We start from the raw sequence: 121,896 nt of genomic DNA on the forward strand, positions 1-121,896 counted from the left end.
TGTAAGGTATGTCGATGTAGCTTACATTGACTAGTTGCAGTGTCTTCACTATGCTATGCCGACGGAAGAGCATCTCCTGTCGACATACCTTATGCTTCTCATTCCGATGGAGTACTGGAGTCAACTGGAGTGTGTCTTCACCAGATCTGTTCAATCAATGCTGCTGCATCAATGGTTGCGGTGCCAATTGAGCGCCGTAATGCGGACAACCCCTAGGATTCCTGCCTAACACTGAAGAGTATTAGTGAGGGGGATTGGCTACCAAGCCAAGGCCAAAGGGATGTGGTCTGCTGTCTAAGGGGGGATGGGAGGGCATGGCTAAGGAATGAATCTGGCTGATTTTCTTATGTTGTAGGATTCTATAATCCATCTAACACCAAGGGTTAGATCCCAATTATTTAAGCCGTGTCTGTGAGGACACATGTGGCTCTTTGCACAGCAGAGCTTTTTTTGAGATCTGTCCAAAGCTGTGGAACAATCTCCCAAAGGAACTAAGGGCCTTCATCAACTTCACCATCTTCTGCTCTAAGTGCAAGGTGCACTTCTTCAACCTGCTTTCTCTCACAAACATATAGCGACATGTACATAAGAACATAAGAACAGCCATACCGGGTCAGACCAATGGTCCATATAACCCAGTATCTTGTCTTCCAACAGTGGCCAATGCCAGGTGGTTCAGAGGGAATGAGAAGAAAAGGTAATCATCAAGTGATCCATCCTGTCACCCATGCCCAGCTTCTGGCAAACAGCAATCCCTGCCCATCTAGTTAATAGCCACTGATGGACCTATCCTCCATGAACTTATCTAGTTCTTTTTTGAACTAGAAAAACAAAACACCCCACTGCACACACAATCATTCTCCTGGGGAGAGGATGTGCAAATGAGTGAATGAACCACGCATGACAGATTTTAGCTGTGTTTAATGAATGACTGAAAGGTGCTCAGATGCTATGGTGAAGAAGGTGATATAAAAACCTATTTAATAGAATTTGGAGGTTTGATTATTTCTCTTTTTGCACTGTATTGTCTCAGACTAATCTCAGAAGCACTCTGTGCTGTCTGGCATAAGTAAATTGGTGGTGTTAGCACTAAGCCTGTGGATCACAGCTACCAGAATCCTTCCCAGCATACAGAAAGGCACTGGGAAAAAGTAGATAAAAGTGAATAGAATCACAAAGAGCCACCAAAGATTTACAGCTGGATCTCCTGAGATTGAGTTGTGATATTGGCTTCATAGTGTAGCATCAATACATGGTGACACAGAACTGTGCTATACGTCAGGACATGGCCACAAAATAATTGCAGCACAATCTCTGCCTCCAGCTGATGAAGAGAATCACCAGGACTTCAAGGACGAGAGTCACTAGTTTATATAGTTTACACCAAAGGAGTCAACCTTCAAAACCTGTCACAGGGGTTCTAGTCTTGCAATTCTCAGTGAATGAACAGGAGTCACAATGACTAAACTCCCAACACCACTTTAGTGTCTATTCACCCCAAGCCAAGCATGCATCCCCACAGATCCAAACTCCCTGGGCCTCTGTTTTGCTACTTCAAAGAGCCGTGCAAGTTTAGGGAGTGTATAAGCTTAAGTCTGGAGTACTCCCCTGACCTTGGACAAAATTGATTTCAGTAGGAACTTCCAGGGGCTCCACCCCTCTGAAAAGTCAGGCCATTTATATAGTTATCTAACTTTGGATTTTCAAGTCTAACATTTGTCCTAAATACATAAGGCTACACACAAGACCTGTCAGTACAATATAGGGGAAAGTTCAGCAATATGTACTACTCATCGATATAACAAACACCATGTTTACCCTAGGGTGTCACTCCAAGCTTGGACTGTATGTAACAATAATACTTTGTAATTCTATAATGCCACCATCTAAATCCTTTACATACCTCTCTATACTGAACCCTGTAGCACATCCCTTATGGTAAGTTATATTATTCCCTTTAAAACAAACTATCAAAAAAACAGTTAAGGAAACTGAGGTCAACAGCTCTCTCAAAGGATACCAAAAGTGTGTGCAAGGGCCATGAAGAGAACTCAGGCTTTTTGACTCCAAGACCTGTACTTTACCATAAAACCATCCTTTCTTTATGAACAGGACAAAATATGCTAAGCTTGGTGGCCACTTTCAAACTTTGAAAACCATTTTGCCTTGTTAGAAGTCTCTTGGTCTCCTTTGGCAGCACTGGATGACAGAGTGAGATTTTTCTACTCATTGGAATAGTGCCTGTCTTTCAATCTTTGATTTCATTAAGTTTTACTGTGCCCTGTTCACATTCTTTCAAGACTCTCCAGCTGACAGACAGGGAATTTCTATCTGTTTAGCTAGGAAGACCCATATTTACCATTGGGAGGCTCCACATATGCTGAGATGTAGTTCAGTGGGCTTTTATTTTTGGCAGGAAATGCTGGGGGAGAATGCCTTTGGGAATTGCAACATTATTTCTTCTCCCATTAAAGGCCCTATGTTGGGATAATTTGATCGTCTGGCCAAGAAAAGATGGACATGGCCCTCTCTTGAACCAATCAATGCTACTGACAGGTTGGCCAGAGGGAGGGGGTAATTTGAGAATGACATGACGTGTTCCCTCCCAAATTCTAGAAACTCAATGTGCTGTCTGTGTAGTGCTCACTAATTAGGTATAACTGGGAAGCCTAATATCTGAACTCTAATCTCCCAATGACAAGGCAAGTTTCAGTGGACTCCTGCAATATTTCAGGCCTCATCCTGAATTACTCACTTGGGCAAATCCCTCATTTTAGTCAAAGAGGGGTTTGCCTGAGGAAAGCATCTCAGATCAGGCCCTTAATGGCTGACTCAAAAGGGCTGGGAAAAGAAATTGGAAAAACTAATTAAGGCAAGAGCCATTGTTTACTTTAAAAATCAGATCTCCATGCTAAAGTGTACCCCTGCTCTGTGCTGTCTTGAATATTTATTTTGGAACACTGCCAGTCTTCTGATCACTTCCCAATGCCTCACTAAATGCCAATTCAGCATGTCAGCAGGCATCGGGAACTGATCGTAGGACTGGCAGCATCCCAAAACTTATCTTTAGAAAGAGCAGGCTGAGGGATATCTTTACTTCTAACACGGAGATGTCAAAAAGTTACATCCTTTCAATAGTGAACAGTAAACCCCTCCCATCCTCCCTGAATAGACACCTAACCTAAAGCTGCCCTTAGACAGCTTCAACTTATAAGTTTGTCATAAGTCATGGCGGATATTGCTAACGGAATTCCTCAGCATTTCCTTTAGGCTTCCTGATATAATTAAACATCAACACATACACATTCATAGCCCTTTCAACACAATCACTGACACATTCCTAAGTGTAATACATTTTAAACGTACAAAGCACAGACAAAAATAAATCAACGATTGCAACTATTTAGATTTTTGTGAGTGATTTCCTCCTTCTCCTGTCTCCACTTCTCTGAGCCAGAGGGTCAGATCTTCAGCCGTGTAAAATGTCACAGCTCTACTGGGTTCAACTGAGTTATGATGATTTGCATAAGTTGAGGATTTGGCCCAGAGTCAATATATAACAACTATAGCCCTGGTCCTGCGATCACTTACTCATGTGAGTAACCTCATGGAGGTGAGTAGTCCAGTTGAACTCAGTGGGACCACTTGTGTGTGCAAGTTACTCACATACGTAAGGGTTTGCTGGACCCAGGTCCTAAACTGTAAGAGTGGCACATTCTGAAGTCTTTATTTGGTTTTTAAAAACACAGTTCACAAACATTATAATAGTGAAATATAGCATCAGTGAACTAGATGGAGTCAATATGGCCCAGTGGATAGAGCACCAGCCTAGGACTCAGGAAACCAGGTTTTATTCGTGTGTCTGTCCTTGACTTGCTGTATGACCTTGGGCAAGTCACTTCACCTTCCTAGGCCTGCTACCTTTTGTTTCGCTTGGCTGTTTAGACTGGGAAGGGATTTTCTCTCTCAGTGCCTAATACAATCTCACTTGGGGTCTCTAGGCACACTACTGTAATACAAATAAATAATAAAACCCTATCTTCTACAACTTGTGGGAGGTGCATTCTACCACAGGGAAACAAACGCATTAGAATCTCCATTTCCATTGTATTTCTCCCCTTATATTGCTGAATTAAATAAGGCAGAAATTCTGCAAGTAAGACTTTGTTATTCATGATTTACGAGATCCTAATTAATGGAATGATGCCTGCTGAAGTGGTAGCTAGAGCAATCACTATTCCATATTAATCCTGGCAATCAAACCAGGGTCAAGGCCACCTAAATCATTAACCTAAGGGTGAAAAAAATAATTCACCTATTAAAGCCATAGCATATAATCCCACTAGATTTTACAAAAGAATTTAAATATTTTAATTAAAAAAGATAAAACTTTGAATACTCTATATCTCTATTATATGACTAATGATATTTTAATCTGCGTGCTTATATTTCATGTATTTATTACAAGCATTTATATAGGCCACTGCAGTCATATCTGGGCATAGTGAGTATTATATTGTTACCCCGTTGGCCTGAGCAGTTCGCCAATATTTGGGGCCTTGCTGGGCTGTTTTCATTAGGGGGAAAAGTTGGTTATATGAGTCAAGTATTTCTTTGGTGCAGTACGAAAGATGTAGACAACATTTTCCTTGCTCACAATTTTGAAGCCTGACTTTCTAGCCAGTTCTGTGCCCTGAAGAACTGTCTCCACTCTGCGCCATGCTTGCGTGTGCTCCTCTTGCTTTCTGCCTCCGACTCTTACATAGACAAATGCAGCTGCAACCAATTAACGCCCCAGCCTCTGCCTTTGCTATCAGTTCGTAAGACACCCCTCTTTTCTCCGAGTTGATTCCTGCACGTGGCCTAGTAGCTTGGGTTGTGGCTTCTATTGTTTTAACTAGCTTACTCCATAAAGGATCTTAATTGTTTTCTCTGTTTAGCCTGAATGAAGGGTGGCTAGCATGCCCATCAGCTTTAGAGAGATCTGTGATTGCCTATACATTAAAAACGTGCTTGCTGACAGTCAGTAACACCTTGCTGCATAGCATATTTTGAAGCTCTTTGGGACCAAGTCCTTGTCTTGTTTGTACATTTTCAATGGCACATAAATAATAAAAGACAACAAACATTGAACCACGTCACTGTACATGCATCATTTAAATAACGTGGAGTATTCCCAGGGATGTCTATTAGTCAATAGTTTTCCTGTAACATGGCACAGTTATAAAAAGCGAATATTTTTGCTCATTGTTTACAAAATGAAAGTAAGTTCTGCTATTTAAATTACTTGGAAAAATTAGGCAGGGCTCTTTACTAACTGTCTTCTCAAGCAAACTGTTCAGAGGATCTTGATTTGGGAGAGAGTCCTCCTCTCTCCCTGTACAATACTGCCATGGCTTTGGTCAGAAAATGCGCTTGAGCTGGAATCTTCTTGATATGAAAGTGGGTTCTGCTGGGGTGCCCACAGTCTGAGGGCCCTTGCACTTCCAAACTCAACTCAACCCTCATCTGAAATAACCAGAGTCTGTTGATCTTCAGGGCATGCTGGTGGACTCCTTTCTTTTCTTGGGCATATAGGGAGGGTGAGGGCATAGCGAGCTAGGGTTCAAAGTTGGACAGGCAGCTAACTCACTGTTATGATTTGACTGTATAGACATGTAGGAGTGCGAGGCCCTGCTTCACTGACAACCCACCAGCAGGAGAGAGCAGTAATAAGTCTGCAAGCCCAAGCCCCCAGGCAGGGGTGAGCACCCACACAGTCTAGGCCTCCTGGCCTACTGGGGGGAGTCTGCCACCCCATGGTTGGAGTGGTAGGAGATAGAGGGACCCATCCCTACCCTACTCTACCAGGTGGAATGCTCTGCCACTGGATCAGTGGGGCTCCGGCCAAAACACACAGAACAGTGCTTGGGCAGGAGCAGAGCCGGATTATAATCGGCTATCTCAGGCTACTTCCTACACCCCCTTTGTAGAGTACCTGCAGCTAGGGGCTGTCCTCTATCTTCCTGGGGCACACTGCAAGTCGCAGTTCCAGTAGCTCCTCTGGCTCCCGGTCAGTCAGTGGCTCAGGCCACTCCTTTCACTCTGGAAGACAGCAAGCTCCACCTGCCCTCCTCAACAGAACCCCCCACTGAGATGATGCAGGGCCTGCCTTTTGAACTTCCTGTCTCTGTCCCGCCCCCCTGCTTCCGGTATGGCAGGCGTGGATTTCCTGCTTCCACACACCAGGGGGAGTCTGGCCCTCCCTCCCTGTCAATCTCAGAGGGAGGCCAGGCTGAATTGCTACAGACAGTTTGATCAGAGTTGGATTTTATTAGCGAGTGAGGCTGCACAATTTGTATTTGCTGGTGTTCTTAAATAATGGCAGCGCTCCCAAAGCTTTTACATGTCCACCTCCTTATTACTTAAAATTGCAAATAAACGGACACATAGTATAGGTGTTCAAATTCCTGGATCTTTATACATCCTTCAAATCCCACAAGTTTTGGCAGGGCTGGCCCTTTAAGAAGCCAGGCACCAGACAAGTATGTGTGTGAATCTGGTCTAGCAGAAAGTCTCATATCTGCCTAGTTCCACTGCTGGAGAAGGAAATCTGGCTGGCCAGGCTCAGTGCAGGGCCACTGACCCCCCAAATTAAACGAGTCCCTGCCCCAACAATCTCTTGTATTGCTTATGCATATGGCCAGCCTTGCAGTCCACTGTGTACATCCAAGAGGCATATTGCCTTGCAGCATAGGTACACATAGAGTCACAGAGAACATCTGCCCAGAAGAAGAAAAAAATCTAAAACTACACCCAGGCTCAGAAAAGGAGAATACACAGAAAAGCAAGCTCTTCATAGTCTGAAATTTGCGTAGTTTTACAGCTAGCTACCAGACTTCTCAGCAGTACTTGCTAAATGGCAAGAAACTGGCCTTCCACATTTCTGCATTAGTATGTTACAACTGATACATTGTTATGAAATGTGGAATAGGATTGATATTTACATACTAGAAGCATTTTATGGTGTGCACATTTTTACATTAATGGGTCCTAGCAAAAAGACAGCAATAATAGAGGGTGAAAAAATACATAGTCCCATTTTTAAAAAGGACAATTTAAATTGCTTTGAAAAATATAGTGGGTTTGTTTCCCTGGATTTAAATTGGTAAATTATTTGAATTTCTCCACCCCTAGGTGAATGATTTAGATGGCCTTGACCCTAGTCTGACTGCAGGGATTAATGTGGTATAATGATTGCTGAGGCTATCATTGCAGCAGGCATCATTAATTATCCTTATTGATTGTAGCTTTCAAAGATAAAGCATTATGCTGACTGGAAAATACCCTCTTCCTGCAAGGTCAAGGCTAAAATAGGGAAGCTAAATAATTGCATTAACAAACAAAGAAATAAAAATAACCTCTCAGAGAACTGTGTAATTAAGATCCAATTACTAACATTTAGTCTTGTTTACAAAATGACAGAGTTCTTCTTGTCAAGTCATTTTCCTGAAAATTGCTTCAGTCCATGATAATTGCATTACAGCAGGTAACTGGAAAAGAGCATTAAAAGGGGGATCAGTTTCCTTGACTATGTGCTACTTGCTCCTGCTGTCTGACTTACTCACCTACAAAAGTGCAAGGGCCTAGAGGGACTTGTCTAAAAATACTAATGATATGTTAAATGAAATGGGTTAGATGGAGGAAGTCATAATTGGCCTCAAATCCTATTATATTTCTTTTGGATAGTATAATGGAGCTTAAAGATATCCCAAGGATGTTATCATAGATGTCTTTCACTCCCCCTTTCTCCTGCTACATCATTTTTGGCTGCAATAATAATCTTGGTTTTAAAGGGATATTTGGCTGTAATTTTCTCTGGTGTAGGAGATAGGTATTAGACCTACATTGCTATCTTTCACAGCTTGAATATTTTAAAGAACAAGATACTTTTAAAAATGCACAACAAAAGCTATACTGCATCCATACTGAACAAATTAATGTACTCTGCTTATATTTTACTTGATAGATACTACATGTACAAAATGGTTAGCAAAATCATTTTGTCACACATTTCATTTATGTTTGGTACTAAGTGTAAACTGAATCTGTGCAGTCTGGAAAAGATACATTTTCAAAAGACACCTTCCACCTCATTTTCCAGCTAACATTTCAATATATAGTGAACTATGAAAAATAAATGTACAGCACAAGATAGAAATATTAATGCATGCAAAAGAGACAGTGTGGACCAGTTGATTGGGTATAGATGTGCATCAGAATTGCTTGAGAATTTCATCTCAACTCTGTTACTGACTTGCTTATGGTTTACTTTTTGAAAGCACCTAAGTGATTTAGGAGCCTATATCCCACTTTCAAAACTGACATTCTCTTAGGAATCTAAATCTCATTGAAAACAATCCCTCACCTTTAGTCTCTCTGTCTCAATTTTCCTGTCTGTTGAATGGGAGTAATAATTTTTACCTACTGGAGTGGGTAACGGGGGTTTGATTTATTCATTAGTTAGTACTTGGATGGTGCTATCAACAAACATGTAAACGCTCTAAGTATTACTAAAATGCTAGTAGTCTCTTTCACTTAGGTGGGAAGTGTAAAATGACAACTGCTGTACTGAAACTCCACTAAACCACCAACTTCAAATCACGTCAGATGATGTTCATAAATTACATTATATTTCTTTTGCAAAATTTGCCTAGGGTGTCAGTTTATTTTATGTTTTGTGATGTGGTCTGTCATTTGATAGGATGTGATGTGAGTTTGTGAAGTACATTTTAGGCTGAAACATTTTTTTGACATCCATTTAATTATAATTATTATAATTTAAAAATTTGTTTTAAGTAAGAACCAGACTGTCACGCCAGTTCAATATAGTCAGTTTACACTTGGTCCTTTAAAAAATAATAAAATCTATATAATATTTCTTTTAAACATAGTATATCTTTTCAGTTAAAATAATTACACAAATATATTTCTAGCTAATAGAGTAGAATCATTAATCTCTATCATCTGGGCATATTACCTCTATTCTGTCCATCGGATCCAGGCATTGTATGCGAATGCAGGACCTTTTTAGGGTATACTTTAGCCTGAGGTTGCTGACTCCAAGCCAAATGGTGCAAACCATTACTCACCCATGTAGTTCTTATTAACACAAGCAAGCCTATTCACTTCATTAGTGGCTTCCACGGCAAGTGATTTCAACAGTGGCATTTACAGGCTTTTCATAAGCAGACCTTTGTGTCTGCAGTGTAGAAATATAGTGCTACTGTAAACATCTTAGCGTAGCTGGAGGAGCATCAGCACCTAGATCAGAGGTCTCCAAACTCTGGGGCACACCCGCCCTAGCGAGCGCAAAGGAATGTTTAGGGGAGCGCAGCAGGACCCAGGCCAGCCCCCACGGGGGTCAAGGAGGGACCCAGCCCCACTCTGTCCCAAACTCTGCTCTGTCTCTGCCCCACAGCTGCGGCCCCTGGCCTGGCCACGGCCTCGGCACCTAGCCCCCAGCCTCAGCGTCTGGCTCCTGGCCTCAGTGCCCTGCCTTGGCCACTGCCTCAGTTGCAGCGCCTGGCCACAGTCTCAACGCCCAGTCCCTGCCTTGGCCCATGGCCCCGGCACCTGGCCTCGGCTTCTGGTCCCCGGCTACAATCCCCTCACCGTGGCCCCGCTCCCAGCTGCAGCCCCCCCCAGCTCCAACCGTGGTCCTGCTTCCAGCCCCAGCTGGGAGGTACAGGGGGCATGGACAGTGGTAAAGGGGGACATGCAGTAAAAATTTTGGGGACCAGTGGCCTAGATTCTATGGTAGTTGGCACCTGGTAAATCCCTGTGGACATATTTCTGCACACACCGAATACTGGGAGTAATCCTTACTACTTTGGGAAATGACATTGCACTCACTGAGGCCACGTCTACTCTACAAACTTTGGTTAATGCAAGTTACATCAGCGGAAAACTGCTGCTGTCAGTATACCGCTTGTGCGCACTCACTCTTGGCTGCTTGTGTCAGTGCTGCATGTACATGCCAGGAGTGAGTGTGCTGATGCGAAATGCAGTGCCCACCCTCTGGCATGATGTCTTTTGGAGAATTTTCACCATGTGTTGTGGGGCTCCCACGAGTTGTGCAGGGAGGTGCGGGGGGGCGGGGCGGAGGGCCTGGGAGCAAGTTCCCAGTGTGCAACTTTTTCGATCCCAAAATGCCATCCTATCCCATAATTCGTGCCTTTTAAAAAAAAATCCCACAAATCTGCACAACACTTTTCACTGTCCACCATCACTGACAGAAGCATGGAGGCTGTACAGCAGTGGCATACCTTGGGTGTCCAGTGCCCGGGGACCACTATTTGTATTTGCGTTTGTGGAGCACTGGAGTTGTAGTCAGGGAAGATGCATGACACTTGCACTGTAAGAACACAGGACTGTTCAGTACGCTACAAGCAGGGACATTTTTTTCCCTGACCAGCAGATTACCATTGGCAATGTTGAAATGCCAATAGTGATCCTGGGGGCCCCAACCTACCTCTCGCATACACCAGCCACCTTGACAGCTCCAAGGAAAGTGTCACCTGCCCGCTCTGCAGAATGACAGTTGAATCTGCAATAGAACTTTGAAACCCTCATCTTAATGAAACTATTTATGGTCTAGCTCCCATTTTTTCCCCAAGATGGAAAACCTATCTGTTCAGCTGTCCAATGGTTGAAAAACAAAATTCTTAAATTTTATTATTGCTTGGAGATTAAAGTCACAGCAGTAATGGGAGAAGCCAAACTACAATTACACTCAAGTGCAAGACCAAATCCATGTTCTTATATGGGTGATTTTCCTAAATATTTTTCAGCATAGTGAAAGAAGTCCAACATAAGTTTAATATTATGATAATTAGTTGCAAGCCTCCTTCATAGAGTATCGCCTTTGTCCAAAAGGCAAGTTCCTCCAAAAGATAATTATAGCAGTCTGCCCCATAGACACAAGGGGGGAAGTGAACATCACAATCAAAAATAGTCTTATACCTGTGTTTCCTATCAGTGGAATAAAGCATGTGCCATTAAAATACTTCTGTTTATTTATTGTATTGGTTTTTAATTGCACATTAACATTTTGCATTGTTTGGTACATAATACATTTTTATTTTTTGGAAGATTCTGGGAGGGTGAGTGTTATAGATATGCCCTCACTCAAATCATATCTTCCTGAAATACATATGACTTGCTCTCTACTTCTCTTAATTCTCTAAAGTCTTTGAAGAATACCTCTAGTCATTTTGGTAGAAGCGAGTTAACTAGGTGTGCGATAGAAGTTGAATTCTATTCCTATTGTCCATTGGGACTACTCATTTGCTTATACTTAGGCACTTAAGTCCTTTGTTGGATTGGGGCCAGAATATTCAGCACTTTGCAGAACTGAGCCCACAATCAGGCTTCCCATAGTCCTCAAAATGTACAGTGGCTGTCCTTGACAACTTAATTAGTGAAAGATGAATCTTAAAGTACAAGACATCAAATGAGGCAATTAATAATATCAGAGACAGGTAAATATGCAGATTTTCATGAGGATTTTAGCACAGAACAGAATTTATCTGGAAAGCTAAACAGTGTGATCTGGTTGTGAAAATATTTTGAAAGCCTGAGCAATTCTTTAATTTATAACTTATAACAGATTGTTTTTTAAAAGTGTGGAAAAGAAGGCACATGGAAAATACAGGAGCACAGAGAGTTTGCATTATTGTGTGGAGAAGAAAGGAACAAAATTTTAAGAGATAGGGGATAGAGGCAAGAACAATGGCACCCATAGCAACAACAACTTCTAAAGGTGAGGTATAGTATTCTCCAATACTAGTATCCAATCGCCGATCCTACTATCACAGAATGTTAACTCAATATACAAGTGAGAGGAAAGCCCTCCTGCTGGGACAAAGTGACCCCCACCACTGAGAGTAACATACAATAGCAACTCATTGTTTACTGTACAATGCAGAACGGAATATAAGATACAGCAGCAAGGAAAGGTCAACAGAAGCAGCATAACCCCTAAACCTGCTCATTCATTTATATGGAACACAGACCATTAAAATATGGAGTTGGAAAGGGAAAGGAATGGGGAGGATTTAGGGCCAGCAGAGAAACCATGAATAAAATAAAATGCCCAAACATGTAAAATTGCTGAGACAATTTTTCATACGCCTTCCATACAATTCAGCTGAAATAGCACTTGATAAAAATATCAAATTTGTCCTTACATTTCTAACATGGACAACATATTGTCCAGGCACTGTGAATCAAACAGGAGAATTTTCCATGGAGTTTTATGCAGCAAGGAGAGGAAAAGATTGGTGGTTTGGCACTACATTGGGACTCACAAAATCTGGATTCAAATTCTCAATTCTGTCTTGTGTGACATTGGAGAAGTGACTTCCTTTCTGTATTAGTGAGCTGCCTCATTTGTATGACTTCCTGGTCACCACCCACCCTTTCTGTGTCTTGTCCATTTGGGCCTCAATCCTGCAAGTATTTGTGAAATTTATGGTGCTCTACACAGATGCAGGTGCACAGTAATTTACAGAATCAGGGCATTAGGATTGCAAACTATTCAAAGCAGACTGTCTCTTATGTGTTTGTATGACACCAAACACAATGGAATCCTGATGTTGGTAGGGGCTTCTAGCTGCAGTCATAATACAAACAAATAATAACATTCCCTTACAGTTGCCAAGGATTGGATCCCTGGTAGCTGTGTGATTTATAACAGAACTTAAGAAGGTTCTGAGTGAAATGAGTTGTTATTATTTATAACTGCATGAATCAAAAAGAAGGGGGTTACCTGGGAGATAATTGCATTTTTTAGATTTCTTCCTTTAAACTCAGTGTTACATAATAGACAGATAAATAAAATAAAATTTTAAAAATCACAATTTTGATTTTTCCTGTCCCTGAGGGAGAGATTGATAAGGCCATCCAGTCCTCATGAATGGCTCATTCCTCTGGGAAAGTTGGCTTCTCCACAGAAATACTTAAATACTTTAAGGAAAAGAGGACTCAAGACTATTGAAAATGTTTTAGGAGACTGAGCATGCTGGGGCCAACTCCAAGTGCACAAGTCAATCATACATAAGGAAGACAATGATTCACAATAACAGGAACAAAACCCATAGACGGATTTCATTAATTAGGGCCCACTCCTGCGGGCCTGAGGCCCCTCTGAATTCAGCAATACTTCCCTCGTCAAGGGCTCACAGAATTAAGCTATTAATTGTGAATACCGAAATGTAAGCTAAGATTAAGGCAAAATAATTAGAAATATTATCCTTTAAATAAAGAAAGCTTCACCTGTTTGTCTGAAACCCTAAGAGAATGCTAGGCACCATAAGAATGATGGGGACTATAGAGACTATAAGCTTTTTGGGACAGAGACAGTTTCTTTCTGTATTGGTACAGTGGGCACCTGGTCCATGACTAGGGCTAGTAGGCACCACTGCAATACCACTAGAATACAGTGGCAGCGTACTGTGGTGTCAGGACTGTTCAACTTCATAGACAGAGATGCTCCTGTTGTTCTGCTCTACCATGGACATTCCTAGCCAATGAATTCATGGATAGTAAATGCTAGGCGACAATGTCAAAGCAGACAGGTTGGGAAGCTGATATTGTTATAACTGCACTACAAAATACTATGCCATTTTGGTTAAAAAATTAGCTGCATGTGAAATTTGCTAGCCCTGAGTATACATTACAGATGTAGCCTTTTCATAAAACCCTGCCAACGTGGGGCTAGGTATTAAGGAATTACTGAGATAACTGGCTCTAGGCTAACGAAGCAGGTTCTACACAACTGGGTATATGCAAACAATCTCTACTGCTTTACTGTGGAAAGAGTGGCACTCAGAGGATCTATCTTCTGTGCTATAGAATGAATGGCCTAACAGTACTCTACTGGGTAATATGCACACTTTACTGAGATTCTGGAAGGTTTCCATCATTTCAAATATAAAAGAATGATCCACAGCCACGGCATAAATTGCTGGCTTTAAAAGGCTTATTTTTAGATGATGAAGATAAAATGGAGGATTTTGATGAGATATAGTCTTCTCTTCCTTCCCCAGAAATTAATTGTTCAATTTAATAAACTAACAGGTGGTTCCACTTCAGGCAGAGCAGATGTTACACTGAATGAATGAAGTCCCCTCTTGTGATCAATTCATCCCCAAGCTATTTCTTTCTTTGTATCTTTCCCTTTCTTTTTCCTCATCCCTTCTCCCCCTTCTTTTCTCTGATTTATGAGCAGCTACAGTATGAAATGTTTTGTCTTAACTATATGAATATTGATGACTGGGTAGAGCTGATTTTGGCTGTATTAATAACTTTTATGCACTTCCTGAAAATACCTCCTTTACACAGTGCAGCATGGACCAGTATAGCAGTACCTAAAACTCTCCCTGTTATATATTCGTTTCCTGGGCCAATTTTTCAAAAGGTGGCTTCCATTTGTAAGTGTGCAACTTTGGTGCAGGAACACTTGCATGCCTTTCTTTAGTAGAGTATCACCTACAAAAAAACTACTTATCCACACAGGTCATAGAATTAAATATGCAAAACTCACTTAGCAAAATGAGTTTGCATATATACATTATTTCACCTCTTTACTTGAAAGCTAATACCCAGAAAATGCCTAGGCAAGTGGTTGCATGTGCACAAATGGAGGATCGGTTGAGATCCCTTTGAGAATGTGGCCAATGCCTATATAAAAAAATTTTATTACATATTTTTCATGTAGAATTCAAAAATGATAATTTATTTTATGGATAGGGCATCTTAGTGTATGGGAAGGAAAGAAGTGTTAGCTGGAAGCCTTGGAAAAGCTGGAAAAATAATAATAGGAGATAACTTGATAAGGAGCTTTATGGGATTATCCAAACATTCAGAGCCTTCTGCAGTCCATTTATCATTAGACTGAATCCTGGTGATATAAAAAATATTCAAGGAGTTAGAATGTGCCTCCAAGATGTTCTGCATGCAATCAACTCTCCAATTTGAAACACTTTAAAAGAAAGCATTCAGCCAGGGTGACAGAGTACAGTGTAATTGAATATTGTGAAGATATTTTTAGTAATTTAAAATATCCATGTGAGAAAGATATACAGCTTATAGTTATATAGCCATGGATAATTATACTGCATGTAAACCACATACATCCGCAAGTCAAACAGGAATGGTTTTAAATATACATATGTTGGGAACAATCCTGAAATCAAAGAGAATTATGTATGAAAGTCTTGTAAAACAGAGCCCTTTAGGGGAGATTTGCCAAGGCACAAAGGACAGGTAAGTGCCCAACTTCCATTGAAACCCAAAGGGAATCTGCACCTTTGGAAATCACCTCCTTAAAATTTAAAAACCTTGCAATAAAAAGCCATTGTGCTTCTGCTACCTATTTGGTCATACTTGTATCTCCTTTTGTTTTAACAACAGAGCCAAATTTTTAATTTCCTTTCTGATGATGTCTAAGTTTTGCTGATGTGTATTTTGCTGTACAGTAACAAGAGGCAATAAACAGTCTTAGAACATAATTACTAATTTCCTACTGGAAATTTGGAAATAAGACCCAAGTATTTATTATATTTTCACAATGGATTTAAGGATTTGGAAGCATTCAGCTTTAAGGACTTGGAAGCATTCAAGCACTAAATTCAGGAAGGATTACAGTATAGTACATAACTCATTTGAAAAAAGTCACTTGGCAGTCAGAGTTTTGTTCACACAATTTTGATTACTGGTAATTTTATTACAGAAGAAAAAATATAATCTGAGGTCATATAGAGCAACAGTTTGTTCTTTATAAGGCAGCTACACTTATTAATGACAATCATCTTTCAGAAACAACTAATTTTTAAACAAATTTGGAGAGCTGTTTATGTGGCTTTCTGAAAAGAAACCACACCTACCAGGGGCATGTTACAGGGTGACTTGCCTGTTTAAGGGCTAGAGGCCTGGGGCCCGCCAAACCTAGTTACAAAGCAGGCACACCTGAGCACGGAATCAGCTGATTTCCCCTATAAGAGCATCAGGAAGCTGCAGCATAGGGTAGGACTGTTCAGGAGGCTGTAGAGGAACTGCAGAGAGTGAGAAAGGCTCATGAAGGGAAGATCCTGAGACCAGGGGAGTTGCTCCAGCTAGGAAGGACTGGGAGAAGCCTGCTAAAGCAGGGAAGACCCTGAGATGCTAGGGTTATTTTGAGACAGTATCTCAGGGAGGAGATTCTGTGCCCAACTTAAGGCTAGTGAGAAGATTTTTGAGTTTAATTTTGAACTTTAAGTTAATAAACCAGGCCCTAATGAGGGCTTTATTGGGCTTGTAAAAGCCTTTTTTTAATTTGAGGAATCAAGAGGAGAAACTGAAGCAAGGGGCCACTTGCAGGTCTATCCTGAAGCCACAAGAATGTGCCTGGGAGCAGGCCACTCCTTGATGGGGCCAGATCATTTTCCTGAGTTCTGTGGATAGTGCGGGCCTGTCATGCATAGGTCTTCCATTGTCTGTGCAAGAGGGAGTAGTACCTTATTCCCAGTAGTATTTCTACTGTAGCCTTAATGCAAAGCCCCTCATTGGTCCCTCACTCCAGATGGAAGGGATTCAAGGATGGGACAGCAGAGGTACAAAGGGATGGAGTAGGGAAGCCACTGCTTTCTGCAGTAACATCACCCTGCTCTGTGCCTGGATTGCTATGTGGAAATCCAGGCAGGGCTACGTTACATCTAGAAGCTGTGTTCCTTCTGCTAGATCCCTTTTGGTGCTGCTACTGACAGCCACAGGGGACTCTCACAATGCCAGGGAGCAAGGCTAGCAGAGCAGCAATTGTCCCTGTAGTGTGGTTCCTGACTACATGTGGAAATTCACTATGGAATTCTGTGATACACAGGATAGGGTGGAGATACAGTTTCCAAACCTGCAGTCCCCTCCCCATACAAGTCCTCATGGAATTTTTCTCCCACTTGGTCTCTCCTGTGGCTTTTTTCCTTGGATCCAAGTGCTAGCCCAAAATGACTTACTTTTTTTTAATCTTTTATCATCATGTAATGTATTACAATTGTTTGTATAGAGTAAAAAGCATGCTAGCTAATTCAGACCAGTCTATGGAAATGTTTTCTAAATTCTAATCATGACGGCAATACATAGTGCTCTTTAAAATTGTAAGTTAGCATAGTACATATAATTCCTGCCAAGGAGGAAAAGTCTTCAAAGTAACATTTGGATGCTTTTTTGGCCAAGATACAGCTTTCTCTATTGTAAATATGATGCAAAAGAATTTACTGAAGTTGGAACATTATTGTTTGTAAATTAATTTAAGACTAACAAAGTTAAAGCTATATTATACATACATACACACACACACACACACTTTATACTTTGATTTCCTATGTGAAAACTCTCTAATGGGCAATATTTAGAAATCAAACAGTCTTGTGTAGCAGTTAATCTTCTGCATGGACAATGCCAAGTTTAAATCCAGTCCAAATGCCACTTCTCAGTCACAGCTTTAAAGGATTAAAAATGATTAAAGTGGTATTTGTCTACTTGCCTGATACATAAGTTCATGTCAATGTTATCTTGAAAATTGACATTCAGTTTCATCTTTGAGGTGAGAGAATAAGCTGTTGATTACTAGCTTCAGAGAAGAAAATGGATTAGCTATAATGTAATTAGAGTTCTATTCACAAAAGATTATTTTAGTACATTGCATAAAACACATGGGTAAGTAGCACATAAAATAGAAGAGTAAAATTAGAAAGTATTTCATTGTGAAGTTTGCATTCGATCTTTTTTTTTGCATAGGGCTCCATGCTCAATATATGAAGTTTTACTTTAGTAAGGCCGTAATACTGGCACAGACAATGTAAAATGCATTTAATCCAGGCTGCTCAAGTATTTCAATTGAAATTTGAGATTTACTTATTAACTATGACAAAAGATTTGCTCCTGCAAACCTTACTCATTTGAGTTACCCTTATTCAGTCTGGATTATTCCTGTGAGTAAGAAACACTTGGATATTTGTTGCAGGATCAGGCCCATATATATATTTATTTCCCCTGGGGATGGGGTCATGAGGGAGAGAGGATATCTCCAGGCATTTTTGAATGGGTCCCTTATTGCCTCATGTCACTCAATGTACCCCGAACCAGGAGAAATGCTAATGTTTCTCATTTTTCTGAGGGAAAGACTAGAGACGATCAGGTTAGTTGTCTGACTATACCAAAAGAAGGACAGGAGACACTACATATGGATTTAATCAGGCCGCAACTTTATTATTAGATATCTGTGTCAGAATCAAATGGGACCCACTGAAGTCCATGGAGATTCCCATTGAATCAGGTGTATGTTGCATAGGATTCTTGGTGAGGGACAACCTCAAATATGGAGCACAGTCCTTGAGCTCTTAACTCATGCACAGAATCCCACTGATTTTAGGCTTGAATTTGCCAGTCTGGTTTATTCTTGAGCAAGTTAATGTGATGGAACTCAGAGAAGTACCTGTAAACTTACTAACCTTTAAATGCTAGTAATCAGTAGTGGTATTCCGCTTTCTTTTTTGATACAAAGAAATATTATAGCTGTGAATGAAGAGCACAAACGATAAAGAAATGGCTTCCTTGAGTTTTTGCTAATTCTAGGATTTCATAAATTAATAAACCTAAAATTGCTGTGATTTTTAATATATTATTTGTCTGTGTGCTTCTTTAGCTTTTAAAAAATACATGAAAGAGCATGAATTGTCCCTGAGGATGAATAAACAATGGAAAGCAGTGAAAATTTAACAAATATATTAATTATATGTATACATTGGTGATAATATAAATGCTTGACGAATGCCGTGAAAGATTTTGCATTATTTTCAAAATAGCACAAAAATCTTTTCTTTTCCATTATAAATTCAATTTAGTATTAAATAACATGATAAAAATGGCAAATTGAACTTTATTACGTATTCATGAATGCAATTTAATACAATTGTTATTTCTGGCATTTGTGATTTAAAGATATTCCCTTGTGAGTAGATGTTATTTTTTAATGTGCAAATTTAGAAATAATGACCTGCGGTTTCAACAGTGACTTAGTGCCAATACTGCAAGTTAGGCTATAAGGAGAACATTCCTTTTCTTCCAAGCCCTGACACGTGTATAAAATTTTATGAAAGGCAATGCTTTAATGCCATAACAGCCCGTATTAGGTAAATGAAAATTATTTTTGACACTGGGCACTCAATTTTCACTGAAAAGAAAAGAAAAGTTAGAAAACCTTTTTCTAAAAGTATGGGAGTACTCCACCCCTTTAATAAAGAGAAACATCTGAAAAATTACAACTGTACTGAGTGGAGATTATTTTACAAAGACAATGTAAACTCAGAGGTGAATGTCACTCCAATAAATTCCACACACAAAACCTTCTCCTTGGCAGATTTATAATAGAACTTGGAAAACTTGCATAGTGAGCACGCTATCTAGCTAAAAAACCCAACTTCTCATTGCTCATGAATCTCAAGAGAATCAAAAAAATTCTTGGATATTTCTCCATTAAGTACTTAATTGTTCTGTTTTTGTTCTAGGTTTACTAAGTCTTTCTCATCCCCTAATTGCTCCTACTATCAGACAAAACCACCAAAACTCCCATAACAAATATATACATTTTGGCAGCTTTCAAGGCTTGCTTTTCAAGGTGAGCCTAAAGGGTGAACAGCATTGAATTCACAAGCTTTTCTAAGGGTGTTTAAGAAGAGCTTGTTCATCTCATTCTTCCCTCTGGGTGAAACTCTCACCGCAGCTTTTGGACTTGGCTCTGCAAACATTTATGAGCATGAGTAACTTTACTCACATTAGTACTCCTATTGAGTAGTACCTGAGTAAAGTTACTCACCATGCTTAATTTGTGCCAGAGCTGAGCCCCAGGTCATGAATAAATGGTTTGCAGCATGGGGTCTTTAGCTGGTGGGAGATTTCTAATTATACAACAGCGATTATGCCAATGGAAGCTATTCATTTTCCCCAAAAGCAGTGTTGCTATTTTCACAGTTTTAACGTGAATCTTGTGATGTTTGGTGTTTTTCTTAAAGCCACAACTCCTGGTGTCATGTGATTTCATGAAAGTCTCAGCTTTCATTTAACACTCCTGGTTGCATAGAAAAGCCTGATGATGTGAACTCTAAAGGCTCAAAACCAAGAAGGCAAATACAAAGAAACCCAAGTGCAGGCTCTCTACACTCTTGTGTATTTCACCTGGACAGAATCAGAGTGTGATTGTGCAAAACTTCATATGTAAATTTTCTTAATTAAAAGCATGGCCTGGACCATCCTCTCTGCATTAAAATCTATGGGAAGCGTCTGGGTGAAGGAAGTTTCTGCCATGCTCCCCCTTGATGAGTTCTTCCACTGTTGTTTTTGTTTCCTCTCATATGCATCAGATCCATTTGTGCAGAGGCCCCATGTCTCTGTGTAAACTTTGGTCCCTAGCAGTCTCCCAGCAGAGGTGGTCTCTGGGACTCTGCTGGGTTGCTCCATGGAAAAGATTATATAGCTCCCTTATACCTTATCTGTTTGGAAGAATAACTATAGGATCAATGGGAGGCCTGCCAACTCCTTCTTCCAGACAACCCAGTCTCCAACCTCTCTCATATGGACGAGGGCTCACAGAGCATGCACGGCAGGACCTGGAATGGGTTGGTGCAGCATCAGCTGACCCCCTTTCTGTGGGGGACTGGGCAGATATGCATGTATAGGGTTCCCTGCTTGCTTGGATCTGGGGTAGGGTCTGGTATAATCTGGTCTAGTTAAAGTGGTACGACGCCCTCTTATAGCTATACTGGGACATTGTACCGGCAAAGTGCTCCTAGTGTGGATGCAGCTTATGCTGGGAAAACTGTGCTTTTGCTGTTGTAGCTTATTCCAGCTCCCCTGAGTGTCTACACTTGGGGCTTTCACTGGTATAGCTATGCTGGCCATCAATACAAAGTTGCTGTCCACAGGTATAGCTCTTTCCATATGGGATGGGAAATAAGATATACTGATATTGACACCTTTATAGCGGTAGAACTGTGTCCACGCTAGGGGTTGATTCAGTATAATGATTCAGGTAGAGGTATGAAAGACAATTACTACAGATTAACTTTGAAAAGCCTTTTGAGGGAATTACCCTGATAAAACCCAAAGTGAACTTTACTTATCGTTTGAATACTGGCTGGTACATTCTTTTCTCATCCTACTTACATTTACTGAACTGGGCTCTCTCTGTTTCAGCTTTGAAGTGGAGGTAGTAGACATTTTTATATAAAGCAAGCTCTCAGTTTGACAGAACAGCAGGAGGCAAAGGCTGCAGATTTCTATTGTAAAAGGCTTTTAAAAGAGGTGATGCCCGCACACAGGCAGCTTTATCAAATGCAGCGGAGGTGGAGCAAGGTTTCAACTACTGTATGACAAAAACAAGGGAGACTGGACTGATTGCAGGAATACCTGCCCACCCACAGAGATGCCATCAAACCAGAAATAGCTCTACTGGGATTTTCTCTCTAAAATGCTAATTATACACATACACAGAATAAAATAAGGTAACAATCTTAATAAATGAAACTATAAATATGAAACATCATTAAATGACTAATTCATTAAACATGGGGCTCTCATGCTCTAGGCTCACACACATGGCTGGAGACTTCTAGGACCTGATTTTCACCCAAGGTGTGGACATTCGGACCACAGACATTCTGTTTTCCTGGTCTGAGTACCACCTCATACAGGCAAATGCCCTGGACTTCCCTCCCTCTCATCGGGGTTATGAAATAGCAAAACTAGTTCATGCATGAAAACTTTAGAATCCTTTTAGTTCTCATCATGGCCTGTATAGGTAAACTACCTACTACACAACCAACACGGCATAAAACAGGTAGGACAATATATTCACCTGATACCTCTACCATCAGTGCCTTGGCCCTAACCCATTCCCTACAAACCATTGTTCACTGTCAAACTATGTCAGATGATACACATAGGCAGAAGAATGGTGCAAAATCTGCTCTGAAATTTCTACAAAGTCTGCCCTGTTGGCAGATGCCTGCCACCACAGTAAAGGAAGCAAAGAAAACCTTCTCTGCCATCATAATGGCAGTGCTTAATTTGTAAAGAAAGAGGTGCTGGGGCTCAAGCAATCAGGTGCCAAGGCTCAAGTAATTTTTTTACTTTCATGATAGATGTGGCAAACCCAGAGGTTCTGGGGCTATGAACTGCCAAGCCTAGAGGTGCTGGGCAAGCCCTGGCACAAATTAAGCACTGCATAATGGCAAACTCAAGATTAACAAAGCTATTCTGGGAACCAACTAGCCTATAAGGACTGCACAACCCATATATTGGACTCAAGCATCAACCAATGTGGAAAGGTCTTTGCAGTTCAACCACATTTATATTTATTGAAAACTCAGTCTGAAGAGGCTGCACACACTAGGTGACTTAACTATTTGATATTCTATAATAGGACAGGGCTATCCCCACCTCTACTTGCAATACATTTTGCCATAGCAATTTTATTAGAGAAATTGCTCTGAAAGGCTCCAGTCCATGCTGCTTTTACATTTCTTAGGTCCCTTTCTGTAGATGTTGTGCACACAAAATTCTCATGGACAACAATGGAAGATAACATGGGACAAAACTGCAGATTCAGGTCCTAAGTGATAATAGCAGAACACATTATGGAAGACAGCTCCTTAATCTATATCCTCCTCACAGAATTACTCTAGTGGTGGTCCTGTTTTTCTCCTGAAAGGCACAAAAAATTTCCACATTGAACCCATCTTCCCTTGATGCTTTCCCCTTCAAGATGCTTCGCATGATTGCCTCAATGTCCTCTTTCATTACGGTGGTGGTACACTTGTAATTGGCCCATTTCAACAGAGACAGAAGGTTTATGGTTTGTAGATAATAGTCTGTTCCCCTCCTTGAAATGCATTAAGAAATTGGAACTTGATCATGCAAATGCTCAGCAAATCCTGTTAAACTCAATGAGGGTTCTGTGCCTAGAGAGCTTGTAGGATTGGCTCCTCCTGGGCAAAAGTGTAAGAATTACTTTTCTTAGACCTTGAAGTCACATTCCCTTGTCAGATAATTGATACCTTTCATATTCTGAACCTTACTGGCTGATATAATTCTGATCTTATCGCCCAATTTATTTTATATAGGAAGGTATTATTTACTTCTTATATATATTCCATTACTTTGTGTTCTATATTGTAGTTTATTTTATTAGATCTTTTCTTCCTTATCTTCCAGTTCCAAGGCTTGAACTTTTTCTAACTTGCATTCTTCCAAGATTCTCTATTTATTTTAGGGGAAAAAAAATCCCTGTGCATGCAGAAACTGGATACTTAAAATTGCACCTGTACTTTCATAGGCTGAGTTGGGGCTTCTTTAAAAAAATGGTAGAGGATAAATAACCAAATTTACCTACTTTTAAAAATGGTTTAAGCCTTCTGTTGCTGGATGTACTTTAACTCAAAAATAATCTCAGATGCATAAATTAAAACAACATTTGAGTTTATTATATACATAATAGTAAATTTAAATTCTGGATCCAAATCCAAAACCACTTACAATTTGACATTACAATGATTTATTACTTGTATGATTATATTGTGTAGGCAGTAGCTCTTCAGGTAAGAAATCATTCTGTTAGAGATTTAGAATAAGGAAGAACTTTACATACCTATGCAACAGTTTTAAAAAGGAACTGCACCAAAACTAACACCACATAATTTTTCAAGGTATAATTGCTTATACATTCAGTTAACAGACCTTGTAAGACTCCTCATATGTATATACAACAGTGTCACCCGACAGGTTTAAATTCCATCTTCTAGTTTTATTCAATGACTCATCACACCACAATGTAAGTGCTAATTTTCTATTTGGAAGGAGCTTTATGTTTAAACCTGATCTTTATGTGACCCGCTATACCCCATGTACACCGTTATGGTGTGATTTGTGTATTATTCATGTTCACCCTTACAGCGTACCTGTGTATCATCTGATGCAAAGTATGCCATATATAGGAATGCTCAGGACATACTGAACATTATTGTTATGGTACTGAACTCTTCAAGATGGCAGTTCCCGGGGTTGCAAGTGGGACTGGTGGTGTTTGCTGGGGGTCTATCCCATGAGTGGCTGGCCAGAAGTGCTCCTTCACTAGGTCAGGGACTGATTACTTCCAAGAAGCTGGGAGTGGGCTGACCTAGGAGTGGGTGGTTCACACAGCAAAGCGGGGTAAGTTGGGGTCCAAGAGTGAGGAATGGGGTGACACAGCTACACACCAGTCCAGATCACAAGGGGAGGGGAACATCACACTTTAATTCTTGTCTCATCTGATAACACACCAACAAGCAGTTCCTTCATTCTGCTGTTGTATTTACATTTATTTTAAAGTCATTATAAAAACTTCATGTTTAGCCAATGAACTAATTGGCTTTTCTCTCTAATTTCTCTCCAGAATATCCTCAGCTTCACTGAATTCTAATGTGGTTTTCATTACCATTTAGACTAATTCAGGCCCTGATTCTGCAATTCACAATGTGTGGATGGACCTATGAGCCCCTGCAGAGCCCCTCTGACTTCATTTGTGTTCCTGTATGTTGTAATGTCACATGACTGGGCCTTAGATTGTAAACTCTTGGGGTACTGACTATGTATTTCTGTTTGTACAACAGTGTCTAGTACGCTTTTGGGTGTTGTAAAATTAATCATAAATAGTTATGTACAGTTACAATGAAAGTTTCTGATCTTGTATGGTAAATTAAGCTTTTTCATACTACACTTCACAAAAAAATCTCAGATTTTAAAATTATGTAATGTAACACCTTGTCCCTGATGCATGATATGATGTTCTTCTAAGGAAAGTGATAGACCAGTGACAACTGCCACATCACTACTTTTTCAAGTTTTTTTAAGAATTGGAATAGTAGCAGATTTTCTTGTCAAAATGAGAATGTTTGAACACGCTGAAAGACAGAAGTGACTAGACAAGAACAGAGTTGGAATGAAAAGTTTTATGTTATCAAGAGTCTTTGATGTTAGGAGTCATTACACCCTCGCTTTTTAAATTTACTTTTAATGAGTGTGTTTCAAAAAGGGTGTCCAGTATTGTGCAGTTCATAAAGACAGACAGAGCACTTTTGAACATGAATGAATTCTTCATTACGCTCCTCAACAAATCTGCCTCCACTTAGGAAACAGACTGTCAGTCTTTATAGAATGAAATAAGGCACCATGCAAGTAGCATGTGCTAAAGTACATTTTAAAGATCTAATGTGTCTTTTTTTTTCTCCTCACTGCAGAGACAGAGATAGCATGCATTTTTGGTCCAAGTAACATGATAATGATTATAACCCCACTTTGGAGAGCACTATATAGTTGGTTAGTTTTGTGTGCCATCATACAACTCTAGAGAACAAGATGTAAGTTCGTTCCTTTCCTTTCAAACTTATTTAAAAGGAAACAAAAATACACACTACTACTTTGTCTTACAGGAATTGGAATAAAAAAGAAAGACATTATGTACAAGAGGGTCAACCTACTGCTGCCATTCAAGTCATTCACCTCAAATGGTGAAAGATTGAGTCTAAAGCTCATTAATATATTAATTATATTATGTATAAATAAAGTGAGTTTTGAAATATTGAATTGTATGTTAAAGCATTGTTAGAGAATTTAGATAAACAAACAGAAGTGTCACTTACTGTAAAGTCTACCTTGCTGCCTAAGCTTTCCTGTTAGTCCCTTGTCTCTACTGTGTGCACAAAGAAACAAACTGTATTTACCCACATACCAAAGAAAAAATGCATCAAGTGAAAACATTAAACATACTGATCATTCATGCTTCTCTCTCACATTCATTATAACCTGTTATCGGGCAGAGAACGAGTCCTTTCAGGTGCAGCGATTCTGTCCTGAGATTAGCGTTTGGACAGTACAGAGCAATGTTTTCACAGAGGCTGGGAAAAGGATCCCCCCCGCCACACACACTTTTTAGAAATTGGAGGCAACTGTCTGACCACTTCCAGACATCTGGTAGAATCGGCTTTTCTCCGAATAAGAAAATACTTAGGAAGGCAGGCCTGAGGATACCGATCTGTTAGCATTCTGTCGCTGACACTTCCTCAACTAGTTAGATTATTTTTGCAAAATTATTTCTGAAAAAGAGTTTAAACAGTAAATCAAAAGGACTGTTGCTGAGCCTTGGAAAGCATGTTCTTTCTAGCTTCCCTTGCCAGCATTTTGCTGGTGGGCAGTACATCAATGGAGGAACGACTCTCTAATGATGTATTACTCACTAACAATGTTGGCCAGCTGGAATGGCACAGTGAGCTTTAATTTACTATTTATAAAACTTTACAGCTGTATTTTCATAGAAAGAACAGCTGGCTAGTTGAGCAAGTGTGAAGGAGAGATGTTAACAGGTAGGCTTGAAGGCTCAGGAGGCCTCCTGAATCTATTTTAAAAGGAGCTAGTAAAGGAGGGGAGTTCATTTACAGGACAGCAAGAACCTAAATACTGAAGCAACCCAATACAGGAAGAAAACCCTGAAAATTAGGATTAGCCTGCAAAATATTGCATGAAGGATTTTAAGTGAAAAATAGCACTTCAAGCAGTTAATATCTGAGGTATTTAACGTGTTGCTATTTTTGCATAATACACAGCTCGTGTCTAAAGGAGAAGGCATGCAATTAAATTCAGTGAGCTAAAGTATTATGGCTTTGTATCCAAGACCTGTTGTGGCTAAAAATTATACCAGCACTCGTTTGGTTTACAGACTTGTACAGCTTGCCTCTCTCCTTGCTTTGTCCATCTGCTCTTTTTTATCGGCAGGCTGAATATTGAAATGTTAAGTGAAAATCTCTGGAAGATTATCCCAGTGTCCAAAAGCCTGCCCTGGGATCGTGTCTCAGTTTTCCTTCCACCCAATATAAACTGGTCCAAAACAAGCTTTTGTCCTTTAAGGAACCTCTTTTCCAGAGGGCCTCATTTATTGGTAATGGAAATTGACACAAGTAAACCTTACTTTTGGAAACAGCCTGAGTCTCTAGTTCCTTCTCGACAAACTCTTGCTCTTCTCTTCAGGAAAACAGTCAGAAGATCCTTGCTTTCTGGGCTCACCTGTTCCTTCCCCTCCAAGCTGGGGTTACCAATCTATCCCTCAGAGTTTCTTCTCAGTTGGCCAGCCGCACCATGTACTCTCCCAGACAGTGCCTTTCAATGCCCATTTCCCTCCCTGGGAGACAGACTCGTAGTTACCAGTTCCCTTCCTGGAAACTCTCTCCCCCTCTCCCTCAGCTAGCTACTTCCTCTCCAAGTGATTCTTAATCACCAACTCCCTTCTTAGGGACCTTTTAGTTACAGACCTGTCCTCTCTAGAGGCACTTTTCTCTTCCTGTCTGGGGAGACCCCTCAGACAGTCTTCTTATAGGGAGCAGGTGCCCCACTACTAACTGGCCCATCAGCCACCATCTGGAGTACCCAACTGCTCCTGGTGGAGTTCAGAGGGCCAGTGCAGGCAAGCAGGGCCATGATTCCTTTTGAAGGGCCACTTGCCCAATGGCACCTACCTATTTCTCAAGGAAAGGATATATTTTTGCTTAAGGCAGGACTGGGAGTCAGGAGACCGACATTCAACTCTCACTTGTGCTACAGACACCTTGTATAAACTGGGTAAAACATAGTGGGATTGTGTAGATAACGGATCTGCACATGCAGACTCCTTTGCAGGATTAAGGCCTAAAATGGCCATACTACTCCTTACCGAGCTCACAGCAGGCTGTGAAGCTAAACCCACTGCTTTTTGTAGAGCGTTTGGCCTCCTCAGATGGAGGGTACTGTAGAAGTGCATAAATGAATGAGATAGAAATGAATAAGATAGAAACATCAAAGGGCTGCTGGGAACATGCTCAAGTGACCATGATCACTCAGGTGTACAGGATCATGCGCTTGCTAAAAATACATAGGTTAATTTAAAAGTAGCTTGCATTTTGGGCCTGTTGTCCATGACAGTGTCCCTTTTGAATTGTCCATTGCAACCAGTCCTCAAGTACATGTACTATCATTGCACTTGTAGGAATCACTGGATACTAGTGCTTGTGTCAACTCTTTGGGCCTACTACTTTCATGATCCTTTGGAAATCCTGTGTACAGTATCGCAGAAAAGTTATAGGGGAAAAACCTCTCTTCTTCTCTTTCCTAGACACAGTGCAAATAGTGTGGTTTCAGGGAGAGAGCGAGAGTGTGCATTTGTCTGTCTGGATCCCGGGCAGGAAAAGATTTGGTGCATAATATCTAGTAATAATATATCAGTTAACAAGTTTTCAGTATGCAAGCCAGTGTAAATGTAGTTCTTGATCCAGCAAAATGATTAATTTGGGTTGACCGTGGGCCCATGTGAAATCAATGGAGCTCCATTTAAGGGTTCTGTCTGCAGAGATCGCCTTGGATAGGAAGTGTATGTGACTATGCAGATGACATGTGCCAAAGCAGAACACATGCTGGAAGAAAGCAGCATATGCTACTGCTGGCATATGGTACAACAAATCTTTTGTTTATAATTTTGCTAACAAAAGACACCACTTAGGTATTTCTATACTTTCTACTCTTTTTTAATGACACACCCACGCTGCTATGTTTAAGGTTCTCTCAGCATGGCTAATCCAAGCATTTAAATTTCAATTATTTATAACATGGCCATTAAAAAATTCATACTGGATTACATTTTGGATGGAAGATCTTGACTCAAGAGCACATTTTTATAAAGTCAGCATCTCTGCTTTTAAAAGTTATACTTCAATATTAAATATGACTTTTGTCAGCAGAGTCAATAAAACCCTTTTGAATAGATTTAAATAGCCAAAATAATAAGCTTATTTCTTTCATACTGGACACTGTGCTTATGCTGGATCCAATTCTGCAGTCCTTATTGAAATCAATGGAGTTCTGACTGACCAAGGACTGTCCAGTGGTGATTTTTACCTTAAACTTATATATGGTTAGATTTTGATACCCTTATATAGCCCAGTGTCCAGTTGTGGAACATACACCTCCTGTGTCTGTGTGCCATTCAGAGCAGCTAAAGGTCTGCCACAGCCCCTAATTACAGAGACTTGTTCTTTAGCTATTAATGTAGAGATGCATGCTCTGGAGGTCCCTGGTTCAGTCCCTAGTGTGTCAGGCAGTATGGCAGCTGTCACACTTCTGTTGAATTGTACTTTACCCCATGAGTAATCCTGTTAAAATCAATGGAGTCACTCATGGAGTAAGGTGCTATAAAACTGGGGTAAAAGTATCAGAATCTGGCCCTTAAAGATTTGTAAATGGTGCTCATCCTCTTAGTAAAGATCAGTTTGGCAAAGCCTCTTAACTAGTTTTGAAAGTTGAACATTTCCTGAACTGTTTATGCATGGGGTCATTGCATTTCTTAAGGATTTGATCATGCACTACAGAGATGTGACTGTTGACTGTGAAAGTGAAAGATAAAAAGTGGTGAGCAGGAGAGGGAAAACAAGGAAACAGATCTTGCATTACTAAGAGCACTGCTGCATGGCTGGCAGGCTATTCATGCCTAGTACGTTGTATCTTAAAGCACAACCACAGGGAGGGGCCTAACTGTACCCTTAGGAGCCACATGTGGCAGCGCTCCCCTGATGCGTGCACATCATTCTCTAACTGGCCATGCAGCGATCCCCCTCGAAGACAATACAACCTTAGTTGCATTACCCTGTTGTGCCCCATCTCTGTGGTCCTCCCCACCACGATGGGGGTGCCCAGGGCCAGTCACTAGCTGAGGAACCCTAATCAGTGTGGCTGTATTGGAGGCGAGTTGCCACACAACAGGATCTCCCACTGACTACATGGCATATAGATGGAGTCATGGCTCCGGACCCTGGGAGCTGGCCCTACCTCCAACGCCACCCCATGGTACACTTTGAAGTAAACTCCATGGGAGAACCTCAGAGATTTCCTCCCCCTTAACCTTTCCTGTTGGTTTTTCAGTGAATGGGAGGGGATACCTGAGCCCTTAAAAATGATCCTTCAAATAACTTTGAAGATACTACTTAAACACTAGCTTTGAACAGTGATGGGAGTTAGGAGTGAAAGATCAAGCTAAACTTTGTATTGCCTGGCTTAGTTCTCCTCCTTCCCCTGCTCCATATTCTTTGTTTTTTGGTGTTGGGGTGGAAGGCTCAAGCAGAAGAATGATTGTTTTTATGTTACTCCCTCTTACTCTAATCAGCATCCCCCGTGAATCCAAATTAATTTTGTTGTACAACAACATTAATGTTTAAACACTGTATGCGGTGGCAAAGCCATCCTTGACTCCCATTTGTATATATTACTAATTGCTGCAAAATTATGGCTTTGAGTTAATTTATATTTGTCTATAGTGCTCTTTCATGCATTCTGTATTTGCTGGGTACTTTCCCAGAAGACAGCTTCAGCGATTGAGGGCTTTTATCTGAAGACATATTTGTAATAATAATTACAGTTGAAAGGATTGAAATAAGATCACTTAAACACTTATGTCCTCAATTTACCCCACTGTGTATGAGAAACAGGGATCTGCATACTTACAATGAGACATTTAACACATTGCTATGGTTTTTATATAGCCCTGTAGGCAGTATAAAATTCAATTGTGTAGTTCAGAGGACTTAAAGGTGAATTGCAGAACAAAGGATGGAAAGGGGAGCTGAAGGTGCTCAATTCATCTGAAGATCAGGCCATTAAAGCTTTATGTGTCAGTTTACCAATCTATAGACTAGTTCTGATAATATTTACCTATCTTAATGGGATGTTGTAACAAGCTTTGAAATCCTTGGAGGCAAAGGTGCTATAAGCATAAAGTATTATTACAGTAAGTTAATGCTATTGACATATACCTCCTTTCGAAATAGAACAAAAAGCACACATCCCCCCCACTGGAATTCATAGAGTGTAAAAGGTTACACCATATGAACAAATATAAAAATGTTCATATGCGTAGCTTTCTAACTGAAATGAAATAAATCACTCTAAGATTATATAATCTGAGTGATTAAAATATGGTTAAGGATGCTTTTCCTCATGCTGTGTCTTCCCCTCCCCATTTCTTCCTGAATCCCAACGGCACTATTTTAGTTGGAGCTGTCGTTAAGGTTGCCTGATGCTTCCTACTATAAGCTCCTGTTTTCAGTTGCTGGTCTTTAACCACTTGGGTTGAAATTTTCCATGCTGGGTTTCTACCTGAGGCTGAAATTTTTGGAAAGGTTTCATCCAAAACAGCTCAACTGTTTCTGGGAATGAGGCTGGAAGTAATGTGTTTTGCTAAGTTAAAAACATTTGTACAACCATTTTATTTAGAGGCACTAGTATCCCTATGCTTTGGAGCAGGGACTTAAAATTTGGCAGGGGATAGCTTTGGGCCAAAAATACTTTTGCTATTCCTGTGAAAATTCTCCAAATTATAAGCCTTGAAAAATCTCAATTTGCATATGATCAGTAAAGTCTTGTCACAAGTAGGCAGTTAAAAATCTCCAAAGGTTCCATCCACACTGAGCATGCTCAAGTCCCTCATAGCTCCTCTGAAGTACTAGACTGTGCATGTGTTGTACTCACAGAACAACTGAGCATGCTCCTGTCCATAGATTCAGGGGCTCAGCAGGACTTTGGCTGGGCAAGGAGATTGGAAAGGGAGGCATGAAGTCCCTGGATGCCAAATTAAGGTTGCAGCTTTAATTCTGGCTTTTCCTAACTTTTGCATGCTTGACATTGCAACTTGAATGTTCTTTTAAAATAGGCTGTGCATATGCACTATAAATATATACAATGTATATAAAATGGAGAGAGGAAGTGGGATTAGACCTGTCCCTATCTGTCCACAGTTCTCCACTAGCCTCTTTTGACTTCTCTCCTCTTGTTGCAAGCAATCAGTAGATCCACTTCCTCTCACCAAACCATTCCTGCTTTGTGATCTGTTTTTGCAGAGTCTAGCAACAGTGTCTATGGACTCATCACTCTTGAATTAAAATTGCGTCCTTAGGGCATGGATTGCACTTCAGAGCACAGAGCGCAAAAACACACATCATTTTAATTCAGTGACAGCCTTTGCCCAGCAGACTGGCTAAAACTATTGGACCACACAATGGCACCTAGGAGCACCAATATGCTTGCATGGTTAGCAAAGACTGCCCTGTCTGCACTTGTTTGGGATTTATAAATTAAGTTGTGGCACTGTTTATTCAAAACAAAAGAGCATCCATCTTTCATTAGTGTCGTACCTTAGACTATCTGCAATAGAAATTTACCTTGTAACATTTGGTCCTTGGAAGAAACCAAATTAGGGGATGTGATTTTGTATTTGGAGAGATTGCGAATTCCTGCATTCAGTCCCATAGAGCACTGGTTCTCAACCTTTCCAGATTACTGTACTCCTTTCAGGAGTCTGATTTGTCTTGTGTACCCCAAGTTTCATCTCACTTAAAAACTACTTGCTTACAAAATCAGACATAAAAATACAAAAATGTCACAGCACACTATTACTGGAAGATTGCTTACTTTCTCATTTTTACCATATAATTGTAAAATAAATCTATTGGAATATAAATATTGTACTTACATTTCAGTGTATAGTATATGGAGCAATATAAACAAGTCATTGTCTGTATGAAATTTTAGTTTGTACTGACTTCGCTAGTGCTTTTTCTGTAGCCTGTTGTAAAACTAAGCAATATCTAGATGAGTTGACATACTCCCTGGAAGACTTCTGCAGACCCCCAGTGGTATGTGTACCCCTGGTTGAGAACCACTGCCATAGAACCACCACACTTTGTAAATAAAGCGACAACAACATGTAATTTGCACTGTTAGGGCCAGATCCAAAGCCCTTTGAAGTCAATGAAAAGACTTCCATTGACAAATGAGTGTTGGATCAGGACTTTGTAGTGCTTCACAAATATTAATGAATTAAACCTTACATGCCCTCAGTTGTGATACTGTACAGAACACACTGGCGTGATTTTTGGAAATGGCCAAACAATGGCATGCACGTTTTGAAATATTGTGTTTTATGTAGTTAATGTAAATGCCGGTTGTATGAGTACAATGTATCCGTACAATAGCTATCTGATGTATTTCTTTGGTGTTAGGCCTGATCCTACACCTTTAAAATAAATGGGAGTTTTGTCACTGACTTCCCTTATGCCCAGACCTGTCAGAACTGCGCCTGCAAAAACTGCCATTTGACATGGCTGGGGGTTTAAGGAAACAGTGGGGCAAAACCGAGTAATCTACTATGCTAAAACTTCGCAACCATAACCAGGGACATTTAAATTAAGTAGAGTGATAAAAAATACAGATAACATTGCAGGACTAGCCACTTTCAGAACTGACTCAGTTCTTTGCTTCTCTGCTCAGTGTTTTCCTCTTTCATAGGAACAATGGTCCACATTCACAGCAAGGCTCAGCTCACGCGTGGCCACCAGACAGCCAGTTTGTGGCTCCCTGATTCTGAGCTGGTTCTACTCTGACTGAGGCCTTAGGGACTGTTTAAATCTACGCTGGTTGGCTACGCTCCCAAGGGGCTGTCACCAAGATGGGGATTGGCAGAGCACAGCATGTCCCTTCCCTGCTCAGTACAATGTGGGTTGCAGTGTTGGGTGGGGAAGGGCAGGTTAGGAACGGATTCAATTTTCTCTATACCTACAGGGGAGTTCTGGCTGGGTTGCAACAAAGGAAGCAGTGCAAAGCTCATGACTGAGCAGAAGATGTCAGCAGAAGTTCTGTGAAATGAGGATTTTCAGGATCAGGCCCTGTATTTTGACACTGCCCATTAACAAACTAAAATGAAAAATATTTTGTAGCGATGAAGGTGATGATGATAGGCAACTTCAGAGAACAATTCAGTTTTATGATGGAGATGGATATGCTATTGAAATGCTGGTATAATAGAATATTCCTTCTGTAGTTAAAGGAAGACAATGTTTTATATTGTCATAGCTGATAGAATTATAGCATAATCCTATTTATTGTCTAATAGGGCTTTCTGTAGAAAAGTATATCATAAGAGAAAATTAAAATTAAATGGTTATAAGGATCCTCATTCTTTAAGTACATTTTTATCAGACCATGTGTTCATTCTCTGTGCTAATAGCTTGACATAACAGTGTCAAATTAAACATTTAGCCAGATTATGATAATACTCTGCACTTTTGCAGCTCTCCTATCTGATTTCAAAAGCCTTTTTCTCCATAAATGCACTTGAAGCTGGTGCTTTATGGGGTTTGATAGAATTCATTTCAGGGTTAATAAGCCTTCTCTGAACCATTTAAAAGAATCTCTGTAGCACTCTATTCTTCAATATGAAACATATTCAGAATACAGAAGACTAATTTAATTAATTTGCCTAATTAATAGAGGAAAATTAAAGTTCTTTCCTGCGAATTGTTTAATGTTAACAGAAGCAAATGTCAGCTGAATTACATATGTGATATAACTGCTACTTCTACAGAACATAAGGTTATCTCAATGTTGTTTTAGCAGTACATGAAATTTGATGTCTCTGACAATTCAGGGCCAATGGTCCATGTGATTCTATAATTACTTTTGCCACTTTGCTTCTGTGGAGTCATTCATTATGAGACTGTTCTTATCTTGTCATACCTCCATGTCATTAGCAATGTTTTAGTGCATTAGTGACCAAATGCAGGTTTAGCAGACAAGTGATTAGAGCGATGGAACTGCCACTTGAGTGAGTGATGTTTGAAGAATTGGAATTGTTCTGCTAATTTTTATAAAAATATAACAATAAAATGTCAGCGTGAAAAACTGACTCTGTGCCAAACAGCGCTATGGATGAAGACAGTGATGCATTTATGGATACTAAGATGTGAAGTTGATACTATTGCTGATTGAACAGATTGCTATTTTATAACAGTGCAGTTGCTTTCCCAGTTAACCTCATTAACTCTAAAGGTAAACTTTGCATTGGAACCTGATATGTAGCAGTGAAGATTTGATTTGTTCAAGTAACTAGTTCTTAAAACAAACGAATCTCCCACTCACTTTTGATTTTAAGCTATGAGGACCCAAATCTGTGATCTCTGTCCTAAATTTATACACAGCCTCATCCGGTACAAGATACATTCCAATCTCCAATAACTCTATAGCTGAAAAATTGCTATTTTATATGTACAGTACAACTTCAGTTATCCAAATCCACAGTGTTTCCCCCATGTAGCCCTGTTAGTTAATACCACTTCTGTTTATCTGAATGTCCAGTTATCCAAAACTTTATATATATGTATATATATAAATGTATATATACCCAGTACAAAGCCCATGCCCAGTGCAAAGCTCTCATGTTAGAAGAGCACAGGACTCTCATTTTTGTAATACTTAAAATACTCAACTCCCAGTGATGGTCATGTTAACAGTGATATTTTTCTTCCACTTATGAGCTATGGTATCAGATCTCTATTAAAAAAATCCCTACCTTACCCTCAAAATTAAAAGATTATGGGACAGATTTTAAAAAGGACTTCAATCTAGCTTTCAGTTTTGTAAGGGCGATTCATTGCTGGCTGAAGTCCTGGCATATAGACCCTTGTGGATGCAATCAGAGAGATAGAGGTCCATGTGCTAGTATTTTGAGCTCTTCTAAAAATAAATCAGGCCTATATATTTCTAAAAAAGGCAGTATTTATCAACACTATAGGCCAGATTTTTAAAGGTATTTAGGTGCCTAGTAATATTTGCAAAAGCACCTAAGCACTTAACATCCATTGATGAGTATAGATCTCCACTTAGTCACCTAAAGACATTTAAAATCAAAGCCTATGTTCATGAGGCCAAAACAACACTTCAGGAGTGCCACCATAGATAAGGTTGCATCATGACCTCTGTTTAAAGGTTGACCTTTCTATGTCCTCTAAAATCAACATGCTTAGTCAGCTTTCTTTGAAATTTGGCATGCCTCAGGAGGGTGCAGAGTAGGGTCAGTGATGCAAATTTGGAGTCGTTTAAACGTGGGGTTCAAGAACTAGAGATCAAACTTTTGATGTGAAATGGATCAAAATGGATAAAACTCAACAGATTGAGACCAATGTAGCGTATGGCATTTCTGAAATCTTTGGGGGATCCAAACTGAGAATGGAATTTAAGAAAGCATACATTTTTACACTGTGCATGCACCAATACAGAAAAACAGCTAGTGGGTTTCCATTCCCACCATTTTGCATGCTTAAAAATTCATCTCTTGTAAGTGCTCTAAAATCCATCATCAGCTATCCCTTGATACCAGGATGATGTCTGCCAGAGGGAAAGTCATCAATGAGATTTAAGATGGCTGAAGAGTCCAATTCGTGCTCTATGATTTTTCCACATGACAGGTGATTGCTTGGAGAGAGCACAACTGCTGGCTGGGATGCTGTACACTTTCCTTCCTCCTCTGCCGTTTCTCAGGCTCTTGAACAAGCAATTCTCTTTAAAAGAAGCCAAGGCTTGATGTATGATGTGACTCCATTGCAGTCTATTGTCAGCCAGCTCTTCCCAGTTTGTGGGATCAATGCCTCCCTTCTGAAGATATACTTTCAGGGTGTCCTTGTAGCGTTTTCTCTGTCCCCCGCAGGTCCTCTTACCACAACTAAGTTGAGAAAAGAGGACTTGCTTCGGAAGACGAGAATCAGCCATCCACACACAATGACCAGCCCAGTGAAGTTGATGTTTCATAATCGTCTCCTCAACACTGGTGATGTTAGCTGTAGAGAGAACACTGGCATTGGTGCAACCGTCTTCCCATCTGATATGGGGAATCTTCCTAAGGCAGTGCTATTGGTACCACTCCAGAGTTTTAAGATGGCTTTGATATGTCACCCACGTCTTGCTCCCATAAAAAAGAGTGGGAATGACTACTGCAGTTTAGACCAGGATCTAAGTTTCCATCTGCAGATCTCTGTCAATAAAGACATGACAGAGCAACTTTCCGAAGGGTGCACTGGCACAACATTCCCACCATTTTGTATGCTTAAAATCTAAGTGCTCTAAAATCCATACAGTTAATTGGATTCCTTTGAAATTTGGTGCATCTCTTGCAGGATAGCAAATAATGATCCAAATCTGGAGTCATTTGACCAAAGGCTTCCCAAGTTACAAGCCCCATAAAAACTCATTTCCTTCTGTTGCCTTGTAGTGTTAAACTGACAGGTAATATGACAGGAAGAATCACAGACCTTGTTCAGATTGATGGCTCTGGACTCACCCTTCCACTAACATAACTAAGGATAAATTAATCACAAGCCCCTACCTAAGACAAAAAGATTTTTGGACTGAATGACTGGAGGTTGCTACAATTCGACAGTTGTGAGTGACAATTTTATCTTATGAGGAATGTAATCAAAGTATTTTGAGGAAAAAATTAGACATGTGAATGATTTCTGGAAGGGAAGGGTATTAGGGAGCAGAGGAGTGGGAGAAGGTGGGAGGCTGCAACCAGGGGAAGGGGGTTATGGGAAATGGGATAAATGGGGATGGACAGTAAGGGAAGTGAGAAGAGTTAAGGGCTGAGGGAGGGAGGCATGGCATCTGTGACTCTGCCAGTGCACCCCAAAAACCCTGCAGCCCTACCATTACACTCCAACCTTCCTGCAATCCACAGTACTGCCAATGCACCCCAATCCTTCTGCACCCCAGCTCTGAAAATACACCTTAACCCTCTGAACCCCAATCTTCCTGCACTACAGAACTTTGCCAGGGCACCCCAACCGCCAAGCACCTCCAAAGACTTTGGGGGAAAAATCAGTTATGTGAAATTTTCCTGGGTGGGAATGGGTAATTAGGGCTTGCGGAATAGGAGAAGAGCAGTTTGGGGCTGCAGCAAGGGGAGAGGGCCTATGGGGAGGAGGATGAGTGGAAGGGGAGGGGTGGAGGTTCAGGTGAGGGAAGCTTGGGGGTTGTAGGAGTGGAGTGGAGGGATGGGACAGTGGGAAGGGGGATATGGGAGTGAATGGAAATGGATCTTGGGGGAAAATAAGGGCAGGGGCACCTGCCAGCTCCCTATTCTCCCCTCCCAAGGGTGCCCAGATCTTGGGGGGGGAGGGGGAGGAGGGGAGTCTGAGCACCTGTCATTGCCCCCATGTGCATGCCAGAATATGGGAGGCCATGCTTTCTATAGGGGCTGGATTCCCTATGCCCATCATGTGAGCTGGATTCTAGGTGGGCTTGCCCTTTGGGGTATGGAGCTGAAAGGCCCTCTCTCTGGCCTCCATGTGAGCCAGAATTTGGGGAAATCTTGACCCTTTGGGTATGGAGCTGGTATATGAATTAGAATTGGAAAATGTGCAGCGAAGGGCAATTAAAATTATCAGAGGTTTGGAACAGCTTCCATACGAGGAGAGATTAAAAAGACTGGGACTGTTCATCTTAGAAAAGAGACAACTAAGAAGGAACATGATAGAGGTCTATAAAATCATGAATTGTGTGGAGAAAATGAATTGGGAAGTGTCACATAACACAAGAACCAGGGGTCACCGCATTAAATTAATAAACAGCATGTTTAAAACAAAAAAAGGAAGTATTTCTTCCACAGGTTGACTGTGCATCGTGTGAACTCATTGACAGGGGATGATGTGAAGGCCAAAAGTATAACTGGGTTAAAAAAGCAAGATAAGTTCATGGAGGGTAGCATGGGCAGCACATATGCCTGCCTTTGGGAAGGCTGGGGAGGGGCACCAGCCCTTCCTTCATGGCTCCGCCCCATCACCTGAAGCCTCGCCCATGCTCCACTCCCATCCTCCACATGCCACCACGGGAGGAGTTGGCCCGAGACAGACCTGGTGCCACAACTACCGCTCTCCAGCGCCACAGGGTATGCAGCGTGGGGCCCAGGTTGTGCCCTCAGAAAGCAAAGGGCACCCACCCTTCCTGCATGGTGGCGCAGAGTCCAGCTGGCATGGGGGATCCAGGAGGGCGCTGCTCTCACTCAGCCCTCTCCCCAAGGCTTCACTGCTCACGCCTCTTTGCCTTCTCCTCTTGATTGCTACATGTTGTTTCTGTTATGATATAAAATGGTTTTTTTTTAATTTTATTGAGATGTTTACAGTGAACACAGTAAAGAGTCACTAGCTGGCCTAACCAAAATTTATATCAGGCGGGGAGTAGCTGGAGGACTCTGTGTGTGGAAGGGGTTGGAGGGAGGGGATGAGAGACGGAGAGGGAGAGAGGCTGCACAATGAGGATAAGTGGCAGGCAAGCCTTGGACTGGTCGATTGAGAAAATCTGTATTTTATTAGCCAAGTAACTAATTCCTGATCTTGGGGCAGATTAATGTGATGTTTCCAAAGACATGGTGTGGAGATTTGAAACTGACAGCACAGTACCTGACCACTGAGGGAAAAGAAATTTATGCATTTCCAGGTTGCCAACATATGAATTCTGGGGGATTCCTGGATCACAAGGTTGCAGAAGTTTGTGGGAGACCAAGGAGTACACCATTACATGGTGATTGCTGATTACAGGCTGAGTAATCTTGGTATGCAAATTGCGGGACAATACACACAACTGCCTAAATGACTAACTCCTATCAACAACATATTTTTCCTATTAAAAAACTAGGAAAAATCAATGGCAAAAATGTTATTGCAGAGTTAAGGTTGCTTGATGGTATGGCCTCCACTTGCAGAACTCTGAACTGAGCAAAACTCAACTTTCTGAAAACCAGGAAATCCTAGTTGAGGTTGCCTATGCAAACTTATCTCTGCCCTCTTTCAGCAATGCACCAATATACCCCATTAACACAAAAACCTTTACTTTGCCAACCCCACATTTGCTGAAATGTACAAGTTCCTCACTTCATTTTACAACCCATTCTTTCTCACAAACACTATTAAAGACAAAAGAGGAGAGAGGGAAAAAAGGTTGCCCACAGCATCTTCCTTCTACCCTCTTCAAGGTTCAGCATGCGCATACTCACGTTGGCCTTTGGCACTCTAAGATTCAGAAGGTTCCAGATCTTGGCATACATTCCCACTTTGCCAATTCCCCAGACAGAATACCACAAATACAATTAAGAACCACTTCACAGCCTTTTAAATCACAGTCAGTGGGACTTACACTTCTAAGTAACTTCAGCACGTCTGAATATTTTACCTGTCTTTCACAGCAGAGTCGGAGCTAAAGTCTCTTCCAGCCAAACAGTCACACAAGATTTCTATATTTCTGTCAAAATTGTTTTTTGTTACCTCACCCTTCCCTCACCCCATCTCATTTATTTATTCTGTGCACCTGTTGCATCGTAACATCTAGATTATAGCCTCCTGGGAGGCAGGGACTGTCTTTGTTATAGGTTTCTAAAGTGACTAGCACAAGGAGGCACAAATGCTACTTTAATACAAATAATAACTATTACAAATATTATTAGTCATAAAACCTTCCACCCAACTACAGCTTTTGCCCCTCTGACCTGTGGGAGTGAACTGCACTGGATAGCTACATGCAGTAATATTTCTTCTCTCTTCTTCAACGCTTAGCCAAATCGTCAGCTCATAGTGATCGTTTGTCATCAGGTCCATTCTTGTGCAGCCGCAAGGGCTTGACAGGCTGAGAGTCCAACACTGGAACAGATTTGATGCACCCTTGTAATAGGGGGGTCTGCCTCTGGGCTGCTTCCATTGCTTGGTTGATGGAATTTTATCCCGGATGTTACAAGCCACCCGGAAAACAGCTTTTGTTGGAATATCTTGTGGCATTCTTGCGACATGTCCGAAAAGCATAAGATGCTGTCTGTGGGCAATGGTCCCAGTAGTCTATCGATCAAAGCAACCATAAGCATCTTCACTGCAAATGAAGTCATTCCACTTTATGCCCAATATACGATGCTGGCATTTTGTGTGGAAAGCCTATAGGTTTGCCCAGTCTGAGTGACATACTGTCCACATTTCACAACCATGCAACAGTACGGCAAGAATATAGCTTGAACAGATCCTGAACTTGGTTGTTGTGCCAAGATTACGCTGAGTCCATATTTGTCGTAAACGACCCATATCAGCAATGCCTATTTCTTTTGATTCATTTTAAATTTACCTGCCCTTAAGTTCATCACAGGGTCCCTATAATGAGGTCTACAACTTCCATACTGAGCTTAGGAGGAGAGGGAGGGAGCCTTTCCTGTCTGCAGGTAAATAGCCCAACCACACCCACAATCATGGAGGCAGGCACTTATAGCTGTGCCCAAGGAAACAAGGCCTACTTTAAAGGAGAGAATGCAGTGAAGGAGGGGGAGGCAGGAAGACCTAGTGGCACAGCAAAGGGGCAACATTCCTGCTTCAGGCTGCCTCCTCGACCATAGCTAAGACACTGAGGCACGCTTTTAGACTCAGCCAAAGTTCAGAGTCAAAGAACTGCCCTGACTGGGGGCAAACTAACAGGGTCCCGGCCCTCCCCCAAAGACCACGACAGGAGTCGTTGATGGTCCCTTGTTCTCATGGAATAACTTTTACTGAACAGCATAAAGATGGAGGCTTGATTAGACTTTACCCTTTACTTTGTTTAAATCTTCGCCAGTTCTTCTCCGCCTCAGACTAAAGATCCTAGATTTTGCACATGCAACATGTTTAAATTTTGCCATATCCCCATACTATCTTCACTGTCCTTCTTTAGCTTTTCATTCCTGAATTTTCAGAAATCCAAACAACCACCAACATCATCAAAATTTAAACAAGTAGTTTCAAGGTCTTACCATTCAAATAAATAATTAGCATAATTTGAAGAGGAGTGTGGTAAAATTTTACACTGGGAATTTATCTAAATTGGAATGAGCCTTTCTGCTTATTTTGACCATTGGTACAATCTCAACATCAAGGGAACAGACTCAAGATATAGCCAAATAAACATAGGATAGATCACGTGAATACTTGATACATTTTAAAATCTTTTTAGTGAAAATATTTTACACTCTACTGCACAGATTTCCTCTCAATTTTTCAGAGATATCAGTATATGTAATTCTGGTTCATAGTAAAATACAATAACTACTACAAATGGTACATCTATTTTCATTGGAGACATTTTAGAGTAACTTAGTTCATAGTCTAATAATAAATACATCAAAATGAAAACAAAACCCAACCCATAAATCTTGCCTATAATCTATATCCTTACTGAGTTGTAAGATATATGGAGACAATGCAACTAAACTATGTAAAGCATTTTTTGTGCAGCAAGCCCACATCTGGTGACCTGGATTATGGCCATACTTGCTTATCTGAGAATTTTTTTTACTCCTTTCATTAAATGTTGCAAGAGTATTACAACATTTCATCTGTCAGTCCCAATATTGAAAGACCATATTAGCCTACAAATTACCAGGTTCCTGTCTCACAAAGACTTTGATAGGACTGGACAGAAATCGTTCCAAAAAACTGCACTATAATCTTGTGAAATAAATTTAGGTTTATCAAAATGTGCAAATGAAATTGTGAATACAGGAATAGCAGAAATTGAAATAAAAAAAAATCACTAAGACTAAGCTTCTGTAATGTAATAGGTAAGAAAATAATAGGTCCATATGCAAATTCACTCACTGAACCGGAAGAATAAAATAGTTTTTAAGAGCTATTAATTTTATTTAGACCAGGATAACTTTTTAATTAGGGCTCAGTGACCAACCTTAGAGTTTTATAGCTAAAGCTGGGTGAATAACTAATTTTTCAGTTTGTTGACAGTTCTGGGGGAAAAAATGGTTCTGTTCAAACCGAATCCATACAATCCAAAAAATGTTGGTGAATGGAAAAGTCTATTTTGGGTTGAATGGCACACATTGTTCCACCTGAAGAATTTGGAACCCCAAATGGGTGGAATTGGGGGAGGAAAGAGCTCAGGTGAGCTGGAAAATTGGCCCAGGTGCCCCTTAGTCATGATGAAGGGCTGTCTGGGCCAAATTTTAGTGGCACTATGATCCCATGCACCTGCTTGGCCCCCCAAATCTGCAGTCCTTCCAGTTTCCATGGGCCCTGGATACCGCAAACTGCCAAGGAGAAGCACAGCAGGGGGCACTGGGAACTTCCACTCCCCAGGAGTGTGGGATAATTAGATCCAGGCTTTTGGTGCTTTCTGGGGAAGCAGAGGTGCCGGAGGAGGAAGAGATCTGGGGCTCCCAGAATTGCCTGGCCCCTGGTGGGGATGGTGCTCTTAACCTGACCACCTCTCTTGGTAAGAGATCAGGCTTGGGTGTGGGGCAGGCAGACTACCGGGCTGGGTGCAGAGGGGAGAGCTTGGAGCTGGGTGCAGGACAGTCGGAGGGGAGTGTATGTGGAGCTGGGTGCAAGAGGACAGCACAAGACTGGGTGCAGAGGTAGCATGTGAGAGCTCAGGACTGGGTATAGCACAGCAGAAGGGGGAGAGCTCAGGGTCCCCTTCTTAGGAAAATTCTGGTGGTGCTCCTGACCCCAAAAAACCTAAAGACATTAGGCCATAACAATAGGACACCACAATGTGTCCCATGTCTATCAAGCAGTCTGGAAAGATGCATAAAGTCTTGAGGACAAGGGCTTCATTCCAGGTAATAACATAAAACTATATGTATAGTTGCTTAAATCTGGTCAGGTCATTTGCACATATATCCTTAAATTTACAGCAGAAATATTCCTTCCAAGAATACTCTAATCCAGTTTATTATCGGTATTGAAATTCTACAACATTCCCGCCAAGTTCCAAAACAAATTTCTGAAGTAATAATGGAAATGTTTCCATATTTTAAAATGAAGTGCTCTCTTTGGAGGGCAGTGGAAATTTAGGACAAGAATATATTTGTCTGCAAAATGACTAGGGTATTTCCATCAGGAAACCTTTCTGACATTAATCTATCTTCAATGACAACTCACGTGTATATCTGAAGGCAGAACAGGGCCCTAAAGCACTGATTTCAATGTTGGTCAGGTTTACACACCAGAAAAATATTATTTCCTTTTTTTTTTTTTTTAGAAAGTTAATAGATATCTGCTATTCTTTCACATTTGCAAACATGCCTTGGCAAGCTTCTGCATACATACCAATAGGACAAGAAGCACTGATTTTCATTAGCAGTTCTGACTCTGATCAATACATTGCATTTTTCAAAGCTTTGTGGAAATTTTGTGTTGCACAATACAATTAGCACTTTGGTTTATTTCCCATTTGAAGTGGTTACATCTCATTCACAACTAAGCTGCTCTTTACTCTCCGCTTATTTACCATATAACTCACTGCCTTTATGTTTATGCTCATAAATAGTTCCATTTGTTTTATAAGATAACAGCAGAACCTTATGAGAAAGGAGAGTTTCCATTTGTCAATGTTCTGCTTTAAAATGGTACTTTCATTTGCAGAATTGTACTAAACTAAGCAATTGCTGCCATAACAATGGGTTGTAGCTCAGCCGGGTTCAAGCCATCATATTCAGTGTTTCACTAAATCTTTTATAATGTTTAGGACATCTTGGATATTTCTTTATAATAGATAGTGAAGTTACTATGATTTTCTGTAGATGAGCGTGAAAATCCCTTTTCAACTGATTTTTTAGTTAATTTTAAATAGCAAGATAAACAGCCCCTGTACTAAATTCAATGTAAATGTGCATACTTTTAAGCAGTGTTAACGTAGTTTTAAGTGTGGATATTTTCTTAGCCTGGCAGTAGGAAAAAAAAATCAATGCTAATTTAATAGCAGACCACAAACCAAATACTTTTGCTTTCATTGCTCCCTATAAAGAGTATAAAAGGCTGAATTTACAAACTGAATGTGTAATAGGCAGCCTGATATATCTGTTGAATATCAAACAATTTTAATTTGAGGTACTTTAAAACATATTACTTTAAATTCAGATTTAGTAGCCCATTCACAAATACAGTAGGCTCAGTGGGACTGAGTAGCACAGAAGCCAAATGGAGTTTTTATTAAACCCAGTCTTATGAAAAAGCATCTTCTTTCCTATTGCAGACCAGACCAGCACTATCAAGAGAAGGAAAAGATAGCTGCTTTCCTATTGCACAACATAACATTTCAATACCTTTACACAGAAGGATTTATTCAGGATTAATTTAATTGAATAAACACATAGCTCCATGATTTATACAACAAAATAGGTTTGCCTTGTTTAGTTGCTGAATAGACTTTCCTTTCTCCTTAATGCATACCCCATATTGTTCTAATCAGAAATTTACCTTAGAGTTGATACACTACAATATTGGCATGATATAAGTTTGTATTAAACCCAAATGCATAAATTACCCACCATCAAGTGAATTTAAAAAAAATTATTTATAAGCATAATAATGACAATGTTTGTTTTTTATTGGTTTAAAACAGAAACAGTACAGGGGCACAGTAAGTAGTATATGCTAGATGTATTTTTGTAATTAATCCATTATTAAACACTTCTTGAGAGTTATTCCACTAAACATAATAGTTAAAGATAATAAGTGACACACTAAGCCTTTTACTATTATTTTTACTATGTACCTCTAGAGAAGTGCTCTCTTCTCTTGCAAATCAGAATGAATTCATATGTACTTACTCACAACTGAAAGGGACTTTTTAATTTACATCAAAGTAAAATCAAGGCAATATTGTACTTTTATCATTTTTTGTTCTACTTCATAGTTTCTTAGAAACCCAAAGACAGTAAGTACCTGGAAAGGAGACCCAGAGAATATTAAATAGACTATTTAAAAATCTTCAAAAGTCACTACATTTCTTATATTTTTCCAATAGCTAAAACTTGACTCATAAAGGCTTTAAAACCACATACAATATTAGTGTTGACAAACTGTGCCTTCAAACCTTATCATTTTTACAGAAGGCCAGATTCTCAGCCCCATTAACACTGCATTATGCTATTCAGGTACCTCAAAGCAGCCTTAAAGCTGGTGTAACTGACCATTCAGGTGTATATTCGGGGAATATTCAGGTGATGTAGGCATCCCCCCACCCATGTGACCAGGGAAATGGAGTGTGGCTGGAGCACCCTGGAGATCCACTGATTTTCTGGATGACAGAGGACCACTCGGGGACCACTGACAGGTGGCTTAGAGCAGCCTCAAGGTATTCCAAGTTGCTCCTTGGTTCTGGACTAGTATCTGGTGGCTTGAGCATCAAAGGATTTGTAAATAAGGTTTCCAGCCATTTTTGTATCCCTGGCCTGCCCAGCTCTGAGCTGACCCCAAGGCCAAACAGCTAGCTCTGGGATCTGGTTCAGTAATGTCGAAGGCGCCGTCAATGTAACATTGGAAGTAGGTGGCAGAGCAGTTAGCATGTCTGAAAACAACAGCCTTTTAGGCCAACGTTTTCAATAGTGACCAAAGCTTACGAAAGCCACCTCAGTTCTGGTTACCACTTGTGGTTGTTTCAGACTGGGAACCTGAAAACAGACACCCAAAATCAGTGGCCATTTTTTAAAATGTGGCTGTTAATGACTCTCTTGCAAATTCAGCTCCCTCCATCACACCCTCTCTCTGTTACAGTGTTGGTGGAGTTTGTTTATACTGCGACTGTTTAATTTGCAAGTCAGAATAAGGAAATTAAACTTATTAATTTAGAAGAGCTTTATGCAAGAATTCCAGCAGGGCCATGGGAATTACCCTGAAACTGAATATATAAAGCATATTTATAATCATTACACAGAAATATATGAGCCAAAGATGTGTGATGAAGATATTATGAATGCTTCAAAAGTAAGAGTACCACTCAAATAGCAGTTAGCAGACACACCCACAAAAGGAAAAAAGCATTAAATACTCAGAGCTGTGGGTATCCATTAAGTTCTCACATTCATTCTTGAAAGTGTTGTCAATGTGACAATTCTGGGAAAGGAGCATGTATTTTGGGATGGTTTGGCAGCATCTCAAGGATAACTGCTGGAAACACGTATACATGTCAAGATGTAAAGAGGAAAGATGGTGGAACTTTTCAACATACAGTACATATCTGAAGAACAATATAGATAAGTGACATACAGAATTATGCCTCTGATATCAGACGTACTATATGTATTGAGTTGAAAGATAGGATTTTGATGGAAATGGTTGATCACTGGAATAAGGCAAAAAGGCAATGCAGACATACTGTATGTGGCACAGATATATCAAAAGAGGAAAGGAAAAAAAAGAGATTAGTCTGTATAACATATTTTTAATGCTTGTCATTCAAAAGAAAGACTGAGTGCAATGCAATTCCCATGTTTTTATTTTTCCCTTAGCTATTATAAATTAAAATGTTAAATGGTTAAGAGGCTGTAGAATGGCAAATATAGCAGTGTGCGCTGTAAATGGCAAACTCTTCATGTAGGATTTTCCTGTACTAAGTAGCATCATTGATTTGCATTCATTTTTGTCAGCATTTGAAATCTGAAATTGTAAATTGGATTAGCAGATCAGCTCTTTTAAGACAGTTATATAGTACCTGTAAGTGGATAGATTTCCATCACTATATTCAAGTGTGAAGAATATATTCTAAAACAATGCCAAATTTCATTGAGGACAAAAAAAGCAAAAGGGCAAGAAGGTCTGGCTGTTATTTCATTTGCATTTGATAAAACAGGAGTAACTCTGGCATGACACTAATGTACATGAGACAAGAATCTGTCTCTTTTGTAACTAATTACTCAGACCACAATTTTAAAAAATGAACATAAGAACACAACATTAGAACGGCCATACTGTGTCAGACTAATGGTCCATCTAGCCCAGTATCCTGTCTTCCGACGGTGGTCAATGCCAGGTGCTTCAGAGGGAACAAACAGAACAGGTAATCATCAAGTGATCCATCCTCTGTCACCAATTCCCAGTGGATGCCTAATAGTAGGATTCTTATCTGAGTTCAATAGGAAGCTACTGGGTGCTCAGCAATTCTGAAACTCGGACCACTTATTTATATGCCTACATATGGACACAGAAGCATAACACTAATGGTATGTCTACACTGCAATAGAAGACTTTGTGGCCTGGCCTAGCTGGCTGGAGTCAGCTGACTCAGGCTTGTGAGGCTATAGAACTGCAGTGTAGATGTTCCAGCTCAGGCTGGAGGCCAAGCTCTGAGACCTTGTGAGGGGGATGGTCTCAGACCCCAGGCTCCAGCCCGAGCTGGGACATCTACACTTCTATTTTTAGCCCTGGAGCCTGAGCCCGAGTCAGCTGACCTGGGCTCTGAGAGTTGGTGTCCCACAGGTTATCATCAGTGTTCACATATCCTAAGCTCCTGTTTTTAAAAAAAATCTTGGCCATTATCTTTTTCTCTGTATACTTAATCAGGGTTTGCACTATGCCAGATCACTACATTTGGTTGGAGTTTATTTGGTTTATTATAAATGGGGCTTATGGAGGATCAAATAATGTACCAACTGAAGTCAGTGGGAATTTGCCATGGACTTCAATGTGACCAGGATTTCACCCAAACTTGCCCAGAGATCAGGGGTGGTCACACTTGAGTTTGTGCTTCAGCCTATTCTGAATAGGCAACACGCTTGTATTTGGATCTGAACTTCCCCAAAAACTAGGGTTGTTGTTTCTGGTCCACCCTTATCCTTGTGCTTAGTTGAAGGGAAGCTTTGGTCAAAAGAAACAGAATGAGTAAGTTACACTTGCTGTGGGGTTGAAAATACAAAATCTTATTAAGATGAAAGGTGTTTGCTATCAGAGCAGATCTTTCCCAGGACACTTCTGAAACACTGCCTGTAGGAAGATGAGTTTTCTAAATGACTTTTCTAACTTCTTTTTTGGCTCCCATTGGTAACTGGTTCATTTCCAGATACTAGCAAGAATGTAAATATGGAATGAATCAACTTTTTCCACATTTTCTTGAGCAGTCCTTTTATGAAGAACAGATTTTCCACAGAGGAAATTAAAAAGTACATAAGACTGAGAAACCATGGTGTTGTGGAGAACAGCATCAGCTTTCAATGTCACTTTATAACTGGCAGTGCGTACTGTATTCAAATGGCATTAATATAAAGAACAAAATTTGTTTCAATTAGCTTAGCTTTTCTTTGAGAAAAGAAATTATCGTAAATCCCTGAAATAACATTTGTCCAAAAGAGATGTGTATCATTACTTTGGAAATTTTTATGTCTGTTTCTAAATTAAACTTCCTTGTAAAACTGACTAAACATTGATTTAATAAATACATTTGGTTTGTGTATATTGCTAAAATTAAAAAAAGATGCAGCATAACTTTGATTTCCTATACAAGACAGACAAATAGGGTTTTTTGCAGTAAATTCAGTTACAAGGATCTTTCTATTTTTCTGTGTATTTTTTTTAAATGAAAAGAAAGTTTTCATTAGCATTTGGATCATATGTCTTTTTGGATGGCATTCTTTTGAATAATTTCTAAAATAATCTTCCCTCTTAGTGCATCTATAAAAATCTAAAAATGTGATATTTGATTAAAGACAATTGATATGGACAGTTCAAAAAGCCAGAACTTTATGCAAAGTGATATCTGGATTGCCATCTAAATATAAACCACATGTAAAGTAGATGCTGTAAATATGCATTCAGACAAACATCCACTGATATTTTTTGTGGAGACATCTCTCTGAGTTACAGCACTTCTGCACATTACATGCCCTGTGAAGTGTATTCTGTTAAGTACACTGAAGATAAGTATGATACATGTTAAAGTTCCTTTCCTTTCCATTGTGACACCAGAAGTATAACCTTTATTGTCAATGTCTCAGCTGAATTTTCGAACAGCAGATGAGTGGAAATTCATGGAAATAGCATGTGTTTCACCATTTTCCTTTATTTCTCCCTGAGGACAAGCAGCTGTCAGGTCAGCCCCCATTTCAGAGACTGAAGCCATCAAGAGCAGGGATATATTTTCCTTGTTCCGAAGGGCAGCTTTTCTGCCGACTGCAGTGATCACATAAATACCTTCAGGCCAGTGTATTTGAGTAATCAGTGAGTGACCTCAATGACAATTTGAAACCACAAAATGCAACTTATGAGGCTCAGCTAGGCAAGCCAGCTAGATCTAGGTATTGCAGTGGCAATAAACAAAAAGGAATGAATTCATTCATGTTCACACTTACATTTTTCAGGGCAGCACGAAACTAATTCTGAAGACTAATAGTGGTATAAAACACTTCTATAATACTTTTCATAACCCGGTTACCTCAAGTGCTTTACAATAAAATCCAGGGTACCTAACAGAATTTGCTTTTCAATGTTCCTTATCTCTAATCTGTAAAAACAACTGCTAGGTACCAGGCAGATTTTAAAAAGCTTAGTGCTTTTTCATTTGCAGGCCTTGTATGGGGGGAAGAAGAGGATGGCTGGGTATGTAGTTCTCCAGGCTTTCCCACACTGTCCACTACACTGTGTCAGAAACTGTACTACAGGCTGAAATTCATCCCAGGGCAGAAGGGGTACACAAGGATCTAAAAACCACAAACCCTGCGTTAAACGTGAAATTCATCCCAGATAAAAGGTCAGCACTGGGCCTATATGCCACCTATGTCCAACTTAAATTAAAATAGGGCTTTATTAGGACCATGTAGATCTTGTGAGGACATTTCACGCCATAGGTTTAAATAAGCCTTCTTCTGACCTGGGATGAATTGTACCCTTAGTTAAATGAGTCTTACAATTGTCAAAATCAGGCTTGCAATACACTAACAACTTATATCAGTATTTTTCACACTCCTGAGTGATGCAGTTATACCAACCTTACTCCCAGCGTAGACAGCGCTATGTCAGCTGGAGGGTTTCTCCCATTGACATAGCAACCACCTCTCAGGGAGGTGGATTAACTTAGCTGATGAGAGAAGCCCTCCTGTCAGTGTAGGTAGTGTCTTCACTGAAGCGCTACAGTGGCTGTGCTGCTGCAGTCTTTTAAATGTAGACAAAGCTCTTAGTCAGCCCTGTGCTTAAATTAGGGAGAATGTAAAGAAAAAGTGAGGCTGTGTTTTCTTTATACTCTTCCTGATTATGCTAATTTTTCCAAGTTTGCCAACTATGGGCCTAAACCAGTGGTTCTCAACCTATTTACTATTGTGGGCCACATATGCAGCTCTCTAGTTTGTGTGCCGCATCCACACCATATATATATGACATGTATGACCCTGATGATGTCACATGCGCTACAGCTGTGTACTGATTGGGACACAAGCGACCAATGGGCTCAGAATCTCTGGCCTAAACCAACATCCATTGAAGTCAATGGCAAGGCTCCAGTTGACTTTAATGAGTGCTGGATTGGATGTTGCATTTTCTCAATATACACATATGACAAAGTATCAGTCTCCTTGGTTGCCAGGTTTATGTCTTAAAATCATTAGCATCAGGAGGATGAGCACAGGGTGTAACTGCTAAGCAGCACTCATGACTCCCCCAAACCTGCAGAATTCACCCTCCACTATCTCCCCATGGCATAGACACAGAAGGGATATTTCAGCAAGGAGCCTGCTGTTGAGTCATAGTGCATTTGTGAATGTATGATCCAGCTCTCCCATATCTCGACAGGTCACTTTTGCCCCAGTAAGAATAATTTGCCCTTGGAGTTAAGCGTTCGTCCATGGGCAGCCAGAATACAGGCTCTCCATGATGCTGTTTTTGCAGCACTTATTATGCACATTTGTTTTTTAAGTTGATGCTTGGACTGAATGCTGCCTACCAAGTTCTACTTGTCTATGAAGCACCTGGAACACCTTAGCATGGTGCAGGAAAGGAAAAATGCTTTATTTAAAAAAATGCATCATCATCATTGTGGACAATAATCCATATCCAACTGGGGTAGGAGATATTTTACCTTCCAGAGGAAGAAATGACAATCAGCACAATGAACTTCCCCAGAGGACAGATATCCTAAAATGATGATAGTTATATTCAGGAGGTTGCTAATATGATGAATACATATACATATTTTAAAGAAAGCTCTTGACCCAAGTCTACCACAATTTATTTTCCAAATGTTATCAGTAGAGGTAGGCCTAAATGAATTCCCCAGATCCAAATCAGCCTGAACTTTAGAGGAGCTTAAATCTAGATCCAAAGTTTGGTGTTTAGGTCCATTTCTGGACTGCAGATACCACATAATGCAATATTTACCTTCACCATGGTTCCCACTATTCTGTAGTCACTGCAGAACTCTGTACTTACATCTGGGGGAGTGATCAAGTGCAAGCAGCACTCTCAAGAATCTTTCAGGAATCCTAACATAGTTCTCAGCCTGCAAAGAAAAAGGAAAATAAAGTCAAATGTAGAATGTATATCATGGAACAGGAAGAGCGTGAAACAATTAGCAAAGAATGTGAAATGTTGAGTTGGGGGGTTTATAAATAGAGCAAAATGTCTGTTGGGAGAAGGGGTGCTCAGCACCTCTTAAGATCAGGCCCCTATCATTTTACTTTCACAATATAATTCTTATGACTCTAATAGATCCTTCAACCCACCACTGAAGCCAAATAGACTTATTCAAAACTGTTGAAAAGCCCCAGAAAAGTGGAAAGTTTGAGTGCTTTGGATGCCAACATCCCTTTATTGGAGCTGACAAGCAAGGACTGAAGCAAGGGTAATGTGGTATTTACAAATGGGGCTGAAAGGGCTTTCCCCACTGGGATTACTTTTGGTTTTAAAAGCTTATTTCTTCTCTTCTGGTGTCTTGGACTGTATGCAGACACCCACAAACAGGAAATTAGAAAATGCAAGTATTCCTGTGTACTCATAAGAGCAGCATATTCATGGAAACTGTTCTGTACATTTAGCTTAACATGAGATCCAGAAGCCTTGTATGACATCAGATGAGCCTTTGGAAAAAGGTCTTCTTTCATGCCTGTTTTTATTGCAATCCAAGCTAATGTAAGTAGTTTATTTACATTAGTATTTAGAAATATTTGTTCTTTCTTTGCCAGCATGACGCATCCTTAGGATCTCTATGTCTCAACAACAAAGGTTTTCTGAACCAGAGAAGCTGCATCATCGTTAGCATGTAAGGCTCATCATTGCATCATACAATGCAAATTGCAGGACATGTTTCTTTATCAGCTGAGTTGTATTTTAATGTTGCTGTCACATTAAATATTTGTTGCTTAGGCTCAGAAAATGACAGTCAGAAAGTGCAGTCATAGTCAGCATCTTAAGTGTTTTTGATGTCTAATGTACATCCTGATACTGAAAATAAACCACATAGATTTAGACCTAATTATATGCAAGCTATGATAACAGATTTATTTTACAAGCACTGCACTATGATCCACAGCTGTAATAACAAGCTTAAAAAAAAAAAAACCAAGATGGATAACTATGGATTGTGAAAACAAATTGAACTGGTTTTAGTTGTTTAATTATTTATAAATAAAAGGAACACTGAACCAAAAAAGAAAAGGATCATAATGATGTCAGTTGACAGACACTTCTCTCTCTTGCTAGCTAGTCTTGCTGAGTTAAATCCATGTCTGACTAATATTTTATGTAACTTTCAAGGGAAATTAGTTTGTGTTTTTAAACAGAGTTTAATATACTTTTTATGCATTCTTACTCTGGTCAATTTCTTTACTTAGCTATGGGTTTAGTTTAATTTGTTTAATTATAAGGGCTAGCTTGAGCCTTTTAGGTTCACCCTTTGTAAAGTGCATTATGCAGCTGTACTGCCACAGAAGCAGCAACTGAAAGAAATGGTGATTCACTCACATCTTGATTATGTGTGGAAATAACTTTAGTGCAACCCTAAAAAGGATGCAGCTTACTACTCTCACTGTGCACCAGCCCACTTCTATTGGCGGTTATGGATGTGGACCCAAAGGTCTGCTAACCTTGCCATTTTGCTGCATGCCACAGAGTTTCCAGAGCCGTGATGCAAGGAAACTTAAAGGGCCACCGTGCAGTGAATGGAGGGAAAAAGGGTGAGACGGGCTCCTAATTACTCTGCACAGCTATATTAGGGCTAGTCAAAATGTAGCCCTAACGAAACACTGAAAATCTAGAACACTGCAAATGTATCTTTGGTTAGAGTCTCATCCAAAAGAAAGGCAGTCTTGGTGGCTGCTAGACTTCAGAAGTGCCACAAGCCTCCTGGGCTATGCAGTGCAGGAATTATGCTATGAACACGAGGTCTCATGGGCTCCTGACTGTGGTGTGTCAAAGGAGCTCAAAGAAATTATGCCTCAGATATGCCAATACACATACATTGGGGACAGGGGTTTGAGGAGTTGTCTACATTCAGAAAACCAAGGAAAATTACTTTTCCAGACATGGCTGTATGTATGGAGGACACCTCTACTTCCTAGCTAACAGCTCCATGACTGACAGCCAAGGAGAAAATGAGAAGAGGCTCTTAGTCCAAAGAGTACTTTTCTTCCAATACAACCACAGGCAGTAGGTGCCCAGGCACGCTCATGATTAGGGAAAGGAGCTCTCATGCAGTGGTGAGCAGATCCTCCCCTCCCAACAGGTCCTTTCATGACCTCAGAAAACAGGTTCATCTTTCCTACCCTGTAGGGCTGTGTCCAGGAGGTCTGCGTACTCCAGCACTAATTGCCTCAGGGGGTGCAGTTGTGTGCAGCACAATTGCCAATAGGGAGTTGCGAAGTGCACTAGTATGTGTTCTTGTTAGCTGATCTGCAACTCCCCCCAACAGACAAGGCTTTTGGTAACTCTTTTGGGCTGGAACACTGGATACATTGTGCTAGATCATGACTTCCACAGCTTAAATATCTGATACACCCTTTTGGTACTCTAGAATTAATTTCTGAAGCATTATAAACACATAGGGGCTGATTCTGGTCACACACTGAGGTAAATCAGGAACAAGTCCACTGAAGTCAGTGAGATGCCATGGGCACAGAACTGATGAGAGATCAGAATCAACCCTTAATCTTAAATCTCCAACTCTGCAAGGGAGTGCTACCACCACATGGCCTGCAGAGCCAGAGAGGAAAGACAAGAGCAGCTCTACTCTATCAGCCACCTTGTCTCCATTGGTTTCACAGTCCTGAAGGCAAGAGGCAGAGAACCAAAAAGTGGACAAAGGATATTGTGTTACATTGTGGTGTAGAGTATCCCCTTAAACCAACCCCCTGCTAGAGCATCAAAGGCCAGCCTTCTCCTCATCACTGCTCTTTACTGAGAGGCTGAAGATGAACAAGCTTGCTTTCAGTCCTCCCTACCTTTCTTTTGCTCCAGCAGGAGCTGCACTTCCTCCTCCACTTATGCTCCTTCTGCCGCTCCCTTTCCTGACCGAAATGAGCCCCTCTAACACACCGCCCACATATATGAGCCATTTCCTATCTACGTTGTTCTTGGCCTGAGAGAGCAGTTTGCAGGTGGAACCAGACTGCGTGGCCTCCTCTATATCCGACCTACCATAAAGACAAAATTGTGTAACATCGTACTAGTTTAATCATGTCAGTTAAGATGTTTTCTAACATGATGCATCTTCCCAGTATAGACAATGTATCTGGCCATGACTTGTGAGAATGAGCAAGCATATTTTGTTTTATACAGCCCTGTCTTCTTTTCACACACCCAAATTCCCAAATATGTCTGTGTGATATTTCAAGTCGGAAGTGTATTTCTCAAGCTGATCTGGGTAAAAAAACTGGGTCTTTGAATTATCATTATATAGATTGGGATTTAGAGCTTGGGAAAAGTGAGAGAAATGTATTGGTGAAAAAGTTTATGCACAACTACACAAAACAAAAACCTCACTTTGGCATATCCCACTTAGCACCAGTTACTGGTACTACACATGGCCTTAGGCAGGACTATGTTATTCTCCCATATGGGGAATCCCTTTCGTTGTCAGATCATAATGGGGTATTTTTTCCCCCTGTGTTAAAAACACATTAAAATAAAACCTTACATTTCCTTTGTTTACATTTCCCTTTGTAGGTATAGTGCAACAACAGAGTGAAGCATGTTACTACCTGTGTGTGTCATGCAAAGGGAAAGGTGCAGGACAAATGTCATTCATTTCAAACGTCTACATGCAAAGAAAAGGTAAGAGAATTAAAAAATGATGATTTGTTTGTTTAACTTGTAAAGTATGCACTTTTTATGTTAGGCAAATCGGAGTCAACTCACTTTGAGACCTGCAGTAACAATAAATGGAAACAGAAACATTTTCCTCTCTCATCTGTGTTTGGGTTACATTGGCAAAAAAAGCAAAAGCTACATTATTTGTGTAGTTTTCTAGGGTCGACAAATGAGAGGTGGGATTTGGGTACTTAATGGAAGAGGGTTTTGGAAGGGAGTAGACCTCGACCCAGACTGCTCTGGCAAGGGGCTTGATCTATGTGACTGGAGGGTTCTGTAGTAGGGAGTTTGAAAGCAGGTTAGACAGAAGGAGCATGGTTGGGTTATAGGAGGGAGTGAGAGACAATGTGGTCCCCTGGCTAAGGACTGTAAGCACTACAGTAATACAAAACAACAGCAGCCACCAGAGCTGTTTCCCTCCCCCATAGTGATTTCCCTTCCCCCATAAATGCCCAACAACTGAATTCTGATCCATGGCTGAGGTAGGGTTTACATATCTAATTTATATAGTCAGTCAAAAAGCAGAATCCTAAGCTCCATGGAATTCAGCACAATAGATTTATCAGTTTGAAGTGCTCTTTTCATCTGAAAGGTTTGTCTTGTTAGGGCCCATTGGGCATGGATTTCATTTGCGTGCATTGACAGCAATGTCACCATTCTCACAGTATGAAAAAAAAAAGATAGACTTCTGTTGTGGTGGCTGATATAGCTTGAAATTTCTGTGATTTCCAAACATATCAGCCATCAAGATCATTTCAGTACCAGCCCGGTGCTGTGCTGCTGGCAAAATCATAGAGCCTATTAACACAAATCAAGGAAGCGGTTTGGCTGAGCATGGGGATTGAGGAGGGAAGGGGCAGAGACCATGGATAGCAGCAATTTGAGAACAGGGCTTAGTGGATGCTGTGGTGTTACTATGCGGCGTGCTTACTAGATTAGCATCAGAAAGTAAATATGAGGGGTTACTTTCATTCCACAGCGCCATGGCTGTTTTCACGACAGCACTGCAACATAAAACCAAACGGACGTTAACTTAACCAAGTGGACCTCATCAAGTTTATCATTTTAGTCATGCTCATTTGTTCATATATATATATATTTTAGGCCAGATTCTATGACAAGGCCAAAATACTCAGAATTTAAGTAAGGGATGGTATGCAAAGGTAGCATAAAGCTCTGATCTCAATTGCTTTGGGCATGGTGCTACTGTAAACTGCATCATCCCTGAGTTGTACGCTAACTTGTGGCAGCCTGTAATATCCCATAAGGAAATGAAAAACATAGCCAGAGTAAGAGACTGAAGGGACATCCCATCAAACCCACTTCTCTCTAACCATTCTCCCTTTCCCACCAACACTGGTAGCATGGAAGGATAGGATTGCCTACACTGGCTATATGCCTCTGCAGAATCACAGGGCTGTTCAGACAGGTTTTGCAGTCACAGTACATTGTCAGTGAGGCACAAAGTGGCTACATCACACCAAAGGATCTGTTCCTTTGCTTCTGTGAAGTTTTATCTCCTCAGCCCATATATAGACTTTAGGGTAGCAGTGAATCATGGCTTTATGCTGAGCTTGGTCTTCAGTGTATAAAATGTAATGAAAATGGGAAAAAACAAAGCAAAGTCTGGTTATGATTGGTTTTATGGGTCCATCTGTCTCATGCTAAGTAGATTCTTCTGGTTCATCAACTCAGGTTAAGTTTACAGGATCATTTCTACATCTCTTCTCAATGTTCTGCCTAGTACTGCATTGAAAACATACTTCTTGCAAGTCATCATAGGTGCCAGATATCAATATGGAGAAATTATCATAGTCAGAGAGTTTGGAGCCATGGGTTCAATTTCTTGCCCACAGACTGCCGGTAGGGCTTCAGGCAAGTCACTTAATCTACACTGTGACTCAGATCTGCATCTGGATAATAATGCTTCCGTACCTTACAGGTGTCATGTGAGGCACTCAGAACTACAATGATGAAGACCATGTGAGTAGATAGATACTATGGGGCAATTTATTGGGTGGTCTTCCTTTAGTGCAGATAAATGTGTTAGTTATTCAATAAACAACACTCTTTTTTTAGTAATTTCTGGAGGTGCTAGCTATTGAACAATGCTAAAAACTAAGATTCTGGAGATACAAAGCCTCATTATACATTAAATCACAGTTCTTTTGAAGATCAGGGTTTCTTACTTTTTAGCTCTGATTTCTAGACAAATTCTCACCGGGTAATTAAATTCTGTCTACCTAAATGCCATTGCAGTTTCAGCTGGATAAAGTATTCATCACTTTGTATCCTACTGTGTCATTTCTATAGCCTTCTTGGATCCTAACAATAGGCTCCTGGGATTACGGGTCTGCCAACTGATTAAAGGATGATAACTGAGAAAAGGCTACTGATAGTAATAGGTTGGAGATGAGACCTTATATTTACTATTTCATTTACATTTACAGTGGGCATGGTTACGTCATTTAATTTACAGAATTACATGTGAGGATTTGTTTTACAGCATCACATACGGATAACGTGGGATCAGCTAACTTCTCTTGAATCAAAGTGAAGATGTTCCATGCATGCATGTAGCTTAATTACAGAACAGATCAAGGATCAGATCAGACCAGGCCCATGTGTCAGGAGAGTGGCACATTTTTTAGGCATTTTACCAGATATTTCTGTCTGTTTCCTCTCTTAGCCCACACATCTTTAGAAACCAGATAGTTGTATTTCTCAGAATTTATTGCTCAATACAGACCAACTTTCTTCTGAAATATCCCAGTTAACAGTTTTTATTGTTCTATTACAGAATAACCGTTTCAGAGCTGAACCATGGAGTTTGCAGTAGTTACTCCTTAAAACTTTTTTATATAAAAGGTTTGCATCAAACCTCATGTTAAAGAGAAGATTATGGCAAATGTTAACAGTTCAGGATCACTTTTTTTATACATACATTATATCCCTTTCTTATGCAGTAAAGATAGGTTTATTTTTAAAAGTGATATTTCAAGGAAGTATATACTGTATACAAAATATTGGATAACTTTTTTAAATGCTCTCTTTTGAAGTGAAACACACAGTTCATGTGCTTTGGATAGACATGAACTGAATAGACACCATTTGAATTGACTTGAAATAATTTAGCTTTACAGCACCACCTGTAGGAAAGTTGCATACATTTGAACAAAAGACACTATCCACTTTACATGATTTTGAAGAAAAATGTATTTGTTTGAGTTTCATAATGCAGTAAATATAGCGTGTCTGAAATTCCAATTTTTGGAACTTATGATAATGCGTTCTATATTTCATATGTAATACATTTTAAGGTTTTCGTTTGTTTTTATTTTATTGATAAAATACACATCCTACACATATGGCCATTCTCATAGGCTCACTCTCATAGGTTGTTGTTGCTGTTGGAAAATATCTGTGTGTATACACAAAACATGTAATGCTTCAGCCCAAGTCTGAGTGCACTGTATGTGAGAATATTAGAGTTTATAGTAAATCAGGAAATTAAGCTGCAATATGCTTCAGCACATCATTTGTACCCTGAAATATCTGCTACTACAGGTGTTGCATGAATAGAGGATATTAAACAATACACAATGACAAGTACCTATACACTGGAAGTAACACATTGGATGTTATGGGGGAGTGCACTTTTTCAGGAGAAATAATAAAAGGAGGTAGATTGTTCCGCTAGGTTGATAGTTAAAATATGACCTAGGTTAGTCATGACCGGGGAACTAAACAAATAATTAATGAGAAATAATTTATTCAATGAGTTTTGCCTTTTTATCCTGTTCCCAAGTTGTTGCAAAAAACTTATTCAATTCTCAAATGTGTTCATTATTGAAATTATTCATGGGTTTCTTTGGCACATTGTCCAGCCTGGGTTTACTACAATTCATGCAGTCAGTTGTTGAAAACTAACCTATGTAACTAATCAAAGTAGCATGAATTTCCAGTTGTATATTCTGTTGTAATATCCACAGATTGCACTGTGATGGCTTAACTATAAAAGCTCAATCAGGGAACAGAAAAAAAAATTCTTCCAAAAAAAAAAAAAAGACCCCTTGCAATTTATGTAATTAACAAATCCAGAACAAATTACATTTACAAACTAATAAGCAATCTGAAATTTGCTTCTGCTGAATATTTGAGCATATGAGCTAAAGTTCCATTTTCCATGAGCATTTGCACTAGTAAAGCTTGAAGGGTTGAATGTTCAGGAAGAGCAAACAAACATACAGTTTAGATTTGCTCATCTCACATCATAATAAATATTCATGGTAATTTCAGCTCACATCATAGCTATCTCGTAGTTAGCAATTTCAGTCTCTGTATTACACATATTCCTTTCACAACTAGCCTGCTGGTTGGCAGTCTCTGCAGAGTGCAGATGATTGAATGGACATGTAAATCAAATTACTCTCTCACCAATAGGGGTAGCCCCTCCCTTTGAGGATGGAAGTGCATTGGTGGGGCAGTAAGAGTAATGTAATGTTGCAGTGTTTCCTTTGCCATATCTGTTCTGTGGATAACTAGATCTCAGTATTCAGCCAGCTGAAAATTCAGAAGTTTTGACAAGTACTCAATTCAGCATACAGAAAGACAAAAAGAAAAAAGGATGGAGTATTATGTTCACACATAGACAGTTGTTAACATAGTGCTCTTGAAATTATCGGTATATACAGAATTTTCTGTTAACCTGCAGATATTTTCTTGCCTTGTCAAAAACAATTGAGGAAGGATAACACTTGCCAATTCACAGACAGTTCCAACATGCAAGCGCCTAACTATATTCGTGGTGTGAAGTTAAAGCAAAAAGCAGTTTCATTTGGCACTGTTAAGCTTCTGCACTCAGTTAAACATTTTAAGATAATGGATTAAACATCCTGTGAAAAATGGAGCTAATGATTGCTAGGATTGATAATTATTACTGAATTGAGTTATAACAGGCAGAGTGATAAAAAATGTAGTTCTCCTTCTGTCTTTCTTCAAGGTGGTCAGAAATTTTTTTAATGCAACCCCCAGAACATTAAATTTCCAGGAAGATAACACCTGGAAAGTGGTAATTGGAAGGCAGTTAAGTTGGGTACTTGTTGGAGCTAACAGGCTGTTAGGCAACTGGGAGAAATGAGTCTGGGAGAAAACTGGTGCTTTGTCAAGAAGGCAGAAGCAGTCAGCTGGTGTGAGGGAAACTTGGGTGGGGCAGCCAAGGACTGCAGGTGTGTTCAGCATCTGGGAAACTGCAGGAGGCAGCTGGGAGTCAAGCTGGGCTTTTTTGGGGGGGTAAGGGAGCGTGGTCAGTAGACTATAGAAAAGGAAACTCAACAAGCAATATTTGTCCTTGGTGCTAGGAAGGTTCTATGGAATTCAGTTTGAAACAAATATACACAACCAAAATATTGCATGTGCAATTGTGAGTGTACATTTCTGTTGCCTCAGTTAAATACTCCAGGGCTTCAGTACCTCTCCAGGCACAACATGGGAACAGAGGAGATCCAGGAAATGTACAGGGCCTCTACAGAGAGGCCCTCATCCCTTGAATAGCCCTATACCTTGCTCCAGCAGCACAAGCCTGGGGCAACCTATTGAAATTGGCCTGAAATATTCACAGGACTTCTGTATGCCTTACAGCTGTATAGCACAGGGCCAAGTTCTAACACTAACAAACAGGGAGACTCGCTTCAGCCCAGTGAGTGCAAGGGCAGTGATTTTCTGTAGAAGTACTCAAATGTAGATTTTTCTACTATTGATTGTGTAGAAGAAATGCAGTGAATTGACAAAATATTTTAGTTTACAGGAAGGAATGTAGTCACAGATGTAATTGTTAACGTACGGACTTCTGGGTTTTTATGTAGTATTAGAGTGTAACTAAAGCAAAATTTTACATTAAAGTAAAAGAATTTACAACTTGTCTAGGTTTGTTTGTTATTTAAAATAGGAAGGGAGAACCAAGGGGAAAACCTGATGTCTTGGGAGGTTGGTAATTGCCTCTTTAGACTTTTTAGGAAACCAGTTTCAATTGGTGAGTCAGCTATGACCAAAAGTTATTACTGTTACCAATGGCTGTTGAGTGGCATGTGTGAAATGAGCTGGTGATCTTAGTCAATACACCTCATATATGCATTGTATTTTGTATTATATATTCATCCTCTGTGAGGGTATCTTCTGCAGTTTACCTAAGGATAAAGGTCTTGATCTACTATATCCCTGAAGAGATTATGATCCAATTGTTTGTACATAATTTTAGAAAACCTTTTTGTAGTGGAGAGAAAGTACTTTTTTCACAATCCATTTACTAAAAGGTGTTTTTGTTAAAATAACGATAAGACTGGAACAAAGAGACAGTACTAAGAAATGCCAGTCTGACTTGTGTGTGTTTTTAAGTGTATGTTTTCAATTAAAATATAAAAAAGCTCTGCATATGCAGCTGAACTACAGATATAATTTACCTTGTCAGCTCTTGCCGCATCAAAACTGTGTTGTTGTTTTTAAAAGTCATCCCCTGAATAAAATGTGAATCAAGTTCATAACCCCTCCCCGCCCATTTCCGCCTTCTGTTTTGCCTTTAGACCATCTCTGAACCCTAGAGCAGAATGATATCATCCCTGTACTCTTCAATTATCAATTCCAGCCTTGCTGATGTGCCTGGGACTGAACCAGGAGTCAAGACACCGCTGTTAATAAGAACCAAAAATTGTCGGTTTGTTTTTTGTTAAGCTGTGTCTGTTAGACATAAATGTTTCCTTTTGATCTAATTTGTTGTATGCATCAACATATTTTATTTCCCCCCTCTGCCCTCCAAATGTAAGGGACAGATTGTCCTCTGTGAAGAGCTTATCTGTACAGAGGACTGGAAATTCCTCAAGGTAGAGAGGAAGGATGGGGTTTATTTCCCCTCCCTTTGGAAGAAGGAAGGTCAACATCTAAATCCAACCAACCAATCTTTGGGAATCTTGACAGGAAAATGGACCACTACTTATTTATAGAGGTAGATTGTTTTCCTGCCAGTGTATGTGCGCAATTAATGTAAAAGCCACACTCACTGCAATACAATGAATTTGCTCATACACCTGATCCAAAACCCAGAGACTCCAACGAACTCTGGAGCAGGCAGACAGAGTGCAAATTTGTACATGCTCTGTCCAGTCTCTTTTGTCTGTAAATTTGTATAATATGAGTATTTAAAAGAAAATCTTTAAGAAAACCCCAATGGTTTAATTACTGTAAAATAATGTGGGGGTGGGAGGTTGAAACCCCCAGAAGTCCATGTAGCACCCCCCACACACACACACTAAATTCCTTTAATTCTGAAATTTTAACCCTTTCTGGGCCAAGATGGTGGATGAGCAGCTGCAGGTGGAGAGGAGGAGGTGCCAAACACAATACAAACTCGATATTCTACTTCCTCCTAGCTTTTGATTTTGAAGTATAAATACATAGTAGAACTGCTCTCCATATCACAGAGACAGGGACATAGTTTTCAAGGATTTCCAGTAAGACAAAAATCACTTCCTAAAAAATATTTATCTGTGATACTTAAGGTTTGAGAGATTAAAAAAGTGCATTTAAACATTGTTATTAAATATCACACTTCAAGAAACCAGGCCTAGTTGGGCTTTCATTGCAGGAAATCTACACGGATTTTTTTTCCTTTGTAAATGAATCCAGCTCTGACTGAGCATTTCAACATGGCACCTGGGGAGGGTTTCAAACCTGACAGCCATTTCCTATTTGTCAGAAATAAAAACGGGGGTTTCAAATTGATGTAGATTTCACTTGTAACTGTAAATAATCATAAACTGCTTTTGGTTCCAAAGTTCTGTATTTATGGCATATCTAAGAAGAACATTTAATATGTCATGACAGCACAGATATAGAATTCATCTTCACTCCATAGGGGTGCTTCATTACCCATTTGTGGTTTTGGTTTGCTACACTCTTTGTGAGACACAAGGCCTCCACTGTCTCATGAAAATGAATACTATATCCTCTGGTAATGCCATGACATAATCCCTTTGTATATGTTTACAGTACACACACACGCACACAGTCAGACAAAGATAATTGTACTGCACCTAAAGAAAAGCAAAAATCAATGTACATATGCTGAGAATTACAAAGGACACAAAAATAACTAACATACAACATGATGTAGAAGAAGAAAACCAAATCCAGTACTAAATCTGTTCTCCAAAATTATATTTTCTATTTGCATACCATATTAAGTACATTTTATATAGAAATTATAGAATACACTATGTCAAATAAATAGCAAATCATCTCCCCCCCATTCATAAACTCATAGCAACATGGTTCATCTTAGTCTGGTAACAGATGTGTAAATATTTCAAAGCACACAATTCAGGTTCTTAAGCCATTTGACTTTTGAAAGGACAAAACAGGGCTATGTGTGCGCTCTAGTGACATTACAAGTACACATTTCTGTTTGAGGCTATTCGCCTTAGCCCTGCTTAATTCATCCAGCCAATTTATTATCTTTTAATTTTTTTTAAATTATTGATTAAAGAACAGTCAGTCAGGGCAATTTAGTAAGCAGGGCTAAGATGTATTTCAATACACTTGGGAGTAAAACATGACCTCTTAAAAAGAGGATTGTGGAAAAACTTAAAATATTTTAGACCTGCTCATGTCTTTTTTATTTGCTCTTTCTGTACAAAGAAAAGGAGAAAAACCATCAACATTATTAGCTCTAAAAAGTTTTATAATAAAAACACTTGCTGAACTTTCAGATTTTGCTTTGGATGTAAGTGACAGAAAAATTTTGCAGGCTATATATGCTCTGTTTTATACAGACTCTTAAATAAACATTTTGTGATGATTAAGAGTTGTGGCAGTGCTATTTCATTTTCCCCCTTTTTAGTGTCCGTAGCTTCCTCCCAGTGTAAGCTAGATCATAATTATAATGCAAAACAGCATCCCACAGCCTTGTTAATGCATTTCAAACCTTAAGTTCCTTGAAGTTCTAAGGATTTTTAAATATTGATATTAATTAACGGAATGATTTCCTGTGACATAAATGCACACTGCATTCTTTAATGTGCTGGAAACAACTAAAAATGCCATGTCAGAAGTGTTTACATGGCTGTTGTGAAAAATGGTACCTTGCTAATTTATGCCTGTTTCTTAAATTCTGTTAGCAGTTGTAAGACAGTCAGATACCACCCATGGGATTGTGTGCCCTCATGAAACACAATTACAATGAGAATATCTCATTATCTCATTGGCTTTAGCTTACTGTTCTGTTACCATGGTTTCAAATACACAGAGGAGTCTGAAACTAAGAGTGCTGCTAACAAAGAACATATCCTTGTACAATGACATCAGATCATGTTAGACAGAATAGACTTAATTAAATACCCCCCGATGTAGGCCAAAATATAGAACTTGTGTATACTTTTAAAAAATGGAATCTAGCTTTTCTATGAAACTGTAAAAAACCTGTCATTTTGAAAATGAATACATTAAGGCACACATTGCCAAATAGTGACAAAAAGCAACAACAAAAAAAGTGATAAAATTGATTTTACAATTTTATTTTTGGGTTAATTGTACTTTTACTTATTGCATTATTCTTGATCAATCCCTCACCCTTTAGTGAACTTGGACTATCATGGTCCTATCACCACACCTCTGGAATTCACAACATTACAGTCTGGTCTTGCCAAATGAATTGCAATACTGCCCAATGAGAGCAGGACACTACACCCTATTTGCTGACAGGATAAGTCTCCTACTTTGAAACATTCCGTTAGAGACTTATCTTACCCCTGGTGATGAACTAATCTGACTTACTGAAAGAGAGAAAACACAACTGTTGATATCAGCATTGCAATAGCCATGCTGTTTGCCATTCTTTTGATTCACGCCCATCCACCAAATGTTGCTATACAGTTAAGTGTATCTGACGAGCATAGCTAATATAGCTTCAATTCAAGTTCAACGCTCACTTAAAAACAACTTTAAATATTTTAAAGTTACATTAGAAAAAAAATCCTGTAGATAAAGTTACTGATCTCAGTGCAGGGGTAACTGGGTGAAATTCTATGGCCTGTGTTATACTGATGGCCAGACTTGATAATCTAATAGTCCCTTCCAGCCTTAAAATCTATGAAGGAATGGCTATTTCCATTTTTACCCAGAGAACAAGTGGATTTATCTACCATAGTAATTTACTTCATCAAGGAGAAAACTTTTCCCCATCATGCACTGTCCCTTGCCGAGACTGCACCGCCCATCACTCAATCTATCTTTCAGTGTTTTGTTTTAGAGTCAGAGCATTAAAAATTCCACATGTCATTTATTTACCCTGGAGGATATCAGGTGACATAATGTGACAATAATGACATTCCCTCGTGGTGTTAATTGATTTTGTCTGGGTAGAGAGGGTAATTTGGCATCCACAGCAGCTTCCAAATCGTGGACTTAGTGATTGTCGGCCTAGGCAGTATTACTGTTAATGAAGAGAAAACGCGCTTTCCTCTTTAAGAGACAGTATGCTAATTAGGACAGACAATGGAGTGCCATAGGTCGTTTATTATTTTTAAATAGAGTTAATTCTAAATGACTGACCTAGGAGTGCAAAATGACTGTAAATTAGTAAATGCAATTCCTAGCTCATAAAATCCAATGTCATTATTTAATAAATAAAAAAAGAGCACTCATGAAATATTCTAACCATTTTAACATTTCAAGGTGTGAATAATTAACAACCAGAAGTTAACAACCACCAGCTTGTAAAAGGTCTGATTAAAAGCAATGTTCATCATCTGCCAGACTAACATAGCTCATCGGGTCAACATTTCCTAATTAATGCTTTCTAATTATGGAGATAAAACATATTTTCTTAGTATAATTGTTTTTAAAAAGTCATGGTTGTTTTGGATTTAGTCTGTGGAATAATTAAAGCTACTGCTGAGCTCTAATGGGTTTAATAATAGTTGGAGGGAAAAGGGTTTGGAACGAGCATCATTCGAGCTTATAATAAAATGCTCAGATCCTGGATCCCTAGTGATCATGGTGTTATGTCATCAGGGTTTTGGCAAATTCTTCCACCCGGTCAACTTGGCTAGCTAAATTTGTACAAACTCTGTTACCTCACGATTTACTTTTTGTTTTTAAAATAATAATTGTGTAAATTCAGTGCTTTTGAAAGATACCAGGTGTGGCAATCATCTATCCATCCAAGAGTTATAGTAATACCAACCCCCTCACACTGCTGCATCCACTACTCATCAACCTTGAACTGCGGAATCCACTTCAGAGCCAAAAGGAAGCTCACTCTCCAGTCCTGTTTAGTCCTTGGCTTCAGTGCCTATAAAAGTGCCAATTAATTCTAATTGTAATGGCTGGGTTTGTGTTCTAGACATTTGTCCACTGGAACTGGGTCTAAGATCACCCAAACTCTTGTCACAGAGATCTCTGAAGATCCATTAGCTAATAACTTTTGATCACTACCAACCTGGGCTAGATTTGGACCATTAATCTAGAAGTGAAAGATGTCCCCTGAACCATACAGTCCCACTAGGCCTGACAGATTGGAAGTCTGCCGGCCACATGGCCTGGCCCTGCAGGATATTGGAGGCCATAAAAGGCTGTTGGAGAAAGGCAGCCACACACACCAGCTCCTTCCCTAGCTAAGTGATTTTTTCTTGGTGTCCTTCCCAATAATTTTGTCTAGTAGACTATGGCTTTTGAGGCTGTATCAAAGCTGGATTCACTAAGCTAAGCATCACCTATATGGTGGTGGTTTACTGGCTAAGCAATTCATATGGAGCCAATTTGTATTTACAGGTGTGGAGTTCAACGAACTGCCACATTTGGGGGTCAGGAAATAATTTTCTCTTGTGGGGGTCCAGTTATATCTGAGTGGTTTTCACTACCATAATGACCTTGCATTTGTCAATGATCTGAGATTTTTGGCTAGCCTTTCCCTTTCACGTTGGGAGGTCTCTCTGATGCATGCAATGTAGCTGAAGACAGCTAGGGCTATAGCTATGCTAAAGAATATTTGCTTTCAGTAACTATTATCTGTGTCACAACAGAAGGAAAGCCCTTAAGTAGACCTGGTTGAATACTGGAATTTCCATTCTGCAGGAAATTCTAAAGTTAAAAAAAAAATATCACTCCTTTTCAGAACAAAAACACATTTTGACATTTCCTGTGAAAGGAAAATGTAAATAATTTCATGTTTAAGTAATAAAATGTTTAGTTATGAAGATTTTGAAACCAAATTGAGCCTGCATGCTCTCAAGCTCCTGGCTCAGCTGTTGCTCTCTGGGCCTTTAGGCTCCTGCCTCTCCATCAGCAGAATGATGGGGAGCTGGGAGCTATGGCTGAGCCAGAAGTCTCAGTGTGTGGTAGCCAGGGCTCCCAGTTCCATGTAAGGGAGCCTGGAAGCCCTAGGGTTCCTTATCCTGGGGCAGTTTGCATGGCAGGTCTGCCCCAGAACCATGGTCTCTAGAAGCCCAGGCTCCGCAGCAACCCACCAGGTAAGATGACAGGAAATCAGGCAGATTTCTACTGAATAGAAATCTGCCTGTTTTGTTGGGAAATTGTCCAAACAGACACGTTTCTGGGAAGCATTTTAGTTTTGATTAATTGACATTTTCCTTCTTTCCTTGTTTTGATGGAACATTCCCAAACAGCTCTACTCTTAGGGTTGATGTGCCTGTACAGCTCTGCTCATGATCCAATAACACAGGTTCCAGTTTAGGAATTAGGCATGGGTTTGTGGACGAAGAGAGGCTACAATGCTATCACATGTTAGGACAAGCCCTGTGGCCAAGGACAGATGTAAGACCAGGGAGCACAACTCTTTTCCCAGGGCAAGAGTAGCTAGGGATTAGGAAGATTGGGATACTCACTATCTCCAGTTCATTGGTCATGGAGACACCTGTAGGCCTTGAGCCCCTACAACGAATAAAAGGGACAAGATGACAGATATCTGCCAGGTCACTGCTTGAAGATTTAATGAAGTTGTGGGTCAGAGGTCTTTCTACATCAAGAAAACCACATGAAGAATTTTATATGCTTCATTCACAAGAAATAACTGGCAGCAGCTGATGTTTCTATATACATCCACTCTTAAATTGTAATCTCTACTTTTCAGATAGGAAACGTTTGCTTAGGTCCTTACACTGTAACTTGTCAATTAAATTACACTATCCTGAAGGTACAATGGGGAATGGAACTGCTGTAAAAATAAGTCCCATTTTGTTCTTAAATTAGAAAGTGAGCTCTTTGGGGGCATCTACTGGTGAAGTGACATCATGTTAACTACTAGATGTTCACACTGGAGGGGATGCTATGCTAAATATTAATGAGCAGGAACTCATAACACGAGTTAGACATAAAAAACCCACAAATTAATAGTAACATCGTGCTGAACTGTATAACTGGAAATACAGAGCTTGTTGGATGCCAGCACTGATTTCTTTCAGAACAGAGCCAAAAACCAAAAGGTATATTTTTTTCCAGTAAGGAAGAGTGTTTATTGTGTAGCAAACATTTGTTTCAAGTCATTTTAGGGGTGCCACCTGAAGAGTAAATTCTTCTCAACATAACAGAGTCTACTCTCGTAGGCATGATATGGAGAGTAGCAGATCAGACAATTTATATTTTCCATCACAGACTGAATATGTATGACCACGTCATTACTGACTTGGGGGTATATTTTTCTCTGCCTATATGCATGTAATTCCAATTGACATTAATTAGAATTAGATGAATTCAGTGGAAGGAGAAGAGACTCCAGAATGGCCATTAGTGAATCCTTGGCTAAAGCATTTTAAAAATATGTTATAGACTAACATCAGGAGGCACATTCCCGGCTATATCTTACTTTGTTCCTCCATTTGCCCGTCTCACTTTATCTTGTATTCCATGTGGGAGACTGTGGTAAACTCAGTACTGCAAAAACCAAGTATTCAAAAACCTGGAGTCAGACACCCAAAGTTTATGAGATTGGATTAAAAATTAGGTTTAAAAAAATGTTGGGGTTCTTCATTTGCCTTCTGGGTTGGAACCCTTATTCTGCAAATTGCTGAACATTTTGCAGTCTCTCTCTGCAACAGTGAGGGCTAGAAACTTACTTTTATTTCTTTTTAAACAAAACTGGACTTTCTCCAATATTCCCTTGACCCCAGTAGCTGGAAAAACATATCAATATTATGAGATTGCAATAAACTTGCAACAGTTGTCAACACTGAACACCTGCAGTGAACTCCAGATGAGTGGAACTCAGTGTACATGGGTTCTCATCCTGGTTCTGCTATTTTATTATGAATAAATTGCTTGTTTTCAGATCTGAAACCATGGTGCGTTGTTTGTTTGTTTTTTAAATTGATTTCAGTAATGGATTAGGTATTGTGAGACCCCCTGGTAAGAAAGATTGAAACATAAGAAGTACGGGGATAGTCCAGATGAATTTGAAAAAGATAAAGGCAATACCTTATAACTGCGGTCACCACTTATCTAGATCTTAGGTACACTTGACACAGGGTTAATACTCTCCAGGCTGATTTGCCAAGGAAGTGTGACTATTTTAATGGGTTGAAAATCACCGCTGGGACAGTAGGACAGAGGCTGTTGGTGAAAGGAAACAGGTTAGAATGGAGAGAGCAAGATGTCTCAAGAGTTTATATTTAATAGCACTTTTGTTTGGATTATATGGGACTGATCCTGTTCCCACAGAAGTCAATAGCAAAACTCCCATAGACTTCAGTAGATGCAGGATCACACCCTATATAAATAATTATACTGATGGAGTAAATTTTTGGTGACATAGAATGAGAGAGACTAGCATATTCCAAGGAACAGAGAAAAATTATTCCATACAATATGGTTTAAGAGCTAATATGTGGCTTCCTCAATGATGTGTACAGAAGTATAAGGTAAGATAAAGGATCAGAGAATGAGAGAGGCGCTAGGCCATATCACCAGGTGGTGTAAATTAGCACAGCTTCACTGAAGTAATCAAAATTGAGTCAATGGGTCTAGGCCAATTTACACCAGTTGAGGATCTGGACCTCTGTTTTTAACTGTGAAACATGTGCTAGGACGATCTAATGATGTGCACATTTAAAAATATAGGATATTATCCAGCTAACATTGTGCCAGCACTATAAGAGACCCATGTTACATCTAATTATGTGCCTAGGTTGTACAGTGACTGCCACCCTCTCAATCTTAAATTAGAGAGAGATTTAAACTAGTGCAGGCAATTCTTATCACTTTGCTAAAGGGCAGATATTGCTAAGGTTGCAAAGGTGCAGCACAGCGCAATCAAAATGAATTGGGGTATGAATTATGAAGAAAGTTAGAGACACCCAAATCTGGATAATCTAACAAAAGAGAGAGTAAAAAAATAATCTCAGAGATATATCAAAGGTCCTGAAAGGAAAGGAATTAATGTGAATGAGATGTCAAAGATAGTTAATAATTCAGAAGCAACAGGTAATAGGAAGACAGCATTTTCCAGGGATAGGCTGGCTGATTTGGATATTGTAGGAGCTATTGCCACCAAACTTTAATTCAAAATTCAAACTGACTCTGAATTGAGCCAGTTGAGGGATTGAGAAAGTTTTATTTTGTTGTACTTTAGGTTTCTGGCTGGACCTAGAAGCAGAAGCACAGAAATAGCATAAAAAAACCTGTTCTCTCTTTTGACATTTCCAACTCCTCTTTGTACGTTCTAATTGTTTGACTTAGCCAGGAGGGTGTTTACTATATTGAACAGATGCTTTCAGGTTTCAAATCTTACAATTTGGCCATCATTTTCCTCAGACACATATGCCACACATACTACAATTCAGAATTTATGCACACAAAGATTTGTCACTGCATGGAATAAACTGATGAAGTCAGTTGGGGTAAATTGAAAAAGCTGGGCAAATAAATGAGATAAAGGAAGATTCTGAAGACAGCCATTAACTAGATATTTGGGATTTTAATAGTGAGATGTTAACATCTCATTTTAAATTATACTGATCTACCATTGAGGTTCTGTCAGTGTCTCCATTACAAATTGACTAAAAATTCCATCCATGCTTCTTCCTGGCACACAAAGGGGTTTATATTTACCTTTGATATAAGTGCTAGTGCTAGGAGTGCCATGGCTCTGTGGTTCTAGTCCCTGTTCTACCAGTGACTTTGAGAGCCTCTCCACTATAATTTGCACATCAGTGAAACAGATATAATACTCCTTGGGTAAAGACATGCCCTCGCTGAAGTCAATGGGAATTTTGCCACTGACGTTAATGGAGTAAGGATTTCATCCCTTACCTTTATCACAGTGGGATTATGAGGTTTAGTAAATGTGTGTTAGCACTATTCATACAAGAATGTCAAAATGTTTTGCAATGCAAATGGAAGCAATTAATTTAATAATAAAATAAAGTAGGATTTATGCAAGCATAATTTTGATTTCCAGCTTCTAAACAAAGTGGGCTCAATCCTATAACCTTTATTTGTGCAAGCAGCTTTTACTCATAGGAGCAGTCCCATGGAAAATGAATTAATGGTTGCGGAATTGCATCTTAAGATCTAGAGTTCCTTGGGGCAGGGTTGTGTTATTTTGTTTGTCTGTAAAAGTGTCATGCATACCTCTGGTGCTATATAAACAACAACAAAGCACGTTGATGGTAAAATAGTCCCTAAGGTCTTTGCACATAAGGAAGATTTAAAAAAAAAAAAAAAAGATTAGATTTTTTTTTCCAAATTAGCATTCTGCAATAAACACATTTCCTGGTTTACATTTGGAGAAAAGAAATGCAGCTTCTTAAAACTCAACTTTTGTATGAACTTTAGACTTGATTAATCAATATTTATACTGGATTCATTTTGGGTGCTAAGTGGCATTTTAGCTCTGGTTATAAAAGTGAGCACTGTCTATCTAGCCATGCTGTTTTTGTCATGGCCTAATGATACAGAGGTGTGGCTATACTTTAATGATATGCTTTAATAATTTATCAATGGAGTTTGTAAGTGCTAATTTGCACTTTTAGGTGCATATTCTCCTTTTGAAGCATCCGTATAACCCCCATTAATGTTAATGGGAATTATGCTCACATTAAAAGGAGACCGTACCCCTTAGGTGTTTAACATCTGACTTATCTAGGTCTTAAATTGCATTGCTGAATGTCATTTCTTTCATTTATTAATATGGCTTTTTGTTGTGCTGCCATCACATGGGTGCAGTGGCAAAAGGGAATATTTCAATAAAAAAAACAAAAAACAAAAAAGAATGAGTTAGCACACTAAACTTGACTTTTAGACCTTGGCTTAAATATAGTTTTGGTCCAAGGTCAAATAAGGTTGACAATCGATCAGTTCCATTTTCATATTTGCACTCCTCACTAAGCTATCAAAGAATATGACATAATTCATCATGGTTGCCAATTTGCACCAGCCAGTATAGAAATTAATTAATTTATACAGAAGAGTAACATGCTGGAGAATAAAAAGAGTACCATTAGCCTGTAGGACCAAATTCCTCCATAATTAAAATCACTACTAGTCATTCTAAATTGTTATAAGAGGGCAAATTTTGTTATACCCCTGGAGACAATCATAAATTGAACTCCAGTTAATTAATATGGTCTAGTACCTTTGGGTTTCTGATAGGCCCTGGTTTAGCAAAGCACTTAAGCATGTGCTTAAATCCCATTGACTTCACTGAAATTCATGAGATTGAAGCAGATACTTAAAGTTAATTTTGGGCTTAAATGCTTTGTGAACTTGGCCACGAGACAGATTTTTAATGCTGAAAATGTGGCTGTTGAGCTCTGTGCAGCAGCTTTCTCGTCTTAGCTGCTTACTGCATGTCACAACTAATGGGATTTTGAGAGGTAAACATATTCCATAGAAATGGATGTGACAATAGTTATATACATTAGCTATTGAATCTAGTTAATTTCCATGGAGATACATTAGCTGTCATAGCCTGTTCATGTAGGAGAGGACTCCTTATCTGTTGAGTCCCATTTTCATCAGCATCTGACAATATTTCAGAAATAAGTAGTCAAAGCTGGTCCTGGCCTGAATGTTAACCTGCTGTGCCCTGCGGTGGTCAGGTATTTTAAAATTAACTCTTAATCCTTTTGTGGATTTTTGTTGGAAACTGAATGTTATTTTAATGTACTTTTTGTGTGAATAAATTGATGGGTCTTTCCTTGGTTTGTAAGGGCAAGCCTCAGTGGAGTATATGAACTTCTCTTAGCGCTGAATGTTCTTATGCAGCCCAGGCACTTTACTTCTTGTTCTTAAAAAGACCCTCGGTTTACAGTCAAGTCACATTCTGAGAAAGACATCAAGTTAAAAGAAATGAACATGTGAAAAACACATGTGCATAGAAAAATACCGTTTACAATACAGGTATCATGCAAGGCTGGTATTGGTTGCCACTCTTCACTATGGACCCAATCCCCTGTGGTGCCAAGTGTCTCATAGAAGGTGTGATTATTCTCAACTCTATTTCTCCTCACTCACTTCACTGAGTCTTAGGAGCTGGAGAGCCTACATAGGCCTAGCAAGTGAGGCAGCCAGGGGCATCTCTAATAACATTCAAAGACCTGAAAAAGATTTAAAGGAATATTTCTCAGCTCCTAAATGTTTGGGGTTTGAGCCTACAAACCATTATTCTGGAGAGTTGTCTTGTTTCTGATTGATGGAAAATGAAATATTTCCAAAACTACTTGTTTTCAAAAAATTAAATGCAGAACTATATGCGTTGGGAGGAATAAAATATAGGGAACAACAGAAAAGCTTTGTACTTCAGTTTTGGTTTGGCTAAGCATTCAACCTTTTGGATGCTTACTGTGAATTTCTTGGGTCTGCAAAATTAGGCAGAAAATCTGAGTTTCTCTTCTGAGATGTAAGGCATTTTTGTGTCCTTTAATATGGTACCAGTCTTTAGGGCATAGTTTCTTTTTTATGTGTTTGTAAAGCACATAGGAAAATGGGACTAGACCCTGATTGGGCCCTCTAGGAACTATTATAATATACATAATAAATAACACCACAAGAACAGCCTTACTTGCATTAAGTTTTGGGTGGCTTCCTGAACTAATGCACTCACCTTCAATGTTTAGGGACACAGAACTATGCTCATTATTGAGCAAGGCATTATTTAAATTGCACCTATATAGTCCTTTGCACCACACCCCTTATGTCGAGCCACATCTCCAGCTTCTTAATTTCAAGACATAATATTATACATTTCAGAGGAATTGATTAATGTAGGACAATAATGCAGCTAGAAAGACTGATAACTTTACTGGATGCTTTCTATGTAATAAGAAAATGTCTCTATATTGGAAATGCTAATAATTCACTTTGCGTTGCCTGCTCTCCTGGTTATAGAAATGTGTGGGAGGAGAAATTACATCTAGGGACTATTTGGACCTTTATTAAAATATCCAGGAATCACAAGAGCATTCTAATAGTGAAAATCTTTCTCTCAACTAGAGAAAGTGGCAGCAAGTGGACTGTCTGAGTTTGTTATTTAGGATCCATGACAAATAAGAACTGTGACAATTCTAAGAAGATCTACAGGATGCTAGCAGTAGTTTGGTTAATTATGACATATAAAACATTTAAAAAGCTACCAAGTCAAGACTTCTTTAGGCTTTTGATGTAGCCCTATGTAATTATGAGAATAGACATGAAAGGTGAGGATTAAAACTGTTTTGGAGTCTTGGAGTTTGAAGCTACCAGTGTCTGCTTTTCAGTGTTGAGTAAAACCAAAAACCAAATACAGCGTAAGTGGATATTTCAAGAGTCAGTGAAGCAACAGATGTTTTTAGGGAAATCCATAAACATGGAAAGCTACTTTAGCCCTATCTGAAAGGCAGAAGGTAAAAATATGAATATGTTGTTTCTAGTGGACTGGGTAACAGGTTTAATAGTTTTATACTGGATACTCTAATCAATTTAAACAGTTTCCCTGGTTGAATTGCATTATTTCCATTCAGAGAGTAATTTCCTGACATGGAAGTGAGATCACAGATTCAACATCTTAAAGGGAAAGGGCCTGGAGAAGGCTGACACACCAATTTCGTTATTTTCATGAGTTCCTGTACGGTTACAGTATGAGAAACAATGAGGACAAGCCATTTTCTCAATGTAACATTTGTCCATGGTACTCATTTCCATCAGCCTAGCCTCTATTGATTTATACAGTGCTTTGTAAATGCAAAACTCTATATAAGTGCTAATTTATTATTACTAAACTGCATTAACATTAGCAAATTATTGGACAGCATTGAGAAACATGACAGGGACTGATTACAAGGGGCCAAAATGTGAACTCTTTCATTTTACTGGCTAGCCGTTGCCCTCACAAGTAGTTCCACTGAAGTTTATTGAGACTACCCAAGTGAGTAACCAGTGGAAATAAGGAAGTCACAATCCTGGCCATGGGTGGCAAGCTGAAAGTATTTTATTTATATAGGATAAACAATTCCACCCAAGAAGATTGTTAGACCTATGATTGCCAAACTACATCTCCAATGAAAAGCAAAGAAATGAGCAGGCAAGTCATTCACATCCCATGCACATTCACCTCATCTCAAACTCAACAACCTCTTTTTCACCACCCACATTCTCTTTCCTTATCCTGAGCATTCAAGAGATACTCTTTCCTGATGCTAGCTTATTTTCATGAGATTCTTGTTTTATGTGAGAATAGCATAGACATCCAGGGAGAACTCCCTATCCTGGAAGGCTTATATACTATATAAAAGTTGCCAAAATGCTAATTTACCCTAAGATTTGACATTTTTATTCATATAGTCTACAAGAACAAAGAAGAATCATCACGGGGTGGGAGTTGTATCATAAATCTTCATTGTTGACATGTCGACATTTTCATATATATTCTGAAATCTCTTGAGAATGGGGATATCAAGAATAGAACAAATTTTGGGAATAGGCGATATAAACATTCCTCACTTGTCTATTTGAAAATCAGTGGTATCCCACTGCCACTCCCATTATATGTACCATTTTTTCCTCTGTTTGTAGCATTTCTGCTCTTTCCTACCGGACAATATTGAGTTTGTTTAATCCACTTTACCAGGCAATGCAGCCCGCCAAGTGTCAGGCCCAGCTGTTTTCTCGAGTGTTGCAGAAACCAGCACTTTACACAGAAATATGAAAGCCACAGTTTATGAAACCTGAGAGTTCTTTTCTGCTGACAATTATGGTAAGGTACTTGGACTGACTGAACATCCTGTCCATTTACTTGGTGAAAGGGGCCTACTGTTGTGTGTTTAGGCATATCATTGCCTCTGTTTTTCCCTAAAGAAGAGATTAAAGGAGTAGGCAATGTTGTGGTCCTTTGACCAAAGTTATGTTAGATGCAGACTGTTGAGTCAATGTTGCTTTATTCCTGCCCTTCTCTCTAACACTCTCCACACAAACTCCATGCTCATGCAAGTCTCAGAAGGCAGGAAGGAAGATGTATGGTTGGCAGAGAAATTCTGCATGGCATCATTCCTTCCTGTGGCTTCCACATTAATCTCTGTCTCCTTCCCCTCACAATAGAAGCACACATTTCTCCTGCCCTCCAAAAAATAAATACATAAATAAAAATCTATCCCTAGTCTCCCCCCTGCCCTTCCAACTAATGCCCCTCCTTTTTCCCTTTTCCTCTAGAGTTGTCTTTTAAAAATTTCTTCCCCTCCAATCTCTCCAGACTGTGGATAGATCCTAGAAAGATGTCATCATTGCGGGAAGGCCTTACACCAACAAGCTGGGCATAGAACATTTATATTTGAACAGAGTCATGGCTGGATTCGGTCTGATCTCTTTTGGTAGAGTGCTCCTTAACTGTGCTCTCTTCCCCCAGCACTGAGAGACTTATCCTGGACATTCTGTGGGTAGTTGAGGCCTTCAGGAAATTCCAAAACTGTTCTGTCATTGCTTAGTTAATTTGGTGCACAGTTATTCAACTGCAATTTCTCTCACTGGTTAACTGGGAATCATAATGTATTACTCTTGGTTATTCACGTATAGCACATAGTGCACTATGTGCAACTAGGCTAAGTAACACTGACAGAGGAAATTCAATATTGGGACTGTCCTGACCTTTGCGTACTTGACCTCAAAAATCTTAGACTGCATTAATGATAATATCTGCATGTAAGAGAGATAGATGGCTGGGTGCAGAACAGATATTTCAATTGATAATGTTATATAACAGATGTTAGGATTCATCGGTGTAACTTTCTGACCAGATGTGACACTATTTCTTTAGGAAAATATCTTATTAGAATGCTTTTTAAAAAGTTAAATTTTAAAGCCTATAAAGTCCAAAACTAGTGTCGTATGATTCCTGGTGATTTATTTAGGATCATTCATGTGCTATCTCTGTCCCTGTAATGTCAGCAACCTTCCATCTTCTCCCTTTCCTTTTCTTCATGCCTATTTTGAAAGTGCAGTCTTTTTACATTAAAGAATTTTCTTTAGAGAATGCTATGAAAATAAATTTTCATTATCATAAAGGCTATAAGAATCCTGCAGCACAAGATCATGCAAACACTTATGCAAGTAAGTTGCTCAATTAATGCTAAAGGACTACTCACATGAATAAAACTATTAATGTATGTGAGGGTTAGTAAAGTATTAGCAATAAACATTTTACATGGAGAAGCCACTGCATTTGTGTAGTTTGCATGTGGAGCACAGAGCTCTAGTTTTACTGATGCATGTCTCCAATTCTACATGATTCTTAGCTACCATGCTTATCCAGTACAACCCATAATTTAAGAATCAGGATATCTGAAGTTTGTAGCTCTGTTGCCATGCTAGCTCTGTGGCTAGCGACCCATAGCTCTTGGGAACATTAGGAATGGTATATAGCTCTAAACAAGTCAATAGTCCAAGAAAACCGTCTTAATAGGCATAGGTTAGTCATTCAGACTTTCAATTTAAATTCAAATTCAAGCACATTATTCAATATTCATCATCCAGAAACGAGCTAAAGGAACCACTTGATAGGACCAAGTGAATAAAGCCAATGTGGAGTTTCTTAGCCACTCTATTTTGAAGACATAGGGAGCCAAATAGGCACTAGGAAAATGTTTCAAATTGAAGAAAACAGCTCAATATTTGAACCTTCATATTTGAAAATTGTTTATGTAATCTGCATTTACTTTTCCAGCAATTTTCTACACTGGGATAAGATCTGGCATGTGAAATTTTAAGTATATTGTTTCATTTTGGTGAAGCTGAATAGGTGGCTGAAAGATTAGGAGAACTGCTTTATCTCCCCATAACAATGATATAACAAGCCATGCACAATTATGTTTGAAATAAACACATGAAAGACATTTCTGACTGTTGTTTTTCAGAAAGTAACAATACTTTAACAATGAAAAACTAATCACTTTATTGCTCAGCCTGATTAAAAATAGGATAAACCATGTAGGCCATATTCACCCTGTAGGCTTAAAGCCATACTATGTCTCACTAGAGCTGTGCCATGCACTCTGGAACTGGGCCCCAGGATCTATTCTATTCTACACACGGTCTCATCATCATACTGTCTGAGCAAGCTCCCGTAGTGCAATAAGCAACTTAACTAACATCTGTCATGTGTTTCTTCTGGTCCCATAATTGCAAGGACCTCTTTCCTCAATTGTGTTTTGCATTACTGAAGCAATCTATAATGACAAACATTCCATTGGTATTGATCACAATTTCTGAGTAAAAACTATTGAAATGCCCAATAGATCTGGGTTTTATCTGTGTACAGAAGTGCTAGACTAGTGAAATTGCCAATGCATATAAACTGAGCACCTATCAAGAAAAGCCACTTGCAAAGTTAACGGCATGCAAGCTGAGGGACATCAGAAAGTGGCATAAAGATATGCAACTGAGGATTTACTGCAAAACCAAGACACTTGCTGTTAGAATACTGAAGTGGTTCCAGGTAAGTTATCTAAAAATACCTTGCCTTAAAAGTGCCTATTTGTGATATATATAAACTCATTTGCTGTATACTGTAATTTTGAAAATTAATTGTTTAAATAATTCTTGCTCTAATCACATCTAATTTAAAGCCACTTGTAGTTTTTGGGCACATAAAGTCTTTCTAAAAGCTTTAACTAACACATTCCCTTGTTACTAGCTTTCTATTCCCTATCATTGTGAATCACTCTTTTTGGGGTCCTATTTCCTGGACAGTGTATCATTAAGTCATGTAATTTCTTTTTTCTTCATCTCCAGTCATTCATTAAAGTTTTCTATTTACTTTTCTTGAATTGCTTTAAAAAAACAAGACAAAAAACCTTTGGCATTAACAAGTACAAACCAAAGTGCCATGAAGGTCAATTACTTCTTAATTGAAGAAAAATAAACATTCCATATATAAACAATGTTATTTAGTGTCTAACATCAACTTCATAAAAAAACAAGTTGAAACAAGTGTAGACATAGAAAGCAGTGCCTTTTCTCAGCGTGGCCATATTATCTGTTGGGTTCATAATTAGAGCTGCTGGTCTAGGAAAAAAAATGGTCATCAACAACTGTGCACAATTATAGCAAGGTGGTATGCACTGGCACCCACCAGAAAATCTGTGCCCAGCTGGGGATTATGAGATGAAAGAAATCCATGTCAGTCTTCGCTCCACCCAAACCCCCTGGAGAGGTTGATCCACAGATCCCCACTGGTCAGTAGAGACTCATTGTAATGTTGATTTTACTGTGCCAGTGGGATCCACAGTGGTCACCAGATAAAGCAGGACGGACATAAGCATTTAAACAGGGAATGTATTTCTTGTCATAGTCACAAAATGTATTCAAGCCAAATCTGATGTTGAGCTAGTACTGGGACCTGTGTTGAAAGAACTGCTGTGCTGATTGAAAACCTACTGGATGGTAAGTTGGGAAGAGACCTACTTATTGGAGTGCACATGCTAGTTTTCATGTTGAAGCACCAGTAACAGTTTCTATTCAGAACAATGGGCCCCTACTGAAGTTGCAAGATGCTGTAGATGTGTGGTTTTCCCCCTACTTTAAAATTTTTGCCACTACTATGACTTTATAACAATGCGTTTTATAGCTGTGGATTGATCTAGGAGTTAAGTGTTTCAATGACAAAAATCTATTTATATCCACACTAAGGGAAATTCTTCTACCTTGGAAAAACAAGAGCACAGGAGGCTTCAAAGAAGATTTAATATTTAAAATATGATCAATCAAAAAAAATTCCACCCTGCTTTTCAGACAGCAACTACTGCAGAGAAGGTAATACTTTGAATATCAGTAAGGCATTCAATATAGTTACACATGGGAAATTATTAGTTAAACTGGAGTAGATGGGGACTAATACAAGAATTGAAATGTGGATAAGGAACTAGTTAAAGGGGACACAACAATGGGCCACACTGAAAGATGAACTGTCAGGCCGGAGGGAGGTTACTGTTGAGTTTCTCAGGAATCAGTCTTGGGACCAATCTTATTTAACATTTTCATTAATGACCTTGGCACAAAAAGTGGGAGCATGCTAATAAAATGTGTGGATGACACAAAGTTGGGATGTATTGCCAATATGGAGGAGGACCAGAATATTATACAAGAAATTTGGATGACCTTGAAAACTACACAGATAGAAAAAGGATGAAATTTAATAGTGCAAGGTGCACTTAGAGACTAACAACAAGAAGTTTTGCTATAAGCTGGGGATATATCATTTGGAAGCAACAGAGGAGGAGGAAGACGTGGGTGTACTGGTTGATCACAGGATGACTAGGAGCTGCCAATGTGATGTGGCTGTGAAAAAGGCTAATGCAATCCTAGGATGCATCAGGTGAAATATTTCCAGTAGAGATAAGAAAGCATTAGTACCATTATGTAAGGTGCTGATGAAACCTTATCTGGAATTCTGTGTGCAATTATGGTCTCCCCTGTTTACTCTGGGCCTGAGCAACATTTACACACACATCACAGACACAATTCTGCTCTCGCTTACACTCATGGAACCCTAAGACTTGCATGACTAACTGAGAGCAGAATTTGGCTCCTTGTGTGCAACTCTACATGATCAGAATAGATTTTGATGAATATGTAAGCATATTACAATGACAGAGCAAAGTGATAGTCAGTGCAATAGTTCAGCTTGAATGACCTTATCTACACAGTAAGGGCTTAATTCTCCAAAGTATTGAGTGATCTCAACTTACAGTGTAGAAAGTGGGGAACTCAGCATCGCACAGAATATGACCAGAAGATATTGCAGCATACTGGTGGTAGCATATTTAAAGCTGGGCCATTGTTATTCACAGTAACATATGTTCTAGAACAGCTTGCAATAGTAAAATATCCTTTTGAAAAGCGAAGAAAAACATTTACAGAAATACTATTTCTTAAGAGTGATCCATGTTCCTAAGTTTCTATGAAGAACAAAGTTCATTTTAAATGAACGATGCATACTCTACAGTCTCAGGCCCTATTGGATGCTAAACCGGCAGTAACTTTCTGCAAACAGGCAATTTCAATCACAGCCACATTACCTTTGCCAGCACAACTTCTGAAGGTGTTAAAAGAGAATGTGGTTCTCTGTGAAATAGGCATTTCAAGAAAACAATAGATTTTTCCCTTCCCCTGTTCACAGACAAGTTTTAAAGCATTCAAAACTCAACCAAAATTACATGTCTCTCTTCCCTGAAAAATCTAACTTCTTCCTAATCCATAGCTTCTTCTAGCTTGTCTGTATTCTTGGTTACAGCAAAAGTGATTGAATGAAATGGTTTTCAGAAAGCTCTGGCAAATGTTAGGTGCTTTTAAATAAAGAAAGCTGGTTGTAGAGTGAAAAATCAAAGAAGAGAAATTTCAAAATTGTGTTCCATTTTACATAGAAACAAATTCTGAAATTGTGGAATGTCCCACAAAATGAAAGTTCTGGTTCATGTATAGCTCTAATATTGACATACTAGAGAATGACCTAGTTAACAAATCCCAAGCAGAATGTTACTGTTATGTAAAGCATAATCTATAACAGGACATGGAGTTGTTTTAAGATAGCTGTATACCCTGGGTGCAGACCAAATGCCCCTAGCACCTAAGAAGTGCTGTTGATTCCAGCTACTGTATTGCCAGACTAGTGTTATTCCACTTCAGAAATATTGAGACACAGTTAGAAATTCACTGTCTGCATCTGCAAAATGGTTAGGATAATATATCTCTACACCATGGAAAGTCTAAAAGCCTTGTTTAATGTATGTAAAATGCTTTGAGATCCTGAGTGGATAGTTCTAGAGAATATTATTGAAGTCCTGTTCTCTGTTTCAAAGAGCTGCTGAAATATTAGCTCATTGGTCTGAACAATTCAGAATTACGCTGCTGTTGTTTCACAGTAGAATATGCTGGAGCATTAGTTTTGCCATTGACTTAAATATGGGCAGAATCAATCACTGAGGGTTCCATTCACCCCACCATGGAAACAGGCTGCTTATGAGAGAAGAAACTCCTCGATGAATTTCAGCTCAATTTCCTATTCATTCTTCCCATGAATTAGGGGTGTGGTCTGCCTTCCATTGAAGAAATTGAGATTTTCACTGATCTTACCCCAAAGATCTGTATGGCTCTCAGGTGATCTGAGAAGGTAAGAGGCATCAACTGGATGCCTACTGCCTCAATTGACCTCTGGGCCAATCACCAGTGGACCTTGTAGAATACCCACTTCCCAGAGCTAGTTGTACTGTGGCTGCCCCAGATTCCCTTCCCTCCACCCCAAAAGGACATTGCAGAGGGGAAAGCAGCACAAATTAATACAGCAAGAGAGTGACTTTGCCTGCACTGCTCTGTCCTGCAGGATTGGCAGAGGAAACATGTTGCTGTGCCAGAGTTCCACATGGAGGAGTTCCACATGGTCAGGGGAAGGACGGACCATGCTGCAGATGCTGAACTTGCCCCCTTTCTATAGGCATCAGAGAGAGAGAGAGAGAGAGAGAGAGCCCTCGCTGGGAAGGGATGTTGCTCGTCAGTCACGTCCGTTTTCTAAAGACTCCTAAGATCACAAGTTGGGCTCCTCGCTGTCTTCCTTTAACATTATTAAATAAAATGTGCAGAATCAAGATGATCTGTAAAATAGCTTAGAAAGTGAGAAATTCCTCAGTAACCAACTCCAGGGAAAGTTATCCATAATAAAAGTGTCAGTGCATTACATGCCATTGGTATATATATATGCAGTTTTTTTGCTCTGTGATTATAACCAAAGATAAAGCAACTTATCTAAATTTAATCACAGTATCACTAACAGCATGGAATCCTATTAAATTTGTTTTTTAAAACAGAGTAAAAAAATCTTAGAGGCTTGTTAAAATGAAAAATTTAAGTAGGTATTTTTTATATTTTATTCCAGGATCGTCTAAGTCATCGTTAGGGAGATCATATGAGCATTCCAATGAATGTGTCATGTGTAAAAATAAAAATGTCCTCTCTTATTCTTTTGTTTTTTTCGTGTGTGTGTGTGTGATTTGTCTCTTTCCTAATGATTACTAAGTACCCAATACTTTCCTATGCAAGAAACTTATGTCAAACTAATTAACTTTTAATGAGAGGAAGCCATCTGATTAGAATGTTTTTCTTAGCACTTGATCCAATAAATTGTGCATATACACTTTTAACTGCATGCAGTTGACACTATGAGCTTTGCCATTGTATAGGAATGCACAAGAATATTTGTTTGACTAAATCTTGGGGTAGCCAAATGTGGCAACTTGACTAAATAGCATGTAATTGCTAATTTGAGGATGTTTGGAAGAAAACTGCTGAAACAAAATATTTCAATTCAATTTTGACTCATAGTTATAGAAGAAAATGAGGGAGTTTTTCCGAGTCCATATTAAGAAGCTGATATTTCATACACACTTAAAAGTTGAAGAAAGGTTTTACTGAAATTTAAATCATGTTTGTAAGAGTCCCCATTTTATTTATATGTATTACACTTACGTCACAGAGCTGATTAAGATTATGTATAAGATTTATTATATTTTAACAAAGTCTAAGACAACAATTACCCTGAGATCTTGAAATATCTCAGCTGCGGTTTTCCTGGTTTCTGTTTTAGCACACAGCTGTCATAAATGCACCAATAGCATGAAAGAGCTATTCCATTCAAAACCTCTATTTTCATGTCTTCATTTCACTCAAATGGCACAGAAAAGGTGGCTTGCATGAATATTGACTCTGATATAAAATTCAAATAAATGTCAGGGCAGTGAAAATCACTCTGGTTACAAATTAGAGATGGACCTTATTCAAAAACCTGGGTCTAATCAATTCTGAACTCTACATTGAGATTTGATCACAAATCCTAGCTGCTACCTCACTTTAGTAAGACTGAAGCAAAACCCTGCATCTTCCACAAGTCACATCCAGCTCTGAACATGGTGATTCTGCTCCAGCTCTATTTAGGATATCAAAATAATTAGACAAAACAACAATTTAAGTTACATTAGATTGTCCTATAAGTTCTTCTATTTAGATATTTTGCTCTTGTGGTTTAAGTTTAGTTTAAAAAAAAAAAAAAAAAAAGGACATAGTAGCTATAGTTTCTAATTATTCAAAACACACACTGAGCTTTCAGACCTGATTCTGAGCTTAGTCACTGGGGTAATCAGGAGCAAATCCAGTAAAGCCTATGGAGTTATTCAGGTGTAAGACTGGTGACAGGAGAATCAGGTTCACAGTCTCCTATTCTAGGTAGGTTGCTCTTTATCATATATCATAAAGTTAACTAGCTACCTGAGAACACAAAGCACTTTAACTATTTTGACTACAGATATTAATTCCCCAGTGCAAATGTAGGTCCTAACATCCTGCCCCTCACCTTTCATAATGGAACTAAGCTGGTTGTTGCTTGCATACAGATCACCTTATGGCTGCAAAGGAGAGGACAAAGTTTGTCCCAAAGAAATTTCAATGAAATAAACAACATAATTTTGGTTACTTTTCTATTTGTTTCCTTCCTTCCTATGGCATAGGAACATCAAACTACAAAAAAAGCTTCAAATTTGGAAGGAAACAGATTATTGAACTGAACACCTGATTCTATGTCTTCAGGTAATCATCAGGTCAGATAACCTAACCACAGGGGTTAATACTATTTAAGTAACCACAGGTACCCTAATGGGTATTTCATCCTTTGTACTTGTCTTCTAAGAATGCCTGTGAAATTCAGTCCTCTCCTGACAGTGATTTCTGCTTTGTGTTATTTCAGTTTGTACCATTGATTCTCACGTCTGTGTATGCTACGAAAGAGTGTGTCTGCCAATTCTATATTGGTCTTTTTCTGGCCTGGGGGAGGTTTTAAATACTTTGTAGCTGAGATGCTTGCCTATTAGTTTCATAGTTTGGGTGAGTATGATTTTATGGGGTTGTATTTTTGCATAGCTGATGCATCTGCAGCACAAGGCTCATTGCTGCTGCTATTTGGAATCCAGATAACAATGCTGGTGCTGGTACGGTACCTGTAAATATGTTTTCTTTGTAACACAGTGCAATTTAACTATGCAAAATGAATTATTCTTTCTTTCAACTAGCCAAAGAATCTATTATGGAAGCTGGAGGGAAGTGTTCGCTTCAGTTTGGTGAAGTTTAGTAAACAATCTCTTTAAGCAATAAAAAGCAAGCATGAAAAAAAAAAGTGTTGAAATCTGAGCCACTGAGTTGGGGAAAATTCAGATTGTTAGACGCATAGAAGACAGCAGTGTTGCTTAAACACAAAGTAACCTACAGTTGGAAATCACAGCACCAGGACCGGTGAAAAGATTTTTTGTAGTGTACGAATGAGGTTAGGCTGAGTGACTGTGACTATGTAAGAGATGTGAGCAGGAAGAGGCAGGAAAGAGTCCCGAAATAAGACAAGTCACTGGTAATGAGGAAGAAAGAAAGATGGGGCCTGAATTAAATGACTATCTTCAACTCACTGCAAATATGCACTCACTGGATACATTTTTGCAATATGGATACTTATATGACAATTTCATGTTATCATAGTCCAGTAATTTTTATTGTCTCAAGTAGTCTAAAATCCTAAAAACAATAGATCAACCATGAAAGTTTTCATGCTGAAGTTTCTTTAAGAAAACTCTTCACTGGGATTCTTTGTGATCATTAAAGATCACTTATTATGTTACAGAGTGCTTATTATTAGCACTCAAAGAGCAGCATAGCACTGTTCAGAGGAGCAAGAATGTTAGCTCTAGTGTCCTCGTACTGTAATTAAATGGGACAATTTAGATAGGAAAAGTATCTTCAGTTGTATGGGATATTCTTCACATGCTCTCCTTAGCTATAGTTGTATGCTGTTCATGCCTGGTCTGGGAGTCAGGCCAATACAAAGCTGACATTTCATCAGTGGAGGAAGTGATTGTATGTAAAAGGGGCTGGAGTAGTGAGGAAAAGAAAACTGCTTTAGGATAAAAGGCTGTGATACCAAGTCAACATGTTCTTATCAAAACTAGCAAAACTCAGATGGACCCTACTGTATCCTGTGTGGGCAGGGCTAAAAGTCAAACCTCTAAGAGAGACGTGTCCCTTTGCTTACACAAAGCACAATCCTGCATATCAGACTTGGGTTGGCTAGAATTTGACTATGTTCCCCAGGATGTTGATGGATGAGAACATAACCCTCACAATCTTAAGGAGGAGAGACTGTCAGGAGAAAGGGGTCCAAGAGTCTCCCACTTCCTCGTGGGTTCAGGAAGAGTAGGAGTAGGGAAGGACATCACTCGAGCTGGTGGGACACAGGAAAGCCATCAATGCCTGCATCCTAGAGTTCACAGCTGGGCCTCAGCAAGACAGGCACACTCTGGGACCAGCAGATGTCCTTTGTATACCCTTTGGCAGCCAGGAATCAGTCACCTGACATGGACTATGGTACAGCTGGGTGAAAAGGATTTGGGATTTTAAAAAAGATTGAAGGCAGAAGCAGGACCTTCTCTTGGAGCTGACTGGTATGAAATGCTGCTGCAGAGGATATGGTGGGAAGCCAGGCCTCATGGGCTAATGTGTGAACCAGTGGTAACAATGAGGATAGGTAGTTACCCCTCAGAAAATGCTGTTTGGTGCACCCACCCTAGCCAGAGTCAATGGAGTATATCTCTTCCACTGAGGAGCAGATTTATTTTTGGCCTATGTTAAGGAGGGAACTAATAATCTGGGAGCCAGATGGAGGAGAAGAGGGAGGTTGCCAAATTAAATTGCTGGCATCTCTTTGTGGCTGGTGTCTAGTGCAGATACTAATCCCATAGCAGATCCAGTTCCCTGATGAACTGAAAGTGGATTTGGGGGAAGGTATCCCCCAAAGAAGCCATGGAAGGGGATTGGGTCTCGTAATGACAAGTACAACAATGAGATAGCCCCCTTTCCCCACCCCTTTAACTCTCAAACAAGGGAAGGACTTTGGGGTCTCAGTAATGGGCTGGGACTAGGTATGGAGCACTGATGGCAGCCCTTCACCCAGTGGAAATGATTAAGGAAGGAATCAGGATCTGCACCGTGTGAGTTATTGCTAGATAATTCTCAGCTGTGTTAAGCTGATAAAGCTGTAGCTTAATTAAACCACATCTTTTGTGACTTTTTTTTCTTCCCTCATGTCTTTGAAAGTTGGGCAATGTTTTCCCAGATGCCAGACATTCCCTCACCTGTGCTCCAGGCTTCAGAAACCAGATCAAAACCTGCTGTCAGTGCCCTTTTTAGCCAAAAGTTGTGGGTGCAGGAGTTGCTTTAGGGAAATGGAGTTATATCATAGGTGTAAACTAATTAATTTACTTTAACAAGGAAACCTACATTACCCCCCACTTCCTCATCAGGTCAAACCTTAATAATGTGGGGATGAAGGAAGGAACTAACTCTCACTAGGCTTAATATGTAAGCCACTAAATCTACTTAAACTTCATGAGACAAAACAAGACAAATGTCATGTGTCCTTATTGTCCTCAGTAGTAGCTGAGGTCATGCAAGTCCTGTAATAAGAGAGATACTGTTATACCTTCTGCATATGGGGCAATGCCATCTAAAATCCCAGACACAGGCTGGAGAAGAGGATAGATCAGGTAGCATGAAATATATAAAAGTGAATCTGGAGAAAGTCTACTGATGTGCACAGTCTTTCAAGGATGCCATGTGATTTAAGCATGTCCCACCCCCTGATTTGTATATTAATTTTCAACTCACTCCATTGGTAGTTATTGACGTTTTGGAAGTGGGTGAGGAAGCAATAAGAAAATACCAGATACTGTACACTGAAGCTGGATCACAGTAAGAAATTCATACAATTTTTAAAGAATGTGCCAGGGTCAAATTGACTGATCATAATTTTTGTAGACTGGCTCGTACGCTTGTTCTACCGGCATTCACTGTGCAAGTCTCTCTTCTCTTCTCTGTTCCCTTTTCTTCCACTCTCTCTTTATCAATATGTTGTTTCTTTAGACATCAGTTATATTAATCACTTGCTGCACTCTGGGTTGGCACCACAGGTTGGCAAAACAACAAGAACAAAAATACTGAAATACTGGGGAGACTGGCTGGTTAGTGCTGTAAACACACACCAGCTGCATACTGCCATTTACTAGATCAGCAGATTAACCTCTGACAGTATTTGATTAATTTGGTGTTAATTCAGGGATGGCCCTAGCAAAGTTACTGGGATACCTGATGAATAGAGAGGGGCCTGACCTATGACACCAGATCTACAGTCCCTGAAATGGGGGAATTTCAAGATTCGGTCTCATATGACTTAGATAGGTAAACTTCCTTCAGAGCAATTAATCAACTGGTGCAGAGTGAAACCCTTTAAATACTTAATGGGCACCAGGACCCATAATATTTTAAAGCATGGACCTTACCCCTATTATTCCTTTTTGTTTTCTTGGAGGGGGGAAAATAGGTGCAGGTGTATTTCTGTTCTAATGGAGTCATATGGTGTGGAGATTCTTGGTTTAGCTGGAAATCCTCAAAAGATTTCTTTAAAGTGTTTTTTAAAATTTACACGGAATCACCAGTAATCATTAAAACAACCCCAATATTTAGGGGACAACACTACCAATTTCTGTTTTTACTTTGTTATTGCGAACACAGAAAAATTAAAAAACCCAGCAGAATCCACCCACCCAGCTTCTGGAAACACCAGGCCTGTGTGATTCAGATGATCTCTATGGAACAGACAGCATGTAGGTCTTCACTTATGTCTGCACTTATGGCAGCAAATTCAGCACTGCTGGATCCATTCTCTGGGATCAGTTGAGGGGGTCTTCAGTTCTGCTCAACCGATCTGGAAGTCGATTCAATAAATCCACCCCCGGAGAAAGAGTAACACTACGTCGACAGGAGGGCATTTCCCATCAGCGTAGCAAAATGGGGATGCTGTGCTAATTAGAATTCAGGAAGTTGAATTTCACCGTAAGTGTAGACTAGGCCTAAGGCTTGCCACTGAGTAGGCTAAACAAAGAGTAAATGGCATGTTTGATCGGGCCACATGGTATCCTCAGATATATGGATACAACTCCCATCAAAGTCAATGAGAGATGCGCCATGGATCAGAGTGAAAAACTGGAGCCACTCAGATTAAATGGTACAAATGGTTTGGTCAAACAGCCTATAGACAGCAATTTAAAAAAGGATTTGGTTTCTGCTAGACTAAGCTTCCTGCGGTGTGGCAGTTTCTTCACTTCCCATGCTGCTTCCTACAACTACTAAATGAGTTAGTCTCATAAATTTTAATACTTTGAACTGTGCTTAAATTTAAGGCAATTAAGGTTATGTTGAAATGTAAAGCACTGAAATGAAAGTGAATATCTACCAGCTCGATGTATCCCTATGAGCCACTAATAATCAGAATTGGCATATTTGTTTCCTACAGACTAGTGCTACCTAAAATTATTCTACTTTATTGCAAAAAGTGGGATATTTTCTTTTTAAAACTTCAACAACCCTGCAAAAGCCACTTGGTCACTTTGTTTTATATGGCAAACTCTTTAGACATATCAGCATCTTTAGGTATTCACAGAAACAGCTCATTTAGCAAGTGGAATCATCTAGTGAACATGAGCAATTGAATAGGTAAGGGTGGCATATAGCACATAAAATACAATATCAGGGAAGGGAAGGGGCTCTCCTGGCTCATGCCTTCGCTGACGGAACAGGTACCTGAATTAACCTTTGACTGCCATGAAACAGAAGGGAAATTAAGCTTTTCAAAGAAAACAGTAAATCTATTTAAGAGTATCCCAGACTGAAACAGAGCCGTATTTTTCTTTACAAAGTGGAGAAAAATATAAGTTTAGAGAAATTTTAATTTGGAATTTGTCATTGACAAGAAAAAAAGATACTCATTTCAAGCATTAATATATCTAATCTGCTTAAACGCATTACCGCAATCAATGGGCATTCAGGGTTAATGATGCATCCACCTGCTGAGATTATGAAGAAAAGATGCTGCAGTAACAAGTGACTTTGGAAACCGAATAGGAATTAGGGATAAAAAGACAAAAATAGTGAAATTTTCTAATTAATCAAAGATTCATGAAACCTTCCATAAGAGAGGGTAATGAGAGAGAAGGGTTGGGAGAAAAAAAATTAAACAAAGTAGATAGATATTCAAATGGACAAATGAAAATTAAGATTGGTTTTATGCCAAATGTTGGTGAAGCTGCTGGATATCACTACAGGACAAGAGGCTACTAGTTCAATATCGCACTAATAGTGACCTCAGGAAGGTGAGATACTTAGATCTGGCTGTCGAGTGCAAAAAGAGATCTGAAAATTGGAACTTAACCAGAAAGAAAAAAAATTGAACATTAGAGGATAAGACAATAAACCCAACAATATACATCAGAGCAATATCACCTTAGAAACCTGGGCAGAAAGAAAGCAAAATATTTTGAAGAAAAACTCAGCTCCAAGGGGAAAAAATGGCAGCATAATGAAAATATTGACTACAATGACCCAGAAGACAGAGTTAAAAGATCAGAGATAGCAGGGGGGGAAAAGACATCAACCTGATCAGATTTTCCAGAGGGATATGGTACTATGACAACTAGGGCTTCACTGTCTAATCCAGGCCCTACCTGATCAAGGAGAGTATCAGGCCTGATTAACCACTATGTTACTTCAATTTTGTGCTAGTGTAAGTCCACTGAAATCAATGGTGTTCAGGTGGCCCTGGGGAGTTGAAAGAAAGAAACCCGCTGCCTTTCATACAATACTATTGAAAGAAATATCGGAGGAGAAAAAATGGTCTCCCTATACTGTGCCAAAGGAAGGATTTATCCTCCCAGAGCCATAGAAGCCCCTGAAGGACATTCTAGGGGATATAGGGTAGTATTTTCATTAGAATGCATCATTGGCCTAACTCTGCTGCTATTAAAATTAATGGCAGTTTTACCTTTAACTTCAGCAGGAGCAGAGTTAGGCCAATGTTGAGAGGTTTGAAAATCTCAGCCTTGATTTGTACATATGCATAAATAACTGCAAAGGAGAAAAGAGAATAGCAAACCCCCCTTTTTATCCAAAGATCTCAGTGATAAATCTCTCAGTGGAAAAACCTCAGCTAAGATACTGCAGTGAAATAAATGCAATTCAGGGCCTTTGAAGTTATGTAGTCACAAAGACTTTCCGTCTTTCTTTCCAATTTGGATAGTCGACACTCATGGCAAACCCCTGCCCTTTGCTGTGTTTGCAAACAGGAGTAGAAGAGGGTGCACATAGGATCACAGCTGATGCAGGGGGACAGATGGACTCCTGCTCTGGCACAAGTGTGCTGGCAGCTACACCAACATGACAAGCCAGGGGATGCACTATACCCTGCTGGGGTGTGGCGTATTGTAACCACATGTCTACACAATGGCTGGGAGGAGGCTTCCCAATGCAAGTAGACACGCCCTTAGCTCTGCTTAAGTTAACATGCTAAAAATAGCTATGTGGCTGTGGTGACATGGGTGGTGGCTTGGGCAAGACACCTGAATCTGTACCCAAGGGGTCTGGCAAGTTTGTACTTGAGTGGCTAGCCCAAGCTGTCACCTGAGCTGCCGCAGCCACACTGCTATTTTTAGTTTGCCAGCTTGAGCAGAGCTAGAGCATGCTTGTCTACCCGTGCAGGGAAGCATACTCCCATCTCCTGTGGAGACTTACCCTTACCTGGCTCAGCCCCAAACAAGTAAGCACATATGCTCCCATCAGTGAGAATGGGCAAATAGGTCAGGCATGCATACAACTCCTATTCTAAAGAGCTGCAGCCACAGCTTTGCTGTACTTTAATGAAGAAGTGCTCCAAGAGACCGCCAGTCCTGTGATAAGCAGAGATCTTTTTTGCTTGACGTATGACTAACTAGGCAATACTATAGATACTGGGCATTTCTGTGCTGGTCATGGGAGAATGAGCATAAAACTTTTAGGCTTTAGGCTTGTAGGGTTCATGGTCTCTCATAGGTGGCAGAAACAATCACTCCTCTTGCGAATTCCAAAAAGTCAGGTGTTATGCAACTTTATGGAGGTTTCAACTGGGAGGGCTCAAACTTTCAGCATGAAAAATGGGCCAGCTACATGTCAGTATGCAGAAGCAGTTGGGCCAGATGGATACTTGGGTGGTCTCATCTGATGCACCAGGGAAGATCTTAGATATGTCTTCTGAGTGTGGGGAAAAACAGCTTTAGGGCAGATCCTCAGTTCAACAAACTGACTTGCAAGGACTACCTGCCCTTAGACATAGTCACTAGCATTGTGATAACAAATGTGGCCAACATACACAAATTTAATAAGAAGTGGGATGTGCATTTTCATTTCCTTTCATTTTAGGATTAAGTGCTTGAGTTTGATCAAGATTTTATCTACTGTATATTCAGGGATAAATGATTTACAAATGTTAGAACTGTTCTTATGTTCTGTACAAATCATACTTGATAATTCCCTTTCATGTCATTACAAAAAAGGGAACCACCAATATTTTTGAAGAAAAGATTTTTATACAAGGATATACATTTATTCAAATTTACACATATGTATATATATATATATTTTTTTTTGCAGTTGCCATCATATAAAAAAGGATTGCAGGTCTTCAGAGCAGAAGGCAAAACAAAGGTTGGTATTTGGAACTACTCAGTATTCAGTGTCATTACTTAACTTATGCACACAAATTTAATTCATTTTTGATTGATCCCCTAATTACAAAATTTGTTTAAAGCAGTTATATTATCTTCTTATTTGACACAATATGGCACAATTTTGTTATAGTATTGAAAACCAAATAAGACAACTGCAGTTGGTAGCATTTCAAAGAAATACTCCCTTTAAGATGAAATCAATCCTGTTTCAAGTTTATTCCCCTGCTTTATGATTGAGGCTCTAGGGGTGTATTTTGCTGAAAAGTGTCTTTTTGATTTTTCAGAAATTCTTTAGATTAATATGCAGCTGTCATTGCAAGGCAAATCTAGATTTGCTTTAATGTTTTTCCTCTTTCCCCAGGCTGCAACTAGGGTCTACCTCTCCAGGAGAAACTGTCCATTCATTTGTGATTGGTGCTCCTTATAACAGGTCAGCAGCAAAGAATTCATCAACTCATATTCATTTGAAACATGTCAGATGGCCCCTGTTTACATTGACTGACTCCAATGCTTTGCTTACTATGTTCAATATCTAGCCCTTACGAGGTTTACTGCTCATTTTTAATTCAAGCTTAAAGTATTATTCCATACAAAAATAGAGAGTTTTAGTCTTTTTTGGAAAAAAGCATAATACTTTTTGAAAATTCATTTAACTTGCAGACTATGTACAATAAACTTTCTAAGGGGATATTTCTGAGTAAATAAATGCTGAAAGCCATAAGTGATGTTTATATATTATATTTAGCCACCTATTCTTTCTATAGTGCCAATCAGGGTACTGTTGTTACTGGGATGACATCTACATTTTGCTGTTTATTTAGACTGGATTCTGTGTATATACAGTCTTAAGCAGGACCCAAGTAATTGACAGAATACAAAAGTTAATATTGTTCTAAAACAAATAAATACTTAATCTTCTCTGGCTATGCATTAATAAGGTCTCAATTTGCAGGTTGTTGAAGGAACTTAATTTTGATACCATAAGCCTTCTTGTTCATTATGGAGTGATGGATTATTTGTGGTGGTTTATTTGGAAAGGGACTGTGCTTGAAATGGGATCTAAAATCATGACAAGTTTTCACTGATGTGAACGATATGTTAAGTGACTATATTCATTTACTCAAAAGGGGACTAATATATATTAGTTCAGATGGGTAAGGACCAGATCCTGATCCCCTTACTCATGGCAAATTGTATCTTGCTTCACAAATAATTCTGCTGAAGTCAATGGGACTTGTGCAGCGAGATGCTGCAATAGATGGGACATATTTTGATTTTAGTAAGGCTTTTGACATAGTTCCATCTGACATTCACATATGTAAGTCAGGAAAATGCAGTCTAGATAAAATTACTCTAAAGTGAGGGCACAACTGATTGAAAGACTGTACACATTCACTGTCAAACTGCAAGGGCATACCTTGTGGGGTGCAGCAGGGGTCAGTCCTGGGTCCAATACTATTTAATATTTTCATTATGACTTGGTTTGGAGAGTGTGCATATAAAATATGCAGATGATACCAAGTTGGGAGGGTTTGCAAGCACTTTGGAGGACAGGACCTTGATAAATTATAGAATTGGTCTGAAATCAACAAGATAAAATTCAATGAGGCAAATACAAAGTACTTCATTTAGGAAGGAAAAATCAAATGCACAACTACAAAATAGGCAATAACTGGCAAGGTGGTGAAAAGGCTCTGGGGGTAATAGTGGATCACAAATTGAATATGGAGTGCTTTATGTAATGTATAGGAGGTAATTGTCCACTCTAAGTAGCACTGAGGGGGCCTCCTCTGGAGTAGTGTCTAATTCTGGGCACGATATTAGAAAAGATATGGACAAAATGGAGAGAGTCCAGAGAGGGACAACAACAAAAAGGTTTAGAAAACCTGGCTTCTGAAGAAAGGTTAAAAAAACTGGGCATTTTTAGTCTTAAGAACATAAGAACGGCCATACTGGGTCAGACCAATGGCCCATCTAGCCCAGTATCCAGTCTTCCAATGGTGTCCAATGCCAGGTGCTTTAGAGGGAATGGACAGAACAGGTAATCAAGTGATCCATCCCATCTTAAGAAAAGAAAACTGAGGGGGAATCTGATTGCAGTCTTCAAATAAATTAAGGACCATTCTAAAAAGGACAGTAATCAGTTGATCTCCTTGTCCACTGAAGATAGCAAAAGAATTAATGGGCATAATCAGCAGCAAGGGAGATTTAGGTTAGATATTAGGAAAACATTTCTAAATATTAGGGTAGCTTCCAAGGGAAGTTGTAGAATCCCCATCATTGGAGGTTTTTAAGAACAGGTTGGACAAACACCTGTCAAGGATGGTCTAGGTTTATTTAGTCCTGCCTCAGCACATTAGATGGGACTGGACTTCTCAATGTCCCTCCCAGCCATTCTATGATCCTAATCTTAAATAATCTCATCCTGATATCGCTGTAGGGTGGACTTAGCTGCCCCTTCCTGATGGAATGAGCTGCGATGCCCATCTACAAACCTGGAGGTTCCCAACTGAATTGAGGGTTCTGGGTGATCCATAGGATACCAGACTATCCATACCCTGTTCCCCCAGTGTCCCTCATCGCAGATTGACAAGGTCCAATGTAGTCACATTACCCCTAGTCCTGGCTGCCCTGAGACTCACTAAAAAAAAGTTGACCACCACCATAGAGGAGTCTCCAAGGGTAAGGCAATACAAACTGGAATACTCTCTGCAGGGCCAGCTGCAGGATAATGTGCTTTCCTCTGAACTTGTCTTTACCCATCCTGAGGCTGCCCACTCCCCCCACAGATCCTAGGAAGGACAGGGTAGAAAGGAAGTTGTGAATGGAGTTGACACATCTTTCAAGAAAGAGAAATGACGGATCCTCTTCTGGGGACACAAATCTGGCCCAACAATTTTATTTACCCCATCACATCCACTCAGGCTGCTGTGTGAACTAATGAAAACAAGAACTGTAGTACACAAATACTGAGGGTAATATAACTGATATAGATCTGGCAACTATACACATATATATCACTAACACGGAGGGACCAAAGTGGTTTTCATTGGTTTTCACATGCTAACTCTCAACAGGCACTGCAAGCTGAAAATCACTGCATCTTCCAAACTTAACAGTCTGTTATTTTAATGTAAAGCAAAAATGTTATTGCATGTTCTCCCACATTATGTTTTAACAAACACATGTAATCAACCTAAACACTGTACATTAACGTAATAGTGCATGCTAATTTAGGCCCAGCTCCCACTCCAGTGGGAATATTGCCATTCATTTCAATGAGTGCAGGTTCAGGCCATTAGTTATAAGAATTAATTTAAAAATTTGCTACCATATTAACTGAAAGCAGAAAATCCATGTATGTTTTTCTTCATGCAAATGATGCCTTTCCAGTGCATTATGGCAAATAAAACAGGGTTTATCTATGTATTTAGAAGTGTTGATTGCCCCCATGTGCATTTATATCTGTTTGATCTTGGGTTCACTTTGCCATTGCTGTAGTAATTGTTCAGTTTAGAGGCCACTCAGAGATGCTGTGCATAAACTAGATACAGTGCCTCATGGCATCTTAAGGTATTAAGATAGCAACATACAAAAAACATTTCCCACCTACAAAGACAGAGGTGAAACAGCATGCAAGGACTAGGAGCTCACCAAACCTGAAGGAAATCCTACACCAAGATCTGTGATGAGAGGAAGTACATAGTTTCAGTGTAACATGCAAATACCTCTCCGAAACATTTGGAAATAAAATGTTTAAGAACATTGTATCAAATATTATTGCATGGACTTCAACAGAATTCCATCAGAGATTCATAAAACCCATTACTTGGAAAATATATAACGTATTTTATATTACTTATCTATAGTGCAGCTTTCCACACAGGCCATTCTATTTAAAAGCGTGAAAAATGCAGTTAGATTGGTACAACATATAAAATACTGACTGCATAGAGTTGTTTCACTAAGATTGATTCTATTCTGGCTGAATAATTCTGTTGATTCTTCCACCTTAATAGGGCCTGTATCTAAACTGCTTTTCTAAAAATATTCTGCTACAGCTAGATTTATATGATGAACACACAAAAATAGACAATACGGTACTATGAGTTTTGCATGCAAAATTGGTCCTCCCTCAAATAGGACTCTCTTCATATCTTTGTACTCTGGTTTTCCTTTTTCCATCTTTCTGCCTTCAGGGCAAATGCAAAGAGCTGGGCTGGATCAGGATAATATCAGGTGTTAAGAGTCCAAGTTTATTAAGGTTTGCAAACACAAAAATATTTCTGATAATGTTTTTTAAATAATGCTAATAGTATGTCTCTTAACAGCCTCCAAAAGACAACTCAGGAAATCTCAACAAGAAACAATTAAAATGACAAAACATAACCCAGGATCTCAAAACACACTTGAACCTACATAATCAGAAATCAATTTATAATGTTTTTGCTCTTTAGCTTCTTTCCACTCCAATAAAAGCAGCAGAGGGGAAGGATTGAGATCCTGTCACAAACTGTCTGGACTTTGCTCAGAAATGTGGCATCTTGGCATACTTCCTAGGATGAGAAGATTTCTTTTTAGAGAAAATAATCATGAATGAAACAAAACCTGGCTGCCTTAGGCCCCAGTTCTTCTTTGGAACTATTTAACCTGGGCCCCGGAGTCCCAAATGGGTTCTATACAAGTGCAAAGATCCATACTAGCAGATTCTGATGAATGATCAAGGTCTAAAAAAGTTAGACTGTGTGTGTGTGGGGGGGAGGGGTGTTCCCTTCCCCCCCACAATAGTAAGATTCTTATAACACTATCCCAAAGTGTAGCTAATGATAGCTATATGGTCATATTACCAGAGGTAATTTACTATGACAGCTACTGTAATATCAACTCATTGATGAGCTTACTCTCAAGCAGAATACCATAGGTGTCTTGTTACAGTCCATTACCAATAGGTGGACCAGATGGCTAGATAGTAGAGAGACAGATTGACAGAACTCAAAGAAGTATAGATTCTATACAGACATGAATGATGCAAGGCTGACTTCAGATACTGTAACCTTTTGTCTCTTAAATGAAGAAATTATATCCTAAATCTGTGATCTTGAGAGCCAAAAATATCACATTATGGGAAAAGAACAATAATATTTTCCTCAAAGGATTTCTAAAACAGGATTTCTATTTCTTGCATCTGACGAAGTGGGCTGCAACCCACAAAAGCTTATGCCTGCAGAAATTAAATGTGTTAGTCTTTAAAGTGCTACAGGACTCTCGCTGTTAAAACAGGATTGTGTCTAAAGCCCATCTGGGGCAACCACATGGATAAGTTTGCTTTATAGCATGGTTTTCAGCACTGAAAAGCATCACTGGGTAAACGTCTACGGAAATGGATAATAAGAGACCGAAGCCATATGGCCTACTCCTGCTCCCATTGAAGTCAATGGAAATTTTGTGATTCACATGGGGCCTCTGGGCACTACGGCAATATTAATAATAAACAGTATTAATGGTAAGAGAAACTGAATGTCAGTAAAAGCAAGACAACAACTCCTATCCTTTCGGTGACTAAGTACAGATGATCTGGGCTCCATCATCATTAAAACAAGTAATGTCTGATTAAAAGAAACATTTTTTCCCCCACACATTATATATATGTTAGCCTATGGAATTCTTTGCCACATGGTTTCACTGAGGCTCAGAGCTTAGCAGGATTCCAAAAAGGGTAAGATGTTCCTATGGATAAAAGAAAGTCTAGAAATAATAAAAATATTAAACAAACAAGAGCTCTGGAAAGGACTGACTTCAAGCTTCTGGGCATGAATCAAACTAACTATTGAGAGTCAGGAGGCATCTTTCCTTGGAAACAGGAGTTTCTACTTGCAGGGTTTCGTTCTCTGAAGCAGCTGGTGCTGGCTACTGTTGGAAACAGGATACTAGACTAAAGGGGCCATGGGCTTGACTCACTATGACAAATCCTATGATGCTAAGTAGTTAGCAGTAAACTGAGATTTCCTCATCTGGCACCCTGGACAAAGATCTAAAATCCAGATAGTATCTAAACTTAATGTTTATTTATTAAACTCACCCAAGGGACTGTACACAAACTCAGAGGAAACTTTGAGGATAACCACAGCACATCTGAACAAAGCAAGAATAATTACATAGAGCAGCATTGACACATTAAAAAAAAAAAAAAAAAGTAAATCTAAATCCTTCAAGATTCTCCCCATATAAAACAACCAACCCTTCTGTAAATTCAAAGATGCGTGTCACCCATTACACATCACAAGCTCCAGAAATATTTAGCACCAGCAATGTGCACACTCCCCACAACACCAGTTTATTAATAAAGTGTCATGAAGACATCAGTTTTATCCCAACAACAGTACAAGCTTGACTGAAACATCTCATGATGGTCTCATCCACCAATGAAAGTTTGCAACTGAATAGCTCCAAGGTTCTCCTGATTAGGGAGTGTTTTATTCCATTCAAAAGAAGGGGCCCTAAACTAGCTTCCCTGGCAGAGTACAGAAGACTGTTCTTTGCTCCATTACCATCAGGGCTCTCTTGGATATGGCTTTGGAATTGGACAGATACTTCATTCTGGATGGCACACACCCTAAAGATGCCTCTTTTTTTAAAAACGTCTCTTATTTATCTAATAAGCTGGACACAGTCTGCAGAATATTAAAGATAACTCAGAATACAGTTTTAGTGTGTGAAAACTGCTCCTTTGTTCTGATTTGATATCCCACACATACAGTAAACAATGCAGCCAAAAAATCTGTTTACTCTATCAACCACGAAATGCTGTCATAGTCTTATTGGGGTGCCTGTGTATCTATTACAAACAAACTTTCTCAGAAGCAGACATTACAATTTATATCCATTTTGTTATTACCCCTCCACCCTATTTTTGTTCTCTTGACATTGGAAAGAATTTATGGAAACAAATATTTGGAAGAAAATACAATTGGAAATAATGTTAAGTGGACATTGAGCATGTGCGCTATTCAATACGTAAGGCCAGATCTGTTAAACCCTAACAATATTTAAGAGTTCATTTTTTAAAATGGCACCACATGTTATATGACAACCTCAAGATATATTGCTTTCCAGAATATTTTGGAAAAAACTCTATATTTGCATCAGTTTGAATCACTCAGCCTTTCAAGATTTCTGTAGTATTAACTAAACAGATGAAGTGATGATAGTTTAGACATGCATATAGAATATACAGTTTATTAGATGTATGGGAACTGGATTTTTCACCACCTGCTATCCCATGTGGAGCTTGCACTTCATGGTATACTAGTTTGAGAGAAGTTAATTTGATCTGGTTTGAAAATAAAAGTTGGATTCTATCTTACCATGCAATGGTACGAATAGAAGATATGTTATCAGAGGTAATTAGCTAATCAACAAACCTATCCCATAGAAGAATATAACTGATTTTTAGTAGTTCGCCAACACAATTCAGAAATATAGGCTAGTATCAGGGAAACAAAAAATACAGTTTGATTATTTCTTATTAACCTTCAGTATTTTCACATCAGTTTAGGCTAACTATATACTCTATTTAGCATATTTCATTTTCTTTCATGTTGCAATAGAAAACAAAAGAAAAAGCAGTGGCTTAACAACATTTTGCAGCTGAACTAAAACACAAAATGGCAGGCAGCCACAACACAAGTGGAGGAAGAGAGACTGCTCCCTGGACCAGGAAGAGAGTATTAGAGACCTTAGTGGAAAAGCTTTTGATACTGTTTCCCACAGTATTCTTATCAACAAGTTAAAGAAGTATGGGTTGGATGAACGGATTATAAGGTGGATAGAAAGATAGCTAGATCATCAGGCTCAACGGGTAGTGATCAATAGCTCGATGTCTAGTTGGCAGCTGGTAAGAAGCAGAGTGCTCCGGGGTCAGTGCTGGGGCCAGTTTTGGGCCCCCCAACCTCTGCAAGTTTGCAGATGACACTAAGCTGGGGGGAATGGTAGATACGCTGGAGGGAAGGGATAGGATACAGAGTGATCTAGACAAATTGGAGGATTGGGCCAAAAAAATTCTGATGAGGTTCAACAAGGACAAGTGCAGAGTTCTGCACTTAGGATGGAAGAATCCCATGCACTGCTACAGACTGTGGACCAACTGGCTAGGCAGCAGTTCTGCACAAAAAGACCTGGGGGTTACAGTGGACAAGAAGCTGGATATGAGTTAACAGTGTACCCTTACTGCCAAGAAGGCTAACGGTATGTTGGGCTGTATTAGTAGGAGCATTGACAGCAGATTGAGGAAAGTGATCATTCCCCTCTATTTGGCACTGGTGAGGCCGCATTTGGGCCCCCCCCCCCCCACCACTACAGAAAGGAAGTGGACAAATTGGAGAGAGTCCAGTGGAGGGCAACAAAATTGAGTAGGGAGCTGGAGCACAAGACTTATGAGGAGAGGCTGAGGGAACTAGGCTTCTTTAGCCTGCAGCAGAGAAGAACTGGGGGTGTGGAATAGCAGCCTTAAACTATCTGAAAAGGGGCTCCAAGGAGGATGGAGCTAGGTTGTTCCCAATGGTAGTAGATGACAGAACAAGGAGCAATGGTCTCAAGTTGCAGTGGGAGAGGTCTAGGTTGGATATTAGGAAAAACCTTTTCACTAGGAGGGTAGTGAAGCACTGGAATGGGTTACCTACAGAGGTGGTGGAATCTCCATCCTTAGAGGTTTTTAAGGCACTGGTTGACAAAGCCCTGGCTGGGATGGTTTAGTTGGGGTTGGTGCTGTTTTGAGCAGGGGACTAGATGACCTCCTGAGGTCCCACCCAACCCTAATCTTTTATGATTCTAATGTGGAGAAGAAGAATGGGAGTGGAACCAGGATGGAATGAGAGGTTAGGAAGTCATGGAGATATCTGTAGAGTTCATGCCCACTACAGGGAAGTATTCAGATTCAGAAGTAGAAAATATTTAACTTACAATAAGATAGTCATACAGAATAAACATGACATCTCCTTTTTGATACATAGTGATGTACATATACATGATATGCATGCTGTTTCCATGGAAAAATCCTTTCATAGACAGACATCTCAGTTCTGTGACTACTGTCCAAAGAATTAAGTAGTATAATAGCAAAATTACATGGCATTGTAAGTAGCATTCCACCATGCAGCTGTTTGGATAGTCTTTACTTTTAAGGTTAATAATCTTTTTTCCCCACTTGTATATTTTTAGTGAAAGTTGCAAAGCACTGTACAATAATGCCCATACTAATATGACAATACAATTATATAGTTGTCTGAAGAGTGACTTCTATAACATATTCTTCTACACCACCACTTTACCTTTTACAGTAAAAATACTGACTTCCATTGTCACTAATGATTTTTGCCCATAGAATAAGTATTAAACCTTTAGAAAGCAATATTGGGAGACAAATCATCAGCTAAAATTCTTCATAAATCATGTGTTAAGTAATAAGACCAAAGCAATAAAAAAAACACAGGGAAGCAGAGGTGAGGTTTTGAAAATTCAACTGAATTTCATTCAGCACAAATCAGAAGTATTATCTCCAAAAGTTATATAGCACTCAAGAGCAGATCTTAAAGGGTGCTGAGCACCCTCCAACTTCCACTGAATGACATGCAAGAGAGTGTCCAGCACCTTAAAGAATTGGGTCCTCAATGCACAAAGCATAAAAAGCAGCCATCAGGATTATCTGCCTCTGAGTTAAGGCTACAAACTCTGTGCAGCTGTCAGAATGCTGGAGATTGGTCATAGTCCTGGAAATGCTGGATGGCTCTGTTTCTTTGAGTTGTTCTGAGGTCAGATCCTTATTAGAAGCAGTAAGGTTTGGAAGCAGGCAGGAGAGTCTTAGGAAATCAGTGTAATTTGGAATATACATATCATTTAGAGATCTGATGGTATAATTAATTTAGTGCAGATTGAACACAGCAGAATTATAGCATTCGTGTGATAACTTATACATGTTTTCATTGGCATCAGTACAGCTTTCACAGAGCTTAGGAATGCTGGCGATTTACACATGTTTTGGATGAAGTATGAATCAAATGCATCTTGTGCTTACAGTGTTTTACATTACTCTAGATTATTCATCTGTCATGTTTGTTATTAAGTCACTACAGTTTACATTGCATTACTGCTAACAAGGAGATGTATTACAGAGCATATGAATGTCTTTCATGTTCCAGCAGGCGCAAAGAACATTGTTTTCCAATATTCCTCTAGAAAGATCACACCTTATAATCATTGTATACAGTATACCGTGTAAAATGATCCCCATTTATTTCATACAATAGATTGTGTCATTTAATTAATTTAGACTAAAGAAGAATGATCAGCATTTACTAACAACTTTTCCTTTGGGATTGTAAATGAAAAACTTTCATTTTATACAGCAGCCAGAGCAAGGAAAGTGCTTATGGAGATAAGGGTTGCCTGGAAATAAAAAATAGCCCACTGCCACAATTTGTTTTCAATATATATTGAGTTTATAAAATTGATCCAATATATCTTATGAAAATGGAATCTTCAGCACCACATAATATACTAAATTGATAAACTGAAGAAAATATTGACCATGTAAACATTTTTAAGAAAAAGATTCCAAAAGGGTGGGAATGTAAGGGTTTGTAGTTGGAAGTAAGAGGATGAAATTAAGGCAAATCAAGATGGAATAGTAGGAATATTGATGACAGAAATAATGGACTGTAGGAAAGTCTCTGTGGGGAAGTGGTGGAAGCCCCACTGCTGGACACATTTAGAACTAAACCAGACAAAACGCACTTGGGGGAAAAAAGAAACATTCAAGGGAATGATCTGTACAGGTTGGAATGGAGATTAACTAGCTGACCTACTAGGTTTCTTCGTTTTGATTTGAGATAAATACCTCTTTAATTTGTAATACATACTACACACTAGAGAGACTATGTACTAAATACCGTCAATTTCCCATGAAGGTAATGTATGCCAGCCACGTTCATATATAGTGATAAACATATCTGATTAGACAGCTGAAATTATATTACATGGATAATGCTTTCCTTTTAATCCTTGTGTTTCTTTAAAACAAGATATTTTTGGAAAAAGTATTTTCATTTGAAATGTTTATGGTGTATGAAGCAACATAACAATGATTGCCTGAAGTAGTACTGCATTTTAGCATTCTTGTCCCTGTAGAATCCATTTTTATATTATGGAAATTTCTGCAACCTTAGGCCATGAGTATTGAACAATTCTCACCTTTCACAGCTTCTCATTGACCTACAGTACAATATAGTTTTTTTTTTTTTTTTTTTTTTTTAACATAAAAGAATAATTGACAACCTCTATATTACTCCAAGAGATTGTTTATCTATGTGATAGAAAAGGTTTAAGCTTACAGTTAATTGGAAGTATATTATTGATGACAAATCTTCACTCAAACAGATGAAATAACTTTGTTCATTATATACTTTTAGATCATTTCAAAATTATGATTTCATTGGTTTCTTATAAGCTTCCAGATAGCACCATGATTTTTGTTTTCCAGAAATACCATTACAATCTTAGTTGATAAAACCAGATTGCAACAGAGCATGAAAGACTTTTAATGTGATGGCTGAATTTCCTACTCTGGGTGTTAATACATAATTATTCCAGGCTCTTCATACTCCTCAGCCCCTAGGTGCTGGGGAAGACACCCTGGCTGTTGGTCTTCAGACTTCTTCTGCAGATTTTGGAGAGGGGTTCAGTGATCATTAGGCCTGCAAATCCATGCCCTGTGATGCCATTGCAACTTTAGGTCCTTTTCCCCTGGCAATAGGGTGACCAGATGTTCTGATTTTATAGGGACAGTCCTGACATTAGGGGCTTTGTCTCATATAGGTGCCTATTACCCCTCACCCCCGTCCTGATTTTTTGCACTTGCTATCTGATCACCCTATCTGGCAATACAGCACCCCAACTAGGGGTCTCCCACCACTAGGCATCCAAAGCTTCACTCAGCAATAGAGGACGACATTCTAATGTGTGGAGCAGGTAAACGTGTGGACAAGTTAAAAGCAGACTCATCAGCATTAACCTGAACTAGAATTTCATCAGTGGAAGTAATTTCATCAGTGGGGGTGGGAAGTATTGCTGAGAATACTGACTAACCCCACCCGCTCCCTCATCCAACCCATCTTTCCTCCATAAATGCAGGTGCCAAAGTCATAAAGGCCAAACCAGAAAGATCAATAGTTCCCATGCTGTCTGACATCCCATCATTGCACTATCCTGGCACCGTCATCCTCAGCACTGACCCTAACAAACAAGATGTACCTTTTTATGATACAGCACTGTTTTTGAAGCTCCCAAAGGCTCTAGTCTAATTTATAATCAAAATAATATAGAATCTCCCCCAAAATCTTTATAAAACCCAGAGTATTGCAAAAAGCCTGAAGATATGTAATACTTACAGGATTATGGTATTAAAGTGGTGACTACCATACTTGCACAGTCTGTTTCTGATCATACTCACCCCTGTGAAAAATCATCATTCCTCTAAATTCAATGGGGTAAATCCATGTTTATGCCATTGTCAGATCAGTTTCCCACCTTCAGCTTCATTCTTTTGTCACAAGTATGTGAATCAGGCACATCACCCAAAAAGTCCTTGGAGTTACATCAGTTTTATACTAGTGTAAATGAGAAGGGGAAAAATTTTTTTTTAAAAATAAAAGTCAGTCCTTTGGTCTCTGAAAGTCAAAAAAGAGTCATTTCATACCTTTGAATGAAGGTATCCTAGGTAAACTAGAAAGCATTTAATATATTGCTTCACATGCTGGTGATCTGTACACCAGATATCATGCTAATATTGCAAACCTTTATTGTATTTTATACCTTGCTCTTATTTTTTCCACAGATTTATATCTACATACATTTACTGTAAGCACTATTTTCAGCATACATTAGTGAACTATTTTCATCACGAGTAGCATAACTTCTCTTTCCAAAACATAATTATTCTCCTTGGGAAGGATAATGTGCATCAGAGACACAGTTTAGCCTCCTCAATGCTCTTCAGTAAATTAGCTGTGGAAAATCTTTCATTGCAGCCTTCAATATTTGTAGTATTTAAATATAACCACACAGCTTTCATATGATATAATAAAAGATTCTCATCTGTATTACTGAGTTCAACATGAGTGGTTTGCCTCTCAAATGTATTCTAGTTCATTTCATATTTAGTGATTCAATAATAGCTTAAATTGTATATTGAGGTCAAGTACTGATATTGATCCATTTAAACATAAACACTGCTATTAATTAGAGATGGGGTTAAATTGGAATACCTGGTCCATCTGAGGTCCTGCAAGTTCCACCAGAATATCGAAAGAGGGCTACAAGAGGGTGGGGTAGGTGATTTCACAACAAAGAAACTAGTTTAAAAGTAACTTTTACTTGCTAGAATAAGTGTTGCTTTAAAAGTATTCATCATATACCTTGGTATGAAGGAAGAAGCTTTCTTCTTCCTACAAAGGATCAGAAGAGGGAGAGGAGGTAGAGAACAGTGAGGGGATAGGAAATAGCTTGTACCTAAAATGTACATGAAAAATGCCTTCCTTCTCTCCTGCTCATGTGTTAGGTTATTCTGGACACTCCTACCAGCAAATGGAGACAGAAAAAATAAACTAATGTGAAGAGGCGCAGTTCGTTTCCTGTCTCCTGATAGGTGAAATAGTTTGCTCTAACTGATCCAAGTTTTAGTGAGTTTTTACTTTTTCATTGTGATGTTTCAGGCTTTCACAGTCTTTTAGACAGCCCACTGAGACCAGGTTGCCAGGCAGCGGTACATGAAGTTCCAGGTGCTAAGAGGGAGAAGTTATCATAAGCTTCAGTGATGAAGTAAGTGTCAGAAGGAGCTACACTATAGCTGCGATCACAGGTCATATTTCTGAGGCAGGCCATGATAGGGGAAGAGAGAGCAATGGACTCTCTCCTACCCCTCATATCAACAGATATTTTCCGGTTTTCTTGTTCACACTTTGGTCAAAAACTTCCCCTCTGTTTAGGGGACCTCAAGCTACAAAGAGTCTCACTGAAGTATTAGATTTTCATCTACCAGTGAAAAATGCCTCTGCTGAAGGAAGTAATTTCTGAAGCTGTTGGTAGTGCCCAGGTGAAAGGCTCTCTCAATTAATAGCAAGTTTAAAAAAGTCCGGCCAACATGCAAGTCTAGTGCTTATGATAGAAGAACAGCTGAAAGAAGAAGTCTGTGCAATTATCATAGAATCATAGAATATTAGAGTTGGAAGGGACCTCAGGAGGTCATCTAGTCCAACCCCCTGCTCAAAGCAGGACTAACCTCAGCTATATCATCCCAACCAGGGCTTTGTCAAGCCTCAGCTTAAAAACCTCTAAGGATGGAGATTCCACCACCTCCCTAGGTAACCCATTCCAGTGCTTCACCACCCTCCTAGTAAAAAACTTCTTCCTAATGTCTAACCTAGACCTCCCGCCCTGCAACTTAAGACCGTTGCTCCTTGTTCTGTCATCTGCCACCACCGAGAACAGCCTAGCCCCATCCTCCCTGGAACCCCCTTTCAGGTAGTTAAAGGCTGCTATCAAATCCCCCCTCACTCTTCTCTTTTGCAGGCTAAAGAAGCCTAGTTCCCTCAGCCTCTCCTCATAAGTCCTGTGCTCCAGCCCCCTAATCATTTTTGTTGCCCTCCACTGGACTCTCTCCAACTTGTCCACATCCTTTTTGTAGTGGGGGGCCCAAAACTGGACACAATATTCTAAATGCGGCCTCACCAATGCCGAATAGAGGGGAATAATCACTTCCCGTGACCTGCTGGCAATGTCCCTCCTAATGCAGCCCAATATGCTATTAGCCTTCTTGACAACCCTGGCACACTGCTGACTCATATCCAGCTTTTTATCCACTGTTACCCCCAGGTCCTTTTCTGCAGAGCTGCTGCCCAGCTCGTCGGTCCCCAGTCTATAGCTCTGCATGGGATTCTTCCTTCTTAAGTGGAAGACTCTGCACTTGTCTTTGTTGAACCTCATTAGATTTCTTTTGGCCTAATCCTCCAGTTTGTTTAGGTCACTCTGTATCCTATCCCTACCTTCCAGGGTATCTACCACTCCCCCCAGCTTAGTGTCGTCCGCAAACTTGCTGAGGGTGCAATCTACCCCATCTTCCAGATCATTAATAAAGATGTTGAACAAAACCAGCCCCAGGACCGACCCCTGGGGCACTCCGCTTGTGACCGGTTGCCAGCTAGACATGGAGCCATTGACCACTACTCGTTGAGCCCTATGCTCTAGCCAGTTCTCTATCCATTTTATAGTCCATTCATCCAACCCATACTTCTTTAACTTGCTGATAAGAATACTGTGAGAGACAGTATCAAAAGCTTTGCTAAAGTCAAGGTATATCACATCCACCACTTTTCCCACATCCACAGAGCCAGTCACCTCTTCATAGAAAGCAATCAGGTTGGTCAGGCATGACTTTCCCTTGGTGAATCCATGTTGACTGTTCCTGATCACCTTCCTCTCTTCCAAGTGCCTTAAAATGGATTCCTTAAGGACCTGCTCCATGATTTTTCCAAGGATTGAGGTGAGGCTGACCGGTCTGTAGTTCCCTGGATCCTCTTTCCTCCCTTTTTTGAAGATGGGCACTATATTTGCTTTTTTCCAGTCCTCAGGGACCTCCCCCTGTTGCCACGAGCAATTAGCAGCTGGGAGATTCCAAACAAGTTATTAAAATCTTGGGCAAGAATTCTGGACATTGTAAATAATTTTGGAAGCACTGCACAGAAATATTTAATGGTACTCAGCCTCTCCACACCAACTGCTTGGGCACACAGAGCATTTTATACATAGGAATGCTGTGCTGCTGCATTCAAAACATCAGAACAAATGACGCCATGAACAGTGGAAAACATGGCCTGTGTTGCTTTCATGGTTTGCATGCTAGACGTAACACCTCAGAGGAGCAGATGTAAGAAATTCCAGTGGAGGCTGTATTCATGATGGTTACACATCCTGAGATCAAGTAAGAACAAGTAGTCATGACCACAATCAGGAAGCTGGTACAGTCACTACAGGCTACTCTGCATCTAGCTATTCAAGCACTGCACCAAGTAAACTAACAAGAAATAAGTGGCAACATCACCAGAAAATGTTCTCCAGATTTCCATTCTCCAAAATAAGGATTTTGAGACACAGAAAAAGCTACTATGCAAGTTATGAGGCTACAGAACCATATCTACTACTGTTGCATTTTACTGCCCTAAAGAGTAAAATAAAGCTACTTGAAGAAAAGCAGAAGAGTAAATATAAAGTATTTAAATTGCAGCTGAACTATGGGGTTTTGAAAACATGTATTGCAAAGGAACTAGAAATAGTGGGGAAAGAGTCAGTAAAAGTGAGGTGTCTGGACCAGGTGGTAAACATCACTGTTCAGGTATTAAAAGTTCCTGTTCTTTTGAGCAGAAATTGGATGCAGAAGTGAAATATAAACTGATCAAGAGAAATTCAGTGACCTAGTACAGGAATTCTGTGCTCAGTATAGCTTTGTGCTCCTACCAGAAATGGCTTCCATTGGCATTATTGAGGCAAAATTGTTTATTTCAGAAAAAAGCCATTCTAAAAAGTTATAAATGTACTATCCTTACACATTGAAGGATACAGTGAATCAGAAATTCCAGGAATTAGAAAGTGAAGGGAAAGTCTGTCTCCTCCTGCTGCTGCTCAGATTAAATGGGTCACACCTTGTGTGCACTAGAGATGGGGAGTTGAGAATTATTAGCGGTACAAACAACCTTCACTAAGGAGTCACAGGAATCCTTTCCAAAAACTCCCTATTTGTTTACACTCTTAAGAGAAAAACATTCACCCCGTTAGGTTTAGTCTTACTAGGAAATGGCAGTGGATACAAATCTAAATAGTTCCTTGCCACGAAGGCATTAAAAGGATTATTCCTGCACATCATGATATCTTCTGACATGGCTAGTGCACCAGCACTTTTCCAGTTACTATGGACCATATATTGCCAGCGCTATGAGGAGTTATATTTGACTTTAAGGACAGAGAACGTAGCATGGAAAATTTGCTGGGAGCAGGGGTTGCTGTCTCAAAGGAAGCTAACTAGGGGGCATGTGTAACTGGGTAGTTTCTATGCCAAAGTATCAGGAAAGGATTACAGTAACCATGCAAGCTAAGAGGCCTACTTTAATTTGATTCAGAGGTTTCCAGTTTCAGCTGTAGAGTTTGCAATATGGCTTTCTTAGAGACACTCCACCCCGGGATTATTTGCGTATTTAATGAGGATAGCTGCAGAAAAGTCCATTCCATTTAGTTGACTAAATAGCCGCAATTTACATACTGTAGGCCATGTTTTGATCAGGTTGCATGGGGTTCAAGTTAGTGCAGCATTTGGTCCAAAGTGTTTACTTTGCATCCTGTTCACAAATAATGAAAAGCTTTTGCCATTATGCTTTCCAGCCTAATATTCAAAAGTGCTTTACAAATAGGGAAAGTATTACTTGAATTTTACAGATGGGAAAAGAGAGAAGCAGAGCAGTTAAGTAACTTACCGAAGATCACACAGCAGCTCAGTAGCAGAGCTGGGAATAGGACCCAAGTCGCTAGACTCAGTGTCCTGTGCCTTATTTATTAAAATCTACTCTAATTCTATTGCCTTTTCTTGTGTGATGGCTGCTTCATGTAAATTATCGAAAAGAACAAGAATGATAATGGGCAGTGTTTGCCACTAATGACACTGTCTTTTGACTGCATCATCTGCATCTATGTCACTATATAATAATGCAGAATTTATTATTTTTATAAGTCCCAACAATTTGCAAGACAATAAATCTCGCCATAGTAACAACATACACTCTTAAATAAGCGGATTAAAAACACAACAACCCAGACAACACGGGAAAATTGCTTTTTCTAAAATTATAGCTATGTCCTGCCAACAAACTTTGGAGCAGCCACTTTTGCTGGCTATTTCATTCCATCCTGTTGGAAGCTTCAGGTATTTCTAAAAACACAGATGACTAGAACTGCTGCAAATTTTGACATTTTATCCAAGATAAGGACTATAATAACTTTCCCACTGCTTTTTGGAGGATCTTGTTAGATTTTTAAATTTTTTTCATGATTACATACTCCTGCCTCAAAGCAAGAATGTCAGTAAAATAATGTTTAAGTAAATGTTACACAATGAGATTTTAATGGCAGGCAGAGCATAAGTCCCATCCATTCCTTTGGGGGTAGGGCTATGAAATCATTATTGAAACAGAATTGCATAGCTGAATAGGTCAGTGGTCCATCTGTTGGAGTAGAAGAAGGCAAAAAGAACTAATATGCCTATTTGTTCAATGTTATTACATAAAGGAAAATATCTTCCTGATCACAGCATGTGATTAGTTTGTGCCCTGCAGCATCTGAATAGATAGCCTGTATCATTTTATATTAGCTAACGTAATGGCAGATTCTGATCTCATCCATATAAGTGTCCTATCCTTCTTTGAATCATATGTTGGATAATGTTTGGCAAATATTTGCAGACAGATATAACTGTATGTCCTGAGATACATCAGGAAGAATATGTTTTTTCAAAGCTAAGCTCCATTATGCACTCGTCCTAGTTGTGGACGTTACCTCCTTGTTTGCATACGATTGTCCAATTTACCTTCACCAGGAATGTCTGTTTTCCCAGAGTTCTGGGATCATCCCTCCCTCAGGAATCCAAAATCAAAATTGCTCCAAAAAACCTCTGAGGGTCACTGTTTGCACCCTTTAATTATGGAAAGCAACAGTAGAGGTCATTATAATAAACCACAAAGGTATTAATTATCACACTTGTATCAGAAGCAGCCTTTACCTTTTTAGTCTGAACCTCAGATATTATCTTATCTTCTCTTTTCCCATTGTTAAGTTGCCATGCCATTAGCCTTCTGGGTTTATTCCCATGGTCCTACAATTTGGCTCTAGGTCTCATCATCATGTGCTCTGTTTGTTCAGCCTGGATGAGTGAAAGTTATTGCCTCAGAGCCAATAGCGATTCAAAGCCCTGACTGTCTTATGTCTCAGCATGCTTAATCCAGCTGCTCAAACTGTATCTTTAGTTCTTTCCACTGTTGTGTTTGCTTTCCTCTTTTGCTAATTTATGAGCTATGAAATGGTCTTTTTAGAAGGCCTTAATTGAGGCCCAATTAAAATCATAGGTAAGCCTTTCATTTATTCATTCTTTAACATTGTAAAGGACAGAGTCTTGCCTCTTCTTCTGTGAATGAGAAATCTGGGTGGATGGGAGAGGCCCTCTTCTGAGTCCTCTCCCAGGTCTCCCCGCCCGACCTCCCTGCCCCACAGACCTGCAAGAGTGTCTCAGAGATTGGCTGAGGAAGAAAGGCTGCTTTACAAGACATCATTCCATCCTCAGCCCTTTGGGGATTCCAGGCATAAGTTACTAATGACCCCATAGACACTAGACTTACACCAGTTCCCCACACTGCAATGTGACCCCCTGAATGGGTTGAGAGGGCTGAGAGCAGTGGTGGTCTGGGGTACCCCAGGAGCATGACTCCTGCAGCAAACATAGATTGTCTGTGAGGGACACAAAGCCTCAGACCTTGCAACATCACAACACCACAGGTCAAATCCCACCTCTTTCCCCTTCTATGGGGCTGGGACCCAGACTCTATCCTAAAGAGAATTGATCAAGTGGAAATTCTACTATGCAAAATTGGAATTGTCCATAGACAGGGTGACATACAATTTAGGGGCAGTTCATCTCTTAGGTAAGCAACACAGAGTTCAGTGACCATTTTGAAGTTCCTGTCATGGTATCTCCACTCAAACGTTATTAGACTGATGAAACAAGTGAATTAAGCATGCAAAGCACTTGCACATCAGGCTACTTGAGATTCAAGCAATAATCCTTAATGCTAAAGCTAATATATGGCAAGAGAGTTAAAGCTGTAGCCTTTAACAACACAATTGAAATCTCACTGTGCTGTCTGTTCATGAAACTGTCTTTAAATGATGCTCCCAGGCTGGGAGCACTTCCCTGAAACACCAGACTGCAAAAGAACATCTTATTCCTTTCCAAAGATTTGTAAGACCTCACAGCATCCTAGGCAGCACGTGGTCTGAGCACAGCTGTATCTTACACCAGACAGGCAGGACATAGATCTGAATAGTGTGAGAGTCTGAAAGGTCTCACTCCACAGCAAAGTGGCATTACTGAACTGGAAGCTCCAGCAACCCAATTAGCAGGTCTCTCAGTTTGTTCAGGGATATCCAGGTTCTCTCAGAGCATTACACTCTACATTGACTACACCATGCCAAGGGAGTAGATTATTGCCAATGTGGGACCCAACAAGGTGAAGTAGCCACAAGAGCTTTTTAAAAACTGTCCTGTAACCAAGTCTTTTCAATGACTGAGATCAATAAAGATTTGCCAGTTTATGGTCACTGGACATTGTCTTGATTCCTTGATGTTCCTTTCTGTGGGCAATATTGCCCCGCTGTTTATTTGCCTTCTTGCCAAGACTTGCAACATTTATTTATTACATAAAAATCACACACATCCTTGCCTCCTCTCCCTCCCACAGAGTTAACCCCCAGCTATTACCAAACTTTCTTAAGGAAGGCTACCACGTCAGAAATTAACCAGTTACACAAGTACTATAAAGCTGCCAAGCAAGTTTTCTTTCAGTCATACCTGCCAAAAAATTAAGGTAACTTCATTTATATCATATTTAAATTTAAAAAAAAATGAAGGAGCTGTAGAGTCACATCTGGTACCTGTAGAGAACACAGTAGATACTAATACTCTTGGTTACAGGTGCAATTATTTTAAATCCACATGATACAAGATATTCTATATCCTCAAGAATACACATGGCTATATTTTATCAAAAGTTTCCAGCAATATGCCCCAAGGATGATACGTGATTGGTATATTCATGTCACTAGAACTTGAATGTGAATTTATGTACACAATAAAAAATACAAAAATATATCCTCTTCAGTCGATCTCATCCACCAGTCTCTTTTGTCTCTCAATACCACTTCTCTGTTTTTCCACTTTGTTCTTTTCAGTCTTCCTATATATCGTCCGCATCATTCCTTTCTCCTCTTAAGTTCTTCCTGACCTCTCCCGAACAAAAATACTTTAAATGGAAAAGAACCCACTCAAAAAAAAGAAAGAGGAAAAAAAAAGCACTGGCATAAGGAGACAAAGAAAGGGGCATAATTAAAATGTCTCTTATTACATTTATCCTGAGATAGGAAAGTGCTGTTAAAAACCTACTCCATTTTAAAGGATTTTCAGTTTCATAAACAAAACATTTGCTCCTCAAAGTACACAAAGTCACATATTCATTGCAGTGGTTAATTTGTGCCAGGGCTTGCCAGGGCTAAGCCTTGCACCTCTAGGCTTGCCATCTCAGTTATGAAAGTAAAATAATTGCTTGAGCCCTGGCACCTCTCTCATTACAAAGCACTGGTTCATTGTTATGCTCTTTTGATGCTGTAGGTGACACAGAACACTCCTGGTATGTTCCTACAACATATCAAGATCCCAAGACTTCCTGCCATGGGGGTATGTGGATTTTCTTTAACCATATGAGGATTCCAGGCACAATTTTATTCCAACTTGCCTAACGTAAGAACTTGAGTCTGGATTCCATCCCTTTAAATAGCTGCCTTAAAAGGTAATTGATTGTTCTGCAAAGTGTCACGTAACTCCTAGCATAAGCAGACACAATGGCTTACTAGCAGCTTTTCTGTTTTGATGCCTGCAACTTCACCTACAGTATCTTAAGCTGAGTTGGGACCAGAGACAAAAGGATGGCTCTTCTGAAACAATGGTAAATCTAAGAGCCATTTTGGAAGCATCTGCATTACTACCTGCTTCTCTAGATGGAATATTAAAGGTTCAATTCTCACCTCACATCACTTTTGGAGTGGGTTAATTCTATTGACTTCAAAAGAAGTTACTCTGCATTTACTTCATTGTAGGATAGATCAGACCCAACCATGAAGTTTGGAAAAGAGACCGTGATAAGATCTGTTCTTCTTTTGGTAACTAAAAACTTATATGAGCAAGAAGTGTCAGCTTTAAGATTCATCTTAGTTATATTACCAAACTAAAATAATTTGTCAGTTCTCCTATGGTTAGACGGTAACAATTATAAAAAAAATAATTCAAGTTAGAAGAGTACAACTGCTCAAGAACTCCAATATAGACATGCATACATAGCGGGCAGAGCAGCACATTTAACTCCAAACAATTTGGAGAAAAGCCCTGAAGTGGGCATTCTGATTGCTTAAAGCAGTAGATAATCAATGAACGAGTCAAAAATTAGAAATTGCAGCATCTTTAACACTCATTTTGCATCTAATGCCCAAGAAAAGAAAACAATGGGGGTTGGGTGCGGAGAATGTGAAATGAGAGAATCAGCTCAGCATTCAAAGAGTAAGTGTAGCCTCAAGTGACAAATCTGACATAAATACAAAGACAAGACAAGACAAACAAAACCCACTTTGCAGAAGTTTCAGAGCTTATCTATTATTGTCAAGAGTTTCTTTAAGTATAAACATCATAAGCAATTCAGAAAACTGGCAGGTTACCTCAGATACTATTTCTATATCTTAAGAATATCCTTTCCTGAAAGCATCAACAGCACACAAAAATCTTTGACTACAATATTTATCGCACTGAAAACTTGCTTGGCTTTGTGACAGTTCCTTTACATAAACATAAAAGAATTCACATTTTCCCCCATTATGTGGTACCAAAAATCACATTAGCAGCTAGTGGAACAGCATTTAATGTATGTCTATACCCTACATTTGTTTTTTTAAACTATAAAATGATTTATTGAAAAAAATGTGCTTAAAATAAAATACATCTTGAAATCTCTGCTGAGAGCATCTTCATGAAGCAGCATTAGTAGTAGTTAGTAGGAATTATATTTTTGTCAGCCACATTGTGATCTGATTCACAAGTAAAATAATTTGTCTCTTAGGAATAGAAGATTGAACTGATATAGGCATACACAAAGAAGAGTAGAAAAAGAAAGTGTGTTCTGAAGTTAAATATTTCTTATGAAATATTGTAATATTCAAAATTAAAAAGAAATCTTATATATGTATTTGAACTAGAGATGGGACTGAAGGCCCAGAGACTTGGTGTAGTTCAGATTCCTATCCAAATGACTATAGCAGTCCTGTGTCTAATTTGAACCAGATGTTGTGATCCAAATTTAGCAGTGGTGTAAACTGGTCAAAAAGTGTGCAGGTGTAACTTGCACTGATGAACTTGACATTCACTGGGTGAGGAGGATGTGTGTAATTTACAAAAGTGCAGAATAGGTGGCTGCAGCAGGTCACTTTTTTTTTTTTGGAGTCAATACAGAACCACTGCCCCACAACGGTGCTGGAACATAATGCTGCATCATCTAGGTGTGGTGTGACCAAGGTCTTTTAGATCCCATGGCACTTTGTCCCAGGATAGGGCCAATGTTCTGGTTAAATTCTAAGAAATTACTATGTGCCTACTTAAATTCTGCCCAGGGCGTCAGTTCAATATGGCAATCTTCAAATGGCTGTCCTGAACCTGTTGTGTTCCTTTGCTGCCAACTTCTGTCCCTGTGGTGTCTGCATTCAGTGGAGTCTTCTCTGGCTTCACCTCCTGCTGTTGAGTCAGGCATACTATGATGATTTTTACCCACTGCTGAAGATTGTCTGTGCGTGTGTCATATTCACCTCTCTGCTTTCAGCAACCTCCATTGGCTGCATTTCAGTTTTAGGTGAAGTGATTTCTGTATATACATAATTTGTAAAGCACTTTGGGATCATTTGGAATGGAAAGCACCATAAGAAAGTAATAACATTATAATGTATTGTTTCATTGAAAATAGAGCCTGGAAACTCCATTTTTCTCAAGTGGAAATATTTGCTTAAGAATGTGATAAATGCTAGCTTTGGGCATGTGCCCAAATCTCAGTGTGGGACTTAAATCCACAGTTGACCTTACGGTGTAGTGGTAAAAGTGCTACCCATATTTAATACAATTTATACCAGGAAAATAAGGGACTTACCATAGTGGTGGTGCAGGAATTTAGCATGGCAGAGGCTTCCTTTCATTTCTGTCTGTGAGAGTCATGCCCACAGAGGACAGTGGGCTATCAGGGTGCTACAGGTGCAAACAGGGATGTAAATGCTATGGTGAAAACCTCAAGATGCCAGGAGACCATCGGTATTGACAGATGTTTTGTGGCTAGGCAGATTGCACAGTGGAGGAGGGAAGTGGAAAGTTACCACCACTAAGGGGTTAGGGAACACAAGAAACTAACTCAGAACTGCTAGATTCTGTGCAGGAAAACAGCAGGCTATATTTCCTAGTAGGATTCCCCCAAAATTACTAATCCTGCTTTAAAATGTTACAGCTGACCTTGCTTGAAAAACAGGAGCCCAGTATTAATTATTTTCTGTCTTTAATTTTCAAGTCATATTCTTAACTGTTATCTTCTACCCTGTGCAGTTAGACCCAGAGTTGGTTTTGTTCAGACCTTCTATTCTTTCAGAGGAAATGAATCCAGCTGCTGACTAGGAGATGGGAATCATCAATAAATCCCACAGAATGATGATGGGCAGCTGCTGCTCATTCTCAGGCATCTTCCCACTTGGAGTTCTGCAAGAATCAATCTGGCCCTCACCTTTCTGCTAGATGAAACCTCCAGGAGAGGTGAGACTCCAGTACTGCTACTAACATACTTGCAAAATCAGCTTTTCATTCGCTGAGGAGATGTAACCAGTGACATCCGGGGGATGTCATAATACCTGGGAGAGGAGCTCCTGGATGAAAAACAGCTTGACTCAAGGAAGATCGAAGTGATGCTGGCAGGAAGAGGGAGACACTTTGGAGCTAACTGCCACCCTGATCAGGCCCATCCCTGAAGCCATCATCCCTTCAACTGTCAAAATAGGATCATCATAGAATTCATCACTGCTCCAGATAGAGACAGTAATAAGGAACAGCTTCCTCTACCTCTGGCTGGCTAGGAAACTGCAGACATAGTTTCCGGACTAGGACAAAGAACCATAATCCAAAGAATTATAGTTTCCTATGGAGTGATGAGTGGGTGGTAGGGGAAGAAGAAGAATAACGAATCTTTTTTTTTTTTTTTAAATCTCAAGAGTGTAAGCAGCTAAACTAAAGAACAGCAAGATCTGGGGTTTTATGGGACCTTAAATCTGGTAGTTTGGCACAAGAGAATGAGGACATATATAGGCTCTCAAAGACAATCTAAAAGTAATTACCATTACGACGCGAGGGGTTAACCCAACAACCCTTGGTGATGTTCTGTGGCTACTGTGCTGCTGCCACAGCTTAAAGGGCCACACATTAAGTTATTCATTGGGAGTTACCCAGAAGAAGAGCAGTACCATCCCAGCAACGGTAGAGATAGCACTCAAGGATACTCTGGTGGAGCTGGAAGGAAGGTGAGAAGAGGCACAGAGAATGAGAGCCACCGATTGTGCATTGTCAGTATGGGGTGTGAAATCTTTGCAACAACATTCAAATAGCTTAACTTCCAAACACATTACAGCAAACACAGAAATTGGTCCCATTTTCATAAACTTCATGCTAAATTAGCATTTTCAAGCAAAACAATATGCTGGTTTTGAGTAAAGTAAGCAAAATTGTGCATGGTTTTGCAGCAAAGTTACCATTTTTGTGGAAAAAAAAATTCAGAGGTGCAAGAGAAAACGAACAATTTCATGCCATTTCACATACCCTATCTCTTAGCCTGCTCCTCCTACTAAAATCCCCCACAGGGGCTACCTAATTCCCATAACAAGAGCCCTATAACAATGGAGGAATCTCCCCTCTTCACCTCGCAACTCTCCACAAACTCCTCAGCATCATGTAGAAGCAGCAGATACTTAATGGAACCCATAGATGTGCTCATAAAACACTTCACTCCCTCTTTTACCATAGCATCAGTGGGCAAACTAAGTTCACTTTGAGTAATAAGGTGGAAAGTTCTCCATCCAAAAACTTAATGGACACAATGCAAAAAAGTGTAAGAGATTTCGCCAATCGCAATGTATACTGCAAACTGATTTAATACCCAGCATCCACATCTCACCAACAGGTCTGGGTCTTGAACACCAAGAGATCTCACCAACAGGTCTGGGTCTTGAACACCAAGAGATCTCACCAACAGGTCTGGGTCTTGAACACCAAGAGATCTCACCAACAGGTCTGGGTCTTGAACAGCACCAGTTGCATGACAATTTTAAGCTTCAATCCTGTACATAGTTATATTGCTCGTGTTCAATGTTTTAATAACAGCTCTGTATCACTATTAGTGTAAAATACGCTCTGAGTAGCACAAGAAATCTATTGTGTTTACCATTTGGAGTGTGAGCATCCTGTTCTAGTAGAAACCAGCTTTGTGTTGCAAGTGAAGATGATACAGAATTGTACCATATGAAGTGAGACCCGGTGCTTTCTGGTACACCCCACCCATGTCATATGATTTCTGGTGGTACGAGGGTAACATAGTGAGGTCCTTATCAACCAGAGGTTATTCCATCAAAGGTCCTGAGGAATCTCATTCATAGAAGTGTTCCAGATATATGAAAACAGTGAGAAGTCATGGATTTAGACTCACTTTGCAAATCACTTAAATGCATTTTATCCATCCAAAACACTAAGGGAATCATTCACACAACCCAGAGAAAAAGCACTGCCTGTTCACAGTCTGCAAACAGAGGAAATGCAGTAAACAGAAACAAGTGTGGATATAATATTACACACAAGATAAAAGAGCTGGAATATTTTACTATTTTAATTATAAAAATAATTTGGGATGGTTCTGAACTGCAACATCTGGATCAGGGGGTCCCCAACATCTGGGGATTTCTGGATCAAGGTTTTTTGGTATAGGCTTCATCTTAATAGAGCTGATAAAAATCTTTTGAGCCCAATTCATGTAAAACTACTTAAATAACAAAGTCCTGAAAGAGCCATAAAGGGTTCAAGTAAGAATTTCATACCTGTAGGAGAAGGATCCTAGATTACATTGTGAACCAGTGGCTTTTGAAAAAAAAGGCAGGCAGATTGAGTAGGAGTCTACTATCAGATCGTAAGTAGGCTTTGATTTGAGAAGATTTACTATTTATATTACACCAACATACAGAGGCATCGATCAGAATCAGAGCCCCACTGCGCTAGCTGCTGTACAAACACATAAAAAACACTATTTAGTCATGTACCACTTCTGTCAAAAGATATTTGAGACTGGTTTCCTAGCTCATCAGCTTGAATTGTTTTGTGCCCCGCATTCAGGAGTGACCAGCGTTCTGGTAAAGCCACAAATGCTTTGGTAAAACAAGAGCAATTGAAATTACATTCCATCAACAATGAAAATGTCAAAAGCCAAGAACAAGAACTTTGCTGGATGGGATTCAGGGCAAAGTGCAGATACCATAAGTAAACGGAGCTCTGACATTTTTCCAGGTTCTAGCACATTAGGGGCTCAGTCTTGTTTCCACTGAAGTCTACGGTAAAACTCTCAATGACTTCTGTGGGATCAGGAAGCAGGAGAGAGCTGTAAGCCATTTGTGTAACTACTCTTCAAATCACTACAGTATAGTTAGCATCTTGTTCTCGCTGGTACCTTTTCCCTTTCAAAACAAGCATCACTGCAGAGAGACTGGCCCTTAAG

The 121,896-nt window shown here is 39.5% G+C and overlaps 1 long non-coding RNA gene across 1 annotated transcript; it reads right to left on the reverse strand.

The window, feature by feature from the left end:
• Positions 1-51,728: 51,728 nt before the first annotated feature.
• LOC137144584 (uncharacterized) lies at positions 51,729-106,814 on the reverse strand. Its single transcript, XR_010917510.1, has 3 exons — positions 106,665-106,814; positions 52,152-52,221; positions 51,729-51,857 (listed from the first exon to the last, which is right to left on the reverse strand). It is a non-coding gene; the product is annotated as an uncharacterized lncRNA (long non-coding RNA).
• Positions 106,815-121,896: the final 15,082 nt, after the last annotated feature.

The sequence above is a fragment of the Emydura macquarii genome, unplaced genomic scaffold, assembly GCF_026122565.2.
Source record: "Emydura macquarii macquarii isolate MOO-44397 ecotype Brisbane River unplaced genomic scaffold, CSIRO-AGI_Emac_v2 contig_18, whole genome shotgun sequence".
NCBI lineage: Eukaryota > Metazoa > Chordata > Testudines > Chelidae > Emydura > Emydura macquarii.